The sequence below is a fragment of the Diadema antillarum genome, unplaced genomic scaffold (genome assembly GCF_040938485.1).
Source record: "Diadema antillarum isolate AM-2024a unplaced genomic scaffold, OU_Dant_1.0 seq00001370_RagTag, whole genome shotgun sequence".
Lineage (NCBI taxonomy): Eukaryota > Metazoa > Echinodermata > Echinoidea > Diadematoida > Diadematidae > Diadema > Diadema antillarum.
The window spans coordinates 1,302,254-1,446,432 of NW_027272131.1; the positions used below are offsets into that span (position 1 = coordinate 1,302,254).

Genomic DNA, 144,179 nt, shown 5'->3' on the forward strand with positions numbered 1-144,179 from the left:
TAAAAAAATGGCCATGATAGTTACAATATCTTTGATACGCCAATCTATTATCAACAAAGTTTCATTACATAGATACAATGGTTCAGCAGTGATTTCTTACTACAATGCAGCACTACAATGACAATAACTGGATTTTTGTCCATGATGGCTTTCCCATGAGGTGTTTCACATCCACACAATCTGTAACTTCCTCTGTAAACTGAATGAATTCATTCTTAAGCACTTATGATGGTATAACATCGCATTCTGTATCTTAAGTACTTTACAAAATACTGTCGACTAAAACCTTTAAGTGCCCTGATAAAAGATAAACCCCTAATACCCAGGTATGATGTACCATGGCACACTGATATCATCATCATGACACCTGGACCTGAAACCATTTGAATACACGAAAAGTAAGTTTTTCCCCAAGTTTGCCTGTGAGAAGTTAAAAATGCAGAAAGCTACATCCAACAGTGTAAACTTGTGAGTAACACAGAGATGCTACCACCTGGCTCGTCATTACTTCATCACAATCTCGGTGAGCGAGGGCGCCGAGATGTTCTTCTTGATCTTTCTCAGGCCCAGGTGGTCAGTATCCTCGCTGGACGCTTCTATCAGGCGATGGCGGTGCAGCTTGCGCTTCCACTGCATAGCCAGCGCCTTTGCCTCCTGTTCATCCGCGTCCGAATTTGGCTCTCCCCCATCACTGGACTGCAAGCCCTGGATGTCAGTGGCATGAAAAAAAAACGAAATAAAGGAAGCCAAACATTGTTAATCTATCAGCAGATGCACATATGAGGTATCAATATTTCAGTCTCACTTGATGTGATATTGCTATGTCATTTCTGACGGTATAATCTCCCACTTGACCACATAACCCAAACATGATGTATCACATTCCAAAGCTGAGTAGTCAGAAGAGTTGATGTGTACATACAAGCAATATCTAAGCACATTAACACACAGCAATTTTTCCACAAAGAAGACAAGCACACTCATACATTATATCAATCAATTTCACACTGCCATTCGTTGAGAATCGTGAGTATCGTTAAGTTCATTCACCTTGACGCAGGCCGCCTCTGCTGCCTTCAGAGTCTTCACCACGGCACCCATGAGGTTCTCGGCGTTCTTCACCAGCATGGCGTTGGACGTGAGGTCATCCGGGGTCGCAGCCTTGACGCTGGCCAAGATGTTTAGCTGGGTGCTGAGGGACGGGATGTGCTGAGATTCGGCACGGAGTTCTTCCGCGAATCTGTCCATCCGGTGGGTGACATATAAAGTTTGAGCTCATTGCAAAGGTAACATTCATGAGTGAAGTTGTTGTTTCACTCACTCATCCCTCAAATTAAAATTTTTGATCTACCAAATAATGAATTAAGTGTGATATAGTTTTTCTGTCAAGAATTATTAGGACGAAACCCTATAAAAGTACTATTAGATTGAATTAGGCAGTTTGAAACAAGGAAAGCCATATCATCAAACAACATAACAAAACAAAAAACGTTCTGAGTAAAGTAGGCTGTTTAATTCAACTCCTGCTTAATCAAAGTCTAATTCAGAGGGAATATGTTTTGATGGAACGTAGTGACATGCATGAAAATCACATCATTTCAGCAGACAGACACATACATGTATCCATACACACATGTTGAGACAATTCCAAGGCATATATCCTTTGCATACTTGAAACTTTTTTAACACATTTAACTAACAGACAGCCATGAAGCCATTCTCCACTGCTCACCTGTGATCGACAGAGTTTTTCGCAATGATGTCAGCAAACTTGACGATGACGGCTCCATTAGCAGCGATGGCCTTGGCTGTGGAGATCAAATCCCTTTTGTCCTGTGGGATGAAGATAAAGATAAAATGTGCATCCAAATCAATACGTAAAATCCACACCAAAATAATTAAGTCCAAGAAAACATAAGTTTGACTGGATTTGATGAAAAAGACAAAATATAACATTCTTACAGATGGTCAATTAAAGGGGAAGGCTAGTAACTGATCAGTGGGAATCAGTGGAAATGCTGGGAGATGATTGTTCCAATCCTTATGGGATTCATTCAAGAGTTCATTGTATATCTATTGTTGTGTGAAAATGATTTGCTTCAGAACGGTCTCATATTCAAGTAATGTGCAGATTAATGCTCCGTCACTGACCAGGGACGCTAACCTGGAAGCATTAAACTGCACATTACTTGAATATGAGACCGTTCTGAAGCAAATCATTTTCACACAACAATAGATATACAATGAACTCTTGAATGAATCCCATAAGGATTGGAACAATCATCTCCCAGCATTTCCACTGATTCCCACTGATCAGTTACTAGCCTTCCCCTTTAAGGTATAAATGGCACCAAGAGGAACCAGCCAGTTACTATCTTTACCTCAAATACCTACTAAGTAGCAAAAGCACAAGTCAGTTAAAACAAGGAAAAGTAGAAATTACGCGGTGCGTAATATACAATGTATGTCCCCGCCGGAAGTAGCATTTAGTAGCAAAATGTACAATATAGGTAAAAAATCAAGGTCAAAGGTCAAAGAAGTCAAAGGTCAAAATTCTGTGTAGAAGTTTTGAAGCCCTCACCTAGTGCCATCACATAAAGCAAACAGAATCGAAATCGGGTTAGAAATGGCGAAGGAGTAGCATTTTGTAGCCAATGTACAATATAGGTCAAAAATCAAGGTCAGAAGTCAAAGAAGTCAGAGGTCAAAATTCTGTGTAGAAGCTTTGAAGCCCTCACCTAGTGCCATCACATAAAGCAAACGGAAGTGAAATTGGGTTAGAAATGGCGAAGGAGTAGCATTTTGTAGCAAAATGTACAATACAGGTCAAAAATCAAGGTCAAAGGTCAAAGAAGTCAAAGGTCAAAATTCTGTATACAAGTTTTAAAGCCCTCACCTAGTGCCATCACATAAAGCAAACGGAATCGAAATCGGGTTAGAAATGGCGAAGGAGTAGCATTTTGTAGCAAAATGTACAATATAGGTCAAAAATCAAGGTCAAAGGTCAAAGAAGTCAAAGGTCAAAATTCTGTGTAGAAGTTTAGAAGCCCTCACCTAGTGCCATCACATAAAGCAAATGGAATCGAAATCGGGTTAGAAATGGCAAAGGAGTAGCATTTTGTAGCAAAATGTACAATATAGGTAAAAAATCAAGGTCAAAGGTCAAAGAAGTCAAAGGTCAAAACTCTGTGTACAAGTTTTGAAGCCCTCACCTAGTGCCATCACATAAAGCAAACGGAATCTAAATCGGGTTAGAAATGGCGAAGGAGTAGCATTTTGTAGCAATGTACAATATAGGTCAAAAATCAAGATCAAAGGTCAAAGAAGTCAAAGGTCAAAATTCTGTATACAAGTTTTGAAGCCCTCACCTAGTGCCATCACACAAAGCAAACGGAATTGAAATCGGGGTAGAAATGGCGAAGGAGTAGCATTTTGAAGCAAAATGTACAATATAGGTCAAAGGTCAAGGTCAAAGGTCACAACTGAAATTCTGTGTAGAAGTTACAAAGCTCCCATGTAGTGCTATCATATAAAGCAAACAGAATTAAAATTGGCTCATAAATGACAGAGAAGTAGCAAATTCAACATTTTGATCACACACGGACGGACGGACGGACGGACAGACGGACGGACACACACACGTACGGAGCCCGTTTCATAGTCCCCTGCTCGAACTCGTTCGGCGGGGACAACTATACTGTGTGCATAATACACACTTCATGTTTATATGCCATTCAATTAGAGTTATGATACTTTACTCATGATACTTACTCTGTTACGTATCCTGTCGTTGAAATGTATATTCTATATGAAATTTTATGATGTACAATATTTGTATACATTGCGACATCTCATCTTTCTTTGACATTTGTATCTCTGTCATTCATTCTTCATAATATCATAATATTTGAAGTAAAAATGCATGAAGAAACTTCAAATTAAAGCGCATTGAATTGAAAGAAGACACTCGCTTACCTCAATGCAGGAATGTCTGCGTGCATACTTGGCCAGAAGTCCCATCTGACCGGCCATGACCCTTGCCACCTTGATGATCTCATTCTTGTCCTCTTCCCAGCGGTCAGTCTCTTGCTGAAGAGCCAGGGCCGCGGCCTGAGTGACCAAGAGAGCATCACAATATTTTAACAGCAGACAGGGAACAATTGAACCCATACAGTACAACCACAGCTTTTCAGCTTCTTATGCCTTCCATTTTACCAAGGGTGAAGATACCATCAACATTTTGCATATAGAAATAAATAATACATACATGCACCATCACAGACCCTTGAAAGGACACATTACGAGATGCACATTCAGTATCATAATGAAACATATTCTATATGCAAATATTAAATATTTATATTTTCTTCCTTCAACAGTCTCATGCCGTAGCATGGGCAACTAGTAATTGTCATTACATCTGAACATTCTGATACTGTACCTTCTTTCCTTTTTCTCTTTCTTCTCAGCACTTAGAGACATTTGAATGTGATGAGAGCTTTACAAATATTGTGAATTATTATCATCAAATGATGAGTAAACAAGAAAGTCACACCACATCGTGTCTGCAAAAGAGAAAAGCACTAGTTATAAGTAGTAAACCAGCTTGGTCAAAGCCTAGATGAAGATTGCACCTGTATATCATGACTTCTATAGCCACAGCAGACTCCATGATTGACTGATTAAAATTGTTAAATATTGATGATATTGATAAAGTTGTGGTCTGTACTGACCGTGATTGAGTTAGAGTACTGGACCGAGCCACTCTCGGATACCCCGTTGCTGTTGACCGACAGCAGGCTGGACGTACTCGCAGACTTCATCTTCAAGGACCTGGGCGTGCTGAGAAAGCAGATCGAGAAAAAAAAAAGGAACTTAACTTCTCCACTACCGATGGGTGTGTCACTTTTTGGTCCATTATAGTCAGCATCAATGCCAGTTTATACGTCTTTCCTTATTAATACTCAAAAGTGCTTATTCACAAAGTTTCAGATACAAGTACAAATTTTACACATGTCAGTTGCACATACCGATATACATTATATTCCAAAGGTTCACATTTTACCATTTTACAATAAAGACCCTTGATAGCACTAGGATTTCAGGTCAATCAGAGGAACTACACCATACCGTGCCCTACAACTAGCCATCAATACATTATTAGCTAAGTCCTACCAATTCAGGACAATTACATAGCTACATCATAACAATGTTTTTAATTTGTGGAATATTCTTGCCGTGTGTCTTTGAAGATGATAAAACTCATTATAAACCAAAATGACGTGCAACTTACTCTCCCAGTCCAAGATGTCTGCTCCTAAAAGGGCTGCAAAGTAAGATAGAACAATACAAAAGTAATGTTAGTTTGTGGATATCAATGACACAATAAATTATGGCCTTTACAGGGGAGAAGGTTTTGCGGCAAAAGGATGCTTAATACTCATTCATATGATTCCTAGTATATTTTTGTCCTAACCATGGGTAGAGTCAGGGGGGGGGGGGTGGGGATGATGATATTATTTCCCCATCTCATTTGTATATGTGATGGCAAGGGACATCCCTGTTTCAAGGGAAACATGTGAGCCTTTAATATCACTTAAGTTTCTTGTGTGCCAGATTTTCTAATGAATATTCTGCCACTGAGTTGGTCTGATTTTATTCTATTCCTGAGAATCAATTTGAACATTAACCTGCATTTTACTTTGATACCAACTTTCTAATTTGATGACAGAACCTTGGAGTGTGACTCAATATTGGACTTCCTTTTTTTGCTTAATCTACACTAGCCCAAATATGTTATCAATATGAAGACATCATATGGAACCATCCACATAAAATGCAATAGGATATTTCGAACACACTGTCAGATCAACATTGTATCAAGGGTGCAGTTAAATATTAGCATGTCTCCAATGACAAAAAAAGACATTTTCAAGCTAAAGGTTATGATAAACAATTGCATGAGATATCAATAATTCAATTTTTCATATGGTACTGTGAATATGTGAGATGACAACCCCTCCTCCATCCCCCCCCCCAAAAAAAAAAAAATGACAAATTACTGAAAGCAGAATCAAAACTGAACTCACCCAGCTGTACCCAAGTCTGTCTCAGTCTGTGCTGATTTCTTCTTTGATGTCGCCACCTTCCGGTCACCAGCGTCCACCTGGTCATGGCTGCTGTGGAAGCTGTGATGAAGTGACCTCAGACGACCAGGAGACAGGTCATGAACGCTGGCACCTTGTTGCCTAGGAGACAAAACCCAGACAAAGAGATTTGAATTGGTCACTTGTCGTCATTCTGATTGGATAGACATGACTTGCATAAAAATTAAAATTGTTTTGAAATATCATTACTCCTATTAAAGGGACATTCCAGACGATTTTCATAATTTCACATCATGTAGTACATAAATCGACAACTCCATGTATAGATTTGTGGAATTTATTGTGTTTCTTGAGCAGAGAAACAATAGCTTGAAAAACCTTAAACAAATTACACTGAACAAGGGTGATGACATAGGAGGTTCACATATTTAAGAAATGTAGCAGTGTAATTCTATTACAATACCGCTTGCTTGCGAGTTCACCTGTGTTTAATCTATGCATGCCTTCTTCTTTTGTTCTGCTTCCTTGAGCCCCAACTCATGCATTCTTATGGTGACTCTGCCATGTCATCATCCTTGTTCATTGCAATTTGTTCTAAATTTTGAAAATATTCTTATTCTTCATCCCAATTATCACAAATTCTGAAACTCTGTCCTCAGTATAACTAATTTATAGTTGTTCAAATGTAAAAATCTGAAAATCATCCGGAGGTCTCCTTTAAGTGGGATGACTTGCATTATAGTAATAATACAGGTATATATACATGTATGACTAATATGGTGCCAAACCACTCTGAAGAGTGCTCAAGGTACATAAGTATGATTCTTACCCCAGTCACTGGATAGGCCTACATTACTCCCAACCAGCACTGACAGCACTCACTCTCCACTCCCTGGGACAAATTCCAGGCAGTCGTCATCTTACAGGAGTGCACATGCTGATCAAATATCATTCTCATCCTACCATGTACCCATTTTTACTCCCGGGTGGAGAGCAGCAATGTTGTCAAAGTGCCTTGCTGAAGGGCAAACATGTAGTGTAGGCCTTTATTGGGATCAAACCCACAAACCCAAACCACACTCATGTGATTCAGAGGCATGTGTTCTTATCAACTCATCCACAACACCTCCACATTTCCATTTAAGTGCCAATAACGGCATTATCCAACATTTGGAGACATTTTTCAAAGACCAACTACCAATAGAAGACGGCACTCAACACTTTGCAATAAGAGGACTACAATATATTTGATTATTATCCATACAGAGGATTTTTAGAGCCCAAATACAAGTGTTATTTTGTCGACGCACCTCATAACCTCCAACCCACTTAAAAAGTTTGTTGAACTCGACCAATATTTTTTGCCGAGGCGACCAATATTTAAAATATTGGACGGCAAGAGGGGGATTCCCTAAAGTTTTAATAAACTGCACCGTGATTGGTTGAGATATATACGAGATGACATGAAATAAGAAGTAAAAACGTCTGTGATTGGTCAATCACGAATTAACTAGAATATCGTTTCTTCTAAAATTCTGTGTTTATACAAACACATTTCATATATTAGTTGAAATTGTTTTTCACACAATTTTTCAAAATATCACTTTCATAACAGGAAGTTAAATTTAGGTTTGATGAAAACAAGTTGCATTTTTTTGTGCATGCAGGCGCAAGGCGACGATTGATCTGCAGCTCTGCATGCTCAGCGCTACTGCTAGATAGCCCGCGCGCGCGATATAATGTAGCCGGCCACCGCCGCTGCGCTTGCATTTGCATGCGCGATGTCATTACAGTTACTGTACATGTACGTACGTGTGTACAATACGTTATATACAGCACAGTAGGACTAGTTGTGGTAGTAGTAGCCTAATTCGATCTTTCACGATCTACGGTATAGATATGACGTGAATTCTTTCTCAGATCTCGGATACAAATACATCTATTTCTGGTCTTAATTAGCTAAACAGTAACATGACGGCTACCTTGGATACATAGATCACTGTTTTATCAGAGACTGAAGTGGATTAACTTGCACTGAAGAGTGTACATGTACCATACCCCATGTCAGGGGGGTGTTTTACAAAGCCGTTCTTAAGTTAAGAAGGACTTAAGTGCGACTGGTGATCAGTTCTTGTGCTGAATTATTGAGATTCTAATAGGTATGGCACACAAGAACTGATCACCAGTCGCACTTAAGTCCTTCTTAACTTTAAGAACGGCTTTGTGAAACACCCCCCCCCCCCCCCCCCCCCCCCCCCCCCCCCCCCCCCCCCCCCCCCCCCCCGATCACTACACAGTAGGAACAGCACTCGGAGTCGGAGACAGAAAGGGTAGGCCTGAGTGAAAACATTCTTTGCTAAAATCCTCTGTAGGATAATAATGATGATATTGAATGTCCTATTTTCGATTAATACAAGGAAATATTGGACTCGCTAAGCAAAATATTGGACTCGTCTTCGACTCGTCCAATATTTGTGCATAGCTCGTCCAATATTTCCTTGTATTAATCTCAAGGCCATCCAATATTATATAAGTATTTTGTCCGGCAACTAAAGCTTGTGGAAGTGCTAATGACCATGGTACATCAAAAACAGATATGGTGCTAAGATGACACACAGCAAAGATTCTGAGGTTCCTCTAGTTGGGATACAAATCTATTTGTAGTCATGGCATTCAGTCCCTGTGTTGCTGAACATGTAGGTCATAACAAGTACCGGTACTCCAGAAATAACATCTGTACAGACACACATCAGTGTTGAGAAGACAGACCTTGGAGATGCAGAAGATGGCTCCACGATCCGCGGTGTTGTCATGTTGCGGATGGGTGTGGTCATCCCGGACGACATGTGATGAGGATGGTTGCCATGGAAATAGGGTGAGCCTCCTCCTGGTGGAGTCTGGATGACTGGAACACCTGGTACACGAGATAAATCTTTCAAGCTCAATACAATATGACATATGACAGTCATATGCATACACACACCAGTTACTGGATTGAATATCCACTCCCCATATTTCTGTGGAAAAGGAAAATACACTTCCAGAACAACAACAAAGATGCAAAACAAACAAGAACAGCAAAGGCTGGTATAAAACAGCCTTCACCACTTGGGGAGGTCAGCACTACTTACCAAAAGATGTGTGATGTAGGTTATTGCTTCCGCACTTGATGTGTACATTCAAATGTAAAAATAAATGGCACACTATGTAGTATTGCAAACAACATGATGCATGCTATTTCATACGGCTGCAATAGCCTGCTCTTCACAAACATTCATAAAAACTAGCAAGTCCTGTTTCTTCCACACATCATCTGGAAACATCATGATATTCACAGCCAAATGAATCTCCAAGGAATAACTTGTCACATGCAGTATTTTTATGAATACAGCATCGACACTATTCCTGGAGGTCCGCACACTCATGTGTAATATGGAAACTAAAACAGCATCAGAAAATCTTCAGGGTTTTATTGTTGTTGTTGTTGTTTGCTGCAATTCATGGTTTTACCCACTGTGTACCAACAGCTCCTCATTGAATTATGATATATCAATTGGTGAGAACACACACATACACACACACACACACACACACATAAACATTATATACTCACCTTGTTGTGGCAAAGTCTGCAGCAACCGCCACTGCTCAGGAGTGAGCTGTGGAATGGTGGGCGGGCTGAAGAAAGCAGGCTGGCCCATTCCTGCCATAGGGGTGGGGAAGCTGGTGTTCAGGAGGGACGCATTGGCGCCAGGAGGAGTTGGTGACTTGTCTTGCAGCAGAGATCTTGTCATCTCTGTCACAAAAACACAGGACAAAATTTGTGAATTTTTGCACCTCAGTGACTTGGTTTGCAAAGGTAGCTTAAAGAGGGGGACAATATCAGAAAAACATTGCCATAGCTCTTGATAACACTTCAATGAAGTTTACACATCTTTGCCTAAATCGCAACAAAACTGGTGCATACTTATCCCAATCACTGACAAAGTTTTGCACGAGAGAAAACAGGGTATTTTCAACTTTTCACTGAAGAATACTGCGCCAGTAATCATTTGTGCAGGACTACTGTCTTATTTTCAGACTCTACCTACAGTAATGGTGGAAACAACAAAAACAGTTAAAGCAAATGGCAGCAACTACATTCCCAAGGGGTCTTGATAATGGCCATAGAGAATTACATACTTTCCCTCATGTCCTCATTTATTTTCAGCTTGTGATAGCAGCTCTAGGATCATAACGTGTAAATTGTGCTGAGGAGGTGGGCTGGTGTGAAGTTTCCATTACTTACTTCTTTCAGGATGAACATCTCTGGCCCCTGTTTTACGAAGAGTTATAATTCAATTATATAGTTGATTTCTATCATAGGTCTAGGCAGCCTGTGTGGTAAGGGAATTTACAATTGATTATATCGTTTGATAGAACAGGGCCCAGATCAATTTGTCTTACCTTGTTTGATGGCGAAGTCGACGCCCGGAAGACTGTTGATGGCAGAGATCAGGGCGTTGGTGTAACACGCCCACTCCCGCTTTTGATTCGTGACATCACTATTAGAACTTACAGAGGAGCCATCTGGAAAGAAGAGTTTCGATGTAACAATCATGTTTTAAATCTATTCCCACGTACAAATTGCACTCTGATTTCTGAGTGTGGTACATTGATAATTCTCCAAAGCCAAAGAAGAGACAATTGCTGAAAACCTCGTGTATTTCACTTGCCTCATTTTCATGCCTGTCATTCTCCTTGTCATAATCACAGGTACAGCGCTCACCCGACAATCTGCAACTACTTTGACAGGAACAACGTCTAAGTGTGACAAGATTCAATGTAACAAACTCTCTATGTCTCATTTTCATCGCTTCTGAACCAGAAACCACTTTTCAGGACAATTTGGCTTTACCCTTCCATTTTCCCTCATTGATTTTAAAAACTATAACTAATTCCATTGAAATATTTACAGAAAATTTCATTTCCTTCCTAGAATGGTGGTTTTTTTAATCAATTCTAGTCTCTAACTGTCATAGCTTATGTATATGGAGCAGCATCACTATATACCAATGTGCCAGTGTGCTCATCCCAATAATAGTGTGGCACACATATCAGTGGGCAAGTCAGGGACCAAGTTCAGAGGAAGACTTGCAATTTCAGTAAATACAAAAAATTGCCATTGGACTGATAGCATTTAACAAACTATTTATGACTGACTGGTTGTTTTTTCCTCGGCAGATACCCTAGTTACTGCTTGCAGCTATTTATAATGGCAAACCTCTTAGTAAAATGGACACCCTTGTGGGGATCAGTGAATTGCTTCCTAACTTGTGCTTGCTTGTGTGAGTGCATGCGTGTGTGTCCATAAATATACGTTTGCTATGTATATGGGATCTCTTGCTCATCTCACCTGCCATTTGCCGCATCTTCAAGAGCACACTAGGGGTGATCCTCGCCAGGGTGTCCACACACTCAAAGATGGTGTCCCTCTCAGGGAGGTTGGACACCCCCTGGAGCAGCATGGTACAGTCCTGTCTGATCTTGGTCACGGCCTGGCTGAGTCCATCGGCCTGTGCCTGGAACTCTTCCATGATCTGCTGCCTGGAAGGACCTGAAACACCATCAGGACGAAGATAACTCAGTCAGGTTAATGAGGTAAGTACTTACAAGGTATATACCGTAACACAAGGACTGTTCACGTGCATTTTAATTTCGCAAATTTCGCGAGCGCCAAGATATGCACTGGATGTCGGTTGCAATTTCATGCTGCCAAAAAGGCCATCGGCTCCAATTCACAAAATTTTATAGCCCATCCAAGACCAGCATCAAATATCATCTCATCAAAGAGCCCTCTCTGCCATTTTACACTAGCCACATCTCATTCAATTTAGTTTGAATGATTTTGACTATCTGATAAGCACACTATGTAATACTCCCCAATGCAGCTCTCTGTCTTTAATTAAAACAACAACAAAAAAAGGATATATGAAGTTCTTCCGTCATGATGTTTTCATTGCAACTGATTGACAAATTGCCCTACATCGACGTAAATAAGCACTGAATTGATCAGTGTTTTAGTAGTAGCCATGATAAAAATCATGGGCGTACATACTCGAGCAGGATTCGAACCCACGACCTCCTGATCACCAGACAGGCGTCATCTCCACTAGACCACCGAGCTTTCGCCCGACAGCAAGTGTTGGTTCTAATCCTTATAGCATGCAGCGGGTACTGCTTTTGTTAATCAAATCAGTGCTTATTTACGTCGATGTAGGGCAATTTGTCAATCAGTTGCAATGAAAACATCACGACGGAAGAACTTCATAAATTTGAATAACAAAAGCAGTACCCGCTGCATGCTATAAGGATTAGAACCAACACTTGCTGTCGGGCGAAAGCTCGGTGGTCTAGTGGAGATGACGCCTGTCCGGTGATCAGGAGGTCGTGGGTTCGAATCCTGCTCGAGTATGTACGCCCATGATTTTTATCATGGCTACTACTAAAACACTGATCAATTCAGTGCTTATTTACGTCGATGTAGGGCAATTTGTCAATCAGTTGCAATGAAAACATCACGACGGAAGAACTTCATAAATTTGAATAACAAAAGCAGTACCCGCTGCATGCTATAAGGATTAGAACCAACACTTGCTGTCGGGCGAAAGCTCGGTGGTCTAGTGGAGATGACGCCTGTCCGGTGATCAGGAGGTCGTGGGTTCGAATCCTGCTCGAGTATGTACGCCCATGATTTTTATCATGGCTACTACTAAAACACTGATCAATTCAGTGCTTATTTACGTCGATGTAGGGCAATTTGTCAATCAGTTGCAATGAAAACATCACGACGGAAGAACTTCATAAATTTGAATAAAAAAAGGATATATCGACAGAAAAACGATACAAAAGAAGGAAAATCTATCATTTGCCATTCACAAATCCCTTCCACTAATGATGACACATGCTAAGTATCTGGGATGTAGTCTTACCCTGTGCTTGCCTGGCAGCAAGAGCTGCCCCGGTCAGCCGGTCAAGGGGTATCAGCATCTCAATCACCAGGCTGTCTATGAGACATTCCACTAGCTGAGTCTGAAACACAAAGAGCATGACAATCTCGATGGTAAAAATCTCATAGATGTTGAAAAGTAATGAAGAATAAGAGCAACCAAAAGGACCTTTAACCTGTTGAGGACAATTCCTGAGTAAACTCGGGCAGGTGTCTATGGGAAATGTGTGTTGTAGCAAAATCAAACCATCCTCAACGGGTTAAAGACCATGATGTGGCTGAATTAGTTTACATATCTTCACTCTCATATGCACGTTACACTGAGAGAACAGGAACAGAACAGCAATAAGATCTAATCCTCTCAACTGGAAAGCTCTTACTAGGAAGCATTTTATTACCAACAGGAATCCTTCCCTCCTTAACACGTAACCATGAGATTGAAGAGTCTAGTTAGGGTATTATATAAATATCTAGTGCCATGATAAGTCTAACCTTGAGAGAAAAAGAGAAAAAAAATACACCTTCTTTGCAAGCTAACCTGAAGGTTTTGATAATATAAGTATCGACTGAGAAGCCTGATATTGCAAAATTCATCTCTAAAATCCAATCGTGCGTAACAAGAGCAATGATATTGTACTCATATGTGAGCTGTATGTAACTGCAGAAATTAACTTTCACATTTTGGAGCATTCAGCTGAAAGAAAAAACTTCCACTTGACATACCTTCACCAGCCATTCCCTGTGAAGCAAGCTGACCCTGTGCAGGCGGAACTCAACATCCGATGACATTTGACCCTGAGAGATGGTAACCATGGAGATGGCTGCTGTTGCTAGGGAATTGGTGGAGAGGTCCAGATCTTTCAGTGCCTGGGTCAGATTAATCTGCTTGCCTACGTCGAAGCACCTGCACAAGGGACGGGGGATGAGGAATAGTACATTTCTGTAAGTTACAGCTCACTTGCATGGTGACAAAATGTGAACGTAGAAACAGGGAGACTATCTAACTATATGAAAAAAAAATACATCAACAACAGATTCTTGTATGTTGCATTTCATGTATCTCAGTACAGGAAAACAATGCGCAAATCAGATAGGCTTTTATATTCACATGTCAGCACATAATATATCTGATTTTTCTGGAAGCCAACTGTGGAAGAGGAGAAACAAGGGAACAGTGCAATTATATTTCATACAGACAATATGATGACTTCTGCTTTTTCTCTTTACAAAAATTTCAGTTTTTGTTCTCACCCTATGATGGCCTTGTTGGACTGCTCTCTGAGTTCCTTTCCTTTGACATTTAACCTCCTGACCTCTTCCAGCATGGGAGCCTCTTGACCCGACCTCATGGCCTCCGCCATGGCGTCAAAGTCCGGCGACCTCTGACCCAGCACCACGCGGTCGAAGGTGGCCAGGAGCTCCAGGCCACTCACTGCCCAGTCCAGGTTGAGGTATTCTAACCTGTCCAGCAGTGATCGGTCACCTGGAAAGGGTGAACATTCACAAGTATATTTACCTTTTTTTGTTAGTTATTGTTCTTTTGTTGAGTGTAGACGTGAAGATCTTGATATGAATACATGACAACAAAGCCAATTACAATAGTAGGAAGAAAACATTGCTGAGTATGCACTTGCTCAATGAAAATATATCACTTGGATCACTCTTCGCCTTCTGAGGCAAGACAATGTCCTTTCTATCAAAATTACAACCGAAAGAGTGCGTAGTGCCATTGCATTATTGGCTACACTTTTTTCAAATTTGCTCTTACACCTTTTCAATGCAACTCGCGTTTTATGATGCCAGTATATAAATTTGCAAAATCAAATCAATTATTATCAGCTAACATTGGATGAAGTGGTATGAACTCCATGCTAATCAAGCATTTTGCCACTTGAACTGATAGCTAGCATCCCAACAGCATCTTTGTAAACTCTGCAATGCTTGTCAGTACACATCATACTATCTCATACAATAAATTCTACTGCAACTAGTTATTGCTGCCAATTTCTTGAAGTGGATGCTGAAAGTAAAACTTGTCACGTCAACACACATTAGAGTGTCGTGATGCATTTTACGTTTGAATCACAACTTACCAGCATCTATGAGAATCCCACTACCCAGAGAATGCAGGGCACTTGTGAGTTTTGTCCAATCAGAAGCCTTGCTTTGAATCTGTTGAATATGCATGAGATGGGTGGGTGTATCCTCCCCTTCCAGGGTTTGAAGGATTTCCTTCAAGCCAATGGCCACACTGATTACGTTTGTGATGTTGCCTTTCAGAGTTGCTACATGATCCAGCTGTTGTATTTTTTTTTTCAAAATATATAAAATGCAATTTCATTCAATACACACTCTAGAGACAGCTGTTTTCACCTTACTGCCATGAAAGATTCTATGAATCAAAGTCTTAACTGCAGAATGCGAACCCTCTAAGAATTCTGATATATTGACACCATCTATATGCTGAGTTTTCGGGATGTATCTTGTGTCGATGAATAAAAGTGCAATATGTGAGAAACCGTCTGATTTGCTTTGAATGACTGATTTAATGCTCATTACTGTATATCTTTCATCATGTGGACAAGTAAAATTCCATGTGACACTATGTTGCCAATAAAATAAGCTTGAAAACAGTAATATCAAATTGAAACATGTTAGACCAGCAATTCCATGAGTAATATACTTACAAACATTGATTCAAAATGCACATACATATGCCAGGGCTAAACAACTCCCTAAGGTCTTGTGTCTTCTCTATCATAAAGTAATTATGAGCATATAATGTCTCCCTAAAGTTGGATTTATAGTTATATATTTACATACACACAGACACACATAATACCTATGCATACACACATACATACACTCACAACTGTCACACATACAATTATGTCACAATATCAAAGTACTCTGACCTCTGATTGTAGCTTTGTCATGTCTGATGTTTTGGAGGCATGGCTGGCCTTCCTGCTTAGCTCTGTCCACCAACCAATCAAATTGTGGAGCTCTTCCACCAGTTCCGTCATGTGGACATTCCACTTCTCCGCCCTGATTACGGCGTCTGCCTTGTCACTGTCATCGCCATGGAGACTCTTGTCAAACTGATCAATGAGGTCAGAGGTCAACTGCTGAAGACTCATGACCTTGGATTCAATAGATCTGAAACAAACAAAGAAAAATAAAGGGGTGGGAAAGACAAACAATGGTGTAAGTCTCTTACCTGTGGTTGAAATTGATTTTTTTTTTTTTCTTTCTTTGCCTGTATGATTACATACAGGTGGGAAAAGTTAGGACAATGAACCAATTAGTGTAAATTTTTTGCACTCGGCCGGGTAAGAAGAGTTTCATGTGTTTTTAATTTTGCAGAATCAAGACATCAACTACTGGAAGATATGGCAAGCAAAAATATTCGCGTGCTTTTATTTTCACACTAGTTTCTGGTTGTGCAAAATGCGCAAAAATTTCAACACCGCGAAAATTTCCACTTTTACAGTAACTTCATCTTGTAAAAGGAAGATGTGCCAAGCATCTAATATGACAGCCAGGGACTGGGGTCAACATACATTTGAGATATCTCATGGTACTGGCAATGACTGCTGGGACCACTGTGGAGCGAGCAGTGGAAAAGGCTTTGAACACTTGGACTGACAGGTCCTGAATTCAAATCCTGCACTTGAACGAAGATGGATACCTGACAAAGCTGGGTTGACTTTACATTGGCAGAGCACTCTGGAAGAGCAGCTAGTGCTCACACTTAGAAAGTCATCTTGGATAAAATAAGATGGTATCATTATCATCAAGGGCGTACCGAGGGGGGGTGTTTTGGGTGTTCAAACACCCCCCTTTGCCAAAAGGGGGGTGTTTAAGGTGTTCAAACACCCCCCTTGGGCAAGAGGGAGGTGTTTGAGCTATTCAACACCCCTCTTCAGCAATGCTTAGATGTTGACAAATGAAACAAAAGCTGTCTTTACCGCTTTTATTTCCGTTTTGAATTCCGCATTTCCTTTCTTTTGCGTTCATTTTTTTTCTTTCTCTCTTCCTTGTTTTAATGTTTGTGTGGATGATGATACATTATGGAGTTACATAATATCATACGCACTAAAGAACTCGTGTACAGTACGTGTTAATACTACGTTACTGCACCGCGCGCGAAGCTGACGCGCAAACAGAAAACCAAATCAAACAAGATAAAAACAAAACATGAATTCCATGTTTTGTAACGCTGAAATATACAAATTTTCGGCTCGCTCGCTGCGCCCGCTCGCCAAAATTTATCCAAAAAAAAAAAGAAGAACAAAACGTAATGATGACGTGGAAATATAAAAATTTCGGGTCACTCACTCGTAGTAATTTAGAGTATTTTTCCAAGTCCTTAGTTTGTTGGCATAAATCGTTATCTATGAAGCCGTCACTATCCCATCTTGATTAGAATTGTAAGATTTAATAACCAAAAAATGACAAGAATTCCATGTTTTGTAAGGTGAAATACAAAAATTGTCGGCTCGCTCGCTGCGCTCGCTCGCTAAAATTTATCAAAATTTATCATATTTTATATCACCCTCAAAAAAAAAAAACCTTTTAAGTGCTCGAAAAAGCACATCAAGTGGACTTTTTTAAAGTCCCTGCCGGGATGGGATTGGGGTTGAACACTGTTGGTATAAATCGTTATCTATAAGACCGTCACTATATCTTGATTAGAATTGTCATTCGAAGATTTAATAACCAAAAATGACAAGAATTCCATGTTTTGTAAGCTGAAATACAAAAATTTTCGGCTCGCTCGCTGCACTCGCTCGCCAAAATTCTTCAATATCTATTACATTTAAAACACCCTCAAAAAGACCCCTTCTATAAGTACTTGAAAAAGCACATCATGTGGACTTTTTTTAAGTCCCTACCGGGATGGGGTTGGACACTGTTGGAACAAATCGTTATCTATAAGGCCGTCACTATGATTAGAATTGTAATTTGAAGATTTAACAACCAAAAATGACAAGAATTCCATGTTATGTATATAAAGCTGAAATATAAAAATTTTCGGCTCGCTTGCTGCGCTCGCTCGCCCGCCAAAATATATCAAAATTTAGGGTTGCCTATTTATACATTTAAATCACCCTCAAAAGACCCCTCTTAAATTTATCAGATTTTATATCACCCTCAAAAAAAAAACCTTTTAAGTGCTCGAAAAAGCATATCAAGTGGACTTTCGCTCGCATTTAATCGTTATGCCATTCTCCTGATGTTACTGCCAGCAACTGCCAGCAGTTGCACCCGGTGCGCCCCCTCCCCTTAATTTCTAAAGCGAAAAAATATAGCTGCCAACGGCAGTTTGGGGACTTAAAATGTCAAAATTTTCAAGCTCGCTCGCTTCGCTCGCTCGCATTTAATCGTTATGCCATTCTCCTGATGTTACTGCCAGCAACTGCCAGCAGTTGCACCCGGTGCAACCCCCTTAATTTCCAAACCAAATATATATATATATATATATATATATATATTTATATATACATATATTATTATACATAGCTACAAACGGCAGTTTGGGGACTGTAAAATGTCAAAATTTTCAAGCTCGCTGGTCATACCTCCCCCAATCATGAACATAAACCGACACCCTTGACGACCAGTGGCGGATCCAGGGGGCGCACCGGGCGCCCCCTCCCTCCAATGCGAAAATATATATATATACATGTAGCCACAAACGACAGTTTTTGGACGGTAAAATGTCAAAATTTTAAAGCTCGCTCGCTTCCCTCGCTCGCGTTTAACCGTTATATTCCATTCTCCTGATGTTACTGCCAGTAATTGCCAGCAGTTGCGCCCGGTGCGCCCCCGCCCCCCCCCCCCCCCCCCCCCGAATTTCCAAAGCGAAAAAATATAGCTACAAACGGCAGTTTGGGGACTGTAAAAATGTCAAAATTTTCAAGCTCGCTCGCTTCGCTCGCTCGCATTTAATCGTTATGCAATTCTCCTGATGTTGCTGTCAGTAATTGCCAGCAGTTGCGCCCGGTGCGCCCCCTCCCCTTCATTTCCAAAGCGAAAAAATATAGCTACAAACGGCAGTTTTGGGAATGTAAAATGTCAAAATTTTCAAGCTCGCTCGCTTTGCTCGCTCGCATTTTATCGTTATACAATTCTCCTGATGTTGCTATCAAATTGCCAGCAATTGCACCCGGTGCGCCCCCTCCCCTTAATTTCTAAGGCGAAAAAATATAGCGACAAACGGCAGTTTTGGGACTGTAAAATGTCAAAATTTTCAAGCTCGCTCGCTTCGCTCGCTCTCATTTAATCGTTATGCAATTCTCCTTATGTTGCTGTCAGTAATTACCAGCAGTTGTGCCCGGTGCGCCCCCTCCCCTTAATTTCTAAAGCAAAAAAATATAGCTGCCAACGGCAGTTTGGGGACTTAAAATGTCAAAATTTTCAAGCTCGCTCGCTTCGCTCGCTCGCATTTAATCGTTATGCCATTCTCCTGATGTTACTGCCAGTAATTGCCAGCAGTTGCGCCCGGTGCGCCCCCACCCCCCCCCCCCCCCCCCCCCCCCCGAATTTCCAAAGCGAAAAAATATAGCTACAAACGGCAGTTTGGGGACTGTAAAAATGTCAAAATTTTCAAGCTCGCTCGCTTCGCTCGCTCGCATTTAATCGTTATGCAATTCTCCTGATGTTGCTGTCAGTAATTGCCAGCAGTTGCGCCCGGTGCGCCCCCTCCCCTTAATTTCCAAAGCGAAAAAATATAGCTACAAACGGCAGTTTTGGGAATGTAAAATGTCAAAATTTTCAAGCTCGCTCGCTTTGCTCGCTCGCATTTTATCGTTATGCAATTCTCCTGATGTTGCTATCAAATTGCCAGCAATTGCGCCCGGTGCGCCCCCTCCCCTTAATTTCTAAGGCGAAAAAATATAGCGACAAACGGCAGTTTTGGGACTGTAAAATGTCAAAATTTTCAAGCTCGCTCGCTTCGCTCGCTCTCATTTAATCGTTATGCAATTCTCCTTACGTTGCTGTCAGTAATTACCAGCAGTTGTGCCCGGTGCGCCCCCTCCCCTTAATTTCTAAAGCGAAAAAATATAGCTGCCAACGGCAGTTTGGGGACTTAAAATGTCAAATTTTTCAAGCTCGCTCGCTTCGCTCGCTCGCATTTAATCGTTATGCCATTCTCCTGATGTTACTGCCAGCAACTGCCAGCAGTTGCACCCGGTGCAACCCCCTTAATGTCCAAATCAAATATATATATATATATATATATATATATATATACATATATTATTATACGTAGCTACAAACGGCAGTTTTGGGACTGTAAAATATCAAAATTTTCAAGCTCGCTTGCTTCGCTCGGTCGCATTTAATCGTTATGCAATTCTCCTGATGTTGCTGTCAGTAATTGCCAGCAGTTGCGCCCGGTGCGCCCCTCCCATTAATTTCTAAAGCGAGTATAGCTACAAACGGCAGTTTGAGGACTGTAAAATGTCAAAATTTTCAAGCTCGCTCGCTTCGTTCGCTCGCATTTAATCGTTATGCAATTCTCCTGATGTTGCTGTCAGCAATTGCCAGCAGTTGCGCCCGGTGCGCCCCTCCCCTTAATTTCCAAAGCGAAAAAATATAGCTACAAAGGGCAGTTTTGGGACTGTAAAATGTCAAAAATTTTAAGCTCGCTCGCTTCGCTCGCTCGCATTTTATCGTTATGCAATTCTCCTGATGTTGCTGTCAGTAATTGCCAGCAGTTGCGCCCGGTGCTTCCCCTCCCCTTAATTTCTAAGGCGAAAAAATATAGCTACAAACGGCAGTTTGGGGACTGTAAAATGTCAAAATTTTCAAGCTCGCTCGCTTCGCTCGCTCGCATATGCAATTCTCCTGATGTTGCTGTCAGTAATTACCAGCAGTTGCGCCCAGTGCGCCCCCTCCCCTTAATTTCTAAAGCAAAAAAATATAGCTGCCAACGGCAGTTTGGGGACTTAAAATGTCAAAATTTTCAAGCTCGCTCGCTTCGCTCGCTCGCATTTAATCGTTATGCCATTCTCCTGATGTTACTGCCAGCAACTGCCAGCAGTTGCACCCGGTGCAACCCCCTTAATTTCCAAAGCAAATATATATATATATATATATATATATATACATATATTATTATACATAGCTACAAACGGCAGTTTTGGGACTGTAAAATATCAAAATTTTCAAGCTCGCTCGATCCGCTCGCTCGCATTTAATTGTACAATTATGCAATTCTGATGTTGCTTCCGGCCATGAGGTGCGCCCTCCCCCCCCCCCCCCCCCATGTCTTGACCCACGGTACGCCACTGAACACCCCCCTCTAAAAAATCCTGGGTACGCCTATGATTATCATAGCCACCTAGCAAATTGCCTTTTTTTTGGGGGGGGGGGGGAGGAAAGATCAAACTGTCTTAAGGGCTAACACATACATTGTATATCTGGTACACAACGTACTTGGAAATACACTGGTCCACATTGCTGATAAGCAATTATAGTATCTAGTACTGCATGCATTAATACTTTATCTCTTTTGCTTAGGATTAGTGTCACACACTGGCAAGCTAAAGTAGCTGCGGTACCTCCTTGAAAGGAGAAGGAGGGAAATTGACATGAACTCACCCAATTTTGGAGGCGTCAAGCTTCAACTTTTTCATCCTTTGAATGAGCGGAGGATAGCAGTCCACTTTGTGCTTTGTCTCTTCGCAGTATGACTTGACTTGGTCGCGCTGTTTGGCAAACAGTGCCCTCACCAGCTCATTCATGGGATAGGCCATTTCCAGCTTCTGAATCATATCTGTTTAGGGGAAGAAAATTAGAAAACAACAAAAGCAGTGACAGCAACACCAACTCATTGATTATTGTCCAAATACTACAATATTGGCACCTATTCTGATAGCAGCATGCTTATTCAAAAGTCACTGGTAAGTAAGTGAAGAATTTTCAACCTGAAGAATTTTCAACCTGGGGGCATTTCATAATGCATTATGTCTGACAAATTTGCTGTCAGCCAATCAGATGCAAGGATTTCAGTAGCTTTTAACAATTTGTCAGACAAAATATCTGAAAAAAAAAAGCTTCATGAAATCCTCCCCCCCCCCCCCCCCCCTCGTGAGCATACTAGGCAATGTCATTTTGTCAGACTAAGGCAAAATGGGCAAAATAATCACTTATTTCACAAAGACAAAGTTTACTTCATTAACAGACTATAAGATGTAATTCATTATTTCAGATTACAAGTAACCTTTCACAAGATGACTACACCAAGCCAAACAAAACAGATTCAGTAAATATAGGGAGTGAAAAAATCATAATGTATGAGTTGCACAGTCAACATAAATGGGACGTAAAACTCTAAGAAAGCATGTTAAAAGGAGCCAAGCAAACTACCTCGGGTAATCTTTTTGGGTGGAAGAGGTTTTGAGTCACGACCCAGATGAAAGGGAGAGTGTTCAAGAAGTCCCTTGGTCTGGTGTAAGTGGGATGCGGCCAGTGGGGTGGATACGGCATTACCATGGAGACGAAAGGAGGGGGTGGACTCCAGGAAAGAGAGATGTTTGACTGACTTGCTGAGGTAGTCCTCATCACTGGCTTCCAGCCGAGATCTGGGCTTCGTTGAGATGGGTTTGACAGGGGATGGTTCTGGTGCAGCTTCCATCAGGAATTCTGACCCAGGGAAGGAAGATGGAGAGAGAGGAAGAAGGAATCTATTTAATGATGCAGCCATAAATCTGACTTAAGTGCTATGATGAGTCTCAATCCAATCACTCATGCTCCTGTCGGAGATCTTTTTATTTCATTTTATATTATATATATTTTTTTCAAACTACTGCTACCTGAAGTGGAGATATCATGATGCAGTGATCTAGTTTTTTTTTTTTTGTTTCTTTCATTAGCCCCTATGGAATGATACATGAAGCTCACTGAAGCCTTGTTATAATGAGACAGCTGCAAGTTATTGAGACAGCATCAATTAATTACTAACACACCTGCACTCTTGTAAAGGCGGTAAACCATGATGTGCAAGAAACTCTTTGTCTAGAGAATTTCACCAGCAGCTGCAAAGCAGAAACAGAATACTCAGAGCTAAATTTTGGCTGACCTTTCTTCTTGATTTTCTGTGTGAAATTTAAACACTTCTTGAATCTCAAGTCATGCTTACAGAATCTCTTTACCAATATCAATATGAGTCAACCAGCTACTATGACTGTGCACATGGATAGCTGAAAGATAAGTCTGTCTGTCAAGACACATCCTGCACTCATTTCTCCAGGCATACGGCAAAACCTTCACCTTTTATCAGCATATAAAGACTGAGTGCTATTATGAAAGAGTCATCACTGCCATGACACCAAGTGATGGTATTATGAGGTACCCCCTAAATATGCTTGAGGATTCTCTAAACTTCCAAAGGCAACTGCTGTTGTAAAGTTAAATCCTAATTTCACTAAAATCTTGTCTATCAGTTGGTTCCCATTCCGCTGTGTTATTCTGAAATTTGTTTTACTCTATATGGTTACAGTGACTTCATAACAAGGCTGATTTCATAATGAGGCAGGTATCATTGCTCACCCTCTATGTCTGCAGTAGCTTCAATTGCTGCACCATGCTCCCTTGCACTGCGCCTGGCTAGTCTCAGTGGACTGAGGATACTGGGTTGATTGGCCGGGTCAAGACCCTGGTGGAGGTTGTGGATGCAGTGGAGGAGGTGACGGGCGTGGTCGAGGAGGGCAGAAATGGCCCTCTTGTTGCGGATGTTGCCCACCGCATAGTGAGCTCCGTTCTTGACGAGCGGGATGGCTGTTTGGAGTGTGAGTGAGAGTGAAGAAATGTCATATGTGTAATGAGATCATATTCAAAGCTGTGTAGCTCCACAGGACAAGTCTTTCTAACCTAACACCAGTTTGTATGAAGTTAGCAATTCATTAATTGAGAACAAAAAGGGCATTAATGCAGATGATTGTTAATGGAGTTAACAATGTTTTGGTCTTAACTAGCAGAAAGACAATGCAAGACCACAAGCCACATTACATTTTCTTCTCTTTTGTTATGATCGATGGATAGGTCGTCAAACATGGCATCATCTGATACGACAATGTGACAACTTCATGTAACATAGTATTAAGTTTTGCAAATAAACCTAACATACTTAGAGGGTGTGTGGCATTCAGGTGAACGTACATGAATGACTAAGTAGCCTGTGTCTGACATACAAATTCTTAACTTTGAAGTTCCTGACTAGCATGTACATGCAAGCCTGCAATGTGATGCACACCACCTCAACATGATGGGAAACATTGCTCTCCTACTCTTATAGGCAATAGCAGAAACATCTCTGCATCTAATAACCTACCATTGTGCCTTGCAAGCCTCAGTTGAACGAACTCCAAGGCGGAGACAGCCAGCCTTGATACAATCATTTCATTTCATGTGCTGGTACGACTGATACCAAGATCAATGTTTCCATGAAAGCATGCTTCACTTTCACATTGAATAACCTCATCCTTTATCCTACCCGTAATTCAATGAGACTTCTGTAACTGCTTTGTTTCATTTGATGTACTGGTATGTACTCAATAGAGTAACGAAGTGTGACAACATAGCATACAAATAGTGAATGGTTACAAGTGCGATGGTACAAGATTTCGCACTCTGTAAAAGATAAGGCACGCTTTTACTTTTGAACTCGGCTTTGCCTCATTGAATAGAGTGCCTCTATCTTTCACCTCAATGGTACTTTCAACTGAATGTCATGTGATGGGCAATCAACCAATCCAATAGCTACATTCTTTTTAGGTGTTGCATAATCATTCATAACTGTGGAAACTGGTTCTAAACAACCTCATATACGCTGGAAACCTGTGAACAGAAGAGATGCTAGTCATGCTTGAACAGAAGACTGTAACATCATCACTTTGGTACTGTACTCTGTTCAATTGATACATGAAGTGTCGTTCCCTGAATGGCATTATAGTGCTAAGCCCAGAACCCAAGACACCAACCAGTCTGTAATCAACAGACCAAAACACCTCCACCAGGTGAATATCAGCTCACCATTCTCCACCTGCCCAATGAAGACTTGCAGCCCATTCCTGTAGACAGCATCACTGCTCTTGTTCTGGTGTTGCCTAGCAACGTGCAGCAGCCTCTTGCATCGACCCAGGATGTGATTGGCAGCCTCTGACAGCAGGTCAGGGTCGTTGATCAGGCTGGCCTGGCGACACTCCTCAATGTCGTCCTCCAGACACGATTCTGGAAAAATGGGAAAGAGAAAACTCGTCATGGATTCTATTTTCAGAACTCCCCTGAAAATGGTCGAGGTGACTGTGGGGCCACCTCTGTTAATGTAGATGTACACAATGTTATCAATACTGACATGCACTCACTTAATAAATATTCATATTATGTTCACTTTGTTCACTCACTAAATAAACATTCATGTGCTCTTTGCACCACTTTATAGATATTGTACCTGGTGGCCTTATATAAACGAAAAGGGAAGAAATCAGGCTGTGCCTTACCTGACACTTCCATAAACTTGTGGGAATCAATGAGGCTGTCCACCACATCCAGCAGCTGATTCACAGAGCTGTGCCACTCCCTGCGAACCAACTTCAGATGCTGCAAGGCACCCTTGTTGGACAGGTTCTGCCGCACCGCAAGGCATGATGGGAAGGCATCGGAATCCAGTTCCTCCATGTTGGCCACGATGCCCAATACCTCCTGGCCCCCTAATAGAGAGAGGAAAATCATGAAGAGTTGGCAAATATATGGTTGACCTGTTTCATTGATTTATTCAGTCTAGTGGATTGCCCACCACGATTTCAATCAGAGGGTACAGGGTTCAAATCCTGCCACAGCATTTCTGTCCTTTTATAGGCAAGAAACCTCATTCACAATGCCCTTCTGCATCTCAGTGTTTATTGCGGACATGTATGAAGCTGGACAATTTTGTGGATGGACTCAGCTCATGTGTGCAGTAAATATTGCAGTGTGGGTTTGATTTTGACAGATATTGCTCTTTTAGAGGTGCAATATAACACTTGACATCCCTGTGGGAGTTACATTTTCAACAACAACAAAAATATATATATCGTCTGAAAGGCAAAATATAACTCTCAAGAGACTATCAAGTTTATAACTACAGCAATAGACAAGGCAATATTTGTTATATATTATGGTCTACATAGATATACATCATTTCCTTCTAGCCCCATTGGCAGCCAGTCAAATTCTTGATTTATATTTCCTGATGTGACATCAATACTCTCAATGTGATGATTTCGATTTTGGCTGCATTAGTCATATGATTGCATTATGACCAATCACCAACCAGTATTTACGCATACCATTAATGAAAGGGAGACATGATGTACGGAATGACTTCTACTATTACCATCCTCAATATTGCCTTTACACTCATCTAATATCTAGAGACTCATCAACTTCTGTCATGTGCTTTAGATGGAAATCAATCGTAATGGATATCAGTTAGAACACACAGACAATAAAGAACACAACTTGAAAATCAGAGTTGTTCACTTCTTTCAAAATCATTCCCTAATTTTTTTTAAAACAGTTTGACGTAAATATGATTAGAAAACATGCTACCGTATGTTGACTTAAAAAAAAAAAATTGTAACCTGTTATCATGGATGGAGAGAAAGCAAATCCAGCTGGATAAACATCCTCCATCGGAGAAACAAAAATCTGTGCTAATTGTCAGTTGAAGACTACTGCAAACGTCAGTAATTGGATAGGACACTGCTCACCGTCCATAGTGTCTATGTTGATCAGCTACTTTGGGTCATTAAACTTATAGAAAAGACACCAACTGCAAATCAAAATGCATGGTAAACTCACGATTGCGGTCGATACAGCTGGCTGCAATGAAAGCTGCCAATTGAAGGACTCTATCTGAATGATCGTGGAAGTTGTCATCAAGGGGTTGGAGTAGCTTGGTGCATAACTCTTCTTTAATTGGCCCTTTCTCCTAATTTAAACAACGCGAAATGCACACAAAAAGCATATTTAATTTCTTTACTTTGCACATTCAAATCAAGAACACTGATAGATGAATGGGCATTTAGTACAAGCTTGATAAAATATACCTCTAAACAGTTGTTGTACTGGACAAAAAAACTGGCTTCATGTAAAAATTGAACTTTTATGCCACTCATTTTAACAAACTTTCCTCTAAGCGATCAGATGTTGATCATGAAATGATCTGCAATTTACACCTTAATACATTCACTAATATTTGTTTACTCTACATTCTATAAATCAGTCCATAACTCAAAATGTGTCATTCTCAAAATCCATCATGTTTCACCATGATGAATAAGATTTGATAAAAGCAGCCTAATTCACACCAAACATCACAATGCAAGTACGTTCTGACATCATTAGGTCCTATATGTGACTACCTCAATGGTCTCTCACAGGTCAAATATGTACTAGCCATAAATGATCCTTCAGTTTCAATGGAATTATATATTTTCAGAAACCCTGAAGAGTACTACAAAATTAGAAAATAAGAAATACATATGTTTCAAGGTTCTTATTTCTTACAGTAAAGAATAAAAATTAGTATGTTGATCCACAGTCTCAATGTAAGAAGAGGTTTGGATATCTTCACCCTTTATTCTTGAAATTGTACGTCTTGGAGTCTTTGCCTCTAACCTCACAGCAAAGAAATTGACCTTGTGTCCTTCCTGAAACTCAACAGAAAATATCCTGTTGTTCTTACCTTTAATCTTACAGTAGCAGTCTTGACAAGCCTGTCCATGGGTTCCGTTGTTTCTGTGAAGACATCCACAATCTGGTGGGTGATACTGCTCTTCACAAGACTTTCCATGGTCAAAAGGTCACGGGCCAGCTCCTCACACAACGCGCCAAAGTCCGCCAACAGTTGGCTGTAAGACGCGTTGTCTTCCATGGCTGTGTGGGTCTTTGTGACATCTGAACGGAGCTGCAGTATCTGTTGATTGTAATTAGTGAGGTTATGAAGGGGAACACTTTATATCTATGTCAGTTCTCCACCTATAATCATCTACAAAATAAAAATTACCACACATATATTTGATTCATGGGTGGCTTCCCTGGCCAAAATGATGCAACTAGGTGGAAATTGTCCTGGGGGGCACTTCATGAAGCATTTTGTCCGACAACTTTGTCGGACAAATTTGTTGTCAGCCAATCAGATGCAAGGATTTCCATAGCTTTTAACAGTTTGTCAGACGAAATATCTGACAAAACGCTTCATGAAATGTGCCCTGTCAGGTTGAGTAAATGATAGCAACAAATATTTCCTATCCATTTTACTAACGTATATTCATGTGGGTCTAGAAGATGGGTGATGATCAAACTTGGTAGTATTCCACATCACAGTCATAGTCTATACACCCAGTCATAGTCTATACACCAATTTGCCTCTCATGAAATGGGTCGATCTGCATGAAATTTTGGGGAATTGCTACTGGCATTCAATGCATATTTTGCAGAAGAATTTTTGTGTGCATTTTAACTTCCCAAAATTCATGAAATTAAAATGCACACGAACACTTCTGGTTTTACAGTGCCCTTCACATCAAGTAGTAGCTAGCTCGTTTTGAAAAATAGAGACTCCATGCTTATGAAATGCTCCTTACATGTTTACATTCAGCAATTATATCATCTTTGATAGACTCCCTGGAGGCTGCTGCCACGCTCATCCCATGCCGAACAGTCTGCTCCAGGATGCCCTCAAAGTCCCCGCCCAGTTTCATCCGGTGGTCGGGAGACAGCATCTCAATCAACTAGGGTGTCACAGAAAATCATTGCATGAATATGTCGTGATATTTCCGAGTATGAAATTTTCCCTTTAAATCTGTGTACGTAATTCAATTTCAAATACCAAGACCAAGTTTGACATACTGCATCAGATATGACCCAACATTTAACGGTACATCAGAAGAGAACATGAAATTTATGACTTTACGTCAAGAATCAAGTGATCAGTTCTTTGCAAGAAATATCAGTCATGTTACTGCATCTGCTCATTTAAGATGCCCAAATGATATGTGGTTGAATAATATACTGATATTTCCTTGATTCTATGCAGCAATAGAGGAGAAGGGGGAGGGGGAGGGGGAGGGGGAGGAGGAGGGGGAGGAGGAGAAGGAGGAACAGGGGGAGGAGGAGGAGGAGGGGGGGAGGAGGAGGAGGAGGAGGGAGGGAGGGAGGGAGGAGGAGGAGGAGGAGGAGGAGGAGAAGGAAGAGGAGGAGGAGGAGGAGGAGGAGGAAGAGGAGGAGGAGGAAGAGGAGGAAGAGGAGGAGGAGGAGGAGGAGGATGAGGAGGAGGAGGGGAGGAGGAGGAGGAAGAGGAGGAGGAGGGGGAGGGGGAGGAGGAGGAGGAGGAGGAGGAGGAGGAGGGGGAGGGGGAGGAGGAGGAGGAAGAGGAGGGAGGAGGAGAAGGGGAAGAGGAAGAAGAGGAGGCAGAGGAGGGGGAAGAGAAATATAAACTCTACTCTAAAAGGCTGTATGACCTTTTTTTCTGAAAATCAATACAGAATTCCCCATCCCCAACACACACATACCGTTTCAATGCTGTGGGCAAAGAGGCCTGGCTTCTCCGCAGGGATGCTCTGGGTATCTGACACCTGGACTGTGTGCTGGTCCACTGCCTCCAGGATTAGACTCACTGCATCACTGACCTGCTTGCAGGTGTAGTCCCTGCTGGCCTGGTTTCAGTGATGGAATGTTATCAAATGTTGGTTTTTTACTTTCAAGGGAGTGCACCATATTTTCCTCATCTTTTTACACATGTCTCATACTAATCAATTTATGCCAATTGTAAAGTAAGGCAATGCATGGCTGTGGTGCATTTACAGATGCAGATAAAAAAAAATCTTTATCTACTTTACACACGAATGGACTTAAATTTAAGACATAATGAGACACACTGACTGAAAAATGGTATGTGCAGCCTTGCTATCTCCTCTGTTGGGTATTAAACAATCTGTCCGTCAGATAGGACATAAAATGAAGGTCCTGCATGTAAGTGAGAGAGAGAATCTGAAGTCAAGTACATAACAGATCCAACTTCACTTCTCACAAAGATGAGGGTATAAACTTGGTGAAGCAATTCATCCTTTACATATCATCAGAATTATTCCATTCCCCCCAACCAATTCTGACCCCCATCAATTCGTACAAGTGACTAGCAGTAGTTAGCAAACAGCCCCAACAAGGCAAATCATGCCGCACGAGATAAGAAGTAGCACCAATCTCTTGCCAACCTTGGTCTGCACATTGGTCGGGTATTTGACGAAAGCTTGCATGGAGGAGTTGAGCAAGGGAACGGTTCGTCTGAGTGAGGCCAGGGCCAAGATAATCTTCTCCTTCCTACCCGGGTCATTCAGATCCTGCTGTCTCTTATCACACAGGTCGCACAGTAGGAGGACTGACTCCGAAAAGTCCTGGAAAGTTCAGGAAAAGCAATACACCAATGGTAATGTGTACATCGAACAAAGAAATTTCAGCGCCCAGAGCTAACGACTCTTCTGCACCAACCAGCACAGTGTAATTCATTGTACTGTACAAGTTGCTACAGGATTTACAGGTTTCATATCTCGTCCCAAAGGTTAAAGGTCAGTGATGAGAGATGAAGTGAATGATAAGGGATGGGCAAGGGGAGAGCATAACAGAAATATACAGCAAAAGGAAAACAAACTCACAATTGAGCACTTACAGTACAGTGCAACTTGCAGAAACAGAACTTGTCTTCCACAAAAGGCAGTTGGCTCTGAGAGCGAAAGTCGTTCATTTGCTGTAGAAGTTAGCTATCCCTAAAGGGTTTCTGACATTGATTTAAGTGTCCTTTCCCATTCAGAAGGCTAAGCTGAAGGAAAAATAGACTTGCTCTGAAGGCAAACTGCGTGTTCGAACATTTCATATACCTTGAAGCACTTCACAAGCTCCTTCATGGAGCCCACAGCCCTCATGTCTTGTAGACCGTCCTGCACCCACTGGCAGGCATCAATGATGCGACGAACCTCAGCATCGTCTGAAATTAGCAGAACCTGGCATTCAAGAAGAGTATTATGAAAATCTATGATGACAAAAACTTACATGATAAAACATTTCTCGCTATTCATTTGTGGGAGTTATCATACAGATGGAGAACATGTTAACTTCTATGTAAAGATACCTTTACTAGGCATTCAATTATGTGTGGACAACAATACAACAAAAATATTAAGGGAATTCCACAAGAATTATTTTTTCATGAAAATTAAACATTCCATCAACTTGATACTGACATATGTCAAGGGTAGCAATTATTCCCCCTGCTTTCTGAAAGTGGATAGTCCAGTGCTCTTTCATTATGCTAGAAAAGTGAATTTATGTGGAATTCCCTTTATATTTTTTTTATATTGTTGTCAAAACATACATCATAATCTCTAGTAGTCTCCTCATCCAGGGGTTCCAAAACCAAAACTTTAACAATTCCTAACTTTTGCATCAATTGTCCGATTTTCCAAACTTTCGCTGATGTGTTTTACTAATGTTGCTGCTTTGGCTCAATCCACATTTCTCTTTGGGTTTGGGTTTCCTTTAATAACCCTAACTAGGCCAGGGGGGGGGGCCTCCGAGACCCCCCCTCGACGTTTCGCGCGATGTATCGCTATCGCGAGAAGCTATCCCCGCAACGTTTCATGACTTTTTTCTTTTGAGTCTCCCGCATCTTTTGACACTAAATTTGCGATGCCCGCGTGCGCGGTTCCGAAGTTGCGCATAAATATGCACGTGCATGTCAGACCAAAAATTGCTCAAAAACGTGAATTTGTGTACAATTTCAATGCAAACTGTGTTTACAGGCAAATTTCATAAAAGCATGATTATTTTGGGGGTTTATTGATCAAAATCAATTGATAACACATTTTCTTGTTCGGAACAATGTAACGGACAAATTTCACCGAAAAAACAATGAAAAACATAAAGTCGAAAAACAAAGAAATACATAAGAAATTCAAAAAACAATAAAATACTTAGGAAATTTTTTCTGATTATGCAATTTTTTTCTCTTACATTTGCTAAGGACACTAAAAAGAATATTTACACCAAAAATGTGCCTGTTTTGAGCTTTATTTAGTGATTTATACCAAATTGTCTGATTTCATGCATCATTATGCATAAATTAGCATAATTTAGTGTAAATGATAATTTTTGAAAAAATTAACTTCATGGTACTTTAGATTACATCATAGGCAATGCGTGTGCCAATTTTCATCGCGATCGCGTGGTCGACGGCTGAGATCCGGAGGGGGGGCCTGGGAGGCCCCCCCCCCGGCTCTCTCATCTACCTAAATAGCCCGGCCTAGTTAGGGTTAAATGCAAGCATGAACAAAGCTAAACACTACTTGTTGCTCTGCAAATAGCCTAGAATCTAACAACTGGCTAAACAAGGATTTACTGAAATAGCAATATTTGCTCAGAATCACAGGTGAGGTTTATAAAAAGAAACTGAATGTACCCATATTCTGAAATAGCTGCAATACATGTTTCCTTTATCATTACTCAGTTCTACACATTTTCCTTTGAAAATACAGGTAAACTATGTCTACAAAAATTTGAAATTGTATCTTTTCATCTTGACCAATAACTTCATTATCGTGAAACATTCCGAGTTATCAACTTATGTAACCACGTTTTTCAATCATGTCTCTGATATTCTTTTCTCAATGTCCAATGCAATCAAGCATTTATCCAAGATCCAACAAGTCTTTTTTTTTCTTATATACCTTCATGGTCGTCTCTAAGAGCCGTCTGGCTGCAGTCACCATGTTGTCCCTGGCCGCTTCTGACTGGGGCTCTGCCTGAAGACGCTGGACTGCCATCAGCATGCTGCGTCCTGCTGCAATGGTCGCATCACACACTTCGGGCATCTCTAGCTGAAGTTTCTAAAATTGCCATGTGACAGGGTAGTTTGTGTGAGATTACCACGAAAGCTGGCATACACCCATCAATCAAAAACTTGCTCAAACTGGATACATCCATGGCATTTCAAGCAAGGAAATGGTATGGAAATTTTCACAAATTTCCTGCTCAGCTATTCATGCATGAAAATAAGAATATGCTAAATATCAGGGAGATATTCTCATTAAACTTAAAAACAAGAGATTTGTTTTTTTTTCCACAGATTGGTCCAGAGTTTTGTGTGAGAGCTTTATACTATACTATGGTACATAGTATCAAACAAGCAAGTGATGGAAATCAAAAGCAAAAAAAATCTCTCTCAAATCTTAGGGACGAACTCTTCATAAAAACATTCAACTAACTCTTGACGGGTTTTTGTGTAAGATATTTCATTTCTTTTTCATATTCCCTACAAACAAACAAGCATTCATCAGTAACATTTCAAAATCAGAAGAATGAATCAAAACATAACTTAAAAGACTAGATATACACTGTTATATTTACATCAATTAGCTAATTAATAAATATTACCTCATCATCAGTGTCTTTGGTCATTTTCTGTCCCACCTGGACCAAGTCCTCCGTCGCTCTCAGCACAGTCTGGGCAAACGGGATGAGGTTTGGCAACTTGCCCCCATCCCTTTCCACAGTCTCATTGAGAATTATCAGCTGGGATACCTGGAAGTCAAAGCATGACAGAGGAAGATGTATTCAAAACCACAGACACACCTCTTAGCTAGTAGGCATAGTAATAATTAGCAAGCAGAAATTACAAACAGTGACACTAACAATGCTGCAAAATGTGAAGTACAATGACAACACATCTATTCCACATAGAGGTCATAAGTTAGGCATAGGGCAATTACCTCATGGGTAATTACCCTGGACCTTCCCCTGACCCTAAGTCTCATCCTAATCCTGTGACTGTGTGCTGAACCTAATCCTAACGGGTTAACCCTAACCCGAACTCTACGTTGTCATTAGACCTAACCGCACCGGCGATCCAGTGCCCTGCACTGGGGCTACGTTAGTTAGACCCTAAAACCTAACCCTAAATCTTTACTCTAACCTGAATACTAACAAGTACAGTGTATTAGCAGGGGGGGGGGGGGGGGGTACTGGCCCTCGGGGGGTAATTGCCCTGATACAAAGTACAACCAAGGAGATTTAAGAGATGGAGTAACAACAGTGTTATTCCCTTTGATCCCATATTTGATGCCACCACCAAGAAATAATTGAAGTATGTGCTAAACTGGAGCAATCTCACAGATAGGAAGCCAATTGATTCATGTGGCATTGCATCAAAATAGAAGTATGTGCTAAACTGGAGCTGTCTCACAGATAGGAAGACAATTGATTCATGTGGCATTGCATCATGACTCATAACTTTCAATGGAAGGTAGTTACTTTCCGCTGTCCCTTCTTATGAAACATGAGCAGTACATATTAAAGGGATGGTACAGTATTGGTGGAGATGAGAATTGGGCTTTTAACTTTTTGCGAGATACCAAGAAAACACTTATGATATAATACAGAGCATACCATTTTAAGAGGAATTCAAAGTTTATTTGATGAAAATTGGGTTTGGAATGACTGAAACATCCAAAAATAAAGTACCGGGGTAGAACAAAGCGATCGTAATAAAGCGTGGGTCCCACACTTTATTAGAATCACTCTTTTTGGATATCTCGGCCATTCCAAAACCAATTTTCACCAAATAAACTTTGAATTCCTCATAGAATTACATGCTCTTTCATATTTCATTAGAGATTTCTCATTATTTCACAAAAAAATTTTTAGAAACCTGAAATCAGGTCTCAACCAAAACTGTACGATCCCTTTAAAGGACAAGTTCACCTTCATAAACATAAGGATTGAGAGAATGCAACAATATCAGTAGAACACATCAGTGAAAGTTTGAGGAAAATTGGACAATCGATGCAAAAGTTATGAATTTTTAAATTTTTGTGTTGGAGCCGCTGGATGAGGAGACTACTACAGCTTGTGAGTCATATGCGTACAACAGTATAAAGAAAATGTAAAAGAAAATTCAACATATTTTCACTTTTTTCGCATAATAAAAGAGCTCTTGACTTGCCTCTTTCTAAAGGCAGGGGGAATAATATTGCCCATAACATTTGTCGGTAACGAGTCAGGGGGATGTGTACTTTTTTCAAAAGATGGAATTTTGTGAAATTCTCTTTATATTTTCCTTATATTGTTGTACGCAAGTTATTCATACACTGCAGTAGTCTTCTCATCCAGCGGTTGCTGCACAACAATTTTAAAAATTCATAACTTTTGAACGGATTGTCTGATTTTCCTCAAACTTTCAATGATGTGTTCTACTAATATTGCTACATTCTCTCAATCCTTATGTTTATAAAGGTGAACTTGTCCTTTAAGGTACAGACACAGGGATGTGTGGATAAAAATTCTACAAAAATTGATGAAATAAGAATTAAAATTACCTGCATTTACATGTTTTTACACTAATGTAACATATAAATGAATAAAGTGTTAAAGAACTACACTTGAAGATTATACCATTATCAATTTCATTTGTCGGAAGTGATCGGAAAGATGATAAAATCGACTTTCCAGTAACGTTAAAGGTGCAGTTCATATATTTTCACAATGTACAGTTCAGATAATTTACACTCTTTCTTTTGACGTTTGAGTTTGACATTAAATTTAATCCTCGACAGGAGTTACTTTCGTTTTCATATGCATGTAGTATTACCTGAAATTCAATTTCCTTTAGAATACAAAAACAAACAAAATATAGGCCTAGCCGACATTATGTTAGCATTCCAAATGAATCATTTCTTTGATTTAATTGCTCACAAAGACGGCGACATCGCATCGAACCCCGATCATCAAATTGTACAAAAGTCACGAAAAATGCACCTGTCGACTGTGCTGTGGAATTCTTTTGACTTTGCTTTGTAGGGGACCTACATCAAAAGAAAACCGACAGCTGTTTGAATGTTTACAGCCAGTTGGAACTCCATTTCTCAAACCTCCTTGGTACAACTATCATATAGTATTCGAATAAACGTTATTAGCCAGTAAATTACGTGATCCCTGGTCACTAACTTGACATTGCTGGTCCCCCGCCCCCGCCCCGCCCGATCCCCACAGCACGACGCGACGTTAGCGTTGATTTTTACCTGTGCAGCGATAGGTGCAAGGACGCGTTCAATGGAACGAGTTTGAATCGCCGACTGAAACGAACTTCCATTTTGCCTGCGAGAGCGACTGGACGACGACTTTTTCAATCGCTCACGTTTCCCCTTCCAAACGTCTGATTTCAGCATTGCAATGCCCACTTGTTACCGACATTGATCTCCAAAACATTCGAATGCTGCACCAACACAACAGGTTATTGGATGGCGTCATTGACGACGTGTTATGGGTCGGTCGTAGTTTAGTCGCGTCGGTCGATCAGTTACAGTACTTGGAATTCCGAATTCCGTGCGTGCTCGTTCGCTGCATGCAGATACGACAAGCAACGCGTGAATGCGTGTTGTTTATCCTTGTTAGTTTAGCTTTAAGAGACCTCACAGAATTTTGAAACGATTTGTGATGGTGGTGTCCACAACAAAATAAAAACTATGATAGCAATCGGTATTCTAAAATAAACACCTTGTTGGAAAAAATTCCTAATTGACATATATTAGGGCTAACATAACAGATGTAGGATAAAATTTTGCAAATCTGTTCAATCTTAGGTGTTCAGGGTTTGTTAATAAAGACTACTCCTTCATTTTATGGGTTGCATCATTGTGATGCCTTCTACTGTATATCGAAGGGGGTAACGTATTTCTTTTCTACAAATTTTCCGACAAAACGAGATCTGAAATGGTCTGTTTGAAATGAATGGCTGCAAAATTTCATTTTCTACAGCTAATTTGATCTATGACGTTGGAAATTTCATGCAAGAAAAATTAAAAAATAAAATTATTTTCTTCATAAGCTGGCGTTTCATAGTTTATTTTTGTACTTAACGATATAATTTTAAAACTACCACTTACGCCGCGAAGCCCGGTTAGCTCAGTCGGTAGAGCATGGGACTCTTAATCCCAGGGTCGTGGGTTCGAGCCCCACATTGGGCGCAACTTTTTTTTTTTTTTTTTTTTGAGAGGGGGGGGGGGGGGGGGGGGGAACTCTTTCCTCATGAAAATGGATTGTTTACTTTTTCAAGATAGCGCGGTAGGTTACTAAAGGTATAGAAATGTAATGTAGCGAATGTAGCGTGAACAATGTATTTTTTAGAAAGCTTCATCTTAACGGAGCTGAACTTCTAAAATGATGTTACTGTATGTTTGTATTAAATCACGAATATGAGCTCAGTAGGGTTTGGGGTATTTCATGAAGTGTTTTGTCAGACATTTTTTTTTTGTGTGTGTGGACAAACTGTGATAATCTACAGAAATCATTGCATCTGATTGACTGAAAGCAAATTTGTCAAAAAAAAAAAAAAAAAAATCAGACAAAACTCTTCAGGAAAATTATGTCCCCGGTCCTAAACCGAACCTATAGGTCCGACGCCTATGGATGAATGCAATACTCATGGTACTCGAGGATAACATCTCGCCAAGGATACTATATGTTTTTGCTGGCTTTGGTTTTGTTTGTTTGTCTGTCTGTTTGCAAAATACTAGTAGCTCAAAAAGTTACCATCAGATTTGGATGAAATTTTGACACGAGAAACGAGAACACTTTGAAACTATCATGGTATTGGTGCGAGATAGAGACCGATTTTAATACGGTCAACTTGAAAACGGAAAAATGATAGCAGTAGGATTGGTGCATTTTCAAGTCACAGTCACTGTCTTTCAACAACACTAGTTGTACTATTATACGATATACAATCAATGAATGAGCATGTCTCTGTGCTTTCTGTACACACATATCGTTTGAGTGTGTTATTTTTATCAATATTCAAAACACATGCGCACACATCATGCTCATGAAAATTATATACAAAATGAACGCAAGATTTTATAAGTCGGAGTCAATCTTTCACAAATTTCGTTTGCTCAGCACAGAAAATGAGAGAGAAAGAGAAACGCCTGGTGGAAGTCATATTCCTCGTCTGAAGATGCATGATAGTAGAGGGGAGTCGGCATCTTAATCATGGTCGGTACCATGAGAGCCTGAGAAGAAATAATCCTGAGGAGTATTATAATCTAGAGGAGTAATAATCCTGAGCAGGGGCGGATCTAGCTTTTTATAAAGGGGGGGGGGGAGGGTGTGGGAGGGGGGTTTCCCCCCTCCCACAGTAGGGAGAATTTTTGAAAATCTGTGTGTGAAAATGGCGTTTTCTTGCATCTAAAACACCACTATTTTTGGTAAATGGGGTTTCAACCCCCCCCCACCCCCTCTAGATCCGCTTCTGCTGAGGAGTATAAATCCAGAGGAGTAATAATCCAGAAGAGTTATAATCGGTGATATCGCAATCAACAAGATATTTGATATCGACAGCAAAAAAAAAAAAATAATAAAAAAACATGGGGTCGGCGGAATTTTTAGGGTCGGGCGGGTTACGCCAATGCAACAATTTTTTTTTTTTTGGCCTAATAAGATTCGGACGCGGATGTGGCTGATTCCGTCGGCATTGGTCTGTGCGTCGTAAACTGCGGCATGAACATGATTCAAGATGAAGCGATAAAAGTGTCCAACCTTTTGACATTTCCGACAAGTGCGACCATTGGCAGGACAGCTGGGATCTCCACGCTCGTGACTCTCAATCTCAGTAGCTACTCTCCTGAATGCCATGTCCAGATCGAAGCGGGCTGGAGTCATTTCGCCATGACATCCCAATTTCAACAGATTTCTCACCAAAAAAAAAAAAAAAAAAAAAAAAAAAAAAAAACACGCAAAAATATGCTTTTGGGAATAAAGTAAATTTGAGATTCACCTTCAGACTTCCATCCTAGATACTTCAAATTGTAGCACTTTTTTTCGGAAAGAGTTGATAACCCTGCTCCAAAATATACTAGAGTCCATTTACTTATTGATACCTCATTACTTTCCCGAGTTGCTTGGCTGATTTCGGTTTTTCGACCAGCAATATTAATCTCCTCCGACTCCGAGGTCGCGTTGTTTGATGAACATGAGCAAACAACAATATACACAATGGTTGTGCCAGAAGCCGTGAATATCGTTTCAGACATGGTATTACACGCCACAATAAATATCCATATCACTTACATAGCATATACAAGTCATGTACTCTATTATGATGATTATTAATCAATTTACGCTGAATTTGGGACTATCATAATCCATAGGGTGGAACTCACAATATGGATGGAAATCACAATATAGGGCCTATAGGTGGAAATGAGCTGCGTTGGTGGTTTTGTGCTTTTTTTAGTTATCACTGTTCTTGTTCTTATTTTGTTATATATATACATATATATATATATATATATATATATATATATATATATATATATATATATATATATATTTATTTATTTATTTATTTATTCTAATGGGAATGCAGGTAAAGTTCCTTGGTACAAAATTTTGCAATGTTGCAATGTGCAGAATTTAGACACAAATCACTGATATCAATACATGTAGGCCTGCTTATTTGAAAACGTTTATTTATGACAGTGTAAGCAGTCATTCTCACAATGTGTATTGCAATAGATGTGCATGTGTCCTTGTGCTTGTGTTATTGTGTAGGTGCCTATGCTGGAGCAGACATGTAAATAAGTGTTTCTGAGATAATGTCCATTGTTATATGGTGTGTTTATCATATACTACAATTGTAGTAATATCTGAAATTACTATCTCAAAGAATTCACACTTGTGAACACACATCCACACACACACATATTCTTTAAGATGCTTCAACCAGGGATACAGTTTGCTCAAGGTAACAGGGCATTATCAAATAATCATTTGTTTTTGAAAAATGACATTGAAATGAGATTAACTGATTAATTGAAATTGAAACCTAAAAAAAAGAAGAAAAACTTGAAAGAAATTAGTTTAGTAAGCAAAAACTCAGGCTTCATCACTGTTCATGTAGTGTATAGGTGCATACACAATAATCAATGATATGCATAAAAATTGTCAAATTTCCAAATTTGAATAGTGTAAAAACTGTTTGCCTACATACAGGTCCTACATATAATAAGCAGAACGGGCAGGTGCATTATATACTCCGAACAAATGGGCATATTATGCCCTGTGTGAAATACTTTCCCATTTGCCTGGAGTTAAAGGAAACCAAAACCCAAAGGGAAATGTGGATGGAGTGAAAGCAGCAACATTAAACACATCAGTGAAAGTTTGAGGAAAATCGGACAATCGAGGCAAACGTTGTGAATTTCTAAAGCTTTGGGGTTGGAACCACTGGATGAGGAGACTACTAGAGGTTATGACCTACCATGTGGACAATACAAAGAAAATATAAAGGGAATTCCACAAGAATTCAATTTTCTTGCATAAGGAAAGAGCATTTGACTAACCATTTTCAGAAAGCAGGGTGAATAATTGCTACCCTGAACATATGTCATTATCAAAATGATGGAATGAGTAATTTTCATGAAAAATGAATTTTCGTGGAATTCTCTTTATATTTTCTTTATATTGTTGTCCACACATGACACCGTAAACTCAAGTAGTCTCCTCATCCAGCAGTTCCAACACAAAAACTTTAAAATTCATAACTTTTGAACGGATTGTCCACTTTTCCTCAAACTTTCACTGATGTGTTCTTCCAATGTTGCTGCTTTCACTCAATCCACATTTCCCTTTGGTTTCCTTTACAGGGGAAGGCTAGTAACTGATCAGTGGGAATCAAGTGGGAATGCTGGGAGATGATTGTTCAAATCCTTGTGGGATTCATAAGAATACATTATACAACATATCTATTGATGTGTGAAATTATTTGCTTCAGAACTGTCTCATATTCAAGTAATGTGCAGTTTAATGTTTCCAGGTAAGCATGCCTGTACAGTGACGGGGCGATCGTTAACAGGTCATTAACAATCGGAAACATTGAATATGTTTACGACAACACACAAACACACACAAACACACACACACAAACAAACAAACAAAACCCTCAGAAATTCTATAATTAGTTTGCTGTTGCATTTTATTATAACTGCTCAAGTGATTTGCAATGCACATGCAGTCTTCACTGTGCTTCCTCACGGCTGTTTGCAATTCTAATGCAAGGCAATGTTTTACTATAAAGCGTGATGTCAAAATCAAAAGGCGCCTTGTGTTTGTTACATAATCTCTCAAGTTTTTTTTTTCCTAACTTGAAGGTCACACGGTGACTCATTACTCGTCATTTAATTTTATACCTCCAGAATGGTATAACATGCTCATATGCTTCACAGAAAGAAAGAATTATTTCAAATCTACTCCAAATCGGTTTTGACATTTTAGATTTTCCATGCACATCAACTATTACTAGCTATGCATACCAACTATTTAAAAAAAAGAGTGTTTCTGTGTTACACAAATGAACAAACACAGACCTAAAATGAAATATAAATCCGTCTATAATAGGATATTACAAATTATTATTATCAATAAACACAGAAAAATACATGCCAACATTAACATGTATAGTTGATAATGGTGCACTTATCTTCAAATATTTCTGGCACTACCATCATGTATATTAGTGTGTATTAGGCAAGCAAAAAAAAAACATACAAAGGTATATTTAAAAGAAGTTTTACAATTCAAAGTGATACATATCAATTAAGTAAAAGAAGTAAAGGAATATTTCAAAATAGAGAAACAGATCACACACAAATCTGTTAATAACCATAATTGTAATTAATAAAACAAAAATTCCCATAATGAGGCCATTCACCTTGAACAGTATATAATATACTGTTTGCCTTGTGTGCGTGTAAAACATATCCCTCCACAACAATTCAAGTACTTTCCATTATGGGAGTCTCTATCACTAATGGAACATTTGTCCTTCGTATACTTCCATGAGTACAGCATAAATTAAAACAGAAATCAATTAAAAGAAAGGTTTGCACGTAACTTGCAGTACACTCCCCTTCTACTCATTTCAATGAGATCGTTGCCATGAATGCTTGAATCAAATTAAGCAATGATTTAAAATAACTGTCTGTCCACATCAAATAATATGGCAGAGAACATACACGTCTTCTCCTCGTCTCTTACTTGTGATTCAACTCCTGAGTCAAAATGTAAACATCACTTAACACACTGTACACAACCTAGAACATTATATTCAATACATGTACATTACAGACAAAACTTCGAAAATATGGAAAATGTTTGTGCAAATTCTGAAGCACACAGCGAATCATAGAGACAATGGAAACATAAATGCAGCATCTGGGCAAAAGAGAGTGGTTATTCTTCTGAAGGACAGTAATTTACGAACAATTACCATTTGCTTCATGAAAACATTTTTCATTGAATTGATACGCACATTATACATATTGTTACAGATTTACTCCACTGTAAAGGTACACCTTGGTACACAAACACGGAAATTAAAATAAAAATCAGTTAAAAAAGGGGGGGGGGGGAGGGACTTTCTCCCCTAAGACACAAAACACAATTATTGGCACATTGCTTCAAATATGAAATGCTGAGCAATCATATTGCTCTCAACTAATAAAACAAGAAGTCAAATTTAAGTTTGCTTGTTTGCTACAATTTTTTTCCCCCATGCAGTTACAAGCAATGCAACAAACAGTAAGCACTGCTTGGGATTATTCACCTGTACAAGTAGCATTGTAAACTTACTTGGGCCACTGCAATACTGTACTCTGCTACATGTATGACTTCTGGGCATATGAATTCGAGACATGTCTCAAATATTCAAGTCGTCAATACGTTAAAATCTAGCACAGCAACCAGTCACATGAAACAAAAGCAGTGACTTGGTTTTTACAGACTGGTGGCTACAGCATACCGGTTGGTGATCAATTTGATTCCAATCCTATTATCCGTCATTCACTTGCAGATGCTTCTTGTACACACATGAATTCAGAGGCTCACTGGATGTTACCGTCTTACTTATTCCAGGGTACAAAATAACTACACTGTATGTTTCTTTCATAGTTTCTTGTATACTCGGTCTACAAGTCTGTTTTTCAACTTAATACGGCTGCTTTGTGATACACAGGAAAATGCTACATAGGGATCACGAAGTCTATGCCACTATATCTGGGGCTCAAGTGGGAGTACAGTGTGTGCCCATTATACATCTAGTGAAAAATTGCCCACAGGAGATAATTCCCCGCTGGACGTGTTAAACATGTGGTCACTACTATCCAGGGTCTTTAAAAACTATTCTCTGCAGGGGAGCTCACACTAGCTGACGGCATGGTCCAAGTGGGCTTGATATACACCGGAAACAGGATGCCCTTACATCAAGGTTTGACTACATAGTATTTTTTACTCATCCCACAGATATTTGATAAATACAATGAAGAATATACAGACAACACATAGTGCTTGTAGCGACTTTGTCATAGAGGTCTGACGATGAGGTATAGCTGTAAATGTCTACGGAAGGAGCAGATATTTTCACAGAATGCACATGTGGAGCAGTTATGTGCCTGTTCACTGAACAGCTTTTCACAAAATATCTTTAAAGACTGTACCCCTTTTTGTAAGCATTGCACTATTCATATCCGGTAATGATGCTTCGTGCCATAGCTCAGGTGATAACTGATTCATACAATCTTTTCACAACACAGTTAGCTATGCACCCCCATCAGCTGAGAGGCTTCTTTTTTATGAAAACACTTCAGCATTCTTGCCATTTTGTTAGATCTACAGCAAACCTTCCTTGTAAAGAAAAGTGTCTGATGCGGCGAGATTTCTAACAGTGGATGCGCTCACAGAATCCAAAGCCTATATCCACTCGTCTGTCTATAGTCTAATTATCAAATCTGAATCGGTGGCAGTTTTCAAACGAAATACTGCCCCTGATTCACAGTCGAACAGAAGAAAACAATGACCAAAGCAAGATGAATAGATATAGGTGGTGGATACTTCCACTGTTCGTAGTCTCGTCGTATCAGACGTATCCCTTAGCAAAGACAATAGCTGCATCCTCTGCCTAGATTATAGGCTACCCTTTGGAGCGGAAACAGCACTAAGTATATAACAAAGAAAAGAAAGAAAGTCTACTGGTCTATAGATTACCATTATTACTTATGAAAGAATTTGCATCATGATTACCACATTGGGGGAAGATGGTTTAAACCATGGTTAACGCAAATTTCTTCTGCGTAAATACAATTGACAGACTGCGTACGTCAATAGACGTCCAGTAGCAAACATGCATTGATATGTGCATGTCAAAGGTACGGCCATTTCATGCTTATTTTAGATCATGGTCTAAATTTGTACCATAGTCTAAGTTTAAACAACCTTCATGAATTCAGGCCTTTGAGTCTCAGGAAAGGGAGAGATGCATGGCAATGTGTATGTGAAAAGTGTGGTTCACTATGAACAAACTTCTATAGAATAATGAGCCACTTTTCAGTAAACCAACCACTTAACTAGTACCCTGTTCGTATTATCAAAACTTTGAAAGATCTCCAGTTGTGGCATTTGAAGGACCAATGCACCAACAACTGCACATTCAGAGTGATTCGCATCTCCAGTATTTGGAAGTTTCCCAACACCATCCACATTGCACAAAATGGTGGTGTTGAGTATGCCACACATTGTGGTACATTATTCAAAGTACCACGGTCACATCTGCTCTGAGTATCACCAAAGTAAGTGCTTCTAAAGATGACATAATTCATACTTGGGCATGCACATTTGTTTTTGCCGTGATATGTCTATAAATTCTCTCTTACAGCCTTCAACATTTTGAAATGATATGTGCAAGCACTGAAGTACATCAAGTACAAGTGTTGGTCATAATTCCTTGCACAACTTTACAGCACAGCGCTTAAGTAGTAGGATCAAAAAGATTACCAAAAGGTAGTTACTTCCACAAATTAACTGCCTTAATATAGACCTCATATTTCATGATTCTAACTACACAATTCTTATTTAGGCAAAAGAAAAGAAGTTTTCTACAGAAGCTAATATCACCATTACCACTAGTACTACATTTAAGAGGAATATCCTACACAACAAGGCAACCTTCGAGCATTGTGATGTTCTCCATATCAAATGTGATTGACCAATATGATTCATATAATAATCATGACTGGTTTTTTGTTGTTGTTTGTTTTAACTTGTGATTACAGCTTAGGCACACTGGAAATTGCTGCTGCTTTGACTATTTTTTGTTTGCTTTAAATTACAGCATTGAGAATATCTGAGACATTAAAACATTAATCATGCTTGCATAACAAAAATCTTGTCCCAGTTTACAAAGCATACTGTCCTCATGGTACCACAGCTCAAAGCCTCTACAGACAGTGATGTAATCACACACACTCACACACTTACTTCCAGCACTTGGATGATAACATAACAGATAACTACCACTACTATATAGACCATAAGGTGTAAAATATAAAAAGGGAAAAAGAAAATACTGGGAATAACCGAGACTTGGGTACTGTTATCTCTTCTTTGTGGTCTTCATGGCTGCCTTGAGCAACTTATCAAATTCGCTCTCCTCTGCCGCTGGTTCCACCCTTTTCGCATTTCCATGGTAACCAAACTTAAGCTCTTCCGAGGCCTTCGTCAGGGAATCTGATTGTGGAGGGGGAAAGAGAGACAAGGAATCATGAAAGAGTACTTGCAAAATAAACCTGTTACTATAAATAAATGTGACAAAGAATATGAAAATCAAGAATGCAACATGCTGTACAAATCTTAAATTCCATAAATTTGGAGTATAATTTATCTGACATCATATTATCGTTACTCCTATCATTATAATCATCGCTACTGACCTCATGACAGCATGCTACATTTCTATAATCATTATCAGCATACTGTATAAGCTGTTATTTCTGCGTACAGAGTCACAGATGTTTTCGTGAATTGATACCGAGGCTACAGCTACTGTAAATGCACGATTACCCAAGCACATGGCAACATTTTCACGTTGATGAATTTGCAGTCCAATAGCAATTCGCGAAATTCACAAAAATAACAGCTTACACAGGAGTTCCTACACCCAGGGGCCATATTCTGAGGGCTTATTAAGTGTCTGATTAGCACTTAAATAGCGAATCGGTATTCTGAGAGCTTAATTAAGTAGGGGGGTTTATTAACTACCATGACAACAAGCGTTTTGGCGGGAAAGTCTTACACGCTCGCGCGTATCAATGCGCGTACACCTCTGAGAGGACTTAATCACAGATTTAATTACAAATCGGTATTCTGAGCGTGTAATTAAGTATGAAAGTTAATGTAAACCTTAACTAGAAATTTCGTGCTCGGCGGGTCGCGCAGCCGAGCACATGTATCCCCAGAACCCACAGCATCAAGAAGCATACCCTATTGGATTTACCTTTTCATGTATAAAGACGGAACAAGCGAGGGCGCCATCACCAAAAACCATAGGCATCTTTGTCTTATCATAATACACCTTCATGCCAAATTTGAAGATGATCGAAGAAGAACTGCAGCCAGTAGAGCGCTCGCAAGCAGACCCTATTGGATTTACCTTTTCATGTATAAAGACGGAACAAGCGAGGGCGCCATCACCAAAAACCATAAGCATCTTTGTCTTATCATAATACACCTTCATGCCAAGTTTGAAGATGATCGAAGAACTACAGCCAGTAGAGCGCTCACAAACAGACCCTATTGAATTTACCTTTTCATGTATAAAGACGGAACAAGCGAGGGCACCATCACCAAAAACAATAAGCGTCTTTGTCTTACCATAATACACCTTCATGTCAAAATTTGAAAATGATCGAAGAAGAACTGCAGCCAGTAGAGCGCTGACAAGCAGACCCTATTGGATTTACCTTTTCATGTATAAAGACGGAACCAGCGAGGGTGCCATCACCCAAAACAATAGGCGTCTTCGTCTAACCATAATACACCTTCATGCCAAGTATGAAGATGATCGAAGAAGAACTGCAGCCAGTAGAGCGCTCACAAGCAGACGCTATTGGATTTACCTTTTCATGTATAAAGACGGAACAAGCGAGGGCGCCATCACCAAAAACAATAGGCGTCTTTGTCTAACCATACTACACCTTCATGCCAAGTATGAAGATGATCGAAGAAGAACTGAAGCCAGTAGAGCGCTCACAAGCAGACGCTATTGGATTTACCTTTTCATGTATAAAGACGGAACAAGCGAGGGCGCCATCACCCAAAACAATAGGCGTCTTCGTCTAACCATAATACACCTTCATGCCAAGTTTGAAAATGATCGAAGAAGAACTGCAGCCAGTAGAGCGCTCACAAGCAGACCCTATTGGATTTACCTTTTCATGTATAAAAACGGAACCAGCGAGGGCGCCGTCACCAAAACAATAGGCGTCTTCGTCTAACCATAATACACCTTCATGCCAACTTTGAAGATGATCGGAAAACAAATGCAGCTGGTAGAGCGCTCACAAGGAAATCTCTGCGGCGGCGGCGGCGGCGGCGGCGGACGCGGCGCGACGAGGCCAAATCCATAGTATCCTCCGAACTCTGTTCGGGGGATACAATGATACTAAAGAGTGTCATTAACTACTCCGATATCACGCATTACAGAGTTTTTTCTCGGCAACAACGATGCTTACCCTCTTCAGTAACCGAGGAGAGGTTGAGTCTTGCTGTCATGGTATCCGTAGAATTCAGAGAAAAAAAGAAATATAGGCGATCTTCGGGGAATTTTGTCATTTTATGTGAACTCTTCACGTGCGTAGGTGAAGGGTTTCAATCAAAGACCGCAGTGTGCGCACGGAGCTCTTGTGTAGTAATTACAGGGGGTGTGTGGAGGAGCGCGCATTGAGGGCATATTTGCGCGCGTGATCATCATTTTGGCTTCTAACAACGCGTCTGATTGGCTGGAATAACAATTAGATGGGAGGATCCAAAGATAATTATAGGGGACTTAATCATACCTTAATTACGTCCTCAGAATACCGATTTTGCCCATGATTAAGGGCTTATTAACTTCTCGACTTAAATTATGAAGTTAATTAGAGACTTAATTATGACCTCAGAATACCACCCCAGGTATCATTTCACTTCAGTTTGAGGATCTTTCTCAGAAGTACAGGAAAAATGGTAGCCCCGGAGAACAAAAACATGCAGTTCATAGGCAACAGCTGGTCAACCGATGATACATATAAAAACTGTCAAATTTCCCCATTTGAATAGTGTGCAAACTATTCACGTATGTACAGATCCTAAATATCCAGAATGGGCAGGTGCATTAGGGCGTAAAGAGGGTGCTTTTTCTATTCGTTTTAAACACTCTGAAAAAAACAGGCATATGCCTGGTGCAAAATGTATCCTCTGTATCCTGGAGTAACACTACAGTATTGCCGATACTGAAGCGGTTTATGGAAACACACACGCAGACAATGTCCTGCAAACATCTGGAACTCTCCACTCACCAAGGTCCTCATACTTTGTCTTGCAGAACTTTCTCCTTCCTCCAAAGCACAGGTCGTACTGCGGTCCATGAGGATCATTCCCCGCTGAAAAATGGGACAAAATTGGGAGGGAAAATTGCTTAATCTCAATTTCCATGTAAAATTGCAAATAACCATTCAATTCCTTGCACACTGAAGAAGTCCAGTAAATCCAAAGGTTAACAGTCTATGGAAATTTGACATTGATGGAAAGGAAAGCTATAAAGGGATCAATATACATTATAGAGCCAATAATTAATCACTAAAGACATTCTCAGACCACAGACAAAAAAAATACAATTTTTATCATTAAAAATCCCCATTTTGCACTGTCAAGCTCGAATTCAAGCTCGCTAACACCCTTCTAGTAGAACAAGAAGTTGTTCAATTAACTGGGTAAACTTTTTAAAATACTACATGCCGCTTAAAGCATTGCAGAGCCTTTATCAAAGTTTGGAGCTTACCTGCAATTGCTGCTACAGCATCACACTTATACCGGAAGGTCACAAAACCATAGCTGTCCCTGTAGGCGAGAGAATATACAGATGATAATGTAGTTAGAGGTCCAGAGGTACAATGTGACAGCAGTGAAAATCCCTAACACTCTTTACTTTACATAACAAGAGACCCGGGGGTCACGCGCTCACGTGAGTATCGCAATTTCACCTTCCATGCATTCTTGCACACTCTTACCTGATAACATTGGAAACTTAGGTCTGCATATGGATCCTCCCCTCAACTCCAGGGGGGCAAACTTGAAACTAAAGTCATCAATGTACAAACTCATGATATTAACTTTGCTTTATCATTTCTGGTCCTAGAGCAGACAATTTTAAATATTCCTTAATGTGGGGGGGGGGGGGGGGGGGCCAAGAGGGACATGGTGCCCATTTGAAGGAATTGAGATTCTATCCCCCTAGGGATGCTACCTGCCAAGTTTGGTCAAAATTCAAGAAGATGAACATGTACAATTCAGGCTCCATTACAACTGTAGGACTTCTCCCCATCCCCTCTTCTGGGTCCCAAGGGGGGGGGGGGGGGGGGGGGCACAGCTGATTCCGCCAACCCCATGAACAAACTTGAGACTACAGTCATCAATGTACTAACTCATAGTATCATCTAAGCCCTATCACTTCTGGTTCTTGAGAAGATTTTCAAAGGTTCCTGAAATTTAGGGGGTTTGGGCCCCCTGGGGACCCCCCCCCCAGGTGGACCATGGTTCCCATTTGAACAAATTGAGATCCCATCCCCCTAGGGATGCTACCTACCAAGTTTGGTGAAAATCAGACATGGCGATCTCAAAGTGAAGATGAAAATGTACAATTTAGGCCCCATTAGGACCCCTCCCCACCCCCCCTCCCCTGGGTCCCAAGGGGGGCACCCCTGATTCCCCCATGAACAAACTTGAAACTACAGTCATCAATGTACTTACTCATAGTATCAACTAAGCCCTATCACTTCTGGTTCTAGAGAAGAAGATTTTTAAAGATTCCTTAATTTTAGGGTGTTTGGGCCCCCCTGGGGTCCCCCAGGTGGGCCATGGTGCCCATTTGAACAAATTGAGATCCTATCCCCCTAGGGATGATACCTGCCAAGTTTGGTGAAAACCGGTCACGGGGTTCTCAAGAAGAAGATGAAAATGTAAAAAGTTTACGCACGACGGACGACGGACGAAGGACGATGCACGACGCACGACGCACGACGGATGAAGAGCGATCGCAATAGCTCACTTGAGCCTTCGGCTCAGGTGAGCTAAAAAGGCATGGTGTGGCTAAAACCAATGGTCAGCAAGAATGTGTGACCATTATGACCGTCATGTAAAACAGTCAAACAAATTTTGCTCAGCTTTCTACACATAACATTACATCCTCCACTTGTCCCCTCAATACCATATAAATTCACATACAGTGTCAACACATATGGTGTATGCTCGAAATAAAAGAAGGTATGGAGGAAAGTTTACGGGATAACGAATGCTTTCTTCCATCATAAATTTCCACATAACCGAGCATTAAAGTGGGGTTGAATTGGCAGAGTTATTTTCACTTGAGCAAGTTCTGTGGCTGTTGGACAATCTTGGAAATCTGAACACCCCTGTAGGGTGCAAGCAGTTGACCTTTACTGTGGATGAAAACTGGCACATACAAGTAGACTGTACAGGACGAATATTTTGTGAGGTTTTCGTTTTTGCAATTTTTGTTTTGTCCAGTGCTATTCGCAAATTTAAAAACATGAAAACATCCAAGTCTGATCCCGACACCAATGTATGTGCATGCATAATTTTTCTGTTCAGTACTGTACTCCACAACCGCAAATCTAACCACTTGCAAAATCACCTGGAAGTCCAAATTTGCGAAAAAGTTGACAAGCCAAATATATGGTATATACAGTAATGGCATTAACTACAGTACAATACTATTTGTGTCTTGGTTCTGCGTCTTTGTTCAGCCATAATGACATGCAGGACTAGCCTCTAAATCAGCTGGGCTAGTGAACGCATGGCTTCTGATACTCAGTGGGAATCCCTCTCATGTTGTTGGCAAAAAAACAATAATAATCATACATACACTATGCTGGAAGGACAAATTCCAAGGACTGTAAGAGAGAGGATAAACTTACTGGTCCTCTCTGAAGTGTAGAGTGACCTTGTCCACAGTACCGAACTTGGAAAACTGCTCGTAGAGGTCAATCTTCTTTGTTTCAGCATCAATATTGCCAACATATACCACTCGCCTTTCAGCCTGCATGGAGAACATCAATCAAAGATCTCAAATCGTCTGCTAATAGCTTCTGATGAGAGCATATAAATGTTTTGAAAAGAATGGAACTGGTCATATGGAATATCATGAAAATACAATGAAAGAAAATGGGGCAAAAAACAAAATCAGCATTTACATCCCTGAACCTGTTATTTTGACAAATACTGTAAACTTCCATCTTTAATTGCCATGTTACAAAGAACAAAACAAAACAAAACAAAAACAGAAAGTTTCCTTCAGTTAGGATTGGACATTCATAATGGACATAGTAACAATCATAGTAAAGAAAGAAAAAGAATATAAAAGTTCACTTATAAACTTTGCATAATTGCACATTATGTACAATATCTTCTGTGCGCTATGACCTTACAATGAAGCATGAACAGACAAAAACAATATATTGTTATTTGCATTCATTTTGAAAAATGCTATATAAGTGCTGTAGTGTAAACACATTGTGCTCCAGTGCCAATCGAAACACTGAGAAGGGATATTATTTCAAAGAATGACATTTTCCTCGAGAAAAAAAAAGAAAGAGAAATAGAATACTTTGAGGCGACCAAACTCTCAGGTCTGTAAAGTATGTCCCAAAAAGATTACAACCAGATTTTTGCATTGAAAACTTCCAATATGATTAGACTGTCTGAATGCTACTTCAGGGTCTTAAAATATAATGTCTTAGCTATATTTTGCAGAAAACTCAATTTGGTCAAGTGGTCACAGAGAAATGTGGGTCTTTGTAGAGCATGACATGAGTCTGATTCTTCCAAATTTAGTGCATGGGTGCTCTTGGAATTGCATAATGTGTGAACACAAATGAACAGAACTTGGAGGGAAGGGATTCCTGACATGCTCTACAAAACTCCTCATTTCTCTTTGACCACTGAAGCGAATCGGATGGGGTTTTCTATAAGATGTGGGTGATAAGCTATATTTTCATACCCTAAAATTGTATTTGGATTGATTCACTATATTTATAGTTACCATTGTGGAGGGTACCATTGTAATTTTTTGGGGGACATATGGTATTTCAAAGTGATGCACATGAGAAGTTTATTTGAATGACTGGTAGCCGGTCAACGGCTCAATAAGCATTGAAATAACCATCCACTTTGGTGAGAGAAAATCTGATGAATGCATCCGTCACATTTTGAGGCTTGTTGGGTTTAAAGCTTGAAACATTAAGCTGAACATGGCTGTGCTACTTGAAATCTCCATGGATAATAAAGCATGGTCATGTACAAAACCACAATTACTATTCCAAGTTTCAACACAACAATCATTATCACCACGACTTTACTCACAAATTCCTGCAGCTGTTCTTCAGTGTATTTGACTTCATCCGGGTTAAACGAGGGACCAAATGCATGGCAGTTACGCGACCTTTTGTGTGGAAGGCAAAAAGATGGGTGTTCAGACTCCTGTTTTTCTTTCTGCTCATTCTCTGTATACTCGAAACATCTTAACAACATGTCATATGCGATCTTTAAGACATCAAGAATTGCCATTTCCGTCCTTCTGGGCAGTAAAAAAAAAATGTAGAATGTAACAAATATTTCATGGGTCATAGAAGAGGGATATGGGTTCTATTACCATGTGAGCCCATAGAAATTATTTGATCAAGTAAAAGCAGCATTGCTTCTTCATTCAAGTTCAGATACAATCAGGAATCTATGTAGTACACACACACTGTCAAAAAACAAGAAACACCACCAACTTCAGGGTATCACATCAAAATGCTGGACCTTACAATCTGCTTTGAACACACATCTGTCAATAAGCCATTATATAGTTACTTGACAAGATCACCTTGTTCAACAAGTTTGTCCTTTACACTTACTTATTGATCAAGTACACTCATGTGGACCTTGATCTTACGGACTGACCTTTATCCTGCTGTGCATTCTCAAATGTTTTCTCATGTCTACAATCCTTACTTCAACATTTCAGCTTACACACTTAACAACACCATTCTGCAAAGTGCAAGATCAAAATCTTACAAACACAGTGCCAAGGCTCATAAGCATACAATCTGTACTTACTGTAAAACATGATATATTCGCGGCATGAATTTTTTGCGAATTGGAGCCGACGGCCTTTTTTGTGGCATGAAATTTTCGCTAACTGCCACTGGCATTTAATGCATATAGTGTTGATAAGAACTTTCGAGTGCATTTTAATTTCGCGAATCTTGGCGCTTGCTAAATTCGCAAAATCAAAATGCACGCGAACATTCCTCGTTTTACAGTAACCCTGTATGTTGACAGATACTCAGATACATAGATGTATGATAATACTGATATCTAAACTGATGGTTACCTTGATTCACTTCTGCCACTCTTCCGTCTTGAACGTGACTTGGACCTCCCTGATCTTGCTCTTGACAATGATCTTCCACGAGACACTGATGATCGAGTTCTAGAGGGTGAAATAGACGGTGACCGAGAATATGAACGTGTATGTCTTGAATATTTTCTTGACTTCGACAAGGATCTTGACCGTGACCGCGAGAAGCTTCTTGATCTTGATCGGGAGTACCGGGGCGACCGTGAATATGATCTCGATCGCGATCTGGATCGTGATCTGGAGTAAGAGCGCGACCTGGACCTAGAGTACGAGCGTGAACGTGACCTTGAACGCGAGAATGATCGTGAGCGAGAGCGCCATCGGGAATCCTGGGAACTATACGAAGAGCGGGAAAGGGATCGGGAGTTGGAACGAGATCGTGAGCGTGATCGGGAGGCTGCAGAGCACACACTGCTTCTGGTTCTTCTCCTCCTCCTCCGGCCCCAGCTCTGGGACCCAGAGTTCAGAGGGGAACTGTGACCATCACTTTTCCTGTATGAGTCATCAGAACATGAGCTGTAATCCGACTGGGAAGAGAGCGAGTTTCTGCGAGGCTTCGATCTTCGCAGCGAAGACCGGCGTCGACGCCTGAAATGAGACTGCGAGCTCCGCTCACCATCCTGACCGGCATGCATGTTTTCCTTCACCTCAGTGTTATTATTCATGACAAAGATGCTCTGATCAAAGGCTTGATGCACTGGTTTATCAGGGTTGTCCTGATCAATCTCCTTGTACATGCCGACCAGCAGCTTCTTAGAAAAGTATGCGGGTATCTTATCAAACAAAGGTACGGGGTTTGGACAAAGCGTCTTTGCAGCGGGAGCCTGCTCGTTTGCTTCCTCTTGATGGGAATTCGGCGACCCACTGGCCGGTGACATGCTCGCAGGGGAGCTGCTGACCGACGGACTCAAACTGGGGCTTTCGTATCCTTGCAGTTTCTTTTTCACTCTGTATTTGTTTTTGTAGTAGGCTCTCCGCTCCTCCTTGGACATGTGACTACCGACGTCGGACGCACTGCTCTTCTCCGAGGCAGCAGGGCTCAAACAGTAGTCATGCTCCATGCTCAGGTACTTTGGTGCCGGAATGAGAGCCTTGAGGTTGAAAGGGATGGGTGATGATGTGTTGCTCCTGGCTAAGTGGATGGCCTTCTGGATTTCTGCTTGAGGGGAGGGCTTCACAGGCCCCTTGGCTTGTGGAACATGGCTCACATTGGGTGTGTCTGACAATTTCCTGCCTTCCACTGCCGCCTTAGCCTTTGTCCTTTTCAGCGGCAGTGCTTGTGTTTCCAATAGAATAGCAGCTTTCCTCTTGACTGGTGCAATTTTTTTGATGACATCCTCTGGGTTTCGAAATGGCCTTGGATCTTTGCTTCTGTAAAGTTGATGAAAATAAGGGCCATTTAAATAAAAACAAAAATAAATCATAGTTCACATGAGTACCACCAACATTACAAATTTCACAATTTCAATGTCAAGCCAATCAAACAAATAATCTTTGTAATCGCTAATTTTTGCACATAGCATGACGGAATACTTGGGTTAAAGAAATTATTAGGACGCGGTGATTTCCATGAAGGCATTTTATCTAAACAGCTGGACTCTACATGCCAAATAAAAGTGTCACCCAAGCTTATTGACATATCCCAAATGCAAGTAAAATGAACAAAGCTTGATATTGTACACTGAAATCCTCATAAAAATCAGAACTTACATTTCACCTACAGATGTAAAGAACTGCCTAAAGACATGATGAATTGCCTCAAGAGGCTATAAGTGCACCTCTTGTTTGCTGGATACTCAAATGAAGCAATTAGAATTGAACTCACACTTTGGGTTCTTTTACTTGCGGGAGATCTGTGCACACAGCCGGCGGGGCTTCGGCAACCTTCTTTGGTGACTCGCTCTCTTCAAACTGCTCGAGCAGACTGTTGAGGTCGCTTGCTTCGATTCCTTCATGTTACAGAGACAGAGAACGAAAAGAGACAATGAGCAGTGGGTCGCAGATTGTCACAAAGAAATTTCTCCCTCAGGTGCTCATACTACGCTCGACACCATCGTCCACATAATCTAGTCCTAAATAACTTGTCACTTTATCATGAGGGTTTATTGGAGCTGGGTTTTCTACGAGAAGCATGATCTTGCTCACCCCAAATCTCAGTTTCTTGACATGAGTAGTCTTGAGGAATGCGCCTCTACCACGATTTTTCAGAAATGTGGTGGAAAAGTAGCTCGGGTGGGCAGGGACACTACTCCCTGAGACTCTCTCATGGAGCCCTGTAAGAGAGTCGCGGGTTTTCGTTAAGGAGGTCAGGAATAAACAATAACAGCATCCTGCATTGCATTCCATAGCTCTTTAGGTCACAAATCTTCCTGAAACATAATGTACAGAAATGCTCCTTTTTCTTATGTTTCAATTTGTATTGTGCCAAATCAAAGATCATTATATTATATCAACCAGGAGGGATCATTACCTAGTCATCACTACAGCAGAAAGTTTTTAGAGTTGGCACCCTTCCAATTAACGTGATTTTAAACCAGTACAGTATCCTGAAAGTGTGGTTCGAAAAGGTCACAGGTGACGTCCTTTGGACATCTTCCTCTCCATACAGGACTTACCAATATCCAGGATGTCTTCCTTACAAAACTGCCTCGTGGAGCCATGCTGCTCCTCGACGTCCAGAAGATGGATGTCGCTGGTTTCCTGCCCGAGGTCCTCCCCAACATGCTCGATGGTCACATTGAACTCTTCAGCCGCGTTCGCCTCGCTGCAAGATCACAAAAGGTCATAGTGCCAATCCATGTGTCGAATGTGAGAATTAGACTATAGGAGGTCACGCTTTTCTAGTCATTCCAACTGCATTCAACATTTTGATACGCTACTGTTGCTTGCATAAATATTTGACGCCATGTACAGAACACAAACAGATTTTTCTTCATAACATAAATTTTCAGCAACATAGAATTGCTGCTGCTGTGCTCCTCCCAAAAAGCCAAACTCGGGTTCTGTTTCACCCTTTTTCTTTCTCTTCTTTTACTTTCTCACTCACCTACGAATTTCCTCTCCTTCCTACTTGCTTTTATGTTTTTGCTTCTTCTTTTTCTTCCTCGTCCATCACTTTCATTTTTTTTCTTCTTCCTCACCCAATTTTCTTTCTTTTCCTCTTCCTCCTTTTTCCTGTTCTTTCCCTTATTTCTTTACCCTTTCCTTCTTTTCTCCTCCAACTGCTGTACTCTTCCTTTACTCCTCATTCACATTCATCTCCCTCCTTCTCTTCTTCCCTCCCTTTTCATTCATCTTTCTCATCCATCTTCTGCTCTACACTCTTCTTTCTCTTTCCCCTCCTCCTCCACTGCCTTCCTTCCTTCCTTCTTCCTTCAAGGAAAGGTCCTTACCTCATGTAGCACTCGCTATCCTCACTGTCACACTCTTCCTCCAGGATCCCGTCATATTCCAGCAGCCTGCCGTGGGCGATCTGGTCACAGTCGGACGCATCAGAGAATGCCTCCGGGATGGCCACCAGCTCAAACTTGCTGAGGTCATAGCCCTCGTTGCGCATGAGGCGCAGCAGTCCCTGCTTGTCATTCATGAGGCTTGGCCTTTGGAGCGACCTCGCTCGTCTGTCTATGCATACATGAAAGCAATCAGGAATACACAAGCCACATGGTAAACCTCCACATAATATAATTCACACACATGTACACAAACATTCTTCCGCACAACATAATCTTCCTTATTACTTTAACGTCACAAAGGAAGAATCGTTCAAGATACCACAACCTAGAAAAAAACTAGAAATGTCGCTATGGCGACTGATGCCTCCGCCATAATGCATGATTCTCCCAATAGGGGTATAGTACAATGTCTTCACAATGTGTGATCCATGACAGTTTCACATAACTGGCAAAAAAATAAAAATATGACAGGTTTGTCAGAAATGACTTGAATGATCACTTTCCTTGAACTGGGAGTGCAGGTACACATATTTGGGGAATTGAGAATTTTTACTTGAATTCTGACAGACCCTTTTATAAGTTTATGCATTGAGTAATTTCCAAGGTATGAAGAAAGAGTGTAATAACAGTACAAAATAGATTTTTTTTTTTTTTTTTTTTTGGGGGGGGGGCATTGAAACCTGGCCATTGACCCTTAACCTTTGACAACCTTTGACAGTCTGGCTGGAAATTTCCTGGAGAATCTCCATTAGGTAATGCATGTATATAAGTCAGAAAACTAATAATGCAAGCATTTTATATACTAGTGTATGAGGGAAATAGTAAAATATTGAGGAGTTGACCTTGACCTTTGACCTATGACCCCTAAATTCCCTAGATAATCTCTGCCAGTCAGTACATGCGTATGTACCAAGTTCCATGAAGATACATTGAACCATTTGTGAGAAAAGTGATATTACATTTTCACTTAACCTTTGACCTTTTGACCTTTGACCTTATGACATGAAACTCTGGAGAATCTTTATGCAGTAGTAGGGGCCTACATGTCTACACCAAGTTTCAAGAAAATACCTTTGGGCATTGCATAGATATGGGGGGAAATAGCAACATATTCAGGATTTGACCTTGACCTTTTGACCTTTGACCTCTTGCCAATGTCACTAAAATCTATTCAACTAATTGTCCCATCATACATCATCCTTGGACCAAGTTTGGTGAAAGCTGCTTCATCCAGTTTTGAGTTATCACGTAAACAGATAAATTTCAGGATTTGACCTTGATCTTTGACCTTTGACCTCAGTCCGATTTCACTAAAAAAGTAATCAAATAATTGTCCTATCATACATCATCCTCCAACAAAGTTTGGTGAAATTTGCTTGATCCAGTCTTGAGTTATCGCGTAAAAGGATACAATTTCATGATTTGACCTTGACCTTTGACCTTTGACCTTCGGCGGATTTCGCCCAAAATCTAATCAAGTAATTGCCCCATCATACTTTATACTTGGACCAAGTTTGGTAGAATTCAAGTCAATATTACTCAAGTTATCGCGTAAACGAAAGCGGACGGACGTACGGACGTACGGACGTACAGACGTACGTACGGACGTACGTACGGACGTACGTACGGACGGACGGACAACCCGAAAACATAATGCCTCCGGCACCACTTCGTGGCGGAGGCATAAAAAGTATGTTGAAGATCATTATTCATCATTCTTACAGGTATACACAATGTAGTGAGTATCATTACACACCACTATAATGTCAAACAGCAGGGGCAATTAAATACTCCGAAGCTCTTGCTGGTGTGAAGGAAATGATCACAAATCTGTGCTTGATTCTATCATGGGGTGTCCCTTTAGAACAAGCAAGATTATGTCAAAAACATTTCTTCCATGAGTAAAATAAACTTATGACAGAGAAGAGCAGAGGAGAGAAGAAGAAAAGTATGAGAAGAGCAAGTTCACCGTACTGAGAAAGCAGGGGCGGTGTGTTAGAAAATATGGGCATGAGTATCATGTATGGAGTGAGTCATATTATGACTACTACAATATAGCCTGGAAGACATCATTCTCAAGTCATTCTTTTGTACAGCAGTGAGCAATATTTGCCATCTGAAACCATTGCCACACTACTGCTGGTCACCCTGGTTGCATGCCGAGTACAGCAGAAGGGGTGGTTATTACTCACCTAAAGGGAGCTACAAACACACCTGCCCAGGGGTAGCTGAATCTCACTGTGGGGCAAGTAGACATACTACCTACCAATAGGCACTTGCTTGTTTAAAGGGATGGTGTAGCTTTGGTGGAAATGGGGATTCAGGTTTTAACTTTTTGCGAGATAATTACTTATACCACTTTTACAAACTTTCAAAGAGCATATAATTCTCAGAGGAACAAGGAAAAGTAGAAATTACGCGGTGCGTAATATATGTCCCCGCCGGAAGTAGCATTTTGTAACAAAATGTGCAATATAGGTAAAAAATCAAGGTCAAAGGTCAAAGAAGTCAAAGGTCAAAATTCTGTGTAGAAGTTTTGAAGCCCTCACCTAGTGCCATCACATAAAGCAAATGGAATCAAAATTGGGTTAGAAATGGCGAAGGAGTAGCATTTTGTAGCCAATGTACAATAAAGGTCAAAAATCAAGGTCAAAGGTCAAAGAAGACAAAGGTCAAAATTCTGTGTAGAAGTTTTGAAGCCCTCACCTAGTGCTATCATATAAAGCAAACGGAATCGAAATCGGGTTAGAAATGGCGAAGGAGTAGCATTTTGTAGCAAAATGCACAATATAGGTCAAAAATCAAGGTCAAAGGTCAAAGAAGTCAAAGGTCAAAATTCTGTGTAGAAGTTTTGAAGCCCTCAACTAGTGCCATCATATAAAGCAAACGGAATCGAAATCGGGTTAGAAATGGCGAAGGAGTAGCATTTTGTAGCAAAATGTACAATATAGGTCAAAAATCAAGGTCAAAGGTCAAAGAAGTCAAAGGTCAAAATTCTGTGTAGAAGTTTTGAAGCCCTCACCTAGTGCCATCACATAAAGCAAACAGAATCGAAATCGGGTTAGAAATGGCGAAGGAGTAGCATTTTGTAGCAAAATGTACAATATAGGTCAAAGGTCAAGGTCAAAGGTCACAACTGAAATTCTGTGTACAAGTTTTAAAGCTCCCATGTAGTGATATCATATAAAGCAAACAGAATCAAAATTGGCTCATAAATGACAGAGAAGTAGCAAATTGAACATTTTGATCACACACGGACGCACACACGGACGCACGGACGGACGCACGGACGCACGGACGGACGGACGGACACACACACGTACGGAGCCCGTTTCATAGTCCCCTGCTCGAACTCGTTCGGCGGGGACAATTAAAACTTATCTTATGAAAATCAGAGTCGAAATGGCCGAGATATCCCAAATAAAAGTACTACACGGTGGTGGTGATAAAAGGAGGAACCCACCTTTTATAAGGATTACTGACACCTCATCTACACAAAACACAGAAGAAAACCCAATCTTTCATTTGGTCCATTACTGTTATACAGCTGATTGTTCACACCACACAATCTCAACCTGTCATAGAAATCACCCTTAGCATATCCCCACGAGGGCTCCACTAACCCCGAGGTTTGGTACATGAATTTAAGATCATTTCACAAGTTATTCATGTAGGAAATTCAATTTGTTTGTGTGCAATGGCTTATGGCAAATCATATAATGTATATGTACATGTTTGTATAGTACACCAACCGTGGCAATGGTATGCGTACATTATAAAATCTATGATACATGTAACCTCATTGTTGAGCTAGCAGGACGCTGACTCCATGGGAAATTATTATTACAAGCAATAAAATTCCTGTTCCTTTACCTGAGCTCGCATTTATCTTTTTATACTGGTATCTTGTGTGGTACTATAAATCTAGGGCAACATTTTTGGTATTACTATTTGGCGCTGGCCCATGCTGCACTTCCCCAAGGCCATGCTTTTATCATCATCAAAGCCATTTACTAAAACAAGTCATGAACTTCTCATGAACTTGTGATCTCAAGCAATACTGGTACCAGGTTCAATTAGACAGGGACATACATATACACTTATGTAAATACATTTAGTTTCTCTTCAGGGTTTCAATGACTGAGTTTCGATCTCGTCTCAAGTTTATTGCTCTTTGCAAGGACACTTGGAATATACTGTACTGTAGTTAACAATCTACATTTCACTGCCATGCACAAAATACACCTAAGTTTTTGCCTACAAATGAACACTTGTACGTAGACTTGTGCCTCAAGCTGTACACTTACACAACGTATGCATCTGTCAGAATATGGGTCTTTTGTGTTCATGATTCGTTGGAAGAAAAAACACAGATTGACAGGCGATGAGGGATGTCAATAGAAGTAACGGCCTGCTTAGCAAGCTGTCCTTAACACCTGCAGCAGTAATCATCATCATCATTATCATTAATCAAGTCCTTTGGCGAAGGCTACTTGGTCCTTTGCCTTCAGAACTGTCCGGTTGGCCCCTACCATGGAGGTACCTCCATACCCCTACATGGGGGTGTTGGACAGTATCATTGAAGAACTGGTATCCTCATCATCACTTGAGATAAACACCTCAGCGAACAAATCACAAAGTACCACCACTTCAGTGGCTGCAAGACAAACAGCAACTATACACAATACAGTGCAAAGAGAAAGGGGCAAAACTTCCTTCACAATACATCAAATGGCAGCCAAACATCCAATTACAGTATACAAAAATAAACACAACACACTGTAAACATGATCAGCTTTACTTCGAATGTACAGGGAAAAGATGAGAGAATGGTACCACAAGAGATGTGAGAAAGGCAGAAGTCTGCAGCTGAAACTCAATAACTCATGTGAAAATAAATACATTGGAAACATGTTCTTCACATGCACATCATCACACAAATCATGCATCACATGATCAGAAACTCATCTCAGAATTTAATACATGTAGAGTAGAACCACCAGTTTTCGAACACTTAACCCATTGAGGACGAGTCCCGAGCATACTCGTGAAAGCATCTACGGGAAATGTGTGTTGTAGCAAAATCAAACTGTCATTTGTTCAACTCAAATAACATAAAAAATTAGGCCTAGATGTACAACAATGTATGTTGAATACATCAAACTACTTTTATTTCAGTGTTGATTTTCTTAAATACATCATGACATTTTACTAAATCAAAAAATATTATCACCTTAATAATCCACCAGAATCCGGACGCATACTATGCGCATTCAATGTTAATGCGCATACAAGGCCACTGAAAAATGCGCCGTGCCATACCTTGTGGGCGCAAGGTTGCATCGCGGATGTTGCGACGCCTGGTGGTGTCCGAATTCTGGCTAGTCGGCTCTTGCATTCAACCCCTGTACAATAGTCATTGCATCAGCACGTACGGAGATCTTGTTTTTCTTAAATCTTGAGGATACCATGACACTCTTAGCTTGCGATAAGCGAAAAATCTTGCAACAGAACGGCGCATTTCTCGATTTTTAGCACTTTTTCAGCGACCACGATTCTTACACGGGCCTTAATTTGCACGCACTTTGGAACGGTTGCGCCGATTCTGCGTCTTTTGACAGCAAAATTTGGGATTCTGGATGGATTTTTGGATGTGAAATGCGTGCGTTGTGACAATAGAATTTGCTGGCTGGTGGTAAGTGTCCGGATTCTGGAGGCCTGCTGAAAACTGGGGGTCTTAGTGTGTTTATATGTCAGCAAAATGATGCACCCGATAATCAAGTAAAAACTCACAAAACTCTCAAAAGTACAATGTACAGCTGTCTTAGAGTATACAATGTGTACAAGTTTGGGGAAAACAACAGGATGAGAGGATCACGAATAGGCCTAAATAACATCAGTTAGCACTACTTACATGTAGACCGTCTAGAAGCAAATAAAAAAGGTAGAAATTGGACAAGCAGAAATCTTAAAGGTCCAGTTTACCTTTGGGAGCAGTGATTTGAAAAATGTTCAAGATATCGCCTTTCATGCATATGTGTAGGTCTGTTGTACCACAAAACACCCTCCCATATAAAATGTTTGCAATAATGCCTCAAATATAACCTTGGAGATATCAGTATTTTTTTCAATAAACCGTAACTGTAGATGATCTAATTTAGTCTGGAAACATTTTTATCAATATTTCCTAATGTTCACATTTTGTATATTTAACAATACTCAACATCGAGGAAAGAGTTCCTTATGTCCCCCCCCCCCCACCAACTTGCACAAAATAAACAAACCACTATTCCCCCTTACTAATATAATAAACTAAATAAAGGTTATGGGAAGTCTTCCCATAAATGGCATTTATAACCTTTATTTAGTCCATTACCAGTAAAAAAAATAGCAATCTATCCATTTTTTGCAAACTAGTGGGGGGACATAAGGAACTCTTTCCAACATCAATTTTACTGATTCAAATTTTCATTGTGGTTGTTTCTATCCCTAACTGACATTTTAGAACTATTTTAAAGCACTAATGCTGGGTTTTTGTTTCATCTGCAAATGGTAAATTATGCCTTTAAGTTGTATGACGATTCAAAATAAAACTTACACTGCAATTCTTCTATAACTATAAGGCCTAGAGAAGTTAAAAATGAATTACCGTACTGTAAAAAAGTGGAAATTATCGCAGTGTTGAAATTTTTGCGCATTTCGTGCAACCAGAAACTAACGCGAAAATAAAAACACGCGAATATTTTTGCATGCCATATGTTCCCGTACTTTAAGTCTTTAACTGTCTTGATCCCGCGGAATTAAACACACGCGAAACTCTTCTTACTGGGCTAAGTGCGAAAAATTAGTCGCGCAAAAATATCCACTTTTACAGATAACATAATTGCAGGGCCAGTGCAGTGGGAGAGTAAAAAATTTCCCGTGACATGATGAGTTGTTCTCATTCCTGGCATCATGCCTAATGCCATGACTGCAGGAGCATGGCATGCACCAAAACCAGCAATACATGGCAGCATCATCACCATTTGATTTATTCAAATATCAAGTAGATCTAGGCCCGGACAAGGTCTAACGCCAACGGTTAGATGGTCTAGAGCTAGCTCATGTTATAGTAGGACGTACTAAAATTAGACATGTCTAGTACAGGGGCAGCGGAAGCGGGGGGGGGGGGGGGGGGGGGGGGGCTGGGTGGCTGTAGCCCCCCCCCCCACACTTTTTTTTGATCGTGAAAAAAAAATCAAAGAAAAAAAAAAAAAGAAAGGGGAAAAATCGGGGGAAAATCACATTACCCGAATTTCTCACAAAAAGTGTGCTTCAGATCGCTTTATCTTGATTTCAAAAACGCAAAAGCTCCGTCGATTGGGAGGGGGCATCCCCCTCCCACACCCTCCCCCTCTACCTCATTAGACTTTGTACATACACACAGATGATGCACACGCGGAATAAGAGCTAAATGCCGTGATTTTGCTATTTAGTATTAACACTTTCCTGAAAAAATCTAAATTATTTCCATAAATATATATATTTTTTTAGGGGGGGGGGGCTGGGGGAGCTAGAAAAAAATGCAAGTATTGCACCAAAAGTTTGCACCAGATCGCTGAATTTCAGGTCTGAAAATGTAAAATCACCTTTGTGTAGGAGGAGAAATATCCCTTTTGTATATACACCCTCATGAGCCTGCCTTTTCTGTTTGATTGCTTAACAGACAACATTCATGAAATCAATTGTAACAATAAATTTATACAAGAAGTTTATTCATATGCTACCACTTTATAGGCAAATTATTCAATAATAATCCACACCAAAATATCCTGCTATACCTTAAACTAGGGTGTCTGTAGCATTTTTGCAACTTTTGAAATTCTATAAAAGGTGGATTATAAACTATTTCATATGAAAGAAAAATATGTCATTAGCATATATTTCAAATTTCATGGCAAAATAATTATTCTATCTCAAGAAATTCAATTTTCAAATCACTGCAATATTACAACTTTTTTTAGACGAGCACGCACGAAAATGTGTCCAAATCATGTTTGCAAACAAGGCCGATAAGTAGCATTCGCGTGCAGATCGCCAGCGACCGGTTAATGAGCGTACAGCGGTTTGCTAAAACGCATAACCAGCGCAGAAGCCACTCCCCCTCGTGTCGTCATAATACATGTTGTGCGTACGTATACAGCGCTCAGCGTTATGAATGAATACGTAGCGCATGCATTCCGGCCCAGCTAACATCGGCGGACGAGCTAGCGAGCGTGCATAATTGAGTGTATTACTAGTATTGTACTACCTACACACTGTACACACACGCTATATGTGCTACACTACGTACGTGTGTACACACGTACGTACACAGCTAGCTGGCTAGGTATACTGAATGCGACGACTACATAACACGTCGATGCTGTCGAGATCTATGGCAGTTCATGTGAAAATGTTATATGGCTATTTAGCCATGAATTGGTGCCACTTTACCACCATTCGTGGCTGAAGAGTATAGCTTCCAAAATCGTTGTTTGCCCTTTTTTGTCGATTGGAAGTTCAGTCGTAAAAATCGGTATTTTTACCTACCTTCCACCGCGGTACCGCTTCACAATTGACTTGCCTGATATGGTGCGTCGTGTAGCCTAGGCCTATCTGTTGTGCTGCATAAGATCGCGAGAAAGACTGTAACTCGTGCATCGTTAGTGCACTTTTCTATTGAAGTATTAAAAAAAAAATATATGACTCTACATGGTCATTCGTTTGGATTCCTAACTCATACAATGTAGGCCTGTTATGATCATTATCAATCCAGTAATAGTACATGTACTTTGACTACGTTGAAACTGATGCGCCAGGTGGTTTACGAGCGTGTTACATACATGCACATTGTGAATGCTGGGCAATCGTAACCCCATAGAACTCAGTGCTGTAGAACTATCGCAAGCGAAGCGACGTGACAGCTAGCTAGCTAGCTCAGTTTGTTTTCAGCGTGGCATGGGTGTGCGCACGTACTCGTAAGTAGACACACACACACAGCGATCTAGCGAACTACATTGTATGTAGCTACGTAGCTACTAGGCAGTACCTTGCGACGGTAGACACACTGCTGACCTACACGTGTAGGTCCGTGAGATACACACACACACACAGAGCGCGAGCTAGGTGCATGCACGCCATGTGGCGGCGAATGCGTGTAGATTTACATATGTATGAGCGTATTTGCTCGGACGTTACTATGGTTGTTGCATACGAAGCCACGCCTAACACGTTCGCTGAGATCAAAAAGTTATTGCAAGGGGTATCTTCTAGGCAATATCCCCCGTCCAAGACGTGGAGCTAGCGAAAAACCGACCTCACCATCGGATTCAGCACATCCTAAACTACTCGCATGCCACACGCTGGTACAAGTAGCGAAGCAGACGCCGAGATATCGAGATAGGTGTGATTCTAACGACATTTACACCAATTTATCGTCGGAGTCATGTACCAGCGCTTTGACAGATTATGGAGCAAAACTTCCTCTTTCATATGATACCAAATTTGTTAGGATTTGATAGCGGCATGGACCGGGGATTTTGCAATAAATGCGATTTTTTAGCACAAAACGCAGGGTCAAAACAGCGTAGGCGCGCGACTCCATTGTGTTCTATGGGGCTTGCGTGTGGTAAGATAGGGGCGCGTTTTGTCCGAAGGTTGGCAGTGCGCGATCAGACACCCTACTTAAACAAGTGGGGCCGTTTCAAGTCAATAAAAGACGGAAAACATGCATCAAATTGCACCATTTACAACATAAAAATGCAAAAAGTTCTCACCTTGGGAGGGGGAACACCCCCCTCCCACACCCTACCCCCCCCCCCTTCCCTAAGTTCGCTTGGACTCGGTCGCTTCGCTCCCTGGCATACACCGCCCTCCCAATATCACAAGGTCATTATCCAGGCTACGCCGGTACGTGTAAGCGGGGGGTTCAAGACTTGATAGGCAAATTGTTCAATAATAATCCACATCAAAATATCCTGCTACCTTAAACAAGTGGGGCCGTTTCAAGTCGATAAAAGACGGAAAACATGCATCAAATTGCACCATTTACAACATAAAAATGCAAAAAGTTCTCACCGTGGGAGGGGGAACACCCCCGGCTGCGCAGCCCCCCCAAACTGAAAAACGTTCCGCAGCCCCTGTAGTAGATCTGGATTCCTAGTAAACTTTAGCTGTTCATGAAAATGTAAGCTGTAGTGTTACTGTTAGTGTTACAAATTTTATTTTACCCTTACAGCGACTGGGCCGTGTAACAGTTATAGTTAGGACGGTAACTTTACCCTTTAATTTTTGCTACTACATTCGTCTTCTTCTGATTAAGTCTGCCTCCTTCAATAGACTGAAGATTCTTGCAGACTGGTGCTATTTACATTACCGTAGTTATGGGTAAACTCGGCCTAGTGGGTAAAGTCGGCCGCCAGCGCGCACAGTACATAAAATTGTACTGTGCGCGCTGGCGGCCGACTTTACCCGCTAGGCCGAGTTTACCCATAACTACGGTATATTATCTTTAATACAAATTTACATTAATTACAATTTATTTACAGATTTACAGATTTATTTACATTGTATATACACCACTGGGTATAGACCTAGCCTGACCAGACACTGTGCTGCGCACAGGGTCTGACATGTGTTAGTGTTTCAACGTTGTAAACGACCGTCACTATTGACGGCAAAATCACATAAAATACCTTTTATTTTGCATGATTTTAAGAGTAATATAATTTGCAACACTTACCTACAGCGTATTTTCCTGATGGTTGAGTTGAATTCGGCGTTTTGTTGGTATCCAGACCTTATTGTTGAATTTTTCGGAGTAGATCGTGCGGTGGCATCTTTTCCTTCGAGAGCTTCACAAAAGCAACAAACTACCACGCATGCGCATTCAGAAGTGGTTGCTTTTTACGTACGCCCGTGCGCCCGTGCGTTTCATGTGTTACGTAAAGCTTGTAGTAGATCCGCGCGTGCTGCACCGGCAATGATTTGAACTTTTTTAGTCGGGGTCATCCGACTATCTCATCACTTCCGCCCCGACTACCTACGTTGTAGTATACGAGAGTGAATGCCATTCATATAACACGCAGATGAGGAGTGAAGCAGTAAGGACGTTTACAGACCTGATTTCAGCCATAGATTTCGGTAAGTTTTAGACGTAATTAAACAAAAAATCGCATACCGGTTATTGAATGATGGTCATAGATTACGATAATTCCTTATATTTTAGTTTTCCACGATTAATAAAGATATTCATGAAGGAAACAGTAAACGATAACAACGTCCGCGAAGGAATAGAGGTGCAGCGCTGTCGCTTCGCGACAGCGCTGCGTGTAGTTAGGTATAGACCTAGACTTAGTCAGGTTTTATCAGGTCCAACTGATAAAACCTTAATATAGGCTCTAGCTAGTATGAATTGTCATTCACATTGACATTCAATATTGATGTGAATGTTCGAGCATCAGAGCAGAGCCAGATACAGTAGATGACCTTCCTCAACCTGGCCCTCACTACACGTGCTGCATGCCGTAGTATGCATGCATTAACACGCAGGCATGCATGCATGTACTTTGGCACTGTACTCTAAACCTACATGCCATGCGCCAGCAGCTCAGCTCAGAGGCGCCCCACCAACTACTTTTAGGCACGATAAAAATCATAAGCATTGTTGTATTTCGACATTAAAATACAATTACAGTCGGCAAATTTTTAATAATAAACATCATCATACCTAAGCCTTCTTATTCTTGCGAATGTCAGAAGTCTCACATGCAGTGAATAGGTTTCACCTTCGAAACAAGGCAGAGAATTTCGCTGTCTTCGGACACAGATGTTGACACCCACCACGTGGCTCAATGTTTTGTCGTGAAGTCTAGCTCTACGATATCACACCTAGTATAGCGCCAGTGCATGTCCGTCGCTAGTCTAGCTTCTGGACTCTTTTTACTCGTAGCAGTGATCGTGTACACGTCAAGCCGTATGAGGGCGTGACACCCGAGGATTGCGATACGCCGAGAACTGCGATACCCGAGAAAAAAGACCTAGGCGCGCAGTCTCTCGAATATCGCAATCAGAAAGTTTGCGCCCTCTCTTGGCACCAAGGAAAAGGGGACGGAGCCCAGACTAGTCCGTCGCATGTCCGTACTACCGTCGTATCATCGGGAATTTCATGCATGCTTAGCGTGTAGTGTAGTGATAGAGCGGTGACGTGTGTGTGTGTGGCGATGGTGATGTGGTACGTTGTACTTTGTACTTGTGTACTGGCAGTGCATGCAGCAGTCGCAAGATTGGTTCGTTGCGTCAGCAAGTCGCAACGCACTTGTTCACTACGAACAGGTAGGTCCATGATTCTTCCAGTGTGTGTAAGGTATGGGGGTTATCGTCCGTTCATGCAATACTAGTACGTTACGGGTAGGGAGCCCCCCCCCCCCCCCCCCCCCCGCTACTGGTTCGGAACTGCGGTGTAAAAAAAAATAATAATAAATACGGCGGAACAAAAGTCGTGCAGTACAATGTGCGACTGCTGTTGTGTGTTCATTGGAATCTCATTTCCTATTAGAATAAAACAAAATAAAATAAAAAAGTCCGTGTGTTTGTTTGTGTGTGTGTGCGTGTGTGTGTTCGTTTGTGTGATGGTGTGTTCCGTATGTGCGATGGTGTGATAGAAGTCTTTTCATATTTCTATACTATATTAGTAATGTATTTCTATGATTGTTCGAATTTCATTAAAAGTTTCACAATTGTATTATTCCAGTTTCCTTGAATAGGCAGATAAGATTTCTGGACGCGTGTACGACATGAAAAGGTCTTATTCATTTTCTGTTGTGCAGGGCATCTTGTATTCAAATCGGAAAGGGCTAGAATCTATACTTTTTTTGTACAATTGTGCTATATTATGTAAATTAAATGAAATGTGACAAAAATACTGGAAAAAAAAAACATGTGTGTTTTAGTTCACATGCGTCTGTCTTTATAGCGATAGCGAGGGGGCATTTGCATCTACAACCCGGGCTCCAACCTTTTCCAAAGCTGAATTATTCAAGATGTACAGTGCATATCTTTTCTTCTTCTTTATGATACCAAATTGCGCAATCCCAAGTACTCCGACGGCGCGTCTGAGGCCCACATGGCGGGAACGAAATATCGCTTCGACTACCACGTGCGCGACTGACGTGGCTCACATAACACGTCACCACAATAAGATAATACGATTAGGATACAATCTGTATAATGCCACAGAGCAGAGCCATTTCGTTACTCCTATATTCATCAGAATGGTTATGTCTTAAAAGTGGTTTTATTGCTCGTTGTATAGGCAGAACTACAGTAACTCCTTGGTGCTAGTTTATGAGAGGAATCATGGGAAATGTGTGGTTATATCTCTATTTGGAGGGATAATATTTTTGATCACCTTAAATTCGTACCCCTCTTTTTTTAAAAACAAATTAAGAAAAAAAAAAGGAAATGAAACCCGGAAGTAGCATCAAAAATATTCGCCCCCCTCCATTACGGAATTCCTGGATCCGCCCCTGGTAGGGGTGATTTTGAATCAAGATTAGAAAGCTATACAGAGCCGTTTGATTAATAAACCCCTTTAATAACATATCTGTTACTCCCTTTAATAACAGATCTGTTACACAGGATCTGTTAAAGAAATGAAAGATACATCGCATTGCGTCTCGTCATAACATGGAACATGATTTTGCAAGAACCGAGCACATTCTACAGCTATTAATAATAGCAACACCCTCGGAGCTCCACCTTCCAGCAACGCTTGGTGAGCCATACGGCGTAGAAAACAAGTGTCCCGCTCGCCTGAGACGACTACAACGCCCACGCATTGTGACTCATCATGAGCGCCTTCCAAGAGCCGTTGATGCGATTCTCCGAAATCCGCAAGGGAGTCGGCCAGCTGCATTTCGCGGGAGATGTTATGACGTCCATGCGTCGTGCATGCCAAATAACGGGACAATGTTATCATTGGAACTTATTCATTTTCTACACAATAATTAGTTACTCACTGCAGCAGAGGTGCCACTACAGTTACACACCCAAGAAGGGGGATATGATGATTATCACATTGTACAACTTCTGCAAGGCCAATCAAAGTTTATAAACATTCTTGCATTGTATTGTTCCATTAGGCAGTGTGATGTTCTTGGAAGCGAGTAAAGATCAAACGGAAGAGTCAAACTCTCATCAAAATTGGAAAGAGAAAGTTTTGATATTCGTCAGCATACCTCAATCTAACACGAATCAATGCTATCAGAATCTGATGTAACTACATTAAAAGCATGATGCAGATTAGATTATGTGTTACGTATATACGCAGCAGACGGTCATCCCATGTATAGTCCTGTGCAAACATGCCAATTTAATTTTCATCTAATTTCCATCTTGAACTGAAATCGAGAATTGAAATAATTTAATAATTATGTATATTTGAAGAGTTTGTTCGCAAAAACCGATAAGTCCATATTTGTCAAAAATAAAGAGAATAATAAGAAAATGTTTGCCTCTTTTGGCCATAACTTCAAGAATGTACCTTTGTATGTAGTGACCAATATAATCATTTAAAAGGTGTTATTTCGTACTTTATGACAGAGACGGTACTTCCAAATCTTCAAAAATGGACATCGGTTTTTTGCGAACAAACTCTTCATTTATAAAGTGTAGACCTTGTATAAGTGCTGCATGCTCATCTACCAAAATGAGTAACGTATTCATTTTTTTTTGGGGGGGGGGGAGGGAGGGGGGAGGAGGGGTAATACTTTGGGTGATTTATATTTTCATGGGGAAGACTTGGGATTTGAATATACCACTATGATACAGTACACTTTTTAGTTGTCTGGAAAAAAAGAACATACTAGTAATAATGAGTCAGATAATGAAGTACATGTCATGATGCTCAAACAAGAAACACATTCACTGTCTTGCAATGGAGAACTGAGAAAAAAAATAAACAAAGAGCAAGCACAAGACATATTGCCATTGACATCCCGGGATAATCCCGGATGGCATATTATAAAGTCTAATTTCAGTTAAAGGGATGGTATCTCGGTTTGGGTCGAGATCTGGCTTCAGTTTTCTAACTTTTTATTTTTATATTTTTATTCATATGTTGTTTTTTTTTTGGTGTGTGTGTTTGAGATAATGAGAAACCGCTTATGAAATATGAAAGAGCATGTAATTCTAAGAGGAAATCGACGTCTACTGAATTAAAATCGGTTTTGAAATGGATGAGATGTCTAAACCAATCGACACTTTAATAGCCTTCAAGTAAAAGTACTTGTATTAATCTTAGAATGGTATGCACTGTAACATTTCGTAAGTGGTTTCTCAGTATCTTGCAAAAAGTTAAAAGCTCAATCATCATCCCCACTAATATACCATCCCAAAAGGCCAAGGAGGTTTGTCAAGCTTGATAAAAGAATAATAATATTGTTATGGTGTACTCGAGTGACGTGAACACCAGTCATTGCACGAATCAAATTATCGCAGAGGGCAGTATAACCATAATGGCCTTTCGCGTCATTCATGAGCCGGTTAGAAGCTCATGAATGAGTTATTAAACTAAAAAGATCACTGAAGCCCTTAGCGAAAGTTTAAGAAAATCAGACAATCTACTAATGCTCTATACGAATTTCCGTATTTTCAGTCAATTCAATGTTCAGCTCCTTCTACATGAACTTGATGATGTCACATCAGTGTATACTACATTAATAATTAACATGAAGTAAATATAAAAGAATAAGTTACAAAATTCTTGTGTGTTATGAATTCGAAAGCATATGCACTTGACCTTGCTCCTCTAGATAGTATGGGGTATAGAATTTGCGGCAAGGTGTTTATGAATCTGTTCAAGGTAGCATGTGCAATAAATGGAATTTTATTCTGCGTATAATGTGTTGTAAAAACTACATAGGCATATATGTATTGGAAATGAAAAACACTATGAATGAACAGATAAATGAAAAAGGAACATATACCATTCATAAGATATTGAAATCCATGATCCCCCAAGCTGCATGCTTATACTTCTTCTCATTCTAACGTATGTATAATGTATATATATTTTTCGGTTCCTGCATGCCATAATTTGCATTTGAATACCTGGGCCCCGTCTTATAAAGCCTTCAAATCAATCACAAGTCCCCAAATCAATCGCAACTTGCATGCAGCTCTCAAAGAAAAATTGTGATTGATTTCTATCACAAGTCTTTATAAGACAGGCCCCTGAATATAAAAAGACTCAAGTCAACTGGAGGATATTTTTGTGAAAATCTTTAAAAAAACAACAAACAAACATCATGCAGACAACGATTATCGTTGAAGGCCCTACACAATCAGCTATAATAACAAGACCCGCTTTGGCTCATGTAGGCCTATAAACTTTTTTTTAGTCTAATTCAAGATCGAATACAGTACGACTCTTTTTCAAAATGATATTTCATTTTTTGGCTGACATCGCGGTCCGTCCGGCGGCCCCCACTGGTTGAGGAACGGGGTACATAACACGTGCTGGTCATTCTGTCCCCTCCCTCACCCGCCTTATCGCGCTCCACTGCCCAATGTATGAACGCGATTTGAGGACAACGCGGCATGGTCTCGAAATTTGCATATTGTATCCAAGACCGGTTACTATGTGACGCGAGGCGAGGGGTCTGCCTTCAACATCCGCTCCATATGATCCACACGCACGCGAGTTTATTTGTGTACAAGCGAGTTTTACCTTGCTGTTTACTGCGCTTTTAATTCATATCTATAGCTCCATTGGATGCACAGCAATGGAGTGAAGTGACAGAGCAATGAAAAATTGTGATGTGGTGTCAATAACAGCAGACCTACAACTACACGAGTGAAAATGGTGGATATTCAACAAGGTAAGTGAAGTTGTTGTGTATGCTTCGCGCTTACTCGCACGTTCGACCTGTCCGCAACAGGTGTGTGTTGAAAAGTGCCCCGCAACGTTCCCGTATGATTTGCGCTGGCGGTGGGACATAACGACGCTTTGTCACCCTAGGTCCCTAGTGTGTAGTCATTACTTGTATGACAGTCAACATTGCGGGGCAAGCCAGAAGAACCCCCAAAATGACTGCAGTGCTAGAATATCACAGTTGGTAAATATCACTTTCCCTTTGGCATGTTTGGGAAGTATGTACACGATGTTATTACAATAATATCGTGTATGTTTCACAACTGTAGACATCTATAATACGAGTACTATATAGCAGCAGAAGACTTGAGGTTTGTATTTCATTGAATTAAACATTTAGATGTGTTAGAAATTGGAGCACATCTCCAGAGTCCTGGTAGCAAAAGGTAGGCAGGACATACACAAAACACCCCCATTTTTAATTTGGACGATTTTACCTTCAGACCATCCCATACATAAATAAATGAGCTGATCGTATTGTGTGTAGAATGCAATATCACATTTGTGTTAATGGTAGACTATTAGCATCTCGACTGAAGTGTTGACTATAGAACATTTTGGATGCAGTCATTTCAAATTAAGAATAGATGTTGCTGGCCTGTAACAAAATTCATGGGGTTTAACAGAACTTCCAGAAGTATTGTATAGGCTGTTATTTTCGTGAGGGTTTAATTTTCGCGAATCACAGTTGGATCGTGAATTTAACAACTCCTGAAAATGACTCCATGCGCTGTGTTAGTAGAACATTAACGTAAGCGTCCGCGTCGATTCGCGAAAACAACATCTCGCGAAAATGTCTGTGACCTCGTCATTCGCGAAAATATATGTACGCGAAAATAACAGCGTATACAGTACTTTCACAGGACAGGAGGGTATGCGTGAGTGTGCTAGCATATATTCATGTGTGTGTGTGTGTGTGTGTGTGTGTGTGTGTGTATTGTTTATGTGTGTATTTTGTGTTCATTAATTAATTCATTTCATTGTAAAGATAGCACAGATGCAACATTCATAATATTGCATATCTAAAGAAGAAAGTAAGGTATTTTTTCATGGCAAATCTAGACATTGGATTCATGGGTTCAGTATAAGAGTGCTCTAACTTTACTCATTTTAATATTCATGCAACTGAAAGATTTCTGTGCATTTAAATCAAACAGAGTAAGCATAGCAAAGTATCAAATGAAAAAACAAACAAACAAAGCAAAACAAATTTGATGCATGTTATCCACTGGGGTTTCCTGTCATCTGATAAAACTTTTGTAAACTTTCAAAGGACTGAAAACAAGTGCTATCTCATGAAGGGGTTGTGTCTAGATCTCATTAGCTTTACCAACTGTGCAAGTGATGGCAGGACTTCTGTCAAGCAGTACAAGCAATTCATTGTCATGGCACTGGAAAGGTTTCTGTGTTTGGGATGATGATTGAGCTTGTTTGTCTATTTGTTTGTTAGGTCTACTTTCAGCCAGCTTTGCACAACAAATTGTTTGTGATGATGTAATTGTTACAGATCCTTACAGTGAAGATTCATCTTTACCAGACCTTTAAAAGTCGCAGACCAGTATGCATGGTCATGACCAGGAGCACATCTTCAGTTTGTAACACTGTGCTTTAATATTTTTACTTGATGCTCTTTTATTCACGACAATTGTATTTTACATTGTATGTGATGGGCTGAAATGAAAGAAATGCACAACTTCATGAACAGAATTTGAGATAATGCAAATGGAAATCTGAGCACATAACTCCTATTCTTTTTAGTCTACATTGGTTGCCAATGGTGACAGTGATTAAGTTTAAGATTCTCACATTTTTTTTTTTCAAATGTTTTCTGTGGAAATGCCCTGCCTATCTCGGTGAACTCATCAAGTCATATCAGCATTGTAGTAATCTGTGTTCAAAGAATTTCCTCTCTGAACTGTGTGAAATTCAAGACATAAGGTTGTGACACATTTGTAAGGCTTTTGGAAAAATGGCACCATCAATATGGAACACTCTCCCCTAAACAAAATATCCATTCCAAGATAATGTGTTATCACACACAATAATAATAATAATAATTGCATTTTAATAGCGCTTTATGCTGATGTTTAATACTTGTTAATAACAATAACAATTGCATTTCTATGGTGCTTTATACTGGTGTTTCTAAGCGCACTGGTACTATTCACACAAAAAGACCAGAAAACACAATAACATTAGGACAATGCAAACCCAGAAATACAGTCACAAAAGAAGAAGAAAAAAAAAACCCCAACAACAACAATACTTGTGATACAGTGATACAATAATTAATAACTGACTGTTTAAACTGATTTAATGAGTTTTGAGAAGGATTTACATGATTCAATAGATAGGCATTCTGATTATGAAGAGGGAGTTCAATCCAAAGGGTGGGGGCAATGGAGGACAAGGCTCGGTCGCCATAACAGGTTTTTGTACTGTCTGGGATTTTTTTATATAGTTTGTAAAATCTGCTATAGGACAACAGTATAGCAATTCTGAAAACTTTCAGCCATGCTACTTTTAGTCTTTAAATAATCATTACAGTCTGATTAATCACACAGATTTCATTTTCAAGAATGATGATTGACTGAAAATTTGGTATGGCATCAAAAACACAAGAAACTTGACTTGTAATGAAAATGATATGAGAAATATTAGAAATCAGAACTGACAAGGTAACATCAGCCATATCTAGTGGTAAGATAAATGTTTTACAGTTTTGCTTTCGAGACATAAAAGATTCTGCATGGCGATGACGGCGGCATTGTTACTTTGAAGCTTTGATGCTCAAATGCTCTTTACAAAGGCACACAAGGGGGAAAAATAAAGAGAACTGTAAACAAGCTGCTTTATTGAGCGTTGAGATTCAGATGGTTTGGCTATAATCCTGGCATTCCTTGTGACCAAAGTCCTGAGTCTGCAAACAGTAACCGTTAGCAACATTGTCATGCAAACGTCTTGTTTGGTCCATTCTTACTTCTGAGATAGGGCTACTTCACCGATTCTCTGCATCAATAAGTGATACTGCATTCAAAACCAGCCTGTCCAGATGAAAGAAGTCCAGTCCAGACTCCAAAGAGACACACAGAAAAACATGTCAAATGGTGATTCTTAGGATTTCATTCGTATCTTAGCTGCTGATAGCATCGAATCAGCAATCCAAGCTTTTAAGAGTGGGCTCCTGATTTTCAGTTGGCTTTGTCAGGATTTAGGAGTTTAGAGTGATTATTGGTGCTGCTGCATTGTTTGGTATGGTTGCCAAGTTGCATTGATCACTAAAAGGCTGGAACTGCTGGAGTGCAGGATATGGGCAAGAAAGGACGTTCTTCGTCAAAGCAGAAAGGTGTGACGACATCAAAGCGGAAAGGTATGCATACTACTCTGTAAGCTTCTGGAGTCAAGTTGTTACCTCTCAGTGTGAAGACTGACTTGGATGAGTTTCCAATAAGTGAACTTGACTGTTGAGTCATTTCAGACATTGCATGAAGATGAGACTTTACCTATGGCATACTCAATTACAATGATAGCGGTTATGCTCTCATGGTAATTGACCGAATACCTGGAGCTGACTTGTTTATAAACTTGTTGCTAAGCTGCCACATGACAAATTCAATTTGTACCCTGTTACAATATATTTTTTTTACTTGCTTTAAACTGCCTTACAAACCAGAAACAAGTGAATATGGGGCTCTGGGTTGCAGACCCATCAAATCTCTGAAGACAATTTGTACATGTACTAGTACGTATTCAGATAGCACACTGCTTGAATCTTACTGCTAATCGTTTTTGAACACAGGTAACATGACGCTTTATCATGTCTACAATTGATAATCTGTTGCTGTACCAATGTTTGGCTTGTCTTGTTCTGCATTGTGTGCAGATCAGAGTGGCACTTAATTACATTTACATGAGAAACAAATGTACTAATGTCACCATGTATCTTGTTCTGTGATCTCAAAGGTAAAACATTTGGCAACTCCCTTTGTCTTGTTTCAGCTGTATCATAGCATTCACAAATTTGCTTGTGCACCCTCACACCACTGTTGTTCAAGAATTTTTTTCACATTGTGTATGAAATCGTTGTCTATGCGACAAAAAGAGATATCGGTAACAAATTTGCATGCACAATCATCCTAAGCACTGCAAGAGTTTTAGTATGATATGCCATACATATTTTTTATTGTGGTTAAGCTTGTTTTACATGAATATTACCAGTCCAGTGACAGTCTGGAAATTGACATCTTATTAAATTTTTCCTTTTGTGCTCAAATTCCAGATGCATGGAATAAGTATACATTTTAATGTATAATATCATGAACATTAGACATGAGATAAGTGATACATATTATTCTATGTTTTTCCAATCACATACACACAAAAAAATCATGTTAGAGGTGTCACTACCTAATTTTGGGGCTCAGCACCTTGCCAGTATTTTCACTTTTTATCAATCTCAACAGATGGAGCATGCTGTTTCCATTCCTAAAAGCTGTGATTTTGGTGTAGCTAGCACACAAAACTTCACATTCATCCTGGTGTTTAAGTTACCATCGCATCACAAGGTTTAAGACTAGAAGTGTCATGCTTGACACCTGAGGAGCTTTTTACCAAGGATATATTACTTTTGACAGGAAGAATAACATTGAAATGTCCACTAGCTTTGATTGAAGATGGACAATCTGAGTTGGTTGCCAAGCAACTACCCAAAAAAAGCAGTGAAGGGGCAAATCCTTCAAAGCCTCACTTTATTCTAGTTTCCAGAGGGGCCTTAGAATAGTCTGTGGGATACAGCCTTTTGTTTGGATCAGCGAAGCGTGCTGGGGTGGCATTCCATTGGATAACCATGCATTGTCGATAATCCCCTGCGCGCCTCAATGGGTCTCTATTTTGTAAATAGAAGCTGGTGTTAGATGTGAGTGCGTTTAAGACCCATTTATTCATGAGTTTCAACAAAAAGAAGCGTAGTCAATTATATTGTATGAAAATGTTAGCCTGCTGTCCAGACTGTTGCTATTAAAAAGCTTGTTCGTAATTCCAATTCTTGCATGAGCACAAAAAGGTCATTTGTACCAGCAGACATGTTGATATTTGAATTCGCAGAGATGATCATATCTTGCCAGCATTTCTACTATATTGGTGATATAAAAGATACTTTTATGATACATTCAAATGCAAAGGATCGAATGAAATGGATCTTCCCGGAGTGTTAATTGATGGACCATTTGGTTACCTGGTCTCCACAAGTTCATCCTTTGTTTGAACATGATTGATGAATTTCTGTAATTTGTCATTTCAGGGTAGCTTCATGCATTATGTTGCTTTAAGTTAAAACAAATGTAGTGCTTACCTAGTAACCAGTTGAGAAGAAAGGAAGGTCATTTATACTGATGTACATCATGTAGTATGTGCACATGAGCAAAACACAAACTGGCTTGTATTCTTTGAAAGATGGAGTACTACTAGTGATTATAACATAAGTAATTAGAATTGAATTATAATGCCTTAAAAAAACAGCTACATTTTGGGGGGCCATTTCTGCATCATAGCCAGCAGTCTTATAAATTACTCTAAAAACGTTAAGAGTTTTATCAATTTATTTATTTTATCAAAGCTGCTAAAAACACAAAGAAAATAATAAGAAAATACATGTAATACATAATTTTCCTTGTTAAAGGGATCGTACAGTTCTGGTTGTGACGTAATTTCAGGTTTCTAACATTTTTAGGTGAGATAATGAGAAATCTCATATGAAATATGAAAGAGCATGCAATTTTATGAGGAACTCAATGTTTATTTGATAAAAATTGGTTTTGAAATGGCTGAGATATCCAAAAAAGAACGATTCTAGTAAAGTGTGGGACCCTCACTTTGTAATGATCGCTTTGTTTTACTTTGTTTTTGGATGTTTCAGTTATTCCAAACCCGATTTTCATCAAATAAACTTTGAATTCCTCTTAAAATGGTAGGCTCTGTACTATATCATAAGTGTTTTCTTGGTATCTTGCAAAAATTTAAAAGCCTAATTCTCATCTCAACCAAAACTGTACTATCCCTTTAAGTTACAAGTGAGGTAATACTGGATAATTTGTTCCATCTGATGCTGGACTTACTTTGAAATGTTTAAAAATGGTGCTTAGCCCATACTTGTATTGCAGTAAGACTCTACATGTATTCTTGGGCATAAATATGCTACCTACAATACCTCATACCATTATATTTGTTCATGTATCCAACTGGTGACCTCTGAGGTTAGTTACAAAGACATACAGTTGTATACCTGTATACCATATAACATAAAGATATGAGAAAATGGTCTTTTCTCAAGGCAGTTGCATAGAGTTTGTTTGTTTGTTTTTTAATTTGGTGATGCAGGCAGTGGATGGTGGAGTCCCCTTGATTTACAGACCTCTTTGTAGCATACATTTGTAGATATATTGTACACTTATGCTTGAAATTTCACCCTCACTCCTATTTTACTCTAGCTGCCGTATGAAGTGGAAGCGGTGAATCTTGTAGTGATATTCATGGTATCAAACCATCCAAGAAATTGAATGAGGTATATACTTCTGAAGTGGACATCAATGCTATCATCAAAAGTGTTACACAACATCACAACATAAAAGGGACAGAGAGTACTGTAAAACGAGGAATGTTCGCGTGCATTTTAATCTCGCGACGCGAATTTCGCGAACGTCAAAATTGGCGAAATTAAAATGCACATGAAAGTTCTTGCCTACAAAATATCCATTGGATGCCAGTGGCGATTCGCGAAAATTTCATGCTGCGAGAAAGGCCGTCGCCTCCTATTCGCAAAATTTTTTTGCAACGAATATATCGTGTTTTACAGTTATATAAAGGCCAATATTGAGTACATGTATGTGCAATAAAACTAAACTGCAAAGTACATATGAAACTAAACAAACAAAGAATGAAGTAATTTCCATCACATTTCCATCATTAAGGGAGAAGAAGAAAAAAATATAAAAGAGGGCATATCATATGGGGTGGGGTGGGGGGGGGGGGGTGGGAAAGAGGGCAAAACCAAGTGTCTGCTAGCCCTATTGATAATGTTTACACACATTCCAGAGCCATGAAAACTGATTGGCAGTGTAAGACAGGTATAGATCAACATCACAGCTGTACAAGTTGCCATGGCAACATGTAGGAGTTCCCCATCAGCAAGTGTAGTTTATTACCATCCACTTAAAAAAAGTGATGTGGCAATATTCTCTTTTCTCCTCCTCACCCCCCACCCCCCAACCCCTCATCACTCTAAACCACATTGTATTAATTGGCACCCTTGATTGATTGGTTGGGCAGGTACCTTAGGGTATTGTCAGGTTCCACTGACGATCGACAACCCTGTGTTCGATCTGCATGACAAAAGGTACGTAAAGGAGGGCAGTTGTATCACTATCGTGTCCATTCAGGGCCAAGCCTGCATCAAAGGCAAAATGTGTCTGAAATGACCCAACAGAACAAATACGAGGGGGAAGTAAAAGAGGCGGGTACCACTCTCCTCAGGAAACATCAGGGCAGGAGGCAGATGCATTTTTTTTTTTTTGTCAGATCGCTTTGCAATCAATGATGCTATTGTCGCATCCTGTCCATTCACTCTCACCGTCGTATCAAAATTGATCGGCTGGTTGTGATGTTGGGCAGTCATTTCACAAGCCCTCGGCCGATCGAGATGGATCTCGAAATTGCTCTGGGATAATTATTGCTCATAGATCTCCGATCACCGTGTTGTTTCCAAGGTTTCCAGAGGAAAATATTGTGGAGTAAATTCATTCACTCAAGAAAAAATTTGGCAGGATGCGTAAGTGTTACTTGATCTTATGTCTCTCAAGTACCCGGTATGTATTCCACATACTTGCTTAATAATTATCGAATTGATCCAGAGTGGTACATATTAAAAAAAAGGAAATATCTATATAACTCATATAAAAGGTTAGAGCAGCAGTTGATATTTATGCTTTGCTGGTATGATTATCATTGATAGGGCACACGATATTTCATAGTTTATGTACTTGTCATTTCATTCATTATAGCCTATACATATACATGAGGGTGATGTTTGATTTTGTCAGTGTTCTATTCAGGTGTACATGCAGTCATAGCTTGCATATGGGCACACTTTTCGTAGCAGTGTAGAGAAATGTGCTCATAGCTAAACATATCTCTAAAAAAATGAAAGAGATTACCAGCAAATAATCAACCTCTGCTCCATATATGCCATTGAGATTATTTGCCATTTTTTCCCTTTTCTTTTGAGACCAAAAGAAAATGTGACATAAACAAGTTTGACCAGTATATCTCAAACACAATGTGGTTTTCTTCATGCAATTATCATTGCATTAGATGGCTGTTGAAACCAAGTTCACTCTACTCACCGGAGCGAGCGCTGGTGTTGCTAGGTAACCAAGCGATCGCATGAATGGGTCGCACTTGTCAGGGTAACCTTCACGCGCGCCCTCCATTGTTCACTCATAAGAGGGTCCATGTTAGCAATTATCACTAGGGAGTGATAATCAATGAAGTTCCTTTCACTTCTTCTTTTTTCTTTTTTTTTTGTCTGCTGGTCTGGCTGTTTGTAGGCCTACATTTGAACAGAGACTCTCATTATTTCACTGTTTGTGTTTGTCCATTAGCACCTCAAAGAAAATGAAAAAGTGATACAGCATTGTACAGCAAACGTTTGCCTCCATATAGCTTCATTAGTTGTGTTGTCCAACGAATGAAAACCTCGGCAAGTGATAAAAGATAGCACATATTATTGTCTATTGAATTTATTGATAACACATACTGTTATCAAATACACTTTGTCAGAAGAAGCCGTTACTTGAAGTATTAGTCATGTACTCTGGGAGGATAAAAAGTACTACCATGTCTGTAACTGATAAATTGTTACAGAATTGAAACAGCTAGTGCCTCAGTGCAATTTACACCCAATATTGTGGAAACTGCTTGCAAGCATTCTGCAATATGTTATTTCTTTTTTCACCTATTCTACTTCATTTGATGGGAGCTAGAATGTTTATTTTTTTGCCACATTGCTAGTATTCAGTTATTCAATAAAGTTTCTTCATGAAGTAAACTCTGTGTAATACCATCCCTTTTTTGTCTTTTACAAATGGTACACCCTGATCTCTAAATGTTAAATGATAATGCCTCAGTATCAATTCATTCATTTTTGTCAAAGGAGAAATGACAAGTTCATATTTCATAGTCTTTTTATGATTCATGAGTTGTAAACTCAGTGATTTCAGTAGTTCAGTAATTTGTGTGATGATAATTAGATAGGAATCAGAGTCGTAAACATGATTACAGTAAAAACAAACAAACAAACACAACAATGACAGCAAAGAGACCAAAGGACTCTTGATGGTATTCAAGTTGTTGTAATATCAGTTATAGCCATTTATTTCCTATTCTCATATCATTGTCAATCCTATTAATTTTTAACTCTCAAGATTCTTTTACTATCTACAACACTTCAATAAAAACCAACAAACAAACAAAAAAACAAAGTTGTCAATTCTTAATTGGTAGAAGGGAATGCTATTGAGACAGCTAGAAATGAAAGATGTGCTGATTATTTTTTTCTTTCATATAATTGAAAAGTCAGTCTGTGAATTACAAGTACTGGTTATGCACACATGTTCAAAGTGGTTCAATGCAACAAAATGTTCAAGCATGGTCACATGAATGCTCACTCAACAACATTCTAACATGAACATAAGAAGGGCATGAGACGCTACCTCCCTTTGTTGCTTTAATGGACAATAGTTTGGAGGTCACGCCAAGACCAAAACAAAAGAAGAGTGTCATGCAGTATTTGTGAACCTGTGTTCAAATCAATGTAAGCATCAATGGGAGTACTGAACAGAAATTGATCGAACACCTCCTCCCAAGCAGCCGTCAAGCGGTTGCCATGACACTGCGATGGCGCTGTTCACTCGATGCAGTGCAGCGCAACAAATGTGTGTTGTCAGGGGGCGTGTCCTCTCATTCTCCCCTCCCCCTCTTCCTTCATCTACAATGCAGATCCACGATGTTTGGACAAATCAATGATTTAAGTGACACATTTTAGGATTGATGTGTGCATATGTGTGTGTGTGTGTGTGTGTGTGTGTGTGTGTGTGTGTGTGTGTATGTGTGTTATATTCTCCAGGCTAGGTAGAACCAATTAATTAACCAGTTGTAAAAATGCACGAAAGTTTGCCATTATCATAGCAGCTTCTTGTCAAGGCTGTGTGTATACACACACACACATAAATATTACAGCTAACAATTGTAATGCGTGAGGTCTAGCCAAAAAAAAAGGCGAAAATAATGAATATAGTTTTACGTTGCTTTATCTTATCAGCATAAATGGTGATATGAACAAGGAATTTCTTTTTGTGACACTATGAAAGCAACATATATTAATCTTTTTTCCCAATTCTTTTATTTCTCTGCAGCTCCTGTTCAAGATGGCTCTGCCAATTTTGGTGGCAGTCCAAGGTAAGAGCTGGGCCCCGTACAATCAACATATTATTTCAATATTGATACTGGTAGTACACTTTTAGATGCCAACATCATAAACTAATTTTTTTTTCTACTTAAATCAGTATTATCTTTTTGTTTAGTTTGCTTCAAAAGTGCTATACATACAGATGAACTGCCTCCTCTTTAGTATATAGTAATCATTATAATCCATTAACTGCTGAGAGTCACTAGTGGCCTAAAAGGTACATTTGTATCTTTTTGATGATATCAGCTGGTATTGGTAAAAATTCATGATATTTAATCGCAGACATGCTTCACAATTTTAGCAGCGAAAGAGACAGATATCTAGAAAGTTCTGTACCGGTACTCATTTCTGAAGATGCTATTCTATTCTATAAGACAGAAAATTTGGGAAACCTAACATTTTAATATTGGAAATATATTACAATTTTTGTCATATCTTTTTGGAAAATTATGGTATTATTCAAGGTGAAATTTTATGTTTGCTTAAAGATATTGTCATAGCATTTGAAATTCATTGCAATGAAATTTTCTTGATTAAACTTCAAAATGGTGTATAGCTTTAACATAAATACTAGAGATATGATATTTTTGGAAAAATTCCAAAAATTTGAGTTGTGCAAAAACTAAAAATGCTTAAAATATCATCTGCAGTTATGTGCCATGTAGAGATATATATACCTCTTTATAAACCCTGAATAGTATGGGGCATGAAAGAGCACCTGCAATATGTCAGCAAACACAGTCTGTGCCCATGTACAGGTTGACATATTAAAAGACAACTTACAAGTTACATACAGTATGTGTCAAGCCGGTATACCGACATGGAAATGAGAGCTTCATGTGTAGGCATCCACTTGACACTAGATGTCAGCAAAGTAGTGGCCCAGTCAGGTGAGATCTGTTGCCTGGCAACATTGGGTGTGGTTGTAAGATGAATTGGTCTCCATTTCAGCATGTTATCTTTTGTTCCTCTTCCAATTTGCAGGGAGCGGTACCTGTACTTGTCAGAACCCAAGCATTCAAAGGCAATATGGCTTACAAGTTTTGGGTGAGTATTTTGGGGGTATAGAAAATTTTATAGACAGAATGTTCATTCTCATAATCGTCATACTCCTGGCCATCTAGATGTCTTTTACCTCATGATTTCCACTGCATGACACTCAGTTCTATGTGTGTGCAACCATCACATTGCTACCATGGTATTAAGGTCAAACACAAACAAAGAAACTGTAAAACAAGCTTAAAAGAACTTATGGCCAAAAAAGGCAGTATAGATTTGATCATAATCAATAATTGTTTATGGTCATTATACAATATTTGCTTCCTGCTCATATTTCAGTTTTCATAAACGTTTTTCGAAATTTGAATCATAGCTACATGTATGTGGTTTTTATGAAGTATGTGTTTCTTAAAAAGTCCTGTGGTTTAATGCTTTAAACCCACTTCTTTTTTTCAAACCCATTTTTTTTTTTCAAATTATGTCAGACTCCTATTTGTCTGTCTCACTTTCACTGTGGTAGATTTTTGGAAATAAAAAAGGAAAAGTCAAGTTTTGATTCTGGAACATTGAAATATACCATAATCAGAAAATCAATGTACAGGGAGTTTGCAGCACTTTTGTGGTGCATGATGGCCAAATGAGCAATTCATATAATGTGCTTGTTTTTGCAAATGTGCTTGTGGCAACTAGACTAATAAAAGTCTGAACAGTCAAAATAAGCCAAATTTTCATCAGCAACTTATCTATATAATAAGCCTCTTTCATTTTGTAGTCAAGTTCCATGAAATGGTAACAACCGATGGGATGAACATGTCTGTCAGAAGACTGCAGATTGATTCATTGTTTTCCTTCTTGTTGGCTGTAACAATAGCAAAATCTTAGGCAGCTTCTGCTGGGTTGTCTTCAACATAGCTTGAGGTTGAAGTATACGGTACAAAAGGTATATATAGAATTTGAAAGCACTCTGAAAACTTCTTTGAAAGACTTGTATTTTAAGCAATATTGATATCACAATGATGTTTGAAATGTGGAGTGATGCAACTGGCCAGAGGCTAAATTTCTTCAGTTTTTTGTAATTTTTTTTTTTCTCGTGGATAGACATACATACAGGTATGATATCTGGTCAAATGAACCAGTAGCCTGTGTGAATACTGGTAGCTCAGGTCACAGATCAAACATTATGATATTAAAACTTAATCAGTAAATACACTGGATGAATAATACAGACATATAAATTGGTGCATATAAATACAAATGAAAGAGGATGGATTTAATAAATCCAAAGGTGAATAAATGAAACAAATCCAAGAGACAAGTTTGAGTGTTTGTTCTCTCTCTCTCTCCTTCAGTCCGAAGCTGGAATGGGGTAATCAGGACACGATGTGGCCAGTCAGCCGGGCAGCAATGTCCGCAACTCCGACTCCAAGGACAGAGGAACTCTCCTCACCCAAGAAAAACTTCAGAAGCACAGCAGATGGTGAAAAGTAAGCACTACAACACAAAACAAACCATAAAACTTCTATGATCCTGGTAATGTGGACCTATATTTCATTTCATTTCATTTCATTTATTTCATTTCATTTATTTCATTTCCAACATTGCAAAACATTTACATACACAAAATAACACAATATCTATACAATGTAGTAACAAAGAAAAATACGTGAAATTGACAATACTACGCATCACAAAGGCAGATGAAATTGAATTAAAATTAAAGTTGCAGGAAATGGAGGAGATGTGCTGAAAAGCCAAGCTTGTGTTTTGCAGTCTCCTCGTGGACAAAATAACTAAATAACTTCAAGGAAGCAAGTTGCTAGATATATATATGAAAAAAAAAAAGAGCACAGATATATGACCCAACTGATTTATGATTGATAATTTTAATCTACTCCAGGTAGTTTGATGACATGACATTTACTCCTGCGACAATTGCTCCGGTCTGATTTTCTTCAAGGACTGAGGGTGAGGGTTAGGGTTGTGGTAAGGTTTTAGGTTTAGTTTAATGTGAGGATTAGGATTAGGGTTAGGGTTGTGGTAGGGTTTTAAGTTTAGTTTAATGTGAGGATTAGGGTAAGGGTTATGTTTGTGGGTAGAATTTATGTTTCGCTTTTTACACAGATATTTCGTTGGAGCTTATTGTCACAGAAGCAGATGTCATGGAACCCAACTTTAAAGAATATATAGTACAATCAAATAGAGTGATTAGTAGAATTGTCTTTCAATCAAATTTTCACAAGAAAGTTACAGAATTTTGAGGATTTCCAATTTTAAAGGAAACAGCATTAATCGATCACAATCTCAAATGTAAATAGGATGAAATGATTATGTCATTGCCTCAAAAGTTTTGTACTTCCCTACACATGAATCTTGACCAAAAAAAGAAGAAAGAACCAAAAATGAAATCTTTAAATGAACCTACAACAGGAAGAAAATGGAGAAAAGTACCATTAAGTCATGCATGGCTGGCATCTAATATATCTTTACAAAATTTATTGCGGGTCTATCTTTTCTTGGTGAAGACAATGTTATGAGAAAATGTGTTTTTCTGAAGGAAAAGTGTTTTTTTTTTCTTAAATTTTACATACCCAGTATGTGCAATTTTCCAGATTTTAAATCACAATGTATTTGCCTTTAAAAGAAACTTTGCTTCATTTTTTTCTTTCTCTTACTGTGAACTATGTGTTTATCTATATATATTTTTCTCCTTCATACCGTGTAGGTTGGCAGCCCTGATCATTTATATTTATAAATTAGGTTATATCATCTTTTGCCTTTGTTACGTATGTGATGTATCTATTCCCGTGATAGCTTGCCTTCTGCTTGTAGGAGATGGTCAATGACAAATTGAGGCAAACCTTCATTCTCATTGAACTCTGATCCTTCTAAAAGATGGTCGTATGATAAGTTGTTTCCATATATTTGCACCTTGTTATTTATCTATTATTTGTGCAATCATCACCACTGGTCAAACACAAAATACTGCGGTAAAAAAGTGTACAAGATATCTGTATCACTAAAACATCAACTGAGGTGTATATCATACTTTGCTCTCCAATGACAATTCCTTTAAGTTTTAAGGTATTTTTTTTTCCAGTCTTGATAGTAAGACTTTGCACAATTGGGAATTCATAATAAGTACAATATTTGCAAGAGCATTCCATTAAAAAAAAAAAAATTCATTTACATCTGTTCCCTTCTCACTGTTTTATTGCCAAACTTCTGAGAGCTCTTTTAATCTTCGCTAATTTTGAGAGAAATTATGTCACAAACCTCTCGAATTCCTGTCATGGTGAGTAATTTTGAGAACGCAAGAGTTTTGTTGGTCACTGTCAAGGACACCTGGTGTGAAAATAATGTGATCAAAATGACATAGATTAATTGATTGACAAAGCCAGTATATGTTTGTAGCACAACGCATCAGCACGGTGATGCATTCTTTGTTTCTACAAGTGTATCATGATCTATCTCAGAAATTCAGTCAACAGTTTCACTGATTAGCACCTCATTTCTCCCATCTCTCTGTCCTCCGTCAGACGTATCCATGTGTTCAGCTGTGGTCGTAACTCTGTGATATGGGAAGTGAGCCCTCTGGCCATGAAAACATCTCCAACCGAACGCTTAGATTACTTGTCAAACTACAAGAGGCTGCCAGCTACTTTTATGGAAGACAGGTAAGTTGGGCAAGAGCAGTTTACCTTATATGCATCAAGATTTAGCATGCAAATAAGATGACTGAACTTTATATGCAGTAATTGTGCCAGTACTATCATCACCTGTGTTGACAGCATTTTTAAAACCAACAGTACTGTCCAAGTGAAACAGTTTGCCCTACTAACTCTATTGTGCTCAATTCCAGTGATAAATTTAGTATGTGTTAGTCAAGTCAATGTTGCTGGCTGTTAATATGTCACTGATACTAATACATTTCGATGGAGATCAAAATACAGGAAACATAATTGATGCACGTTTCTGTTTTTTTTTTTCCACTGGACCATTCACAATCTTTGAAATACAGCAAAGGAACAAAGAAAAGGTGGCTCAAGAATGGCTCTTTTTATGCATGATCTTCTTGAATGCTTGCAAAATCTGGCAACTTGCAATTATCTCTGACATAAGGAATGATTTTATGAAGTATCTTTGGCTTCACAAGCTTCATTTGAAACCCATCTAATTATTGCCCTCCTCTAGACCACGCCATGCTTTCAGCTGCGGCCGGGAATCTCCCATCTGGTATGTCAGTGATCCTGCTAAGAAAGCACTGGACAGGGAGCGGCTAGAATACCTCGCCCGGGCTAAGACGCCTCATAAGGACTATGCCGTTCCACGACAGGTGAGAATCGTAGCACTTGCCCTACATCCGTTAGTAACACTTAAGGCAATTAATGTTTGGAAAAGATCATTTACATTGGCACAAACCTGTTCACAAATATGCTATACATTCTAGCTCTTTAAAACAGCCATTTGAAGTACGTAATGACACTGACATATATCATCAGCTACTTAAGCTCACAGTTCATTCCCACTCCTCTATACATCATTACTCATTTGGCATGAACTGTATAAAACCAGAAACATTCATGGCTTGGAGCTTTGGCATATTTGAGCTTCCATCCTTATTTTTTACAGCACAAAGTGTGAATTGGCGACTAGATTCAATGAATTGCATTTAGAAAAACACTTTTGCTTGCTTTCCACTTTCATGAATCTTGGCTCCTGGTGAAATCACAAGAGTTTTAACATTTCTGGTTTGGCGGTACTTGGATATATATCATACGATACACATGTTTGAGAGATGCAAAATGTTTAAGAGCATTCCTGTCAAATATGGACTCTCTTGTTCCTCGATCTTCCCTTCCAGGTCCAATCTATCGTTGCTCCGACTGCAAGGACTGCCAGGGCGTCTTCAAGGATAGAACAGCTGTCCCGCCCCAAGAGCAGGCCTGATGGTCCATTCAGAGAGCCAAAATGGCCGGTGAGTTCAGAACTTTTTGAGGGAAGTGCAAAATCATCAGCACTGAGCTGTAGATCTGCAACGCGAATGCAATAAAGACAACGCAGCCTCCCGGGTTGGACAATGGAAACGGCTGTCTTACAAATTGGCAGAACACCATTTTTTGCCTAGTTAGTGTCATCTAATCGTTTGGATTGCAGATCTAAAGTTCACTAATGTAGGAAGACGGGGGAAACATAAAAAGGAAGGATCAGAGCACACTGATTAAGTTGGTGTTTGTTTGTTTGTTTGTTTGTTTGTTTGTTTTTTTTTTAGATACATTGGAGCTGCAACTGTGTCTCTATCCTAGAATCTTTTCATGCTCAGTGACAGTTGCCTCTTAACTAGTTTATAAAGTGTACAATATGCAAAGAATCTACCAAAAAGTTTGAATCCCCCAGTTTTAGCTTCAACTCTTGACAGTATTCAGATTGTATTCATACTGTCCAAGATATTTCCTCGTATCTGTTCTTCTGTACTGGTAGACTCTCATCATGATAAACTCAAAAGGACTAGTGAAATTACTCTGCAATATTATTTCTTTTCTATTATGTCAAAGTTTACAAAGCAATGAAAAAACTTTGAACTTTGGGCAAAAGAAGTCATTTTGTTTTCATGAGCATTAGTTTCTTCACTTCTCTGTTTTACATAACAATAGCCCACTGTTTTACGATTACCGGTAAGATACTTTACTTTGATGGAAAATAAATGGTATAGGTTCTCTTCGTCACTTTGTTTGGTCATATGTCTTTCATCTCTTACTATGTAAATGTCAGGTGTCTGATGTGGCTAAGTCTGCAAACGCATCACCGCGCCAGCTGGAGCTCGCCAAGCCCAAGAACGTTGCCGACGGATACCAGGCAGACCGCCCAGTCCAGTGGTCAATCACCCGCGCAGCGCGGCGGGCCGCAGCCACATCACGGACCAATGAGCTCTCCATGCCTATCATGCGCGCGACTATGGACCATGTGCAATTTAATCCAGATGCTTTCATCGTCAGCGAGGCGGCCAAGAAGGCTCGCTGCCCTGCAAGGATCGAAGAACTTGCACAGCCACTTACACGATAATCCAGCACAGCGGCAACTAGGCACAAGAACTCATTATATTTGGCCGTATTGTGGTATTTCTGCATCATTATGCTTCACAGCCTCAACTGCTCTAACTTACAGATATTGAGAGATTTTCAAAAATGCATATGCAATACTGTATCTTAACACGGCGATTGAAATAACAGATATATTTCACAATAATCGTTAAGTTAGAAGTTCATTTCATTCAAGTCATGTGCCTGTATCTTAAAAATCCTTCATCAGTATTGCTTCACTTAAACAAATCACTATAGCAACCACAGGCTCATAACTATTCAGAAATATTCATATATTTATGTAGACGCTATCAGTAGCCAAGTATCTTAAACTTGAAAACGTTAGCTTACTTTTGATATCACATCTTATTCACAAATTGACATTGAGGAAGAGGACTTTCCACATACAGACAAGCTGAGAAGCTTTCAAGGAGCAAATTTGCCAGAATAGCAATCGTACCATTGAGTATTCAACTGAGAGCATGACCCTTTCCCCGTGAGCAAGTGGTAAAGCTTATGAAAGCTTATGAAAAGTTGACAATTAATCTGAGTAAATGTATTTGCTACGCATTGAAGAGAAGTAGACTGTGTCAACTGTGGCTTAATTCATCCTAATGTAAACCAATTCCCATCCACTTTTCAAGGTTTTCAGTAACTGTGTGCTTTGGTTGGTTAGCCAGCAATTCTAATGTTCAGTATTTTGTGTATTACATGTGTAAACTCCATGTGTCAAGGTGTAAATAGGCAAATAGCATGGGAGTTTGTATGAGTGACTGGTTTCACGGTTGGTCAGTTATTACGCCTTTATATGTTGCAATTCATGTACTTGTTTATATTCCGTCCGAAACACCAATATGTGCATTTATTTTGTATCTTGAGATACTACTTTAATTTCATGTGGTTGCAGCGCTTATTGTTATGGTGCCAGTTTCATTTAATCTTCACACAGAGTTGAATCTCTTTATATGCTTGAAAAAAAAATGGTAGAAGGGCTTGTGTCTCCTTTAATTAACGTAAAATTCTGAAATTCTTTGCCTTGCCTGAAATGTTGTTTGCAAGATTGTGATGAGGTGGTTCGCCTGAGTTTACAGAGATTGGAAACATGATGCTAGTATGATTGAATATCACTGGACACAAGTTGTGATCAGGGACCCACTTCCCTGTGGTGATGCACTCTACCTCTAAAAGAAGCGAGATCTCTTCCCACCTCCCTGATTCAAATGGATGGTCGCTTGTTTGAATTAAGGTCAAACAGCTGTATATCATCAGGGAATCCCCCTCTCCTACTTATTAATGTGGGGGAAAATCTTGACCACCCCCCCCCCCCCCCCATCACCACATATGACACACTAACTTGGGTGTATTCCACATTGATTAGTGTGTTACATGGGGGACAGGGGGAATTTCTTCAATATCTGCCAAGTTTTGCGTCACAATCGAGACATACACGGTTGGAAGGAGCGTCATGGGCAGAATGTACTGTAATATGAGGCATCTCTGCATGCATTTTAATTTTGTGAATTTTGTGAGAGGCAAGATTTGCGAGATTCAGTATTCAGGAGGTACTCCTGATATGCTTGGGAAGAAATGTGCAACCAGTCTTTGGTCAACAGTGCCTTTTGGAGGTCAGTAGAATGCTGACATAATATGCTAATTACTGTACTGTCAAAGTGGAAATCTTTGTGCTATTTATTTCTTGAGATTGGTCTCATGAGATGAACCTCCACATTTTTACTTTCGTAGATATTCATCACATTATCGCTTCATAACAGGATAAAAATTAATACAAACATTTTGACGGCAGTATCGCATTAATGAACATGGAAGATTCCATGCCACAGAATATTCACTTTCTCAGGACTTGGCTGCTGACACACCTACTCATGCATGCTTAGCACAGTTCAATCAAGATTTCATGCTTGATCATTGTCACAGCACTGACTCTCTTATCTTCCCATGGTTCTTGAGTCTTCACTTTCACATCTTATGGAAGCTTAGAAAGTAATACAGGTAAAATTCATATCTTGGTATTGCTATTTTAAAATCACACATTAGGTTTGTTTGTTTGTTTGTTTGTTTGTTTTTTTCTTTTGCCTTGGAGTCACTGCCCAACACAACAAATTTCATGAAATCATTCAAATCCAGTGCATGCTATTTATTCATTTCAGAAATAGTGAGGACAGATAAAAAAACTCCTTGTACATGCCGACACGTTTCTGAAAAGAGAAATAACCTACAAAACTGTGCATGCAGGCACCTTCTTGCACTGAAACTTTGTATAAGATGAAGATGAAGCATTTTGTCAGCAAGTGAATATGGAATCGGCTTGCAATTGCCAACAATTAATACATGCCTTATTGGTCAGTTTACTATGGCTTTTTGTGCAGTTATTGTGAGGAATATGATAACAATAAGCTCAGATTTCAAGAATTTGCCCGAAAGGGTAAAATGCATAGATAATGCATATAAGTCTAGTACTGGGAGAATTTCTTCTGCTGCCTCATGCCATGCAAAATTTGCACAAGAAATCAATGATGCAACGTGTGAGAATATTGATTGTATTTGTACGCTTCATTTCAGGAGAATTATGCGGATACTTTGTACAGATTATTTTTACCTGTGTCACATCTCTTGTATATCAATTATATGTGTCTTGTTAGCTGCATATCACACTACTGAATTATATGTTATATTAATTGCATGTTAATTTTCACTGAAAGCAATAAAACTTTTCACTGAATGTCAAAAACTTTGAATAATGGCAGTCATTGTACCAATTTTTCTTTGCTTTAATTTGTCTAATCCTTCACTAAAGCAAGTCTAGAGAGACAACAATTTCCTATCGCTTTAAATGTTGATGCATTGATATGGTACATAACAACCCTCTCCCAAATAATGTGCGTACAAAGATCCGATCTAGATGACAGCAGCTAACTCCTTCATAGCAATGTCATGTGACCATGTATTTAAAGAGCTTACATACACAAACAAACACACACACACAAGTTACACTATTCATTTCTGTACATAAGTTCTGAAACTTCTGGGGCATTCAATTGCTCTCCTTAAGCGCATCATACCAAACCATATCCTCACCAGAGTGCTCAAATACTCTAAAAATGCACCGTTCCATACAAAGCAAAAGGTGGACCACTGCCCAATGTGCAATGTAAATTGGCATGAGAAGAATGCCTGTAACACATATTATAAGATGGGTTCAAGAATGTAGCCAATAGGAAGCACTGAAATGAGTCACGTGTGCTTTGGTTATTCTAGTCCCATTGCACTGCGTGTTAAATCCTATTGCCGATCGTCTGTGCGCGCGGCGGCTCCTTTGAATTGCATGCATACGCGCTGTCAATCCTGTAAACAACTTCTATCGGGCTGCCAAGCCGGCCGGCTGGCCGGCCTTTCTTCCCTTGTGCATAGCATGTGTGGCGTACGTATACTCTTATACGTACACTTTGTACAGTACAGTAGACCAAGCGTTGTGGGACCGGACGCGTACATGGAGTCACTTTGAAGGGCAAATCCAACGATTTAGCAGGTTAATTCTCACGCCGTTTTCAAAGTATGTTGTCTAGTAGGCCTATATGAGGAGTCTATATCAAGTCTTTAAGGTAAAGGGTGCATATTCTATGTAAAATAAGTAAGTTTTCATGCGGGAACTTTAGTGTCCGGAAACCCAACCCCCCATCATACTTTATATGTGCGGGATTTCCGAGTGCGACGTGCGTAAATGTTTGGGACGAACATCTTTGGACGTCTTGACCCACAAAGGTACGTGAAAAACGCTGTTAGTTTTCGAATTTTCGACCCATTTTATAAAACAAATGATGCACAGGATTATTTCGTGGCGTTAGTGGAGGCGTATAGCTCACTCTCGGGTATTTACAATGTAGTGCAACATGCACTCGGCTTCGCCTCGTGCATGCTTCACAATTGTAAATACCCTCGAGTGCACTATACGCCTTCACAAACGCACTCTATCCTGTGCATCATTTGTATACTATTTTATTATGCAAAGAGTCGATTCTCTTTGTTCAGGACACCTATATGTAGTGTAAGCGTGCCAGGTGCAATAATTCCTCAAGTATGCTTTCTCCATAGTGTGTTTGAATGTTCCCAATCTGGCAAAGTACGGCACAATATGGCATCATTTGGTTTTGGTTCAGTTCACTTTGTAGCATTCAAACACCGTCATATACCACTAATATTTCTTTATTTTGGAAAAAAATACTTTGCTGTATTCTATCACACAGACACATTTGTCAAATCCAGATTCAACACTGACATCAGCTGCTTTAATAGCACTCATATACATGTATTTGTATGATGTTACTTTATTGAGGACATCATATCAAACAAGTACATAATTGAAATCCAATTAGGAAAGTTTTTCTTAAAGTCTGAATGGGGGTACTTGTATTCTGCAAATAAATTGATATTTGGCAAGTGGCATTATTCAACCACCCATCTTGACCATAGATACAAAAAGACATTTTTGTTAAGAAAGAGTTCTGTGCTAATTAAAGAAATGTAGACTGTTCCGTAGCCTTGAATCATCAAAATCCCTATCAAAGACATGTCTGCTCTGTAGCCTTGAATCATCAAAATGCCTATCACAGATATGTAAGCCATCTTGCAACACTTCACTGTTCACTGTGAATGACACATATAGTCCTATTACCACAGACACCAACACAGGATAGTTGAACAGCATTTCTGAAGTCTCTGGCAAAATAGGAATTCTGTCTTGTGAGGTCTTGTTCTAAAAACATACATTCCTGACACACCATTAGTGTAGATTCACTGAACTGTCAAATGGAACAGAAAAAAAGGTGCTGCAACAAAAATTTTCTAATGAGTTTGGGAAACACCAACCCATTCAGTCCCGTAAATTGTAAAGGGTGAGGCAACTTTACGTCAATCATAACTTTCTAGACTTCACAGGGTTTCGTTTGAATTGGGGAAATACTACCACAATTCAAGCAAACACACGGAGGAATTTTGAACTTTGTCTATGAAATACATCATATATCACTCTGTTGCAAAGGACAGAAATTAAAATTGCAATGAAAATAGGAAGCATGGGTGCAAATTCCTGGTCCGTATCCTTTGAAGGATGTAGTGTACTTTCGATATTTTAAAATCACAGACAGATCTTTGTTTCTAAATGTGAGCTGACAGTGGTACCCGTCGAGGCCAGTATTGTCAGAGACTCAAGAGCCTTATTAGTTGATGCAGCAGAACACAGGATTCCTCTGCAATGTCAACTGTAAGGGTCAAAGTTCAGTGAGCCTCAACTCCTTCAGCAATGCCTCCCAGAACACAGCACCTCCACGGATAGCAGCCTGAAGGTCACTTTCACTAACATTTGTCACAGTCATCCAGGATCACCACAAGAAGAAGAAGAAGAAAAAATAAAAACACTATCTTCCTCAATGCGAGTGGAGTATCATCCCCAGAATAAAATGGTACACCCCAGAGACAGCATCTTGTCTGGTGACTCCCACAATCTCACTTGTTAACCCTGACCTCAGTATATAGTTAGTCACAATCGTTCTGCAAAATGTGTCATGTTGTTGGTCAACTCATCGTGACATCACCATCAGTTGTGTCCGTTTTCCCCTTTTTCTTGGCCAGGTACTGCTTGTACTGCACTTTGCAGCTCTTGAACCACTCAATCTTCTTCTTGATCTGTTTGGGCGTGTCTTGGTAGTAGTTTTTCGCATCGCGTGCCATGGCCTAAGAAATGGTGGCAAGGAGAGCCAAAGATGAAAGGGGAAAAGAGAAAAGATGCTTTGAATAAAACTTGCTGTAAAAAGTGATCAGTCAAAACTTCTGCCAAGGTTAAGGTAAATACAAGACACAGAAAATGACTTTTGATTGTAAACATATTTATTAAGCTCCAAATTTTCTTTCACGGTAAAATCAGTGCCAAAGTGTGATGTCATGGTCATTAATCGCCATGGAAACTGGTTCTAAACGACCTCACCTGGCTCCAGTGATAATGCGTGCACCTGGTTCCAACCCAAGCTATACCACAGGACTGTGACATAATCACTTTTGTACTCTCTTTTTGTTTGCAAGCATATCTACTACGTACATTCTGTCTTACACATGGTGTTACTGCAAACCTCTCCACATTTCCTTCACCATGCAAACCTTCAAACACCACATCTACTAAGCTCCAAATTTTCTCTCAATTTCATTCAAAATCAATTTCTTTCACAATTATTTTCTGTTTAGGGTTACAATGGATTCTCATGTACAAGGCATGATAATGTTAAACAGGTGTGGTCCATGACTGTTTTCACCCTCCATTTCCTGTATGAATCCTGTGCATTTGTTACAACAATCAGATATCATCCTGACTGCAATATATCAGCATACTGTCATCTATTACTTCAACCTGCAATACACTAACATTGTAGACTAACGATTATGCAACTGAAAACTAATGCTGATTCACATCAACAGCCTCAAGCTGAAAAAAACAAACAAACACATGATGAGTCTTTTAAGCACAATTAGGTTTATTCTATGAGTTGTCGATATAATACACAATTTGGGATAATTTCTTTGAGAATCTCATACAGAAAAGAGCAAACAAACAAAAGGGGATGGGTTCTTATGAAAGCTAGAGATCACAAACTGCTCCACACCGACTTCTTTAGAAAAGATAATATAGTCTAAATGCCTTCAAAGTCTCCTACAACATGAAGAGGAACAAACAACAAAAGCAATTCAATTAAAAAATTAGTATGCATGCAGCATATTGGACAAGGGACTCACCTTGTAATCTTTTTCATACTTTTCCATCATGTAGATGCAATAATTGGCCATCGGCTCTGATATCCTCTCACGCTTCTTTGTTGGCTGATCAGCGATGGACTGCAATTCTGCACAGTAAACCATACATCATCAGTTTAAGATGGTTAATAGTGAATCAACAAGGAACACTGAGAGAATCAGGAACCCTTTCTATCAACAAAACAGCCATAAAAAAGTAGCAGTCTACTCCATGTTCACGCTCACTGAAGTACACAAACACTAAAACCAAGCAAACATACAAGTACAAGTCTAAGATCTGAATTGAAAGGAAAATAACATATTATGGAATGTAACAGTTTTACCTGATCGAATTTAACAGTTACATTGGTTGCAACCACATAGACATAATTACAGAAGGTGATGTTATCACAAAACAATTGTTTTAATAGACTAAACACATGACATGCTTTTTGCAAAAATCATCTTTGTCATAATTAATAAATTTAAGCACCTGCAACTCCCTCACTCTAAAGTCTTTCCTTAAAGATTGCAACAACAACAATAACACTATCATTCAATATGACACATCTACTCTTTTTTATGTTATTTCAAAATAACACAGACATAATCCACAATACTCGACACTACTGAATCTACACAGTCCCTGCTGCCAACTCTTACCCTACCCAAAAGCTCACATTCTACATGGGTTCAAAATGATCACTGAATCAAAATCCGATTAGAGAGTTTTCCTGATACATTTGATGGGTGAGCTAGAACATTTCTTGGAAAATATAAATAGTCTTTTTTTTTCTGACAATTGCCAAAAAAAAAAAAGGAGGTAAAGAGAAAAACAATCAAAAGGCATTTGAGGGTACTCTTGCAGATATAGTGGACTTGCATAGAAAGCAGAATGACCATGCACCAATTGTACTGTTGTGTCACTGATGAGGATTAATTACATCATAAGATTTGCCATACCTTCAGCTACAAACTGCTTTTCTGCTGGCCCTGGCTTATCACCAACATCCATAGCCTCCGCTAACACTGGTTTCATTCGCTCCTGTAATTGACAGCAATTCCATGGATACAAAAATATGATGACAAATAAGACAGACAAAAGAATTGATGGAGGAAATGATCAAATGAAAGTATCAAAATTTTGCAGAAACATAAACAATGCCATTTACAAGAGTGTGCAAAGACACTCATGACTACAACTAATTCACTTCAGAGAATAAAACTTTGTAATTATGTAAAGACAAAAATGGACCATCAGCTTGCACAAAAGTAGTGATAACTGCTGTCTCTAATTTGCATACAAAATTACAAGATGTAGGTTGGCAGTGTATTTTGTTGCATTTTTTTTTTCTGGGGGGGGGGGGGGGGGGGTGGGGTGTTTGTTTTCTTTGTAGTTCAATTGAGGCACAGGCTTTGGGCTAAAAGTATTGAAGAACTGCTGATCAGGGTGTTCCACCCCATGAAGTGGCAATAAATTCAAATCAAATCAAGTATTGAAACCCTGAAAACATAATGCCTTCTTGACCCTTTGGGGCAGCTGGAAAAGCACACACAAAAGCTTTGGTCTTTCCAGTTGCCATGAATTAACATTAATCCGCTTGAAAGGTTTGTTAGCATGCACTGCTTGCCGATGTGATTGAGTTTGTAGAGCTGATTTACATAATTTGTGACATATCTATGTAGACAACAACATATATCATGCTGCCATTCAATTGGATCCATTTATCATGTTTATGGGTATTAAACATTTCAAATTAGCATTTTTATGTCACAATTTCTCTTTTCAAAATGGGGGGGGGGGGTGGAGGATGCTACATTGTACTCATACATTTGAAAAACTTGGGATTGTACAAACTGGCATGTCAAAAGCTTATTTGATTTGAATGAGCAAAAAATTGTGACTACACACCTGAGCTGTTGGGATGCGTAGAGTCTTGTTGGGATTAGATGACAGGCCCATCGCCAGCATATTAGCATTGACAGATTTCCTCTTATCCCATGCCTCCTTAATAGGTTGACTGCACAGGGGGTAAGGAGGGAGAGAGAGAGAGGGATAAACTAGATAAACATAGGTGTACCTCAGTGCAAGGAGAGCTACAACTCAATCTCTGATGCATAATACATGCCACATATTTTGTAATTCCTTGCCAGTTCAGACTTATACACATCCAGCAATTTCACAAGTCACTGAATTTGCAATTGAGAACGATATTGATGTATTAAGATGGAAGTATTATCCCTCTTGAGGAGCCAAGTAAGCAATTTCCCATCAAAAAGACAATAGACAACATTTGCATATGATATTTGTGTTACAGGATGCAATACTCTGTGAGTTGATTACTTTGGAATATCTGGGTTAAAACAAGATATCATAGTGTACATAAAAGCACAGCAGAATATACTATAAACATCATGTATACAGTACTCAGCTAGCCAGTCATTGTGAGATGGCAAGAGATAAAGTCATAGTACAAGCATGAAGAAGAGAATACACCTCACTACAGAAATGCAGGCCAAAAAGTGTGTCAAGCAGTTTCAGGTTTAGAAGCTCACCTACAATGTGTAAGAGAGTATTTTAGCAGTCAAAGGCAATGTTACAGTGCTAAAAACACTGCCATGATTGCTACCATCCCTATATATTTTGTACATGTCACACAAAAAATTTCAAGAAATGGCAAAGCACATACAATGTACCATGGGTATCAGAATCTCAAATTTTATGTACAATTTAGGTAAGAAATCACACATGTGTTGATGTGGATGCCAGGTGCATATGAAAAATGTAACACCGGTACACGGCAGCCATTGACCTAAGCAGCCATTCAAGCACATAGCTAGCATGTTACATTACAAGTACATGATAAAATCATAATATGGCCAGCGGCAGTGTGACACTGAGCAAATTATTTGGTTTATGACTTGCATGATCCTTTTCATGTTATTTTGGTAGTGCAACTGCAAAAGTCCTGCCAATGTTCAATTCGATACATAGGCCTACATGTTTAGTACATAAAGTCAATTTTGCTGAATGATGATTTCATTGACATTTTTGAGGTCACAGTAGGATGGCAAGCACACTGTGGGGAGGTTGAAACATGTGGAAATATCACTCGGCACACTTTAACCCGTTGAGGACAAGTACCGAGTATACTCGGGCAGGTATCTATGGGAAATATGTGTTGTAACAAAATCAGTCTGTCCTCAATGGGTTAAAGGAAACAAAAGCCTATATAAAAAAAAAAAAATCAATGTGGATTGAGAGAAAGCAGCAACATTAGAATCCTTGACCAAAGTTTCATGAAAATCGAACAATCCATTCAAAAGTTTATGAATTGTTTACATTTCAGTGCAGTCATCGCTGGATTTAAGGAGATCAGCTCTACTAAATCTATACAGTAATTATACTTCATGATGTCATTATGCACAACAACATCAAGAAAATACAAAGAAATTCAATATCTTTTCACCCTACTTTCATTTCTAGCATACTGAGTGACAGAGAACTGGACTTACCGTACCTCTTTCAGAAACATGGGATATAATTATTACCCTTTTATGTTATTAACAGGTTGATGGAATGTGTACTTAATCAAATTTTGTAGAATTCTCCTTATAAAGTTATATTTTCTCTACACTGTTGTCCGCAATAACGACATGAAGTGTACATGTAGTTCCGGTACTGAAAGTCTCATTATCCAGCGATGACGGCACCAAAACTTCAAAAACGCATAACTTTTGAACAAATTGTCTGATTTTCCTGTAAGCATAAACTTTCAGTTTCACACTTTCACTGATGTGTTTTACTAACTGCTTTTACTCAATCTACACTTATATTTGGGCTTTCACCAAATGAGCGCTGAGTGACATTTTGACTCACAAGGTCAATGCCCATAACCAGGCCATAACTGAGCCACAGGCCATATGGTGTGACTGTTGTTGCACCGTCGTGATGTGGCCAATTGGTATTACAGTGCACTCCCGTTATAACAAACACGGTTATTACAAAATTCTGGTTACAACAAAATAAAAATCCAGGTGGCAACATTATCAGCTCTACGACACCAATGTTTTTTATTGTTTATTTGTTCGGTGAGAAAACTGCCGGTTCCGAGGACTTCATTCAACAGCGAGTCCACTGCAGAGAAGACAATTTCATTTTCAATATAAATTAATCACATTATCAGTCCGTGACGTGTGTAAAATTATTTTTGTGGCATTATCGCGAAATAGGTTCCCACTCCATTCACCGCCATTCATTTCATCGACTCATAGTCTATTATAAGACTAGACTCACAAGACTTCTTTCAACCTCCATAGCTGCATAGACTTCGACTTTGTACATAGTGGAGACGCACACGCAGAATGAGAGGGGACCGATATTACGATTTGGCCATTTTTGTCTTGAAATACCAATAAACTGGATGCTGTAGTACACACAGAGCTCTGTACGGTATTTTACAACTGGACGTATGGTCACGTCGACGGGGACTGTCTCTTAGAAAGTTAATACCTTACATGAACAACAGCATATGGGACTACATGAACATGTGACCGGTATTGGTACAATAATGGTAGTTTTTCATTAAAAATACAACATACCACTCTATAGCAGGGAGCTTATTCCTTTTCTTCCAAAGTTTCCGACGATTCGCATTATAGTTGAACTTGCGCCTCTGTCTCGCAGCCTTTGTCTTTGCCATTTTGTAAATACCTTGTGGGTGAAAAGACGCCAACCTCCGCGCAACAGCACAGTGCAGTCGACCGCTAGCGCTCAGTCCAAATGCACATGGAGATGCAATATGTCCAAAGGTGGTAAAATATTGCGTAATTTGTATTTAAAGATAAAATTACTTCCTTCGATCACGACATTTATAAGGGTTGCCCAGGTCAGTTTTGCGATCAGACAGCTTAAGCTAATTCAATTTTACGACAACTGCAGAATATATAATTAGTCCCAAATCTACATTTAAGTACCATATCTTCTTTTTCGTAATGAAAATGGAATACTAGTAGTAGTGTTTTATTGAATTTTCAAGCATTTTTTTTTTCTCCGTCTTGTGTGCGGTGTAGCTGTTTATGAAGCAAGGCTACCCAGACAAGATGTCTATTCAAGAGTATAGGCCTACCTCATGCTGAATTATAACCTGTTGCTTAGAGATAGACAAAAGGGAGGGTTAGAGCCACAGGCTTTGCCGCACTAGCTAATCTCTAAAAGAGGCTTTTTATTTCAAGGAACATTTTACCTTTTATTTTACGAAATCACCCTTGAAGGTGAGGAAAACATCATCTCTTTACAGTTAGATTGACAACGTAATATCAAGTTTATGTGACTGGATGAAGCCCTGGATGAAGCATGATAAATCATAGAAATGAGATATATGCAGGGCCGGTGGAATGGGGGGAGCTTCTCCCACCCCCACTTTTTTTTCTTTTACCCCATTTTGTTACTTTTTTAAAGTTTCCTATACTATGTATAAAATGTTGTATTTTGTAATTGTATGATTTTTTGCTTCACGGACTCACAGAAGAACAGCCATTGGCTGAAGTGAGTGACCCGTGGTGAAATAAAATGAACTCAACTCAACTCAAACTCGAAGTGCAGTAGAAAAAAAAAATATTGTTTTGGTGCTTGTCAGCTGAAGAAATCCGGAAGTGGTACTGAAGGCCTCTTTTTTTCTTTTCTTTTCTTTTTTTACTCATGAAACCCAGAAGTGCCCCCACGCCCCTTTTGAAAACGGAGCGCTGATCACATGTCATACCAGGAAATCAACATAATAGATCCCCCTCTCCCATTTTAATTGACCTAGCCTTTATATCATGCCTTTTTAATGTATCAGGATACTGTCAAAATATTCAAAACGTATTATATTCATAGAATACATTGCAAAAAAAATAAATGCACCTTTGGATTCTAACCTGACAAATTAGGGTTGTAGCAGCTAGACACAGATTTTGAACGAGATATTTTTGAAAAATTTTTTTTTCCATCTGAATTTCCCCTTACCATGCTCAAATGAAGATGATAAGTATTACAGGTTTACCTGATAAAGGATGGAGACAACCGAAACGGAGCCAATAGCGATACACTGTGCTGCTTCAGACCTCGGTGTGTCACTTTAATTTCCATTGCGACGTGTGCATGCACTCGGGCATTAACTACTCGCCAGCTATTGCATATTGATTCGTAGAAAATGGCTGCAATGAAGGAGAAAGCTGTGCCCAATGTCCCAAAGGAAGTCAAGGAACCTTTCCAGTATCCCGGGGAGTTGCCTCCTGAGCTCCATGATTGGGTTCCCTACCAACAAGAGGGTTTCAAAGAGAAGTTTGTGAAGAAAGTGAAGCAGAATCCTTTCGTTCCCATCGGTGAGTAGCCAGTAAACAGTTCAGTTGAAGTCAGACGCTAATCCGCTGTGTACGTGTGCTATGCAGTCATAAGGCTCAACTCCTGACTGACCGTACCGGTCGCGGCGCAGCATCAGCATCACGGCTGGCGCGGCGCGGCGCGGCTACCGCCAGGGTAGGGCCAGTTCATTGACCCTACCTGCTAAAATATCGAAAATCCTAACAATTCCCGGCCCGGATCACTACCAAAATTTAATCGTATGTTCCTTGTATAATTCTCAACCTTTCCTGTAAGCTTCATCCAAATCCGTAGCTTACACCATCACTTTTTTTTTTTTAAATTGTACATGTGGATGTACATACAATGTACAACTTTTCCACTGTCACCTACTCTTCTAATACTGTCACCTACTGTCGCACACCCATACCAGTTCAGCTTTATGGACAAGCTGCTATCGGGATTTAGAACATCTTCAAGACTCAAGACAACTTTTTGAGAATTCATTTTGCACACAGACAAACAAACAACAAACCAACGCCAATGGAAACATATTATTAAACCTCCTCCCTTGGCTGGCGGAGGTAATAAAGTAAAGCCCATCCGTCGCTTGCCACTAATGCCAGCACATGAACATTTGCTCACTTTCAATTGCTAATTGGCATTTATAGCCATTTAATGTCAAAAGAAAATGTTGAATACCTGGCGATGTTTGATAAATTTATATTGAAGTTAACACAACCCAAGACTATTAAGTAGGGCCTAATAACTAATTGTAATACCAATGCCTATTATAATGATGCGTTTGTGGATGAGTTCTTTATCTGGATTCTGATTACTACTGATGTGAACCTATGATTACACTGTGACACTGCACTAACAATGTTCAGATTGCAACAGACTTTGGCAAAATACACTTACTACACCACAGTACAGGCATTTTATTTTGGGCAGATAACATGAATGCAAAACATTTCATTATTTCCCTGCATCTCAAGTTGTGACTCAAGAAACAGAAAATACTTCATGTTGTCTTTTAATTTTGTGATCACAGCTAGCAGCGTAGCACTAAGAATTGGCTTGCACTCTGAACTTTATTCCTTTGTACACATTTACTAAATTGATGTACAGTACAAAAATGTCATGAGAATGTACATGTTGATTGGTGATGATTGGTATTTATATTCTATTATTCTGCAATTAATTACTGGAAAAGTTTAAACCCAAATGTTTATACTTAGACCTCCCTGAAAGAAATAGAATAATACACTGTAAAAAAGGTGATTGTGATCACTATCAAGGCAGGAGAAGGAAAACAAAGAAACAAAGAAACAAACAAACAAACACACATGATGATGAATTGTGAAGGTTATACAATGACAGGACAACAGTCCAGCCAAGCAAGATGCCTACCTGGGCCCCATTTCATAAAAGATGTTATGATAGCAACTCTTGCTGGAATGGCAGCTTCAAATAGCAACAGCCAATCAGGAAGCTGGATTCTTGTCATTACATTGTACAAGTACCATGACAATTGCCATTCCAGCAAGAGTTGCTATCATATCAACTCTTTATGAAATGGGGCCCTGGTACGTAGGCATGTTGATAACTAGTGTGCACTAGTGTGCACACTGTATGCAACCAATGACAAACTTGAACTTCATGAACCACAGCTCACAACTTGAGTTATGCCTCTGAAGACCTTGTTTGTTTGTTTTTTCCTGTGCAATTTGGAGTTTTCTTCATGTTTATCTTGCCAGCTGTCTATGCATTGTATACTGGTTTCTTGATGTGCTGAGCATTTGATATTAAATTGGGATCTGTTTAAGCCACAAGATTTGTCATGTTCAGGATAAGGCCAAGTAAAAAAAGAAAGTAGTTTCTCGTCCGGGTTTTTTGAGCAAGGCGATGAGGGAGGTCCTTACTATTTGATATTTTACTATTTTTTCAAGGATCGTCAAAATGAAAGTAATATGTTTCTCGTCCGGTAATTCTGAGAAAGGTAACGAGAGAGGGCTTTACAATTTTCTATATTCAATTTATGAAATGAAATATCACTCTGGTAGCTGTGTTATGAGACCAGGTCCCAAGTGTACGTCTTGCCTGCACTCTGTGCATTTTCAAACAAATAGATATATGTACCATACTTGAAATGAAACTTCATGCATGCAGAAATACATTTGCTTTTTCTTTCCACTACAGATGTCAAGGGAAAATGACCATCTTTAAATACTGGTATTTAGTGTTGTAATGGCTTTTCTGATACCAGTGTACTTGCAATTCTGATGTATTGTGCTATTAATTGAAACAGGTATAAAACATGTCTTTCAACAAATGTACGACTGAAATAAATTCCATGATATTCAAAACACTGCTTTATTTATTGGCGTTTGTGACTTTTTGTGTCCACACAGCTGGTATGTATATCTGCAGTTCTTCACAGTACAATTGTAGCACATTCAACTGGAAACTGGCTTGTACAATTGCAGATGGATGTCAAAATGTTACCGATATGGCATTCTAGCATTAAACGTTTAAAGATGCTTTTTCATGTTCTAAAAAGACATTTGATAATCACTCATTATTTGGATGATGAATGATTGTATAACAGTACACACTACAGATGATACCACTCACGGCTGTGTCCGTGAATTTACATCGTGAAGAAAAGTATCCCGCAGAAATACGAGACAAACCAGAATCCGTGGAAAAGTTATTTATTTTGTAGATACACCCATTTAATAATTCTACATTTGCTGGAAAAGCGCATTCATTTTCTCTTCAAAATAGAATGTATCGTGACAGACCAGGGGATGGGGACCCTGGACAGCTACAAAACACGCACACTTTGCCGATATTTTATTATACGGTGCGGCACGGCCGCGCCACTGCACTGGCACCAGGGAGGTGTGGACCTCCCTGCTGGCACCGTACCTTCCGACACTGCCACACATGCACATAGTCACAATGACATGAAAATGTATACAAACTCGATACCGTACAATCCTCACAAGCATTTGTACAGTACAATTCATCCGCTTAAAATATCAGAAACGGGGAAAATACGAACAACGCGCGAAATATGCGTGGAATATCAGCGATTGTTCGCAAAAATGTTGCCGCTATCGCGTTCACGACGTACCGAGTGCGCTGTACATCACAGCCCAGTAGGCCGGCCCGCCGCGCCGCCCATCCAACTACAGTGCAGTTCGACTGCTTTGTGGGTCATTCCTTCTTGCCGATCGGCCGAGCTCGCAGTGTGAAATGCATGCGTTATTACATACGCACTACACACAGAAGCTACAGCTGTACTACAGTCTACAGCTAAGTAGAGGACGCAAGGCGTAAAAATTAGAAATGAGACGTCACGATTGGTAGGTGAATTGTCGATCCTTTTTTTTCGGCGGCCGAAAAAATAGTAAATATCAAAAAAGTTGATGCGGCAACTGAAAATCGATGCGGGCGGGGAGCGGGCTGGGACGAGAATTATGAATTTCTTGGTATTTTCAGCGCCATTTTGAAAATAGTAAATAGTAAAAAAATCGATGCGGCGGCCAAAATCGATGCGCGCGAGGACGAGAAACTGGTTTGTTTTTTTACTTGGCCTAATTACAGTTTAATATGCAGAGGACTTTAAAGGACAAGTTCACCTTCATGTACATGTGGATTGAGTGAATGCAACAATATTAGTAGAACACATCAGTGAAAGTTTTAGGAAAATCTGACAATCCGTCCAAAAATTATGAATTGTTTAAGTATCTGCGCAATTACTGCTGGATGAGAAGACTACTACAGTGTGTGATGTCACATGCGTACAACGATATAATGAAAATAAAAAGAGAATTTCACAAAATTTTACTTTTTGAATAAAGTGCACATTTTTTGGACTTGTTACTGATGTATGTTAAGGATAATATTATTCCCCTTGCCTTCTGAAAGAGAGAAGTCGAGTGTTCTTTTGTTATGCGAGAAAAGTGAAAATAAGGTGAATTTTCTTTATGCTTTCTTTATACCGTTGTACTCATTTGACATCACAAGCTATAGTAGTCATCTCATCCAGCCATGACTGAGTAGAAACTTTAAAAATTCATAACTTTTGAACAGATTGTCGGATTTTCCTCCAACTCTCACTGATGTGTTCTACTAATATTGCTGCATTCACTCAACCCACATGTCTATGAAGGTGAACTTGTCCTTTAATATTTGTGGATTGAATCAGTACTGAATGACCTCCACTCTGTGTCATGCTTTGATTTGACCCAACCCGCCTTTGACATCATCACTATTTTTACCTCCAGGTTGTATGGCCACCGCTGGAGCACTGACGTATGGACTGGTGATGTTCAAACGAGGCCAGACGGGCAAGTCGCAAATGATGATGCGGGCCAGAGTGGCGGCCCAGGGACTAACCATTATGGCTGTGCTGGTCGGCGTTGCCATGGGAGCGGGAAAGCCGTATTACGATGTCAAGAAATAGGTGCTGGCCCGTAGGATGGAGTGGGACCGCGAACGTAAGAAAGAAAACCATACAAAGTGAAGGGAGATGGAGACAAAGACAGAGAAAGTAATTGACCGGAGAATATCTGCTCCTTATTGGAAGGTTGATTTGTTTGTCAGCATACGTGCGATTTTAAAAACTGTGCTGAGAAAAGCATGCCTCTTCAGTGGAGTTGTCCTGTTTCTTTCTCTGCCCAAGTGTTTCCGAAGATTAGACGTTCATGTATCCATGCAAGTGAAGCCATGGTAATAGATAAACAAGAGCTAAATAATCATGAATTGAATTTCATACTGAGAAAAGTATTCTGCTGGGAAGTTAAATCCAAAAAGGGTCACCAGAGTGACTAGCAGGATTAAGGTTTAATGTTCTGTCCAAGATATAGAATGCAAGACCTGTCCAGAAATGATGCAATGTTAAGAGCTTCCACTCAGTGCAATCTGGAGTGCTGCTTTCAAGAAGTCCTTCTACAGTGTCCATAATTTAATTTAACTAGTCATCAGTGACATGTGATTTCATGATATCAAGATAATCTTTTCTACCACAACTAAACCTACATTGTATGTACATTGCCTATTTAAATTATGCCTTGAAATGTGGGTTTTGATATTTGACCCTATGGAAAATCAATGCAGAATATCAGTGATATGAATCTTCGTGGACCCCTATCCAGTTTATGTGCTATCCTTCATTACAGCTGATTCTAGAGCACCTCTACATACTGTAATTCTCGGTAGCCAATGCCTACGTAGGTGCCGTGCGCAGAGCAGCGTTTCAGATGCATTATGGGATAGCTCACGGGACAAACTTGCCCCAGTTTTGACTGCACATGCACTCAGATCATGCTCTGTCATTCTCCAGAGATACAGTATTTTGTGTTGAAGATTTCTTTGCTTTCCATCATGTGACCAGCACATTGAAGCCTTGCAGTAGTGAACCATGACTCTAGTGACCGCATATCAGTAAAACTTAGAAACTTTCACCTTTTTTAAGCTGAATTATAGCTAAGAAAAAAAGGGGTAACAACGGAAAAGCAACCAAAAACTCTATTGAATTGTATGGGAACTGCAACTCACGTGTGACAACCAGAAGCAAACAAGGGCACCGAGGAATCCCACAGTGCATCTGTGACAGAGCTCTCCAGCATGCACAGAGGTTTTCTGCGCATTGGTGATACCGAGAATTGGTTAAGATGTGTAGCCGAAAATCTGGCAAATGTGTGAAATGAAAACCTGTAAGTTATGTGAGAGGAATACATGTATTGTGTGAATCAATGCAAGTAACATTAAGAGAAGTAACATGTGTGTGCATTTTTCATTTGTATGCTTTGCTGTGAATGGCTTCCAGCATGTAATGTCCAAGTTCACCATAATAACATGGGTGTGCATGTGCACTTGTGTGCAGTGATCGTCACTCATAGCCAACATTTTGCAGTGTAACATGCCCTTGTACCAAGGTATGTTAATGTGGGTATGATAAAGTCTAATTAAGATAATGGAGGTCTTGGAAGATTTGAATTTGTCAAATATCTTCAATGAGAACTTCTCAATTTCACTTCCATATAGTATGGTCCACAGGCTTTTTGGGATGATTTGTTTGTCTGTTTGTTTTTGTTTCAGTTTTTTTTATTTGGTCATGAGGAAATAACTTCACACTCTCAAATCAAATTTTATTTTTATTAAGATTTACAATTATCATAATCTAACTATCATTCTTAAAAAGAGAATGTGATTGTGAACAAATCTGTGATATTCAGTATCATGAACTGTCCCTGGTGTCTAAGGGAAAGAAAGGGAAGTTACATTTAATGATGAAGGCTTTTTCCTTTTGCTCAAAGTGGACACAAGAAGGCTTCTAGAATATAATGCAAGGCATCAAAAAGACCCAATCTGTGAAGCTTGGACCCTCTATCGACTCTTTTACAATCAGTTCGTATTCTTCAAAATGCAGGCTTGGGTCTTTAAACTTCACATCATGATGTCAGTTAACAAACTCATTTTTTTTTTTATAGGAAAATGAAACTTCAATCACGTGTTAACTTTTGTGTTGCTGTCTAGCAGTCATGAAAAATGTGAAGTCAGTCTGGAACAGGCAACTATGGTTGTCATCACTGACCATATTTTAAGATTGCAAGTACGTATGTACATGTACATGTATTGAGGAAAGTGTGCTTGTTCATACACTGTACTTGCATGTAAATATTAGGAAATGTACATCTATATGTATTTGTAAATGACAAACATTAAAGAATGGAATAACTTTTATTGTCCAATGACATGATTTTTGTACAGTGTTGTATGATATAGTGTTGTATGAGCATTGTAAGTATGAGTCTTTTATTTTATATACATGTACTGTACTGTAATTAGAGTTGATGATCCTGCTACTTTGATATCAACAAGGAAACTTACATTCCGTGTAGGGATTTTCATGTAGCCTTTGTGTATGTGTGTGTGCGTGTGTGCGTGTGTGAGTGTGAGTGTTGATGAGCAAGAGACACATTGTAGGGGTTCCATCTTATGTTTCGCTTTATTTAGTCAAGCACAGTGGAGGTAAAAATGGGTGACACAACATTTGCTCCTGCGACAATTGCTCCTGTCTTATTTTCTCCAAGGACCTTAGGGGTAGGGGCCAGGGTTTGGTTGTGATAGGGTTTTAGGATTAGTTTAATGTGAGGATTAGGATTAGGGTATGGGTTACATTTATGGGTAAAATGTATGTTTAGCTAAGTGTGCAGATATTTCATGGGATCAATTGTCACAGTGGCAAATTTCATGAAACTGTAAAAATGACATTGTGGGAGTATGTGTGGGAGAAAACAGTGTACTCCCTCAAATACCTATTGTGCTTGTGTGTGTGTGTGTGTGTGTGTGTGTTACGGCTTGATACTGTTTTTTTTTTTTCCTGAGGTGGCCCCCAAAAGAGCGTAGTGGCACTAAACCAAAAGGAAACACAGCAATTTATTTGTTGAATCTTAGTCGCCTAATCGAGGTACCAGAGAATTTGCTTGTTGAGAGTTCTAGACGTCAATTTTTCAGAGTATGGGCATTTTGTATAAACCAAGATATTATATATCTTTCTTTGCCCTTTTTATTTTATACAATTATTTGGCATTACCATATCTTACGTAGGCCTATTACTAATTTGGGACAATTGTAATCAGTCGAAGATACTGAAACTACAAAGAGAAAGGAGTACACGTATGGGGGTCATCCCACGAAACCGACACTTACGAGTCATACGGCCTATAGTCGCACGAGACCAACATTGAAAATAGGTCCACGGGTCATAGAGCCAACGAGTTATAGTCATACAGCCTATGAGTTAGACACTCGGGCAAATAAAGCCCATGAGTGCGACACTACGCAAAAATGGCTCACGAGACCAACACCATGCAAACTTGCAAATGTAAGGCTTAGTGTATGAGACCAACACTTCTCACGACACTGTCTACGCAAAAGAGGTTTACGAGCGAGACCGACATTAGGCAAAGGAGGGCCACGAGACCGACACTAAGCAAATAAGGTCCATGAGACTGATAGGATGAACAGCGCCATAGTGTGTCAACTACTGTATGTACAGGATGTTTCATTTATAATAAAGGGGGAAAGGGGGTGGGGGAATAACAAAAATGACAAATGGCTTCAAGTTTCGTTCTTTCATGATAACATCATGATGATTTTAATACAGGTACTACTTTCCCCATTTTTAGCTAGAAGACATAATTATGGGCAGGATGTATGATTTTCCTCTTTTTCTCTCTTGTTCCATGATGACTCATGATTTATATATCCTTCATACTGCATTTTTTTCCTTTCGAAACTTATATCTTGGGAATATATCAGCTTTATTTAGCATAAACAGTAGTGTTCACCATTATAACACTCGGATATGTAATTATTTCAATTGTTCACACTTAATTCCACTTCCACAAAAAGATCTTTTTGCTTCAGCTTCCTATGTATGTGCATACATAATCATGTGAGTGTGAAGGTGATTCAACATCTTTCGTATAAAGAAGACTGCACATCAAGATGACGTAGCTTTCTATCGCACTTTAATTCCCAAGTTCTCGGAGTTTCTGAGTCTTGTTCACGACAGTATCTTATACCATAATATCATTAATATCGATTGTGTTTTATTTTGATAGCTTTTCGGAGATTTACCTCCATAATCTTTTGTTGGCCAGTATCAGTTTAGGAGAAGAAATTATTACATTAACTGGCGCATAGAAATGTTTTTTAAGCAAATAGAAGTGGACTATCTTGCTCTCATTGTGTATGTCGGTGAGATGCAATACAAACGTTGACTCAAGGCTAAAAGAATGTTATAACAGTGTTAAGACAAGCAAATTTTATTTGTTTTGGTGAAGTCCCCTCTTTTCAAATTGAAAATAAAAGACCAACACAGCAACCGATTTGAATTTCATTCAAATGATAGATTTGAAATTTCAGTTTTCGAAAAGTATCATTATAATCATCATGGGAAATAACGACAAGATATAAAAGTATATCAGGAATAACAAAGGAAAATGGTGGTATGAAGTCTGCAAGGTTTTAGATAATAGCAAAGAATATTATTGGTCTCATGCACTCTTTCTAATGTGCAGTTCTCTCTACGGACACATGTGTGTGTAAAAAAAATCTGTAACATAAACAATGATTGTATAGTGCTCATTTCCGTTTTCTACGAGGGTAAACTAATAAATTTGTTTAACTTCATCGCTGGAATTTGATAGTTGGGAACGAGAAGCTCAAATTTTGACCTTAGGTCCATTTCGGCTACTCTCTTTTCGTTATTATACTTTGTTGGAAGACACGATCTTCGCGTTGTCTTGCGGCGATCATTTACCCTAAAACTTGGGGGTTGATGAAGTATGCATGTCTAACCGCTCTGAGTTTATTTTTTTATCATATCGTAAAACTTGCAAGAAAACCTCCAAGCACGTTGATGTATGACATTAACCCACTTTTATCTACTGTGTAACTGTGTCAAAGCCCCATTTTCGGCTTCCCTATTTCTTCACTTTAGTTATGTATATATTTTTTTCTTTCATTTTATCTCAATTTATTACAGTTACTTTATTCTTTTTTGTGGCAAAGTGTTTTTCTTCTTTTTTTTCTATATCTATATTATTAAAGTCTAATTATGTCTAATTCATTAAGGGAACCGTGCAGTAAGGGTCTAAAGAAAAGTGATGCAGTAGGGCTACTTACAAGAATCTGTATCATTAAAAAGAGTATAACGGGAATCAGGAGTATATATTTAAGCAAAAACTGGCATATTTGATCAGTCATTTGGACATCCAGCTGTCGGGGTGGTATAAAGGAAATGGTGGTTATCATTATCATTGCCGTTGTCATACAGTTGTGAATTACCTTTGCAGGGTTATTCAGAATTCTACCTCTTTTCGGAGCTTAGAATGTTTCTAGTTTTGCGTCATTTTCGCGTTTGCTATTTGAATTTTCCGAAAGACGGTTAATTGTGAGTAAATATTTGAATCGATCTTAACTGAAAAGCCAGTGGAATTAAAGAGATTAGATACTTTGGTTGAGAGGGGGATTTAGGTTTCCAACTTGTTAAGTGAGAAATATCTTATTCAAAAATGAAAAAGTGTACTATTCTAAGAGGAATCTAAAGTTTATTTAATGAAAGTTGGTTGTGAAAGGGCTGAGGAATCTAGAAAAGAAAAAAAGAATCCTATAAAATAACGGATGGGTACCAGCTTTTATTATAGGAACACCACTTTGTTTCATTTCGTTCTCGGATATATCTCAGCTGTTTGAATGCCAGTTTTCAACATATGAACTTTGAATACTTCTTAGAAGTGTATGCTCTTTAATATTTCATGAGTGTATCTCTCAAAATGTCAAAGTCTGAATCCCCTGTCTCAACCAAATATTACTATCCCTGCAAACAGTAACGGATTCTCACTTGTGGAATTCTCGGTTCTCCCCAGAGTGTCTCCTATACCTGCTTCTCACGCTATCGATAAACTCAAAATAAAGGTGCTACATCGGATCAGAGTTAGGCTGAAGAAAAGAAAATTTGTCGCTGAGTTCTGAAGTGAAGATTTTCTGTTCAACTAGGTGGGTTCCACTTCCAAGAATCACTCATCTCTCTCTAAATACATCGAAAATACACATATTTCATGAAGCCGACATTTTGTTGATTGTATGTGCTAGGCAACCTCATTGAAGAGAGAGAAGATGGCATCTCGCTTACGTCCAGCTTTTGGTTTCATCCTACTGATTCGTCTTGTCATAGGTAAGTTCATATCACTTTTGTAGTAGTGTACCGTATCATCAAGTCCTATTGCCGAATGTTGGAGCGTGTTATAGATGAAAAACAACAAATCAAAACTTTACAAGAAAAGAATGCGATGGGGAAACTGTCGCATAATGGGTAAGATCACTGACTTTTTACAAACTGGATTCCTTAATTCTTTTCCCCGTAAAATGTGTGTGTTTTTTATTTATTCATTTAATTATTCATTCATTTATTTGTTTATTTATCGTTATTTTATCTATTTATTTATTTTATTTTATTTTATTCATTATTATTATCATTATTATTTTTTTTTTTTTTTGGGGGGGGGGGGGAACCAACCGTGCATTCCCTGGTGTGCAAATTTAGTATGTATTCCTTTATTGATTGATATAGATCATCAGGAGAACAATTATGCAGAATTACCCCGTTTCATTTTGAGATTTGAAGGACAGGAATTTCCAAAGTTACAAACAAATCTGCAGTTTCAATCATTCGAAAATTTCACCTTATAGCTAGACCCTATTGTATACGAGGGATAACAACAAATTCAACGGACCAAAAATTTCATAGAAAAATAACAAGTACAATACATTCATATAGATATATTATGAATTAAATGATTTAAATCTATAGAAAACTTATCACCCGAAAATAAATGATAGCTGCGCTTTGATATTAGGAATTCAAAAATTACAATTTGATGAATTTCGTATAAGCCAGGATACCGCTTGAGATGAATTGCTTTTACCAATATGAATTATTATACGCAACTCTATCTTATAAAATCAGCTTTTCCTTTTTCCGGGTAGGTCTTAATATAACCGAAATATATAACTGAAATAATTGTCAAATATTGGCATTCACTTCCGCGGACGGAGGATCAAAGTGATATATAACATAGACTGATCATTTGGATGCAATGAATAGTGAAATCAGCAATAACAACTTAATTACACAGAATAGAATATTTTATCCTACACAGTATCACAGACGAAGTTTGATCAAATTTTGGTTCTTTGATAGGACTTCTACAGAAACACTGTAACATCTCTGATAGGTTTCCGTGACCTTGGGTAGAACTAATGTTATGTAGTCAATCTGATCCTTCATCACCAAATAAATTGTCAGAAAGGCACATTTAGTTAACTTTTGAAATTATGTACAATCAACTTGACTAATCTAAAATGATAAAAAATCGAAATAACGGAGGGAAACTACACACACTAGGGGGAAAATGTTGTTGATAAATGAGGTTATGAAGTTTAGTTCCCGCTCAGGTGGATAATCTCATCAAACTGTGAACTATGAAATGAAACAGTCCGAAAAAATGGGAAAATAATCCCTCGCAGCCACAGTGAAGTGATAACTGATATAAGCTGAAAGTTAGGACGTTCTGTTACAATATTCTATTGACAGATGATTGAAGAAAAATACTAAGTTTCAAAGCATTTGTGGCATCAATCTCCCAAGAGTCATTAGAGTTTAAAGTGGTCGTTTTATGCTCTCGTCTTGAATAGTAAAAATTGAGCGGATAATAATACGCGTTTTTAATGCACCGCTAAACCGTCCTATATTGTGGCATATTGTCAGTTATGTGATTTCAGTCATTCCAACGTTTTAACGTGACCCTACATCTTTTAAGATCATCTAACTATTCCACAATATAAAGAGATGCATTAGGTTAAGATGTACATAAAAGCGTTAGTAAAGAATGTTAAACAGTATATACTATATAGCATATATCTTCAGTTTTCTTTGGTATTCAACAAGATCATACAGAGGGAGATGCGAGGTATTGATTTTATTTTCTGTATAAAAACAAGAACGACTGGATGGCCCACATTCAAATGTTGGCAACGCTGGTCTTTCATGGGGTCCAGAACATGAAAATCACAAATCATGGGCGTCACCAGGGGGGGTGCGTTGGGTGCGAACGCACCCCCCTTCAGATCCTAAAAAAAAGAAAAAAATCAGTCTGCGAGCGACCTCAACGCCGGACGCTAAATAATATTATTACTCTTTTCTATTTTTTTAAAATATTTTGCACCAGGGACACACACACACACACACACACACACAAAATCAATTCGCACCCCTGGTTCTGGCAGCACTGATTTTGTACATATCTATTAGTATTCTACAGTGTTTACTATTTATCGACCGTACTGTATATCCGTACGATACGGAGCACTTATACACATTTGCCCCATCCCACATAATCATAATTTCCGCGATGAAAAGATTTTCTTGCTTTTTTGTTAGAATTCAAGAAATCTGTCCAATTATTTCACCCAAAAGCAGTGGCGTAACTACGGGGGGGGGGGGGGGTGCGCCCCCTCCCAATCCGCTGGTAAAAAAAAAAGACTTACCGAAATAACGTAGTAAGTCAAGTGTTAGTAAACTGCTTTTGAATGAAAGGGTAATCAAGAAATAAGATATTTTTCTATGATTTCTTTTAGCCATAATTAGATAGGTATATAGTGTGAAACATTGTTCAAAAAGCCCGGACCCGACAAAAGATTGTGATTCAGCGTGATTCCTGGTTTGCATTCTGTGCGCAGTGTACTCAGTACATCCGAACGAAGAGTCGCTACAATGTTGCGCAATGTGATGTAGAATGTACACCTTTGTACCTTACGCTTCGTTATATCAAAGCTAGATCATTGATTTTGCAGTGTTGCTTTACATACTAGTCTATGTAAAAATGTCTTGCATTGCCAATAAAAAAAATCTTGACCTGGGTTAATTCCTAACTTTTCCATGTACATATAAGACACACACACTAACAAACACGCACAATTAGTTTAGGGGATGCTCTAAAGTGCAGATTTTGGACATCCTTTCCCCGCTTGGTCACTTCGACGCCACCTCGCTGGTCATACCTCCCCCAGTCATGAACATAAACCCACACCCTTGACTACCAGTGGCGGATCCAGGGAGAGGGGCGCACCGTCCCCCTTTAATTTCCAAAGCGAAAGAAAAATAATATAGCTTCAAACGGCAGTTTTTGGACTGTAAAATGTCAAAATTTTCAAGCTCGCTCGCTCCTCTCGCTCGCATTTAGTCGTAATGCCATTCTCCTGAAGTTGCTGCCAGTAATTGCCGGCAGTTGTGCCTGGTGCGCCCCTCCCCCTTAATTTCCAAAGCAAAAAAATATAGCTACAAACGGCAATTTGGGGACTGTAAAATGTCAAAACTTTCAAGCTCACTCGCTCCGTTCGCTCGCATTTAATCTTTATGCCATTCTTCTGATGTTGCTGCCAGTAATTGCCTGCAGTTGCGCCCGGTGCGCCCCCCTTAATTTCCAAAGCGAAAAAATATGGCTAAGAACGGCAGTTTTTGGACTGTAAAAATAATGTAAAATTTTCAAGCTCGCTCTCTTCGCTCGCTCGCATTTAATCGTTATGCAATTCACCTGATGTTGTTGCCAGTAATTGCCAGCAGTTCCTCCCGGTGCCCCCCCCCTTAATTTCCAAAGCGAAAAAATATGGCTAAGAAAAGAACGGCAGTTCTTGGACTGTAAAATGTAATACAATTGTATTTTCAAGCTCGCTCGTTCCGCTCGCTCGAATGTAATCATTATGCTCTCCTGATATTGCCGCCAGTATTGCCAGCAGTTGCGCCCGATGCGCCCCTTAAATTCTAAAGCGAAGAAATATAGCTACAAACGGCAGTTTGTTTTTTACTGTAAAATGTCAAAATGTTCAAGCTCGCTCGCTCGCTCGCTCGCATTTAATTGTTATGCAATTCTCCTGATGTGGCTGTCAGTAATTACCGGCAGTTGCGCCTGTTGCGCCCCCACCCCTCCTTTTATTTTCAAAGCGAAAAAATATGGCTCCAAATGGCAGTTTTTGGACTGTAAAATGTCAAAATTTCCAAGCTCGCTCTCTTTGCTCGCTCGCATTTAATTATTATGCCATTCACCTGATGTTGCTGCCAGTAATTGCCAGCAGTTGCGCCCGGTGCGCCCCCCCCTTAAGTTCCAAAGCAAAAAAATACGGCTACAAAAGGCAGTTATGGGACTGTAATGTCAAAATTTCCAAGCTCGCTCTCTTTGCTCGCTCGCATTTAATTATTATGCCATTCACCTGATGTTGCTGCCAGAAATTGCCAGCAGTTGCGCCCGGTGCCCCCCCTTAATTTCCAAAGCAAAAAAATATGGCTACAAACGGCAGTTTTTGGACTGTAAAATGTCAAAATTTTCAAGCTCGCTGGCTCGCTCGCATTTAATTGTTACGCAATTCTCCTGATGTTGCTGTCAGTAATTACCGGCAGTTGCGCCCGTTGCGCCCCCACCCCTCCTTTTATTTTCAAAGCGAAAAAATATGGCTCCAAATGGCAGTTTTTGGACAGTAAAATGTCAAAATTTCCAAGCTCGCTCTCTTTGCTCGCTCGCATTTAATTATTATGCCATTCACCTGATGTTGCTGCCAGTAATTGCCAGCAGTTGCGCCCGGTGCGTCCCCCCCCCCCTTAATCTACAAAGCAAAAAAAAAAAAAAAAAAATGGCTACAAACGGCAGTTTTTGGACTGTAAAATGTCAAAATTTTCAAGCTCGCTCGCTCCGCTCGCTCGCATGTAGTCGTGATGCCATTCCCCTGATATCGCTGCCAGTAATTTGTCGTTTCACACCGTCATTCCATAATCCATTTATAAGGGGTACAACCCTCACCGGCACTTCCACACCCTCCCCCACCCTTGCTCGCTCCCTCGCATACTACCCCCCCCCCCCCCAAGATGAAATCCTAGCTACCGGCATCGACCGGCGCGCCGGTGCATGCCCTTTCCCCGCTTGGTTTCCCTCAAAAAACAGTAAAAGTCTAGGGACTGAGAGCTTCCTATATTCCAAATGTCTGTCCAAAAAATCTTGTAAACATATAGTGTCAAAACGCACCCCCTTGAGAAAAAGCTGGTGACGCCCCTGCAAATACAATATGAAATTAAATAATTCGTAGTCTGAAATCAAAAATCCCAATAGTCTCAAAGCTATGGGAGACTTTCTGGGGTGTTTTCTTTCTTAACTTCATAAAGTAAGTGATCCAACTGATACCAGGCGGTTTTCTTGAATATTCGATAATGGGAAAAAAGTAGGAAATGGTAAAAGAAAATACGGTGCGTAAAACTATGTAAGACGAAAATATTGTACAATAGTCGTATCAGAACGTTACGATAATTACACTTTGTCATGTTTATGTTCATAGCATCAACAATCTGACAATAATGGATCTATCAGATTAAAGGGATCGTATAGTTTTAGTTGAGACCTAATTTCAGGTTTCAAACATTTTTTGGTGAGATGATGAGAAACCTCTTATAGATGAAAGAGCATATCCATGAGGAATTCAACATTTATTTGATGAAAATTGGTTTTGAAATGACTGAGATATCCAAAACAGAGCGATTCTAAAGGGTGGGACCAACCTTTTGTTACAATTTCTTGTTTTACTTTTTTTGGATGTTTCAGTCATTCCAAACCCGATTTTCATCAAATAAACTTTGAATTCCTCTTAAAATGGTATGCTTTGTACTATTTCATATGTGTTTTCTTGGTATCTTGCGAAAAAAAAAGGTTAAAAGCCCAATTCTCACCTCTACCAATACTGTATCATCCCTTTCAGTTGAGATTGATCACACTCTATCAACACATTCTGTCAATGACTGATACCAATTTTCAAAGCAGAAGCAGTATGCTTTTCAAAGTTCTAGAGTCGAAAGTGAAGAGTGTTGAAGGTGTTTGTGTGTTTGTGTGTTTGTGTGCGTGTTTACGAAGTGAAAAGGTGACTCGAAGCACATCAAATCATATTATTCTACAAAAAAAAAAAAAAAAACTGCTAAAAGCACAATTTCCCGTTCGTTTTATCATCTAAAACTTTAGCATAAATAAAAAAAAAAGATTTGTTCTTTCAGAACCCTATAATGACCAATTTCACCTATATTGAGTCCTCACACAAAATCAGTGCGTGCGATTTCTTGTTGGTTTTGTGATACACGGTCATTATATAATATATATATATATATATATATATATATATATATATATATATACATATACACTAAGCAAAAAAAGTAAGTTCCCCTCCAACATTTTTGGATATATCTCAAAAAGTATTTTACGGATTTTCATAATTCAAACTGGGATGGATAGGGAATTTCATTACTCATAACATGAATGGCGTATCATTGCCACCAGATATTATTATTTGTGTAAAAAGACGCATTTTATGTCAAAATGCATGGGGAAAAAAGTTGCACTTTAGGCCATATGAAGCATATTGTATACATTTCCTATGTAAGTTCACAAATGACCTTTTTAAATTGTGTAATTCTCAGGAATTTCTTCAGGTACAATGTGCTTCCCTATTATAAACAGATGTTATGCATACTTTTTAAACAATAGCCTTTTCAATATGAAAATGTTGGTATAGAAGCCATGTGATTTGTAATTCCAATTTGGGTTGATCACATTAATGTGCCTATGGCCATTAATACATCATGCGCTCAAGTTGTAGATCAGTTTGTTGAGGGAAATGGCATCAAACCTATGGAGTGGCTTGCAAGATCCCCTGACTGTAATCCAGTGGAGAATCTTTTGGATATCATTAAGCGGAAAGCGAGCAAGAGGGTGAAATATGACACTTCATTCCAAGAATTTCAGCTCATCTTGCAGAGAGCATGGGCCAATATTGAGCAGCGCCAAGTACAAACTTTAGTTAACAGTATGAGGAAGAGATGCCGGCTGGTCATTGAGCGGATGGTGGACATATCAATTATCAAATACTTCACTGTATGCTCATGAAAAGAAAGAGACAGAAAAATATGCAATAAACCATGCTTAAATTTTCAGAATCATGAGTGATTGTTTGATTATTTGTGTAAAAGTCACTGCAAATCACTGAAGTGCAACTTTTGTTTGCATGCATTTTGACATAAAATGCATTTTTTCGCACACCAATAATGATATCTGGTGGCAATGATTTGCCACTCATGTTATGAGTAATAAAATTTCTTATTCATTTCCGTTTGAATTATGAATATCGGTAAAATACTTTTTGAGATATATTCAAAAATGCTAGGGGGAACTTACTTTTTTTGTTGTTGAGTATATATATATATATATGATTTGACATTGCATACGATTTTATTGTTAAAAAAAAGAAAATGCCATAGACATGTTGGAAAGAAGTGAAGGAATAATCATGTGAACAATAATCCAGTTATTCGCTTTGAAATTTTCATTAGCTCCTTATCACTGAAAAACCCGCAACTGTTCAGTCCTGGTTTTACGCCAACAATTCATCTTTAATATTGACGAAACACATTATATGTTATTTAGCCTTCCCATCTTTTTCAGGTTGTCAGGGACAACACCGATCATCAGACCAACCATGCCATGAAGTATCCTGCTATAGAATGTGGAGTGACTATTTACAAAGAGAGTTGCTGTTAAGTTCAACCTCCTATTCAATGTCACAGAGTCTAAAGTCTAACCCTGTTTGGAATTCCCGGATGTTGATGTGCACAATGAAGGGTTCGTATTGTTAGCTACTTCATGCAGAAATATCAAGGATTGTCCATGTTCAACTTTTTAAACAAGACAGTGATTTCGATACAGATAAGACAGTAGGCCTACATGTTAATCATTACAATACAGAATACCCAAACAAACAAACAATTCGACGATAGCGGAATATGATATGTGAATTGAGTGAGGCAAGAACAATTACAGAAACTGACTATGAAAAACAAGTTACAAATTCGAATATACAAATGAGCTAGATACAACGCAGTTTTCTCCTGAACAGGTATTAATTAAAGTGAATTATCATTTTTGCATCAAGCACGTATCAATTTCTATTAACATGACATGTGGTATGAGTGAATGTGTAAACAAATTGCATTTGTATGCATTGTTTTTATTTTTTGTTTACATTTTCATTCGTGGAAAATACCTTTGATCATATATTTTCTTGTCTATAAACCAAAGTAATCTGTATCTTTGGATCGAGCTTACACAATGTCATATAAGCGTTATTCATTGAAAGGTGAACCTTAATCTAAAAAGACAAATGACAATAGCAAGTATGCTGCTTTCACGATCGTTTCTTGCAATTTTCAATTAAAAAATCAATTCATTTAAGCATTTCAATATATATTTTCTCCAAATCAAAGTTTAATAGCAAATAACTCCTAAAGACTGGAAAACCTCGTGTACCTGCTCGTGTATACAAAAGTTTATTTTAATGTTAAATTATTATAGAGAAACTGCCTAGGTATGTTAGGTTTTACTTAAAAAAGTGTTTTTAATTCATCATTGCTTCTCCTTTGTGAGGATAGACACATTTTCTTTTCACTTATCCATTTCCTAACATATCCTCCATGTCAGAATTAGTAGTTTGCTATAATGTGCGTGTCGCAACGATAGAAGAGAAACTAGCGAACTATATGTTTATAACATAGCGTGCTTTCAATTGAACCTTATGATTTCAAAAGCCATTTATCTAATATACAGGGCCATTTATGTATCAAAATTAACATCTGACAGAAATATCAATTGGAAGGTGTCTTGATAATTCACCGTCAAAATATATAATACGCAACGTCACGCCAAACTCCCAGTACTCACTTGCAAAACATTTGTGTGTGTTTTTGTCTAACGGTCATTGTGTATCGAGGTCTGCAACTGTACCTGTGTATGTTAGGTTTTGTTTTGTTTCGGGTTTTTTTAGGTGTGTGTTTTTGTCTCATCATACAGAAGAGAATTTATGCCTAAATGGAGGCATTCGAAAAAACCACACCTACTCGTGCTCGTGTGGACCAGAGTACACCGGTCGTTACTGCCAATGTAAGCATGTGCATTCTAGCATGTCCAATGTGATTCCATTTTACAATACTTGAGTGCTATAAGCCGCGTGTAAGCCACAGGGCCATTAAATGAAGTCAGAGCATATCAGTTGGTATTGAACCTTCCAAAACGAAATATGATTTTCAGCAACTGATTATAAAGACAGTCTATATCCAGAGATATTAGCAATCCTGGAAATCGTAGCAACTATATTATAATTAACTTTTTTTTTTAAAAAATGTAATTAATTTATTTTCTTAGCCATAGACATGACAATAAACTTATTCGGGAACTTTATATTTATAGCGTTTGTCGGACCATTTCCCGAAACGTATAGGAGCTATTGATAAAGTACAGTACTGATTTTCCTCGTCCATTCTTCATATTTTCCATTCTATTCTTTGATTTTGCCCTACTTAAATTTCGTCATGGAGTCACATCCATTCAATATAATTTGATAGAAAAGTTCCTTCAGTAAAGAAGAAAAAAAAAGCTCTGCGATTAATTTGCCAAACTTCTTGGAAACTTGATATTCTATTTTTACTCCTGCTGGTCCTTTACTTTTATTGTGGAATTCCTTTGATGACTGTATCATTTGAATCAAGTATAATGTCATTTATATCTACACTGAAACAGTTTTTGTTAAAATCCTCTGTCGTTAATGTTCGATGTGACGTTACCACTATCTTGACTATGTATAATATCATTTATGCATCACTGCCCTTTTCGTACTATGGTTTGTACACTGATACACTGTTGGAAATGAAAATAAATGAATAAAAAAAATGAAGGCATTATATCTAATACTATCCTTGAAGGGGAACTTCCTCCAAACACGCATGTGTATTTAGTGATTGCGGCGATGTCAGTCGAACACATCGCACACATCGCTGAAGTTAAGGGAAAAGAACAGTCCGTTTAAAAGCTAGTATTTGAAGTTTAATTTAAAGCGACTTTACTTGACTTTCCTGGTTTATTTCTTACAATGTACACTATAAACACATATTCTTTTATCAACTCAGCACTCGTATACATGTAATCACGTATACGTATGCAATTGAATATTAATATATATATATATATATATATACATATATATATATATATATATATATTATTTCAATGAATATATATATAGTTCTCATGATTGTTCTTTCATAAATAATCATTAATATAGTTTTCCTCATTCATAAATAGGATTGCACAGGGATGCAAACAAGCTATGCGATATAAAATCAATTTCTTTGATTGTTCATACGGTGAGCAGATTGCACTGTGGACGTGGACAGGCTTCCCGTATTCCAGCTCCCGGCCAACCGTACCCGAGTTGTCTTCAGCGCTTTGGTCCCAGACTATCACTTAACTTTCTGGAAGCTGATGGGCAATGCTGCGTCTAACGAGGCTGTTCGAATCGGTACCGTTACTATAGTTTATGAATGTTCTGAGTAGCAAGCTAAGACTATACTATACTAGAGACCCCCCCCCCCCAAAAAAAAAAAAATAAATAAATAAATAAATAAATAAAAAAAATAAATAAATGAATAAATAAATAAAAATAAAATAAAATGAAAAAAAAAAAAATATATATATATATATGATGCTCCGCACATGCTCCAGACAGTTATTGTCCAACCCATCAGGAGGCTACGTTGTCTTAGCGTTCGCGTGCAGATGTATAAAGCCCCTTGATGTGCAGATCAATGACGATGAGTAACATAAATAACGACAATTTTGTGATTATTGTGTGAGTGGGTGGGTGGGGGCTGTTTCACGTTTGCCTTTATTTATTTATTTATTTATTTATTTATTGATATGTTTTATTTTCACAGGGTGGCTCCATCAGTGGGTTAAACACTGTTGTTCTTGGAGGCCCTGCATGAACACATACATACAAATAAACACATGATAATCATACAATACCAACATCAAAATCGAATTTGCAGTATCAAATCTGTATATATCTTAATATACTGTATACTGATATATATTAAACTCAAAATTTAACAAATATTATACAACACATTACATCCTCATATCCTTAAATTTCCCCTACCTCAGAAAGAAAGAACAGAAAAAAAACAACAACGACAGAACTATACTTGGGCACAGTGGAGTGCCCTCCAAAATTGGGCTGAGAACGAATGTTTAGATGGGGCATGCCTTAAGTTTATTGGTAAACTGTTCCATTCAAATGCTCCGGTGTATGAAAATTATTGAGATGTTCGGGAGCTTGCTTTGATGAGAAGACTTGGAACGATTACCATTCTTGTGATATCAATAGTCCCAATGATAAAATTTCGAAACTCATTGACCCTATAGAAAATATTAATAGGATCGTATAGTTTTGGTTTAGACTTAACTTCAGATTTGTAACATTTTTTTGTGTGTGTGAGATAATAAGAAATCTCTCATGAAGTGTAAAAGTGCATGTAATTCCAAGAGGAATTTAACGTTCATTAGATGAAAATTGGTTTTGAAATGGCTGATCTATCTAAAACAGAGCGGTCCTAATAAAAGGTATAGGGCCAACCTTTATACGACCGCTTTGTTTTACTTTAGTTTGGGATGTCTCAGCCATTCCAAAACCGTTTTTCATCAAACAAACATTGGATTCCGCTTAGAATGGTATGCTCTGTATCATTTCATGAGTGGTTTCTTGGTATCTCACAAAAAGTTATAAGCCCAATCCTCGTCTTCTTCACCAATACTACACCTCCTTCCCTTTAAAACAGATAGTTTCGGTAGGTTGAATTGGTCGGACGGTCGGTCGAAATCTTTGCGTCACGATCCCCTTCCGCAGTTTTTCATCAATTTGTATATGAAATTTATGATGATGACATTGATAAGTAAATGTGCCAGACATGTGTTTGTTTGTTTGTTTGTTTGTGTTTGTGTGTGTGTGTGTGTGTGTTTGTCAGAGAAAGCGTTGCCATGGTAACCACAATTTTCCCAAATCCTTGTGAAGCGAACTACTTCCACAGTATTCAAGCAATTTATTTCAAATTTGCTGTGAATAATGATTTGTTCTATAGGTGTAATTATGCAAGACACTCTGTGTGTGTTTATACCGAACAAGGCGTTGCCATGGTAACTGCATATTTTCTTAAAAATCTTGTGGAGTGAATTACTTCCATAATATTGAAGCAATTGAAATCAAATTTGGTGGACAATAGCACTGAGGTATAGATGTTGTAGACATGTTTTGTGTGTTTTTCTGGCAAAGTCTTGCCATGTTAACCACAATTTTATCAAATGATTGTGCAGCGAACTACTTACACAATGATTCGAATTAGAGGAATAATAAAAGAAATAAAATTTGGCATGTATAATGATCTATAAAGGTGTACTATGCGAGACACTTTTTGTGTTGGTACTCAACAAGGCGTTGTCATGGTAACTGGTTTCCTGAAAAATCTTGTGGAGTGAACTATACTTCCACAATTTTCAAGCGATTGAAATCAAATCTGGTACTAATATTAGTATTTAGGTATAGATGTGTTTATGCCTGACAAAGTGTTGCCATGGTAACACCAATTTTAGCAAAACCTTGTGAATTGCAAGTTGCTTCCACAGCATTCAAGCAATTAAGGTAGTTATTTAATACGTATGATCTACAATTGTAGATATGCAAGACACCATTGTGTTAGAATCAGATTAAAAAATGGCCATGGTAACCCACTTTTTTGTCAAATTGAAGCATTTAAGATATGCAGGTCAAACTTGGTGTGTATGAAGATCTGTAGGTGTTTTCGGCAAAATGATCTTTGTGTATGTAACCGACAATTAAACCCTGGTTCAATTCTTTTTCATAGGAGTCTGAGCGGCTGGATCGGAAGTATTAAACACCTTCAGTGATAGTTCTAGTTAATGGGTTACTCAGGCATGCACACAGGCACACACACACGCACACATACACACCTAAATATCCATGTTTGATGGTGATCGTATTTGCAAATGCTTTGTAGATGGCCATCATCATTATCGAAGGACGTTGAAAAGAACAAGACGCGTATATAGGCCTCAATGAACATGAAGGGCATAATGATATGAGCATTAGTCAAATAATGGACGCATAATGGATCCTACAATCATTAAATTTTCATTGTACAATGCCCACGTTCCCTCATATTGGTACATCTAGCATGTCTACCATAACGTGCAGAACTCTATCTTTATCTAATCATAGACTTCTGCCAAGGCCCGAGAAAGGATATTCGCTTCCGGCGTGAGGATATGTCCAACGCAGTGATCGGCGCGTTCACCGAGCTACAGGTGCGGTGTGATGGCTCGCAGTTCTATTGGCTGGATTTTGCGAATAATTTTTATCAAATGGGCATAGTCGGGGATCCGTCTCCAAGAATCCAACTCAAAGACCCATTTCCCTTTGCCATCCAGCGTCTGGGGATGGTTGCCTTTATTTCCGATTTCGGGTCTTCTAAAGTACAATTCGAGATAGACTTGCCATGTCCAAACTAATTTGTGTGAATCTGGTTTTGCTCCTTAATTGCGCTTTTCTCCGTATTTTGATGTCACAAGAAATCCGCATGTTCACCACTTTTAATCTGAAATACCTCTGGATGTAAGGCTCATCATTTAATGGATTAATACATCAAATTAAAGCTTGGAGTCTTGGACTGAAATGATACCTGGTTAACAAAAATTCAAAGAATCTGACTTGTGACTACTTTAACGTGACGGGTCACATTTTTTATTAGCACGAATTATTTTTATTTAGTAATCTGATGGTCACTCTTCGCATAAACTCCAATATTGTTATTGCCATTGTCATCGTTGATATATTGATAATAACAACGGAAAATTTATGATCTATCAATTAATAGTATCGTTTGCAAAATAAATGATAAAAGATGGTCATAATAATTTTAAGCAAAGAAAAGAAAATGAAAGAAATATTTGTTACACCAAGATCCACAACTCTTTTCAGTAAACAGAGACAATTTCAATCTCCACATGGAGTGATTTACACTGAAGATCAGCTTTTAAAATTTGGCTCTGCTGCCAAAAGTGGAGTTTATTTATGATATTGGATGCACTATATAAATTTGTCTAATTATCTAATTATGGTTAAATATTTATTCATTGAAGTATGAAGGGTTGGGATGTGAGCGGTGAACCAAGAACTGTATAAGGGAGGGGGGGAGGGGGTAGTGGGAGGGTAAGGGTACAGATAGGGAGGTTTTTTTTGTAGTTATGTGTAAGTTTGTGATGTAGAAATGTAAACTACAAGTTACGCTTATTGGTTTCTTCAAATTGACCAATTGATTTTTTTTTCTTTCGTTGTTCAAGCTTGTTGGTTTTATACTGTGTGCATACGTTCAAGATTAATGTTCTGTAGGTGAAATCATAGCAATCAAATACAGATTATGGAAAAACAAAAAAGGGGTGCGTGTGTGTGTGTGTGTGTATGTCTGTGTTAATTTAACCGGGACTTTAACCTGCCGATTCTCAGAAACCATTTTTGTGTGTGTGTGTGTGGTTTTGACAATGTAACCCTTTTAATCATGATTTGAAATAGTGTCTATATAATAGTAGAGTTCTGAATACTAGTAATAGTTTGCATGTGTAATTGTAAATTGTAACAGTTCCATCTATTCTTTCTTCATTAGAAGGTATGCAGTAAATTCGAGATTTGCCACTTTCAAAGTGTAGGGCCTACTCTTTGCGTGACTTTTACCTATTGTTGTTTGATGTGCTTTTAAATCTATATATTCATTTAATGATGTGCAGTATATTATATATTTTTATCATCTCAGGGATTGTAATGGAATTAACATTAATGTTTATTGATTTTGAGGTATATTTGCCATAACAAGTTCATTGTACATGTATTATATATTTTTATCATCTCAGGGATTGTAATGGAATCAACATTTTTGTTTATTCATTTTGAGGTATATTATTTTGCCATAATAAGTTCAATATACAAGTATGATATATTTTTATCATCTCAGGTATTGTAATGGAATCAACATTAATGTTTATTAATTTTGAGGTATATTTGCCATAATAAGTTCAATATACATGTATTATATATTTTTATCATCTCAGGGATTGTAATGGAATCAACTTTTTTTGTTCATTAATTTTGAGGTATATTTGCCGTAATAAGTTCAATATACATGTATCATACACTTTTATCATCTCAGGGATTGTAATGGAATCAACATTAATGTTTATTCATTTTGAGGTATATTTGCCATAATAAGTTCAATATACATGTATTATATATTTTTATCATCTCAGGGAATGTAATGGAATCAACATTGTTTATTCATTTTGAGGTATATTTGCCATAATAAATTATTATAGCTTATATCATTGTATATGTATTGTTGTGTATACAAATTGTATGTATATTTTGCATTTTACCATTATTTATGTTTATGTATGTGGACCCCTATGGAAACCAGCTCTGCTGATCAGGGTGTTCCACCCTATGAAGTGACAATAAATTCAGTCAAAACTTGTAGCTCGATGGATGAACACAGAAATTATGTCCTCTGGGATGAAGGGACACTAAGCCAGTTCAGAGTTTGCTCATGTACACATCAGTGCAACATGTGTTTGGACTCTCAGTTGGTTAGGTGCTAGACCCGTTTTGACAGTGATGTTGCTTGATGTAACATTTTCTGGAATTATATTGATTGTGCCCAAGCTAAGAGTTATCTTGAATTGACCAGGTGACCAGAATCATCCATCAATTAAGACTAGGAGAAGCATCCGTCTCATTAAAATTTGCAATGAATGTATTGAAAAACTTCTATTATTGTCAGATACCAGGATTCAGAGGGGTGTGTTGCCAAGCACCATTTATACAAATTACATGAATCGAATCATTTATCACACATGCCTATCTTTAGAAACCAATTTGCCTGCTGGTACAAAAGACCTTTTTTATCCTCATACACAAGTGGGGCCCTGAACAGGCTTATTGGCCATGTACAGTATTTTAAAAAGAAGAAATACGTGTACAATGTATATGGGACACAATCTTAGTATGTACAACATGACATATATTGTGTAAGAGACAAAACATGCAGAATTTTACAGTCAAACTCCAGGCTGATATGATACTGAATGGAAAATGTTTATTCACCAAATCCACAGCTAGTATGAATACATTTACATCAAACTCATACTTTGCACAGATCAAAACATACAAACATTTATTTTTAAATGTATAAGATGCTTATCAAATGAAAGGAAAAATGTATACATATATTTACAAGAGCAGTGGGATGAAATAATGAACATCAGAAAAGTTCACTCTGGAACCAAGTCCATGAACAAATCTAGAATTTTATATATATACAAATAACTTTGAATATCTTACAATGAAATGACTGCAACAAGTTCATTTTAACAATTGACAAATTCATATACACATGGAATGCAGTTCATTTGCATTGATTTTTGTCATGTTCTTCCATCATTCCCCCCCCCCAATTCCAATCAAGTGTCCCAATTCACAGTAATGGTCTGTAGGTATACCACCACAACCCTTCACATATTCAATGTTTCTCTTTTAAAAGGTTCCTAAGTACTGCTCATCGTTGCATCACCAATTTCAAATCCATAGAGGTCACTCTTTTTCAGAAAACAAGACAAAATAAATGAAGATTTAAATAAATCAACTTGGAATGCTCCTCGTGAAGAGCTGGATTGACGTGTCAATGTCGATGTGACATCATCAGGGGTTATTGCTGAAACTTGATGGGCTTTTTTTAAAGTGTGTGTGTGTGTGTGTGTGTGTGTGTGTGTGTGAACTGCACCGTGAAAAAAAAAATCAAGCAACCACCTCAGCAACAGCTAGTTAAGCTAGCCATTTTTTTTTTTCTATATGAGTGGGACTCTGATGCAAGAGAATGTCAAATCTTTTTTTTTTTAATGTTCTTTTTTAACAGGGATTTACTATTAACTGAAGCAAATTTACTATTAACTGAAATATTGACTGACCCAGAGATAAAGGTCTCTGATCCAAACTTGTAAATGCATTCAAGTTGCATTGTAGACAGGTTTTCATGTGAACTTTTCACTCCTAATGGGACTTCACTACAAACATTTTCACAAAGCCAAAATAACTTTTTCCAGTTGTCATTACGTATCAATGAGGCAATTGCAATCTGTGTATATTATACCAGACTCCAGCGTAATTTGTTCCTTTTTGGTACAGTCAGTGTGTACTCTTTCATACAATTTCTTGGGACTGGATATCAGGTGCCAAGCTATGAGCACTTTTAACATAGGTTGTGCCGTATCCATGAATTCCAGAAATATTGCAGGAAAAACGTGTTACCAGAGTATCAGTGACGAGGGTCCTCTTTGGGAACAGTGCTATAAAGTTTTAAAGGCTACCCTGGCTAAGACAGATCATTCTTATATGCCTGTAATGAAAGATTCAGTGAATATGTGCTCATATTTGTTTGTGTGTTTCTTGTCATAATTTGGTCCCCATATGATTAGAAGATGATTGATCATAGATCAAGAAGTTGTCCACATAAAAAGCAAACAACCCGTCCAAAAAGCAAATGTACATGTAAATGTGTACTAAGATAACAATGAGGGCATGAAAAATAAGATTCCTATCAAAATTGTGTCAAAGAAACACTGCCTATAGATATATACTGGAATACATTATTTACATGTTAAATAACATTAACAAATAATGAATAGCACAAATTCTGGACCATAATGACTTTTCAAGGTGACTCTAGCCTGACATGCTCATGAAATTTGGCTTATGCACAAAACAAAATACTGTGGCATTTATCCGTTCAAGTCTAGATACCATATTGTGGACGGCTTTCAAACTACCCCAGGATTACAGATACACATAGTCACAATCAGAAATGCTGGACTACACCTGATTAACTGCAAGAAGCTCACGCAGCCGAAACTTGCATGTCGTAAATGTATATCACTTCAGCTGGGGTGACAATAAATTTCACGGTTCTCTCTCTCTCTCTCTCTCTCTCTCTCTGTCTCTCTCTGTGACGCATACAGCTATGTGTAAACAGATATAAACTCTGATTTATAGGCTGTGCAGTAATGCATACATAATAAAAAGAAAGATTCACTAAAAAAACCCAACATGTTATTTTGCAGAGCAGACCTTCTATAGCTAATACTCGCGTAGGTTAGGGTCAGAATACATGTACAGAGTTTTCTCAGTCAGATTTGAAGGGGGACAAAACTCACCTTCCTTCAAAAAAAAGAAAGAAAATAAAGAAATTCCAGTCTAACCTTCTGTTTTGTTAAAGTAGACTAACTAAACTTGATTGTCAAGTACAACAATCTTCAAATTGGCAATGCCAATGCATATCCTTTGCCTGCTCTGTCTGTCTTGTATCATTCACTCAGCCTGACACGCTAATCTAAGCAGGAGTTAACAAACTACATTATGCATAGCACTCTAGGTTTATGAGTGGGAGTTTGAACCATTTGTGCAAACTATGGCAAGGACTTCAAGGTTTTAGTATTTGCATTAAAATGCTAGGAAAACTATTAAATTCAGACGAGATTCAACGAGAACAAAACATGTGTCTTTAACAATGGCAACACTATGGACTGAACAATCGAACCAACAATACGAAAGTAAACCTAAAGCTATGATGTATTTTCCTGCTACTATCTAAATGTGCTTGTTTTACTTCGCTTAGAGATTGTTGTGCCCAGCCCCTTTTCACTCCGTATTTTTCACAACTTATAAATTACACTCTACAAATTAATATCTTTCACCAGCTGGATACTAATTGGAATGTCAGGTGAACAACAAAAACATCTGATTTCACAAAGTATTCACATTTCTGAATATTTTTATCCTACAACCTCCATCAACGGGTCTTTCTTCTATTTCTTGCATACAGAACAATTTTAAGTTGGTGGGTTTTAAATTGTACTATCAATGCATCAGGTGTTGTTTAGTAGGGGGCAGCCTCATGATAGACATAGGGTCACTGAGGGCGCCATTTACTACAGAAACACTACAGTATCTGCGTACACAATGAAAAAATGGTCAATCTCGTCCATCAAATTGCTATCCAGCAGCTACAAACAGCATTGGATAGGACAACTTTCTTGTTGACCTCTAAAGATAGTGGTCGTCCTCACTTACATCCGCGGGGAGTTGCTAAGTGGCACATACATATTCAAACTATAGATGTTGTGAAATGAATTCAATCTAAAATGAAAAGCCACTCAACTTGGGTTTTAATGAATGAAGGAAAACTAAATCAATAGAATGCTACAAGTGTCATAAAAAATGCATGCTTATATTTTTAAGTTTGAAACACTTGCTTTCTAAATCTCAACAAACCTGCTTGTCTGCCACTGAAAAGAAGAGCATGTTACTTCTGTGTTGTCTCCACTAGCACTTGAACAGCTGATGTGCTTTGAAAAAAAGATCAAGATTGTTTAATATCTGGGGGAAGCGCTTGCCATTCCAATGTACAGCACGAGAAGATGCATAGCATGTTCTTTAAAACAATAACCAATAAAATACCCAAAATCACAAATATGACTTTATTGTTAAGGATCCGCATCACCTGTGCAATTTGAGTTTATCCACCTTGAGTACCGCATTCAACATTTCTGCTCCCCTTTCACACACCACAGACATGCAAAATAAAATTACGCGCGCACAGTTCCAAGAAGTACCCGTCAGCGCCATGGCTATGCGCGCATAGCAAACCTGAAATAAGCACTCCCATGTTCAAACCTGGTGCAACAGGGGCTCTAAATCATTGAGTGGCACATCAATGCATCCATGGACCACATCATCGGCTGACAGAAACATATAAACAAAAAAACAAAAAAAAAAAGGGGGGGGGTGGGGACTAATTTCTTGATAGTACCGACATGAGGTCCAGGACTTCCGCCATGTTCTCACTCTTCTTCTCAGCATGAGAGCTGACCTCTAACAGGTGGACTTCCCTGTCCTTCAGTGGCAGTACCAGGTCCAGCGCCTCCAAGAAGGAGCCTCCTTTCTTCGCTCCGGACAGGTCCTGATAATTCAGACGACAACATTTGCTCAGTGCTTTGATAAACTGCTTGGTGACATTCAGCATTATTCATAACTGATAAAATTAGCCAAAATGTGCAGGTTTACATGGTCCCTACAGCAGAATTGATGTTTTTAATGTTTAGATGCAAAGTTTATGTGGGGAAGTCAAGCTTCATAACTGTGCAATGTAGGCTGTATTTTTCACACTTTAATAAAGGTAAATGTAAACAAAGAACGTTTTCATTTTCTCATGTCAATTACATGGTATGCTGGATAACTGTTCTTTGTATTATTTTTTTTTTCCTTTTACAATGAATGCATTTATATATACCATGCAGATGTGGACTGAATGCAGAGATCTACAAAGATCTGATTGCTATTACTCACTTCAGTGACATAACCATTTGATTAAACTACAAAAAAAAATTAGTTAATCAACCCTTATGTTCTGTTTACCATCAGTTACACAAGTACTGTTACTAATCTCACTCTTCACTACAAATTTTGCAAAAAGCAGAACTGCCAAAATCTGATCTCAAATACTATGACTTCCTGCTCACATTCCCTTCATCCTAAATCTGTCTTACCTTCAGAATTCCACAAACATGTAGGCAAGAAATGCTGTTTTTGATTGTTTTACATTTTTAAATCTGCATTTCTCACATGAAATATATGTATATAATCCTATGTTCCCCTTTTCTACTCTGAAAACAATATACATTTGATCATCAAATTTCTCTCACGATCTATTTTCTGACAAGAATGCATCAAGGCCCACTACAGTATTAGGAGCACTATGTTAGGAATTTTGAGGATCACTTTTACTGCCCTTGACCTTACCATCCCTTACATTTTGCCTTCAATGACTTACTTGTTTGTTGGCGACCACAAGCAGGGGTACTCCAGAGAGGCGGCCATCTTTCAGCAGCTTGTGCAGCTCTTCTTTTGCTTCCCCTATCCTGCTTTCATCAGCCGAGTCGACAACAAAAACGAGCAGCTCCGTACCCTGCAAGAAGTTCTCCCAGTAGGACCGCACATTCTTGGTTCCGCCGACTGCGGGTTGACGATGTACAAGTCGAAAAGAAGAAAATGTTAGTCTATGGGTATCTTTATTTCAAACTTACTACCAGTGCGCATTTTTCTGTTCCCCTTGAAGGGTAGCTTCAGCAAATCATGGTTTACCTCTCACTTTATCATCACTTATATCTGTACATTTCTCTCATTTCTTCTTAACCCTTTCTGCGCCAAAGAGTCAAATACGCACAAATTTCACAAACATACCTATGAGCAGAATACACATATTTGTCCCCCCCCCCCCAACTCTTCTTTCTCTTATGTGATAACTCCATAATCAAGCATATAAAACTTATTCCACATTGATGACCCCATAAATCTATGCTGAGAAAAAGATAAAGATATCATACATAGAACTTGCTTACAAGCACCTACAATATTTTCATGACAAAGGACTACTTCCTCAGAATACCACATTGTCCTCAAAAGTGTCGGATGACAATAAGCATTTTGCAATAGCTATGAAAAAAAATCAACAATCCTGTAAATTTCCTCATGGCTTGATTGCCTTTCAATAAGAGCACAATAAATCAACAAAGACACATACAGCACAATTTTATGAAAAACAAAAAACAATGAGAGTGAAATAGCCATGGTACTAGCACCCACATGAAATAGATCTTCTTTTTTTTTTCTTTCTTTCTTGTTTCAGTGAAATGATCGAGTTAGACATGATCTCATCTGGCACTGGTGTAAGAAAAATCAGAGGCAATGACCTTGTTTTATGGCCAGTGTACCAAAAAATGCGCATTGGTGGCTTTAATTGCTCTCTCAATTGCCTGAGCTATCTTTCACCCTAACCTCTATTCCATCTTCCTTACCCTCTTTCTCACTCTTTGTCATTAATCTCTCAAAGATTTTAACGAAACAATTATTAATGAATTTCTTCATTCATTCATTCATCCCCTTCCTTTTCTACTCTTCAAAGACTGTTCTGCAATTTTTAGATAATGAGCAGTTTTTGACAAAGACGTTGATGGTGCTTATTTTTTCTTTTTTTTTCTTTTCAGAGGACTAAGCAACTCATTGTTTTTTCCTTCTTTTTTTTTTTTTTTTGAACTGGAAGAGTTCCTACACAATGCCTTTATGATTGAGTCATGGCATTTCACTTAAACAGAAGTTTATGTCACAATATTGGCCATTACCTTCCCAGACATTGAGTGTTGAATTTTTAGCTTGGATGCACATGACGTTGAACCCCTCAGTGGGCTCCAGCTTGCCATCTCCTTCTTGGTGGCTGAGACACTTCAGGAGGCTGCTCTTCCCAGCTCCATCTAATCCCAGCACCAGGACACGCTTCTCTGGAATACCCTGGAATGGAGTTGATGACAACAGATATGCCAGAGTAAACTAAGATGTCCAAGTTAAAAAGCTTTTGCTTATTTACCCTGGAATGAACTCGTAGACATATATGTCAGAGTAAATTAAGATGTGTAAGTCCAAAAGTTTTTTTTTCTCTATTTTCAGTAATTTTGGTGATTTAATGACTAAGCACAAGAATGTGTAGCACAAGTCTGACACGAGTGCAGAAACATCATTTCAGAAAATAGAGTGAACAAAGAGTGGCTCCTTCAAATGCATCTCATAAAGTAGATATTCTTGCATACTTTGCCATTAATTATCAAATCCACCAGATATCAACTTGTTCTGCCTGATCTGATCAAATGCAAATAGACTCTAGATTTCTAGTCAATCTTTACGCTCTAATCATGATTAAGACCACTTCATTGGTCATCTCCTTTGAAGTTGGGCAGGATATCAGCTTTGTTTGTCCCATCGTCGCCATGGCCATGCAAGAGTCTATCACTAATCATCTTCTTCTCGAAGAATGAATCACTATTGCAGCTCACTCTGGAAGCTATACTGTTAACTGGTACATGTATCAGGTCAACTGTTGCCTCCATATATCTTGTAGGCCTAGTATAAAGACAGGGATGCCAAGTTCAAAAAATTTTTATGAGTGAGATTTTCATGACTCTGCATCTCGGCGCGCGAATGTGCGCGCAAGCGAGGGTGTGGGAGGGGTTTTTCCCCCTGTGGCCTCCCACAGTAGGGAGCCTTTTCAATTTTTAGCTCTTAATAGTGCTATCAGGTGCATACTTAAGTGGCTACTTTTTACATATTTTGAAAGACAAAAGGGAAATATACCTTCAATTGCAACTATCACTTGAATCCTTTGAGCTATGCTCCTTATTTTTGGCCCAAATTGCAGACTTCACCTGATGCGTGAGAAAAATGGGTGCCCTGCGTGAGATCGTGAGATGGACCCTAAATGCTTGAGTCTCACGCAGAATACGTGAGACTTGGTACTAGCTCTGTAAAGATGGCTCTAGATCTCTAAGTCTTCTTGTGGAGATCGCAATCATAACTCATATCTAAATATTTAATAATCATTCTGACATTCATAAATTTATTTACTATTTTTAGACTTTGTCTTTGTAAATTTACATGTAAAGTAAATTTAGTATGCACATGAATTTTTAGCACAAAGTCTTGCTATGACCCAAGTAGCAAGTTCTACTAGATCAGAATGGTTAACACATTTCTGTACTGCAGAAACCCTCTTGGGAGAAAAGACCAAACCATTATTAAACTTAAGACATTGACATTGGCATTGTTTGTGACCTGTGCACACTGTAAAATTTTTATTTAAACTAAACTAGAGACTAGTTACGAATAGTGACAATAGTGTGTGTTGTCGACGTCAAGCGCGAGTTTAGCTACACAAACACAAACCAAAGTATATGGGACTACAAAACTCAACGGGATTGCTTGGTTACTTACGCCGTCAGATTCTCCACCAGATGCCGAGGAATTGTCATTTTGGCTTTGCATTTGCTTTAACACAAAGTAAGTTCCCCCTGCGAGAGCTGTTCCTGTTCCAAGAACTACTGCACTCTTGGCTAAAAATGAGAGTTGCTGAAACCAGGCAAGTGCCATGATAGTCAAATCGGGATAGAACGCGGAAACAATAAACTATATTTCATGTAAAACGAAAACGGTATCGTTATCGCGGTACTGAAGGGGGGGGGGGGGGGGGGGGGAGTAATCGCGAACGCACTGTACTGAGGGGATGAAAAAGAAACAACAACAAAAGCGACAAGACGGTGAGTGCCAATATGCATGCTGTGGATTGGACGATGATGAATATTGTGCTCACAAAATGTCAAGTCACAAGTATAGTGATTTTTTTTTTCTGAAAGAATGGCATAGGACAAACTAAACAACTCTTACCCAAGGAGAAAAAAAAATATATATGCAAATCAACTAAAAAAATAGAAGTAGACTATATGTATATTTTTACAATATACTGCAACCAAAAGTGTGACATTGTACTACAAATTAAATTCCACTAGAATGACCTCAAAATAAGCTTCATTTTAATGAATAATGACTTCTTGATATTCACGATTGTACAGAGAGATAGCGCACAAAAAAACTCTGTAAAAATTTAAATCAGAAAAATTTTATTTTGTGCACATTCCTATAGGGAAATTCACTGAAAATGCTTGGTGTCCTATGTAACAACCGTTACATAGAATATTGAAAATAATTTTAAACACATATTGTTGATCACAAAACATTTATAAACTTGATTTGTTAATAATGTAACTAATGTATTGTGATAACAGTGCAGAATTTTACTGTTTGTACTTATTTTATGCATTTTCCAAATATGCATCACGCGTGTCGCAACGCGCTTCCCGGTTGGACACCAAAGAGAAAGAGGCAAATAGATTCTTCCCAAATATTTTATATAATTCACATTTTTTTCTTTTGGATACCTATCCTGGAAAGGAACTCAGAAAAATCAGAAAGGCCAATAAATAGTATTGGAAATGTACAAAATAAAAGATCAAATCTTCATGTCTAACGGTGGTTACATTGGACACCAAAAAAAAAAAAAAAAAAAAAAAAAAATTGCTGATTTACCATTGTTAATTTTGACATAAAGATGTAAATATTTTGGAACAAAAGTTACATATATTTCATCCCCCTTGAACTCATTAAAACAGCAAAAATGCATTGATTTTCAGAATTCCCATCAACCTTTTCTAGGATCTCTGCGTAACGGTTGTCGCGTGGACACCAAGCGTAACACGCGTTACGCACTGTTTATGATGGCATTTTAGGAATGAAAAAGGTTTATTAACAGGATTTTTTTTACATGTCATTCCAAATAGGCATGTTCTGGAATAAGATCAGTCAAAAAAACTCATAGAAATATATAATTTAGTTGAGTATGATGCATTTGATCTTAGGGTTACTAATCATGTCACAAATTTGGGATCCTAAAATGGTCAATTTTTAAGGCATATTGTTTAAAATATACATGAAAAATGTAAGGTTTCATATGATTATCTCCACTGTCTCTCATATTGTGGGCTACATATCCTGAAAGTTTTAAGTCTTAATTATGTTTGATTTTTGAAGTAGGGCTAATCAAACTTAATCACCTTAAATCTCTGCAGTATTGTAAAAATACACATATGTATTCCCATAGTATCATCAAAAGTCAGGATGGTCATGGGGAAAGATTATCGAACAACGATTTATTCATTTATTTATTTGTGTGTGTGTGTGTGTGTGTATTCCTGAAATTTCGAACAAAACAGTGTAATCATACAAAAAGCCAAATAATAGATATTGAACATGTATAAAAGGGGCTACATCCAGTAGACATAATCAATTAATGCTACGAAACTAAACCGAATTATTAGGTGAGCCATGTGTTATGAGCTATTGCCAGGGCATGCAATTCGCATTTATATAATGATCATGTAATCCGATCCATGTGACTGTGTCACTGTAATTCAACATGGCAAAATAATTTATATTGATGGTATATAGGCCCTACGTCTGTATACAGTATCCATCAATTGCTCTGTGTTAACTTGCGTATTTGCTCTCTCTTTCTTTTTCATTTCATTTTTTTCAAATCCATTCCTTTTTGCAAGGATGTCTATCGATCAACAACTAATGCATAACGGTCTACATTTGCTCAAAAGTACACAGGACCAGGACAGGCCACCTCTGCAGCTGAGAATTGATTAAACAAACAAACAAACAAACAAACAAACAAACAAACACACACACACACACAAACAAACAAACATACGCAAAGTAAAAAAAACAACAACTAGCTAACAAATAAACCAACTTATTAAACTAGGTCGGTGATCGCAATAGCCGTGCTGTCATACGCTTCAAGTATGTGATTTAGTCAACTCCATGCTGTACCCAAAATACTTGAGTCATACGTTATGCAGTTCCATGACAATGCTTAGGAGTGGGTTACTAGTAATCGTATACTAGTATCCTTCTGTAAGTTTGTTATAACATGCCCCGCATGGAAGTGGAATGAGAAAGTTGCGTTGTTAGCTGATGAAACCCGGAAGTGGCAGCAGAAGTTGCGCTGAGGGCCCCCCCCCCTCTTTTTTTTTTTTTTTTTTTGCTTGTTATCTGACGAAACTATAGCACCAGAAATATAATTGCCAACCTCAGCAACCTGCCTCCTCCTTCCCCCCCCCCCCCCACACACACACATTTGAAAACGTGGCGCGCCGGCCATGGCAGTGACCGCAAAATTTCAGAAGCCAGGATATTTACCAGAAGCTAATGCTCCGCCTCCAATCGTTCAAAAAAAAAAAAACCGATATAAATTCCACGACAAATGATTCGAGACATTTGCTCTGCAGACATTTGCTCTGTATATAGATGTTTACTCCACGGACATTTGCTCCGATGATAATTGCTGCGCCGACGATTAATTCACCAACATTTGCACCACCAATAGTTGCTCGGCCGGCAATTTCTCCGGCGAATTTTCACTTTGTCGAGGAGCATTTTTGTCGCAGGATTCCCCCCCCCCCCCCCCCCCCCGGCGAGAAATACTATTGTCGACTTATAATGTCGACGAAGCATTGTCATGGAACTGCATAACGTATGACTCAAGTATTTTGGGTACAGCATCAATCACCAACAGCGCACATATCCCTCATCTACATCTACATTAACTGAAGCTAGTCTGTCAAGTTTAGTAAACCATTGATTCATTGGCCACATTACGTTACCACCAGAAGGAGGCAATTCAGAAATTGCTCTATAATGCAATCGTCAATCTCTAATAGGCCTATCATCACCAAACTCTTTATTCATACCGATTTTTATAGAAACTCACCTAATACAACTTTGTAATTTCAAGCATCGATACCACATGCAAACCTTTCAGATCCGTATAAAACGCAGAAATTTTTGCAGTACATTAATTTTCGCCTGTTTCGCGCTACTTCTGGCTGGCGCGAATTCTAAAACCCATGAAAATATCGTCACGATTTTCTTTACACATTTTGAATAGGTTGACACTTGCACAGCGTGAATTCAACAACCCGCGAGTATGTTTAATTGACCCACTTAGCGCGAAAAATTAATCACGCAAAAATATCAACGTTTACAGTAGAGCCGGGAGAATTAAGTGAACACACACAGACACACACACACACACACACACGCGTGCGCGCACGCACACACACACATACACACACACACACACACATACACACACACATACATACACACATACACACACACACACATACACAGTCACACTCACACACACACATGTACACACATACTGTAATATAGATGGATCGAGAAAGAAAAGAGAAAGGAGAGAGAGAGAGAGAGAGAGAGAGAGGGAGGGGGGGGGGGGACAAGTGAGAGGTTTGTGTTTTTAAGTATTCAAACCCTTTCTAGGTCGAGCTATTTCGGTAGGTTATAGAGCCGGGGGAGGGGGGCATTTCATGAAGCAGTTTGGTCGGATATTTTTCTGACAAACTGTTACAAGCTATCGAAATCCTTGTATATCATTGGCTGGGAGCAAATTTATCTGACAACTTTGTGCCATCAGAAAAAATTTCTTAAGTATTTTATTGTTTTTTAAATTTCTTATGTATTTCTCTGTTTTTTACTTTTTGTTTTCCATTGTTTTTTCACTGAAATTTGTCCGTGTCATTGTTCAGAACATGAAAATGTGCTATTAATTGATTTTAATCAATAAAACCCCAAAATAATCATGCTTTTACGAAATTTGACTAAAAGCACAGTTTGCATTAAATTGTACAAAGAATTCACGTTTTTGAGCAATTTTTGGTCTGACATGCATGCCATTGTACATATTTATGCCTAACTTTGGAACCACGTGCACCAGCGTCGCGAATTTGGTGTAAAAAGTTGCGGGAGACTCGAAAGAAAAAAGTCCTGAAACATCGCAGCAATAGCTTTTTGTGACGGCGATATATCGCGTGGAATGTCGAGCCCTCCACCCCCCCCCCCCCCCCCCCCCCGGCCTAGTTAGGGTTAAGGTGTGTGTTTTTTAAGTGTTGTGTGTGTGAGGAGATTTGTCTTGGCATCACATCCAAGAGTAGGACTTACATGAGGTGGCGGAGTTTGGTGAACGATTTTGTTGTTTTGTTTATTGTTTTTGTTGGTGGGTAAAGCACTGGAAGATAAAAATATAATGTCAGATGAATACCTTCCCTTCGCCGCTCAGTGAGACACTTTGACAAAGACAATGCTGATTTAAAACAAATACAATCCTCCAATCGCATAAGGTGATAGGGTTCTAGGAATATA

General features: G+C 39.0%; 6 protein-coding genes and 1 non-coding gene across 7 annotated transcripts; 3 read left to right on the plus strand and 4 right to left on the minus strand.

Annotated features, from left to right (window-relative positions):
- Window positions 1-504: 504 nt before the first annotated feature.
- On the minus strand, window positions 505-38,856 carry LOC139708724 (uncharacterized). The gene is made up of 31 exons (XM_071620658.1): window positions 38,751-38,856; window positions 36,219-36,352; window positions 33,577-33,723; window positions 32,871-33,029; window positions 31,026-31,148; window positions 30,366-30,545; window positions 29,664-29,807; window positions 28,737-28,883; window positions 27,836-28,066; window positions 26,950-27,079; window positions 25,608-25,817; window positions 25,141-25,338; window positions 23,659-23,886; window positions 22,477-22,752; window positions 21,709-21,883; window positions 16,011-16,254; window positions 15,189-15,393; window positions 14,347-14,578; window positions 13,819-13,999; window positions 13,079-13,178; window positions 11,503-11,703; window positions 10,554-10,676; window positions 9,721-9,903; window positions 8,848-9,021; window positions 6,090-6,288; window positions 5,294-5,326; window positions 4,734-4,842; window positions 3,976-4,110; window positions 1,733-1,833; window positions 1,051-1,240; window positions 505-705 (listed from the first exon to the last, which is right to left on the minus strand). Exons 1-31 carry the CDS (start codon window positions 38,854-38,856, stop codon window positions 505-507), a joined length of 5,199 nt encoding a protein of 1,732 aa, XP_071476759.1.
- Trnak-cuu (transfer RNA lysine (anticodon CUU)) lies at window positions 37,091-37,163 on the plus strand. The gene has a single exon. It is a non-coding gene; the product is annotated as a tRNA-Lys (tRNA).
- A 6,763-nt stretch (window positions 38,857-45,619) lies between the features above and the next one.
- LOC139708725 (uncharacterized) lies at window positions 45,620-69,009 on the minus strand. The gene is made up of 11 exons (XM_071620659.1): window positions 68,903-69,009; window positions 57,094-57,322; window positions 56,317-56,465; window positions 55,527-55,650; window positions 54,946-55,072; window positions 53,675-54,873; window positions 52,660-52,738; window positions 51,216-51,337; window positions 49,061-49,119; window positions 48,579-48,662; window positions 45,620-45,753 (listed from the first exon to the last, which is right to left on the minus strand). The coding sequence occupies exons 2-11, from the start codon at window positions 57,285-57,287 to the stop codon at window positions 45,620-45,622; spliced, it is 2,271 nt and encodes a 756-aa protein (XP_071476760.1). The 5' UTR covers window positions 57,288-57,322; window positions 68,903-69,009.
- An 8,407-nt stretch (window positions 69,010-77,416) lies between these two features.
- Window positions 77,417-91,685, plus strand: LOC139708726 (sperm microtubule associated protein 2-like). Its single transcript, XM_071620660.1, has 8 exons — window positions 77,417-77,477; window positions 84,574-84,616; window positions 85,611-85,673; window positions 86,975-87,109; window positions 89,162-89,299; window positions 89,817-89,958; window positions 90,487-90,600; window positions 91,395-91,685. Exons 1-8 carry the CDS (start codon window positions 77,417-77,419, stop codon window positions 91,683-91,685), a joined length of 987 nt encoding a protein of 328 aa, XP_071476761.1.
- Window positions 91,686-97,291: 5,606 nt separating this feature from the next.
- Window positions 97,292-103,200, minus strand: LOC139708745 (nucleolar protein 16-like). Its single transcript, XM_071620680.1, has 5 exons — window positions 103,100-103,200; window positions 100,410-100,518; window positions 99,461-99,542; window positions 98,501-98,607; window positions 97,292-97,450 (listed from the first exon to the last, which is right to left on the minus strand). The coding sequence occupies exons 1-5, from the start codon at window positions 103,198-103,200 to the stop codon at window positions 97,292-97,294; spliced, it is 558 nt and encodes a 185-aa protein (XP_071476781.1).
- A 1,491-nt stretch (window positions 103,201-104,691) lies between these two features.
- On the plus strand, window positions 104,692-110,986 carry LOC139708746 (HIG1 domain family member 2A, mitochondrial-like). Its single transcript, XM_071620681.1, has 2 exons — window positions 104,692-104,863; window positions 109,139-110,986. The coding sequence occupies exons 1-2, from the start codon at window positions 104,692-104,694 to the stop codon at window positions 109,315-109,317; spliced, it is 351 nt and encodes a 116-aa protein (XP_071476782.1). The 3' UTR covers window positions 109,318-110,986.
- Window positions 110,987-135,303: 24,317 nt separating this feature from the next.
- LOC139708747 (uncharacterized) lies at window positions 135,304-139,507 on the minus strand. The gene is made up of 4 exons (XM_071620682.1): window positions 139,329-139,507; window positions 137,690-137,855; window positions 136,342-136,523; window positions 135,304-135,471 (listed from the first exon to the last, which is right to left on the minus strand). The coding sequence occupies exons 1-4, from the start codon at window positions 139,482-139,484 to the stop codon at window positions 135,304-135,306; spliced, it is 672 nt and encodes a 223-aa protein (XP_071476783.1). The 5' UTR covers window positions 139,485-139,507.
- Between the last annotated feature and the right edge of the window lie 4,672 nt (window positions 139,508-144,179).

Bases quoted from the DNA above. Each gene is read 5' to 3' on its own strand.
- LOC139708724 (XM_071620658.1), bottom strand. From the start codon at position 38,856: ATGACTCCAGCCCGCTTCGATCTGGACATGGCATTCAGGAGAGTAGCT. The intron at 30,546-31,025 runs GTATATGAAATG...TGAACTTTCCAG, and splicing joins AGCTTGTGAAGTGCTTCAAG to GACTTTTCGGAGTCAGTCCT. The intron at 21,884-22,476 runs GTAGTTTGCTTG...TCCCCTAAACAG, and splicing joins ACCCAAAAAGATTACCCGAG to ATATGATTCAGAAGCTGGAA.
- LOC139708725 (XM_071620659.1), bottom strand. From the start codon at position 57,287: ATGAATGACAAGCAGGGACTGCTGCGCCTCATGCGCAACGAGGGCTAT. The intron at 52,739-53,674 runs GTAACCATCAGT...TCCACACAAAAG, and splicing joins AGTGGCAGAAGTGAATCAAG to GTCGCGTAACTGCCATGCAT. The intron at 48,663-49,060 runs GTAAGCTCCAAA...CCCATTTTTCAG, and splicing joins TGCTGTAGCAGCAATTGCAG to CGGGGAATGATCCTCATGGA.
- LOC139708745 (XM_071620680.1), bottom strand. From the start codon at position 103,200: ATGGCAAAGACAAAGGCTGCGAGACAGAGGCGCAAGTTCAACTATAAT. The intron at 98,608-99,460 runs GTATGGCAAATC...TTTACTGTGCAG, and splicing joins AAAGCAGTTTGTAGCTGAAG to AATTGCAGTCCATCGCTGAT. The intron at 97,451-98,500 runs GTGAGTCCCTTG...ACCATTTCTTAG, and splicing joins AGTATGAAAAAGATTACAAG to GCCATGGCACGCGATGCGAA.
- LOC139708747 (XM_071620682.1), bottom strand. From the start codon at position 139,484: ATGGCACTTGCCTGGTTTCAGCAACTCTCATTTTTAGCCAAGAGTGCA. The intron at 137,856-139,328 runs GTAAGTAACCAA...ACTCCATTCCAG, and splicing joins CTGGTGGAGAATCTGACGGC to GGTATTCCAGAGAAGCGTGT. The intron at 136,524-137,689 runs GTAATGGCCAAT...GTCAACCCGCAG, and splicing joins AACACTCAATGTCTGGGAAG to TCGGCGGAACCAAGAATGTG.
- LOC139708726 (XM_071620660.1), top strand. From the start codon at position 77,417: ATGGGCAAGAAAGGACGTTCTTCGTCAAAGCAGAAAGGTGTGACGACA. The intron at 77,478-84,573 runs GTATGCATACTA...ATTTCTCTGCAG, and splicing joins GACGACATCAAAGCGGAAAG to CTCCTGTTCAAGATGGCTCT. The intron at 84,617-85,610 runs GTAAGAGCTGGG...TCCAATTTGCAG, and splicing joins AATTTTGGTGGCAGTCCAAG to GGAGCGGTACCTGTACTTGT.
- LOC139708746 (XM_071620681.1), top strand. From the start codon at position 104,692: ATGGCTGCAATGAAGGAGAAAGCTGTGCCCAATGTCCCAAAGGAAGTC. The intron at 104,864-109,138 runs GTGAGTAGCCAG...TTTTACCTCCAG, and splicing joins GAATCCTTTCGTTCCCATCG to GTTGTATGGCCACCGCTGGA.